This window comes from Salvia hispanica, chromosome 3 (genome assembly GCF_029641045.1).
Source record: "Salvia hispanica isolate PSC_SH4W2 chromosome 3, Shi_PSC_v1, whole genome shotgun sequence".
Lineage (NCBI taxonomy): Eukaryota > Viridiplantae > Streptophyta > Magnoliopsida > Lamiales > Lamiaceae > Salvia > Salvia hispanica.
In genome coordinates, this window is record NC_142694.1 from 29,695,992 (window position 1) to 29,814,732 (window position 118,741).

The following is a 118,741-nucleotide window of genomic DNA, read 5'->3' on the forward strand; positions in this document are numbered from 1 at the left end:
ACCGTTAGTTTTAACGGAAATGTTGACGGGAGGACCAATTGTGATCCGATTTGAAATGTGCAGGACCAAAATGATCAAATTTCCATATGTTCAGGACCAAAAAATCCAAAAAATAATGTTTATGACCAAAAACGTAAAATGACTATATGTTCAAGACTAATTTTGGCATTTAATCTTTCAGATAAAGTTAATTTACTAGACTAGTTATTTGCTTCAATTTCTAGTTACGTAAATGGTAATGCCCAGGTCAGGGACAAAGTTAGGAATTTCACGGGTCTAAGATATTGTTAAAAACTAAACCTCCGTATCATATTAAGTGTTACATTTAGTGTGGGCACGGATTTTAAGAAATGTAAAGAAAAATGAGTTGAATAAGTTAGTGGATTATGAGTCTCATTTATATATATTAATTTTATAATAAAATGAGGTCTATTTATTATTATGGTAAAAGTAAAATGTGACTCTTATTGTGGGACAGATCAAAATGATAAAATGTGACAATTATCGTGGAATGGAAGTAAAGTAGTATGACTTTTTTATGTTGATGTTTCCGAAAGCCATTATAGCATTGGTAGTAGGATTTGTACGAGAAATATAACCAATAAGAGAGAAGGAATTATAGGATACAAATAAAAGGATTATTGAGTAAAGAGCAATAGACATAAATTACGGTGCAAATTCAAAATTGATAAGGTACTAGTACTAACTAATAAGTGGGAATAATTAGTTGTAAGTGATAAAAACTAAATATAGATAAGGTGGTTGCTGAGTGAAGAGAATTAGAGGTGTAAATTCAAAAAAATAAAAAGAAATAAAACAGACTTAATAGAAGTGTACATTAAGATATAAATAAAAAATGTATAAATAATATAAAAACAGGTGTGATCAAATACTAACTAATTTATAGTAATAACTAATAACTAATAACTAATATGAGTTTTGTATGTTAAAAATATCAACATAAGAACATAAATTTATCAACATTCTTGTGTTGATAAACTTATGTTTTTATATTAATATAATTATATCGTTGTATTGATAATTTTAATACACAGAATTTAAAGTTATTAGTTATTACTGTAAATTAGTTTACGCACTAACAAAACCTCATGTAACATATAAATAATGATAAGTTGATAACTCAGCACCTAATTCTTGTAACATTGCAAAATTCCCAATTACGCCATATAAATAATGATAACTCAGCACCTATTCTTGTAACACAGACAAATTTCCAAATGCGCCGTAATTTTTCAATGTTCCTTCCGTCCTACTCTCTCCGTCCGCCATTAAGAGTCTCATTCCTTGGCAACACGGACTTTAAGAAATGTTAAAAAAAGTGGGTGAAAAAAAGATTAGTGGAATAAGGGTCTCACTTGTATATATTAGTTTTAAATGAAATGTGAGTGAAATGAGTTAGGTGAAGGTGGAACCCTATTACCATTTATCATAAAAGTGAACCGAGACTTTTATTCGTGGACGGACTAAAATAGAAAAACGGGACTCCTATTCGCGGATGGAGGGAGTATAAAAATAAAAGTATGCGAAATGACACGGAAAATAATATACAATCGGTAAAGTAAGAGGGAGGAGGAAAAGAAAAGTTATAGCGGTATTAGTCAGGGACCGAACCAGAACTTAAAATGAGCCGGTGCTGAAACTTAATGACAAATACGGTAGGATACGCGATGCTTCTGGAATATCCTGCAGTGGCTTGTCTTCTCTAGCAGTCTGCAATGGTTTTTCTAGAATTTTTGATCTGTGAATTCAAAGAAAATATTACCCCATACAAGTATACTAATATCTTGATACTCATATCTTAAGAGTTCGCAAGTTGAGTTATTAAAATATTAATTTTACATAATTATGGTACTCCAACCATCTGCGATTACTCGTCCTACTTTAATTCAGTTTTAAATATTACTCCCTCCGTCCACGAAAATTTGTTCCAGTTTTTTATTTTCGTCCGTCCCCCAAAATTTGTCCCATTTCACTTTTACCATTTTTGGTAGTGGACTCATATTCCACTAACTCATTCCTACTCACATTTTATTATAAAACAAATATATAAAAGTAGGACCCACAATCCACTAACTTTTTCAACTCACTTTCCATTACATTTTTTAAAACCCGTGCCCGGTCAAACCGGGACGAATTTTCATGGACGGAGGGAGTAATAATGTAAATTTAAATTTGTAGAAAGAATTAGTAGTAGAATGTAAACCATTTTATATATTAATTTTATAATAAAGTATGAGTAGATTGTGGGTTTATGATACGGTCCTACAACCCGAACAACCTCAACTGGCGGTAGACGGGGCAGTGCACCAAGTAGGCGTAGTGAAGAACCGTCCATTGCAAAGTCGAAACCTAAAAGGAATGTGCGACCGCCGGAGAGACTTGGAGATTACGTCTCCAGATAGTTACCTTAGTTAGTTATTTGCTTTCTTTTTAATTATTTAATTTTACTTTTCCTTTTTGAACAATGATATTTTATTATTTATTTTTGCATTGAGTCGAGCGTAATTATAAGCTCCGTTTCGGGTTTTCTTTGTTGATTCTTTCCGGAGATGAATAGGATTAGGTCGAATCAACTCTAGAGTCCTTAGTCTATAAATAGGGCTTTTGTTCAAATTCTCGATTATGAATAAAAATATTATTTGCCCACATATCTTGTGATTTGTCTAAAAACCTAGTTCTCACGCTGCCCGACGAATCACCGCGCACAGCTTGAAACTATTTCATCCGCCGACCCCACGATCGGGCGCCGGAACTGTTACTCAGATCGTCGAGAGACTTTCGGCGATCACCGTTAAGGAGGAGGTCCTTAACAGTTTATCAAAATTAATAAGGATAAATAAATATGCATTGACAGATAAAACAAAAATAAAATATGAGACGAATAATTTCGAATTAAAAATTATTAAATAAGTTGATTAATATGAGATATTATTATATTAATAAAAATAATAAAAATTTAATTGTAGTAATTAATTCTTAAAACAATTTTAAAGATGGAGGAACAAATAGTACTCCCTCCGTCCCAGAACACTATACACTATTTTGTTTTTCGTCCGTCTATAAAGAGTATAAACATTCCAATTTTGGAAACTCTCATCTCTCTAATGAGGTGAGACTTATTCTCCACTAACAATACTTAAAAAACTTTCTCTATCTATCGCTCTCTTACTTTATCAATAATGCATTAAAACTAATACCCAACCCAAAGTTCATACTCTTTGAGCACAGAGAAGGTTAATATATTCTTAAACTATAACACTAAACTTGGTATCTGTTACCTAGGTATCTCTCCCTTCTCTCCTCTCTCCCTTCTGCATCTTCTTCCTCCATCCATCTCTGTAAATAAACCCAAAAACACTACAAACAAATCTGGGAGGACAACACCAGCCAAGTCTTGCTGGAGCGACGGCTTGGCCTATGCTATCTCTGTTTCTGGTGTTAGTGGATAGTATGACCAATATTATTAGTGTTTATTGAGTTGTAATGGTGGGCCATAGTGTTATAAGTTGTAAATAAATTGATATATATGAGTAATGAGTTGGGGACAACTTTACATAAATGAAAATGCTCATATTTTTAGGAGATGGACGATAATGGAAAGTGCGCATATTTTTATGGGATGGATGCAGTAACAATTATTATATACACATATACTCCATCCGTCCCTAAAAAAATAGACAATATTTGAAACGACACAGGTTTTAATACAATTGGCAAAGTAAGAGAGGGATAGAAAGAAAAAGGGATTGGAGTGTTGTTAGTGGAAAATGAGATCCACCTCATTAGAGAGGTAAAAGTTTCCTTAAATAGAATTAGTCAATTTTTAAGGAACATCCCAAAATGACAAATGTGGTCTATTTTTAAGGGACGAAGTAGACATGCTCACAGTTCAAAAACCGGCGGTTTGGTCTATTTTAAATAGAATTGGTCTATTTTTAAGGGATATCCCAAAACTATCGAATAATTATGAGCAACATGCAACATTCAAAAAACTGGCGTTTTCGAGCCGTGAACCAGAACCGTTAAATTACATGTCGGGCCGGTTCAGGTTCATGCCTTTTTTGGATCGTGAACTGCCGGTTGAACCGAAACTGACGGTTTTTGAACCATCAACATGTCTACTTCGTCCCTTAAAAGTATACGACATTTGTCATTTTGGGATGTACCTTAAAAGTAGACCAATTTCATTTAACAAAACTGTTTTCTATCTAACGAGGCAGGTCTCATTCTCCACTAAAAATACTTCAAGTACTTTTTCTTTCTATCTCTCTCTTACTTTACCAGTCGTACATTAAAATCCGTGTCATTTCAAATATAGTCTATTTTTTAGGAACGGAGGGAGTATGTTATATTGCTCGTTCTATTATCAATTGGTTTTGGAGGGAACATTAATAAGATTTGATTAGTGATCCCAAGTGTGAGCTTCAATGAATATGATTCACGTATGCTTTGCCACATTACCTGTAAATCCAACAAAATTTGTGTTTCACAAACAAAAGAAGGTACTACCACCATGCTGCATTTTTTCTTCTCTATTTTATTTAGACATTTGATGTGAAAACGAAAGCATTAATACATTGAGACATTGAGTCTACAAGCAAAGAAGCAGAAACGATTATAAAGAGAGATTACTAGAAAATTAAGCATTAATTAATCAAACATACATAAATTCAGCATTGTCTTGGAAGGTTACGGCCACACTTTTTGGGCAACGCCATGGCTTTAGCTGGATCTATTCCGAAGCTTTTGAACTGCGCCTTGTAGTTGCATAGGCACCGCAGGTTGGCCTTCTTCATCACCCCACAGCACTCCTTCGTCGGCCGCGGCGGAGCCTTCCCGGTTATCGCCGGGAGGCACTGCGCCAGCTCCGACACGCCCACGTTGCATATGGTCGACGGCGTGGCTGTCGCGTACGCGCTGCCGTCGGCCATTGCGGAGACGGCGAGGAGCGCGAACGCGCATACTAGGAGGAGGTTGAAGGTGCTTGAGTTGGACATTCTGTTTGATTGGTAGTACTTGTTGATCATTATATTGGTGGTTATTTATAGAGGAATTGGTGAGAATCAATTGAATTGTTTAATGGTGTATGAGGGTTGTAGGTTCATGTGAGCTTTGTTGGTTTGTCAATGTAGCATTAGGGATTGTGGATATAAAAATGGATGGAATTTGAGCCCGTGGGTTTGCGAGAACAAACATCACATGCACCCCATTTTGCATGCTTAAATTTGCGCATAATTTATGGCATTGTGTCTCTCAACTAATCCATCGAAAATGTTAGTATTTGTTAGTGTAACATTAAAACTAAGTGAAATGTAATCGCTTTTAGTGGAATAAATGGAGTATTATGACCCAAAAACAAATTTGTGCGTGCATGTTCTAATAATCCTTCATTTAAACATGTTATTTCTAGCAATCAATATATGTAGTAACAATAGTTTGTGTATTAAAAAATATGTTTCATCCGTCCATCAACTCTAATCACATTGGTGGATAACACGAATTTTTATTAATGTGAAATTGATAAGTGCGTAAACATGATATTTAAGCATTGAGAAGCGATCCACTTTTGTATCTTGCAGCGATTGCAGGGAAGTCCGTTATGACAACGTAACCTTCTTGCCTCTCTGATATTAAATCCGGGCTTGCTTTAAAGTGTCCAAAACCACATCGGTCACGCCTAAACCTTGCTTCACAGAAGATCTACTCACAAATTGCCAAAAACTCAGATAACTAAATTAATTTGCCATCATTTTTGGCCTAACATCTGGAAAGCAAATCCCTATCCCATCCGTAGCTTTACCAAATCTTTCAAACCAGTCTGCACTGCCAAAAAACAGGCATTTAAACTTGAATCCGGAAATAGTACTTACCACAATTTAGAGGAGCAAATGTATATCGCATTGTAGAGGAGTTTCTAGAAATTTGTTTATTCGAGCTTGCACGCTCTGTACCCTTTTTATTATGGTTCACGTTGTATGATTATTTGTCTACTTCATTCATTTCTGTGATTTGCTAAATTTCTTAATAAGTACTATGATTATATGAGACAAGTTTAATTAATTCAACTAAGCTGATCATCAATAAGAGTAATTACTGGAGCATCTTATATTTCTGTAGTGATTTATAACATTAGTCCTGATTATGTAATTCAGTCATTGGCACAGTTTGTTTCAATTTCTATTAATGTCATCTTGTGCCACATGGTCACGTGTTCGAATGACTATATCAATTTTTCTATGAACCAGAGAATTCCGTTTTAGGAAATTTAATTATGCAATTTTTAAACTTTATAAGTACAAACACATTTTATTTTAGTACTAATTTTTATGATTTTTCATGAAATAATTTTATTATTTAATTTTGTTAAGTGGATGATACTTAAAAAATTAAAATTATTTGAAGGAAAGGTAGGGGAAATGTATTAAATTGGATCTTTCGGTGAGTTAAACCAATTGACATTTTTTTGGTCTCTGTTAAAAGACTTGATGCTGATGAGATCTGTTAGAAGAGAGAAAATAATGATTTTGTATATGCACATTAATTTGAACGCTCCTACGTTTTTGGGAAGAAAAATTGTTAGAAATTTATGAGTAAAAAACCTTTATATATTAATAATCGATAGATTATCTCAAGGACTCAACTGGAATGGCAAGCATATGTATTACACTAGTAGTTGTTTCAGAACAGTTGATAAAGAATGAAACCTGCACACCTCTCTTTACAATTGGGAGGTTCAGTGCATGACCTACCATATCACAAACTAGCAAATACCCATATCAGAAAATACATTAACGTTGCAACGAGAAAGAAATCTAACATATTAGGTGACGAGATGAGTTGGAATTGTATTCATAATTTACCAACACCATGAATTTCTCGCGACACAATCATAAGCCTAACCAATCATAAGAGACAAGCCATAGAACCTTCTTTACAGGAAGAACACCATTCAGAGGAGTAATGTCAGGATACAGTGTGTTAGGATTAACATCATCTATCTGCAATCTACAACAAGAAGAAGAAATAAATGGCATTATTACACATTGATTTTAAGAACTTGAAACAATAATATCTGAATAAATTTAGTTGTGCAACTAAGTTTATTAGGAGGAGAATACCTCAAAATATCTGGAGGCATGGCAGAAACCGGGAAACAAAAAAACAAAGAACAATGAAGCAAAGAAAACAAAGTATAACTAAGACTTCTTTTGTTGTCAGCTAGTTTAAGTTAGTATGAGAAAACCAGGACTCTGAAAATTTGAGCAGAACGTGGAAACAGGGACCTTAAGGGACTTTCTCATATTTCATTTCTACCAATTTGGGCCCGTCAAGATTTGAGCCATAATTGGCCACATATCTCATATGTTCCCTCTTGTTTAGTATACTAGAATTGGCCCAAGAATTGATCCAAATATTATATAAAATAAAGACTTAATTATAGATTGACAATTTTATCCCTCCAAGCGGAAATGTGGAAAAGTGAAAAAGTGAAAAGGTGGGGCAAATGTGTAAAACCAAGTCCATTTCTTGGTGCACTTTTCAATGCACATCCAAATCTTACCTATTTTGCAAGATTCAATTCTTCCTCAATTGGTATGAATAGTGCGGACCCCACCTCAATCGTAAGGCCCTCAACAATTAATTAGTGGAAAGTGAACACAAGAATTGGCCAATTCTTCCAAGAATTGGCCAATTCTTTCAAAGTGAACACACCCTAAAAAGATATTTGATTACAATTCCAAACAGGTAGCAGAAGTTCTGTTATGATATCATTTATGATTTAAAAGAATAATTTTTGTAGTGATAAAAAATTAAGACTTGGGAAGACTTACCAGTCAGATCTCTTTGTCACGATTTCTTGAACAAGTGGCGTTGTGCCAACATCTCTGGTACCTCCAACGCTGAGATGCTTTCACAGCCAAGAAGCTCTCGTAATTTTTCATCGCACAAGATTGCGGTTGAGTTCAAAGGATCCTAGAGAAGCAAAACAGAGAAAAGTTACTTTAGATCATAAAAGAGAACATTTTCTGTGACGAAAAGCAAAAAGAAATAATGGAGAAAAGGAGTAAGCAAGGATGGAAGGGAGTTCAATTCAATAAAGTATGATTCTGCAGTAGGCAAACTGAGAAAAAAATCACAGAACAAAGAGATAACCAACACGGAGTACTAGAAGATTACTTTCTTGTTCCAGCTCACATATCAGGGTTTTTTCCATTTAAGCTCATTACAAACAGCATTAACTTGGAAAGTTTGAAGTGAGGAATATGCCAAAGACACGGATAAATTTGAAAAGAAAAAGATGTTAAATTCGCTCCTTCCAAAGACACAAGCAAGAAGCCAAAATCTACTTGAGTATGTAACAGGTTCGATTTAGTACAAGGGGGAAAAATAACTCTTTGCAATCGAAAAGAGAAATATAACCATTGACTCAGTGACATACCTCAAGTTGGTGGGCCTTTATATACTCCCACATTTGCCTCAACACTTCAGCTTGTGACATCTCCCTCTCCTCAGTTCCAAAGAAACTGGCAAGTGCTTCAGATATTACCACAATTGGAACTGGGGCATCAGTTGATTCACTTCCTGATTCCACTTCAACCTTCTGCCTTTTAGCATCTTGGGCCATCTGTTCTGCAAAAATGAGATTCATTTTAATAAATTTATTAGGATCAGAAACTATCAGAAAGACCACAGGATGGATTTTGACACTTAAAGATTCATACTTGTAGGCTCGAGCGCAGTTATATGTTTAGCTAGCAATTTATTCATCTTGAACATGTCGGTACAGTCAGTCTCAAATACCAAGCGGAGCTCATCGTTACAAATTATCTTCCTTTTATTGTTTGGGTCTTGAAGATTGTGTTTCCTAATGTACACCCACAACTGTTTCACGATCTGCGAAAAAATCTAGTTTTAGGAAGAATATATTTTTCTGGATGAAATATAGGTTCTCAACTTCTCATACCTCAGTCCTCGGCAAGGATGGCTGGCCTACAATGGCTTGAAGCAATGGAGAAACATTGCATAGTTTATTCAGACCACCTGGCCCACCTCTTCTTTTTTTCCCTGTCGATGCACTGCAACAAAGTGGAAGAATATAGCTAGCATTACGCCAAATGATGATTAGCATTAGTGGATTCCTTTCATGGAAAATATTAGTACTATACATCAAGCATCAACAAAAACTTCAGATAATAAGGCTGTGTTTGGTACATGGAATTGGAATTGGAATTGGAATTGGAATTGGAAATCCGGTGTTTGGTATCATAAAAATTCTTGGATTTGGAATGAATTATAATTCCAAATCCTCCAATTCCACAATTTGAATTCCATATCAAAAGTAGTGGAATTCCAAATATTTATTAAATTACACACACAGAGCACACATTCACACACACACACACACACACAGCACACATTCACACACACACACACACACTCTGCACACACAAACGCACACACACAGCACACATTCACACACACCCACATTGCACACAAACGCACACACACACACACTCTGCACATACACACAGCACACATTCACACACACTGCACACACATTCACACCCACACACAGCGCACACATTCACACCCACACAGCACACATTCACACACACAGCACACACACACAGCACACATTCACACGCACACTGCACACATTCTTACACACATTCACACACACTACACACATTCACACACACACATACACTGCACACATTCAAATTTTTAAATTCAATTCCATATCAATTATTTCATTTTACCAAACAAAGGATTTGGAATTGAATTAGAATCCTTCCAATTCCGTGTACCAAACGGACCCTCAATGTCAATGAAAATGCATAGCCGCAAAAGGGGAATAAGAATTAATCACAGAAAATGATTCCAAACGGTGTTTACCCCTTCAGTTCAGTCAACAGTGAACCCACTAAAATGCATTACAGCGAAACCCTTGATTTAATGTGCTAAAAGATTACCACAATTCGTCGGTATGCTGTGACAATTCTACAGCTAAGAGAATATCTATACAAAACCAAAATTAAATTATGTAGATTCTAAAACTCACACTCACTCCCACACTAAGGTAGAATTCTATAAAAAGAAAAAGGGAAAACAAAATGATCTCTTTAGTAGGTGAGGACTTGAGGAAAGCTTATCCGAAAGGCAGCCCCAATTTCCACACCAACCAAACAAGAAACAACCTTTGTCCCAAAATTTTAGGAAACGCACCTCTCTTTAGCAGGGGGAGCGGCAGAGGCGGTGCTGGGGGTGTTTACGGCCGAGGACGGAGACGGCGGGTGAGGAGGCAGCGGGGGAGGGGGGCGGAAGGCGTAACCCTGGGCAGCGGAGAAATTGGGAGGGAAATTAGGGTTTTGATGGATGGAGAAATGGTCCTTGGGGTGCTGAAAGTGGGGCATGAAATTGGAGTGGAGCAGGTGGAAATGGTGGATCTGGCTACGAATGAAGTCGATTTTGTGAAGCAAGTTGACGCCGAGTTTGGACTGGAGCTGTTCAACGACGGCGGTAATGGTAGTAAGGGCGTTAGTTTCGCGAAGGAGACAGTCCAGCGCCTGTGCAATTTGATGATCCGTGACCGCCATTCCCGCCGGCGGCGCTGCTGCTGGCCCTCTTTCACTCATAAATTCGCCAATTTTGCTCCTCCAACGCTGTCGCCTATCGCTGCTGCACTACCAAAAATCTGTCTCTCTCTCTTCTCCTATCGCCTTTTGCGACTCTCTCTCTGAACAATTTATGTATTTTAAAGCATACTCCCGTAAGAGCATCTCCAATGCTATTAGGCCAGCCATAGGCCAGCCTCTTTCTCTGTCACGTCACCAGCACTAAAAATCCACCTGCCACATCAGATTTAGGCCAGCCATAGGCCAGCCACAAAAAAAATAATTCAAAATATACTACATTTACGGAATTAAAATTACGATTAAATTACGGAATTAAATTTACGAGACATATACGGGAAAATTCATTAATTGCATTTAAAAAGGTACATAGATAAAAAAAAATTAAATTTAAAAAGGTACATAATAAAGAAAAAAAACTATCGCCGTACAATCCTCCGTGCCTACAACTCTTCAATTATATCCTTTTGGAGTTAAATCTGAGCATCCACTTGGCACATGTTGGCAAATTCCTTGAGTCGGTCGGCTTCATCGAGAGGTACCCCACGTCGTACACTAGGGGTGGCCGCTCCGTGGCTTGGACCGGCTTCATCATCATTGGCTCAACTAGTCAGTTGTACGCCTTCGTCTTCGACGATCATGTTGTGCAGGATAATGCAGGCGTACATTATCTGGGAAACGCATCCGACATCCCACAAACGCGTTGGACCCTTAATTGCCGCCCATCGAGACTGGAGCACACCAAATGCGCGCTCCACGTCCTTGCGCGCCGACTCCTGTCGTTCCGCAAAGTAGGCCTTCCTTTCATCACTTGTTTGCCTGATCGTCTTCACAAAGACTGGCCACCGAGGGTATATCTCATCCGCCAAGTAGTAGCCCATATCATGCCGGTTGCCGTTGGCCACAAATGAGACGGCTGGACCGACGCCCTGGCACTTCTCGTTGAAGAGGGGAGACGAGTTCAGGACGTTGAGGTCGTTGTTCGACCCGGCTACCCCAAAATACGCATGCCAGATCCACAGCCGGTAATCAGCTACGGCCTCGAGGATCAACGTGGGATTCTTTGACTTGTAGCCGGTCGTGTAGGCCCCCTTCCAGGCAGTCGGGCAGTTCTTCCACTCCCAATGCATACAGTCTATGCTGCCTAACATCCCGGGGAACCCATGCTTCTCCCCGTGCATCTGCAACAAATTCTGACAATTTTCGGGAGTAGGGCTTCGAAAGTACTGCTCACCGAAAACGTTTATCACGCCCCCACAGAAATTCTTCAGACATTCCAGGGCTGTCGACTCACCAATGTGGAGGTACTCATCCCACATGTCTGTCGCGCCTCCGTAGGCCAACTACCTGATTGCCGCCGTGCACTTTTGAATAGGGGTGTGGCCGGGTCTGCCAACCGCATCGTGCCTGAAGCGGAAACACAGATATCGACGCTCTAATGCGCCAACGATGCGCATAAACAACTCACTGCGCATTCTAAAACGCCGCCGGAACATGTTGGCGGGAAACTGCGGGTTCTCTGAAAAGTAGTCGTCGTACAGCCGCTGATGTGCAGCGGCGTGATCCCGATCAATCACTGCTCGGCGGTGGATAACCCGTGGAGGGCGAGGTATCGCCTGCTGTTCCACCCTACGCATGTACCGCTTCATCTCGCGGTTCATGTAGGCATTCATAGCCTCGTTCATCCTCCGTTCGTACTCCCCACCACTACCACCACTACCACCACCGCTACCACCCGCGTTACTCATCGCTCGATGATGCTCTTGCACAGAAAGTTAGAGAGAGAGAAAACTCGTTAAAACAAGTGGTGCAAATGAAAATGAAACTAAAATCGTGTTTATATAGGTTTTTAAAATAATAATAATAATAATAATAATAATAATAATAATAATAATAATAATAATAATAATAATAATAATAATAATAATAATATTCGGCGTTGGCCGATCGCTGGCCAATCGGGCCGCCACAATGGCGGCCAGCGCATCGGCTAGCGCATCAGCCAGCGCCCACCAATCGGCCAGCCCACGCCGATCGGCTCGCCGGTTAGCCGCTCGCCTGCTCTAATGGATCGGCTAGCGATCGGCCAGCGCGACGAACTAGCCGACCATTGGAGATGCTCTAAATATGTGCAAATTAACGTGACAATAGAATTAAGACAAAATTAGTTTAATAAAAGAGAGAAAAAAAAAATACTAATAGTTAAACTAATATTAGTAAAAAGGGAGACTCACATTATTAATATTAATATTTAATGGTAGTAGAAGTTATAAATAAATTGATGTATATGGATAATAAATTGAGATAACTTTTCAAAAAATAGAATGCATATATTTTTATGAGATCGGATGAAGAAAGTGCCCATAATTTTATGGGACAAAGAGAGTATATACCTACTTTACTTGGGAAATTAATTACAGATTAAAAGATAGTACTCTCTCCATCAAGGTAGTTGAGACATTTCTTTTTTATACAGGATTTATGAAATTGATTTGTTAAGGATTAACATAGAAAGAGTAAACTAAGAGAAATAATAAAGTAAGAAAGATGAAGAGAGAGTAAAGTAAAAGAGAGAATAAATTTTTTTACCAAATAATAAGATGACTCAACTATCTTGTGATAGAGGGAATACTACGTACTATTCCCTCCATGCTATTTTTGGTTTATCCTAACCAAGTACTCATTACTAAAAATATAAATGCACGTATCTCTACTTATCTCTTTCTCTTATTTTATTTATTCCATTTAATACACAAAATAAAAGTGACATAGAATCTTATATCACCTAAATAAGGGGGCATCTTTTTTAAAACGGAGGAAGTATTAACTATCTACGAAGTGGTGGTCATGTGGGTTCCACCCGACGACCACTACCCCCAAATGAAATACTGTGATGACTTGTTCTATTACTCAGTTGATAATGTAGAAAACTTGCGCTCATTTGCTTTTAGACATTAAATACTTGAAAAAAATATTTTTTCCCATTAATTGATAAAATGCATGAAGAGTTTTTACATATATACAAACAATTCGTAACATATAGTATTACAATACACAAACTCTGAAAGGAGGAAGTTTTTTTTTCTTTTTATAAAGAGGATTAATAATGGTTACATATTTACCTTCATGATGATTCGAACCTCAATTTATTAAATAGAGGAGAAACTTCTTACTAACTAAGTTTGTGTTTATCGTAGAGAGAAAGTTAAAATGGGATTTAGAATGTTGAAAACTAACACCACATGGGAAGAAAAATTAAATTTGATATAGAAGTTTTACACAAGAGTGACTGTAATTAATTAGACTAATTAATTTCTAATGAAAACAAACTAAAATTTTGCTTAGTATCTTTACAAAAGTGACTATGTTTAATTTTTTATAATAGTGATAACTTTGTTCATTTTACCATATAGTTCGACTATACCGTACGTATTCGAACTCATTTATACTGTGTTCAAATGGGTGAAAGTAAACAATGAGTGACCAATTAAAGTATGTTCCTATTTCTCAAATATCTAAAATTTAATTTCCACAACCTAGTCTTATAATTTGCATAATTTCATATTATGAAGGTTTAAAACTATGTATAGTTTTTCCAGAAAAGGAAAGTAAGTTGGCGCATTTTTTGGCCATCCATTTCGCTCCAATTCATAATCCTAAGCTAAAAGTAAAAATTTGATGAACCAATTTTCATCGATCTCAATATATATGAACGTATATCGGATCACCACTAGTTTATATGCAATGTATTTGTATCCACCCTCTTCTCTTTACACTTTACCATCACCTTAATTCCCATTCTTCCTTTTTCCTAGAATTCTGTGTCATAAACAATATTTGCGCTAGCTTTGAAGGTAATCTGAATTCATATTTATTTATAGATTTTTTTAAGGTTCAATTATTGACACTCTTTGTGGAATCGATGTAGGAAGATTGTGGGGGACATTGAGGTGTAGTATTATTGTTCTGATATAAAAAATGGGATCGGATTCAGACAGAGATCCCGACATAGAATCTGACTCGGAGGGAAAGGTAAGCAGGCAACATAGTCAATCTTCATGCCCAGATGATGACGAGTTGAACATACATTTGGGCCCAAAAGTTAGCCTCAAAGAACATCTCGAGAAAGACAAGGTCATCTACTATTTCAATTAGTTGAGAAATGTTATCATGTGAACATCATGTATAACTATTGCTATCGTTTAATCTATTTAAATATCCCCTCCGTCCCAATAAATATGAACCATTTAATTTTCGGCATGGAATTTTAAGCAGTATTGTTTTATAAGTTAATGAAGAGAGAGGAAAAAGTAGAGATGATATTGTTTCCATTTTAGGAAAAACATTTCATTTTCAATGAGACAGAGGGAGCATACTTTATTTTATTTTATATATTTCAAAACTTTTAATTGATTTTACCTAGTTACAAATTGAAGTTTGATTTGTATATTTTCAATATAACTTACTAATTAATTATGGCAATCATAAGGTACGTAGGATAACAATATATATGTGTGTGTGTTACTCTAGGATTCAATCTTATATTTTCCGGAGGTTGATTCTCATGAGAACATAAGATCATTGCAGTGAACGTATAATGTCATTGTATTCACTAAAAAGTTAATTTCACAAAAAAATGATAAATTTTCCCCTTATGGAGTTCAATTTAACCTAGATAGGATGTAATCAAATGCAAACTTTATATATTGTACAAACTCCAAACAATGATCTGAATCGTTAGATTTCAAGATTTGATGTCAACAAATTACAGATAGCGTCAACAGAAAATATCAACACAATGTCAACATTGTCAATCGATTGACACAGTGTTGACATTTTCTATTAACGTTATTTGTCATCTGTTAACATCAAATCTTGAAATCTAACGGTCCAAATCATAGTTTGAAATTTATAGAAAAGATACAATTTGCATTTTATCATTATCCTAACCTAGATTATGCATTTATCTAGCAAGATAATCCATACAATGAAATTAATCATAGTAGATCTTCATATGTGTATTTAAATTTTCTTAGTTAGGAGTTCAATAATATGAACCATTTCATATGTATGTGCACTATATCTCTTGCATGAGAAATATACAGACAATTTTTTAACCATATGAATGGACTAATGAACAGGATGACGAGAGCTTAAGGAGGTGGAAGGAACAATTGATTGGAAGTGTTGATGCTAGTGCCGTTGAAGGTATAAATTTGCATTTTCCAAATTTCCTCCAAATTTCAAATTGACTTGATATATGAATAGCTATAAAAACAAATTTCTTAGATATTGATAGAAGCATGCATAGTAGTAATAAACACAATGATCTATCTACAACCTGCAGAGAATCAAGAACCAGATGTAAAAATCTTGAGCCTAGCAATCGTGACATTGGGAAGGGCGGATATGTTGCTTCCCATCCCGGAAGGGGAAAACCCTAAAGGGTTGTGGTTTACACTCAAGGAAGGGAGCCTTTACCACCTCAAATTCACCATCAAAGTCAGCAACGACATCGTCTGCGGTCTCAAATATACCAACACTGTTTGGAAGACTGGAATTAAAGGTAGTACATCTTAATATATATGCAGATTTGATGATGATATCAATAATGTGGACATGCTACAGTTGATAGCTCCAAAGAAATGCTCGGAACCTTTAGTCCTCAAGCAGACCCTTATACACATGAAATGCCCGAAGAGACTACTCCTGCTGGCATTTTTGCTAGAGGACAATACACTGCTAGATCTAAGGTAGTACTACTTTATTTTCATCCCTTTATTATTTCATTTCTCTATTGTTGTTTGAGCAAATTTAGATAATCTATATATGTTTCCTTAATTATAGAAGATTGTATTTGTGCTAATGAATTTTATTTCAGTTTGTAGATGATGACAACAAGTGCTACTTGGACATCAACTACACTTTTGACATCCAGAAAGATTGGGCCAAACATTGACCTATTATCTGTGCCAGCAAATCATCACTCCTCATTATTGGAAGCAAATTTATCTTCATTTATCTTAATATTTTACCTTTTACTATTATTGGATTGCACACAAGCGTGTGTGTATTCGTCGTTAGTTACATGTATGGTTGAACAATTCCAAAACTCGTATATGATCTAAAGAATTTTGTTGTTTGATATATCTAGTGTTTGGGCATTTTGTTATTAGTATCCTTTATTTCTTAACAATCAATGAGTACATTTTTATGATTTATAATATACGAATATCTTTATCTAAAATTCTACATATTATTGTAAAAGATGGAGTATGACATTCGTAGATAATTAGATATGTTTCGGCTAAAACGATCGTTATATTTGTCATATATGCATTGAATATGTCACTTTCATCAAATGCATTAACAAATACAATTCCAACACCATGCCGTGCGAGACAAGACTACAGCTATTAGCTTAAGCATTAAATACTTGTATTTTATAATTATCAATCTCAACATTTAGTTTTAAAATAAAGAGAAAAGACCAAAATTAGTCCTGAACATATGTTCGTTTTACGATTTTGGTCTTATATTTTTTTTTTGAATTTTTGCATCCTGAACATTTCAACTCGGATCACAATTGGTCATCACTAACAATTTTGTCAATTTTTAAACTGTTTTAACCCGATTTTGACTGATTTTGATAGTTTTAACAGTTCCATTCGGGTTAAAACCATTTAAATAACTGTCAAAATCGGGTTAGAACCATTTAAAAATTGACAGAATTGTTAGTGTAGGACCAATTGTGATCCGAGTTGAAATGTTCAGGATGCAAAAATTTAAAAGAAAAAATATAGGACCAAAATCATAAAATAACATATGATCAGGACCAGTTTTGAGTACCTTTACTCTAGAATAAATAATTGAATGAACTAAAATATAGTCTTTCTAGAGTAGGATTTGCATATTTACATCTGTAGTCCTCTTACATTTTTGTGATATTTTGACCTTTATCAAATTTGTGTAAACAATATTTTGTTCATTAAATATGGAGATATTAGTCTCTAAAATTATAAATTTCGGTCAAATTCTGATATCACAATCTTAAATTGTGTTTCTTATTTTACACGGCATGTCAATCACCATATCATATTAAAACATTGCCTCAATGAGGTCTTAGTATCAACGGAATTTCCAAAAGAGCATAAAAATATACGGCAAGAGTTTAGCAAAAATCATCAAAATATGGGGGAAGCAAAACAATGTTTTCCACGACTATCACTCCTAGTCGATATCGTTCATATCCTCTTCGGGGTCCTCATCCTCATCAACATTTCCCATGTCCAAGTCATGTCCTTCCTCGTAAGGTTCCTTGTCCTCGCTTGATCCACCAACATCCGGGGGCGGAGGGGTTATCGCACGCATGTCCTCCACATTTCCATTTATGACCAACGGGTTAGACGTACGAGTCCTAAGCCTTGGTTTAGTAGGGACACGATCAACATGCGGCTCCTTATCACGACGATATCTCCATCGACGAGCCTGACTCGGCGGATACTTGTGTGCTGGGGGACTAAGCGGCGGTCCATCCCTTGTAGCTGCCATGGCTGGGAGTAGCACTCCAATCAAGCCGATCATATCGCCTCGAGGCTTGTACTCGGGCGGACTGAACCACGTAAACGGTATCGCAGCTTGAGCAGTCCATTTGCTCCATGGAGAAGGCAGGCTGTGGATCAATCTCGAGATCCCCGCGTGATGGGTAACTCCTCCATACGCGTATGCATCCATCCAGCGATCATAGAATTCAGTGACGTAGGTTAGGAGAAAGGACTTTCCATCCCACTCAAACTCCTGGTAGGTTTCGACAAGGAAAACCTTGTTCTTCGCATAACGATCGCGCATCGGTGCGTAATACTGATTAGGCATCTACAAAAGAAATCTCAGCATCAGAACAAGGATCGAAGAAAATATCAATAGTGTAATTCGAATGATGCTGGGAGTATACGAGGGATATATATATATATAGGTCGAACGATAGAGGTGTGAAGATAATATCATATCAAGAATAAACGGAATATCATTTCCGAGACAAAAAAGGCTCGTATATATACATATATATATTGTTTGCATTTCGATAGTTCGCAATTTTGTTCTCGCAAGTTCGTTCGCCTCGCATTCGGCGTTTTTATGCCTCCAAGTTCGATATCTTCATACAAATTTTCCAATCAAAACACGATTTTCAACTAAGTATAGCACGCTCAAGTTCAACTCATAACGTTGTTCATCGAACAATCACGCAATCACAAATCATATAGAATTTCATTTATTCAATTCGTAGCGATCTTGGTCGCAAATCACTTGCATAACAACATTCATCTTTTATTTTTGCATAATCACAGTTAGCAATTTCTCATGCATGCACAATTAGCATTTCATATTCCATCACAATTTCCAAATATCACAACAACTCCCATTCGCCCCAACTTCCAACATTTCATAATTCCAATCAATATTCAAAGATACATGTTACCTCATTCTTCGTGGTTGAGCAGAGACGAGTCGTGGTGTTGAGTCTTCAACAATTATTATTTAATCAATTCCCACAAATTTCAGATTTATTACAACAAAACTCTTGGGTCCAGAGCGGAAAGAACTGAGGCTCTAATACCAACTGTAACAGCCCGGCATTTCTAGGGTATAATAAATACGGCGACTGTTAACTAGGCAAACTTAAGGCGACAAAAATGTAGACTAGGGTTTCATTTAAAGAGATTTGACCAAGCATTTAATGAAATATCAAGGTCAAAAAGTCAACGGCTAACTCACGAGAGTCAAGATTTAAAAGATATAATAGACTAAGCTCAAAAGTCAAAGGTTTAGCACAACTCCAACAAAACGCAATATTTCCCAACATTCTAAATCAAAGAAATAGGTTCGAAACAACCAAGATAATAAGTTTTCCAAAAATATTCAGCGGAAGCATTCCAAGAGAAAGCGAAGCCATGTATGAGGACACGACTACACTCAAAATCCCAACCATCCATTTTATTCGAATCAACCATCTCAACACCACCGACCGCCCATCGCCGCTCAACCTGCACATAGGGAAAACACATGCAGGGCTGAGTATTTTAAACATACTCAGTGGACTCATGCCAAAACATTTTATAGTTATGCCACCCTTACCATAGTGAACTCGAGGTTTTGCATTTATTTAAAGATAAGCATCGAGTCACAAAATATTTCATAGACTGGCCAGTCAAACAATACCTCCCATTTTCTCATCAATTATCATTTCATATGGTGCGACGAAGTGTGGCCACGCTTTCGCCCACGAGATCGGCCGACTAGCAAGGACGGCTCCCGATCCCCAGTGTACACTAGCCTGATAGGGATTGCGGCCCTACTCAGACCCGAATTCGTTTATATAGCCACTGTAGCCTAATGGAGCGTACTCACAATCTAGGCATCAGGCACACACAATATCCAAAATAATTCATAGACATGGCATAATAGTTTACTCCACCCTTATTGCTCCACTTTCATAATTTGCAACAGAAGAGAGAGTTAAGAATAAAGCCCACCTCGATTTCCTTCGAGTTCAACAAAAACGCACTTCTTCTTGATATCACACCGGGAACGCGGATTATCACCTTTAGTTCATATATTTCAAATAAGTCTCAATCATGGATTAAAATTATGCATGATCTCACGTTTCCCTTTTCCCTTTGATTATTTTCAAAATCAACAATCAAAATCAAAGTACGATTATCATATTGTTTATTCACACAACAATTCCAGATTTATCATCAATCGTGCCACGCATGAGTGTTTTTCACACACAACACATGCACACACGCAACACACATGTGCACGCCTACCGAGGCATGCACACACGCACACACTCTCGGCCACACACACACACTCACATCCATGCATCCAAATTTCACCGATTAATTTCCCCCTTCACTCGATCTAAATGCATGTGGACTCAAGAACACCGATTAATCGGTAGAGGAAGAAAAGATTAATAATAGAAGTACCTTTTCTTGCAAAAACAAACGGTAGAAACAAGTAGAATCTTGATTCTTCAATGAATTCTTGAATTGCAGCTTCAATTCTTCTCCAAAAGATGAATAATTAATGGAGAAAGATAGAAGAAAAACTTGAGAGAATGGGAGATGGAGAGAGCGACGTGATTTAGGGGTGGGGCGGTTTTTCTGTAGCTAGGGTTTAGGTCTTCTCTCTTATTTATAGAGTGCAAGATATAACATCTTTAATTAAATTAATTAAAGATGTGGAGAGATTTGTTAGTTGTAGAGGCCGAAAATTTGGAGAGAAATATTAGGGAATTCGAATTCTAGGCTATTAAATTAGCCTATGATTTAATTTGAATATTTCACGGAGTAGAATAAAATATCACGGAGCAAGAATAATAATAATACTCCCCAATTTAAAAGGAAAAGTGGCGTCACTTTTAATTCCTTAGAAGGAATTTAATTTAAATCCTATTTTAATTAGGATATGGCAGGATCTTCTTAGATTTGACAAGATATGCTAAGATATTTGAATTTAATTATGGAAGAGAATAAACAAGGGATCAAATAATATAATAAAAATTCCCTTCTCCCATAATATAAGGATTTTCGAAAAATCCCTCTAGACCAACATAGGGTTTTCGAAATTTTCATGAAATAAAGGAATAATCGGACTTTGGATTTAATTTGGATAATTATCCCAAGCAATAATTAAATCCAAGAAAAAATAGGATTTCTTTCCAATAAATAGGAGAGGGTCGAAAATTCCACATACTTAAATAATGCTCCTATTAAATTCTCACTCATCCCTTAGGAAAATATTTCACCACAAATATTATTTCTTCCCACATCAAAATATCCACATTTTCGAAATTCACCTCCACTTCACATTTTCAAACGACTTTGACCATTCCACGGCCACGTTATATTTTCCACAATATTGACTATTCAGTAGCCACGTCATATATTCACAAGTTTGACTATTCAACTCAAACTCAACTCGATATCGCAATTAGGTCACAAAGAATATTGCAATTTATCACTTATCAATTTAATTCCACATATCATTGCATTAAAAGCATTTAATGCAAAAATTTCCACGTCACAAAAATTAGGGTTCGAAAAAGCGGGGCGTTACAAAAGTAGAGATGTAAAAGGTGTTTTATTTTTAGTGATGGGTCATCTTGATTGAAATAAGCTAAAAACGAAAGTGGATCATCTTTAGTGGGACGGATAGAGTAGTATGTAATATAAAGGCATAAAGATGAACATGAATTACAGTAGTACATGTATGAAAATATGGACTTCCATGGGAAAATAACAATAACAAGAGGGTTCTAAATCCCATACATGAACCCTAATGAATGAAATCTCTCTTTCGTAAGTGTGTCAATACGTTGAATAGACTCGTCACTAAGATAGTTTTTATAATCTCCTATTTTCCCTTTTCGAAAGAATGAATTATATGGCGATGGTAACCATGTTGGAGATTCCTTGGACTTATTAACATCATGGCTACTTAGCACCTCAATGCTGCAATTCTTCACAATTTCCTCCACTTCTCCTTCTTCCTCAAATGGACATCCTAAGAAATCACCCATTTTTTTGACATAGCCATGAGGATCTTGTAGCATCTGCTCAAAAGTCACGAACATCACGTTCTCCGGTCTTTTTAAACTAAGTTCTCTATACCCAAGCACATGATCATAGTAAGGTCCACATAAGCTAACCCCATGACAAAACTTATCAATTGCCTCATCAAGGGGCCATGACTGATCTGGTTTCTCCATGTTCCACTTATTCACAAAATGCCACAATGAAACGAGGGTGTCCTTGGGGTTTCGCGTCAAGTAAACAACCTTACATTGACTAGAATCGAGGGTTTTGGTCAGGAGTTGATAAGGTATGTGCGTGGCAAATAATCGCGGCCCATTTGATGGGGCAGCTAGAGTAGCTGGCTCATCAACCTCTGCAAACACTTGTGCCTCCAAGAAGGGAACGAGTTCGTGGGGGTGTTCGCCAACCAACTTATGCATGGATGATCGATTGAGGATGGAGTAGAGGAGAGATTTGAGCCATGTGGTGCCCACTTTAGGAAATGTAGCCAAGATCACATCACTAGAAAGTGGATTATAATGATTGATCACTCTTTTGATTGACTTCTCAAATTGTGGTAAAAACCAAAAGCCTTCAAGTTGGACGAGATAATCATCTCCCAACCATTTTTCCCTTGGGAGAGATGATAAATCCATATTTGAATCCATTGAAGGAGAATAAAAATTTAGAAAAAGAGAATTAGAGAGGATGGACGATGATGATATTATATGCGCTACTTATATTGATGTATGAGCATGGGCTAGGGAGCTAGGGTCATCAAATCCAGTCCCTTCTAGAAGCAAAGCATTCAATGCCATATATATTACTCCCTCCGTCCTGCATAATTTGTCACAATTTGACCTGGTAAGGGTTTTAAGAAATGTAATAGAAAGTGGGTTGAAAAAGTTGATGGCATGTGAATCCTACTTTTATATATTAGTTTTATAATAAAATGTGAGTGAGAATGTTATGGAATATATGGTCCACTATCAAAAATGATAAAAGTGAAAAGTGACAAATTTTTAGGGACAGACGAAAAAGGAAATAGGTGACAAATTTTCAGGGACGGAGGGAGTAACATTTTGACCGGACACCATAATGGAGAGTGAGTTGAAAAAGTTAGTGGAATATAAGTCATATTTTTATATACTACTCCCTCCGTCCCCCAAATTTTGTCACAGTTTGACCAGACACGGGTTTTAAGAAATGTAATGAAAAGTAGGTTGAAAAATTGGTCGGATGTGGGTCCTACTTTTAAAGTATTAGTTTTATAATGAAATGTGAGTGAGAATAAGTTAGTGGAATGTGGGTCTACAACTAAAAATAGTAAAAAGTGAAATATAACAAATTTTGTGGGACAGACGGAAATGGAAAAATGTAACAAAATTTCAGGGACAGAGGGAGTATAAGCTTTATAATAAAATATGAGTCGGAATGAGTCAGTGGAATATGAAGTCCACTAAAAAAATGGTAAAAAGTGAAATAAGAAAAATTTTGTAGAACGGACGGAAATGGAAAAATGTGACAAACTTTCTGGGACGGAGGAAGTATAACTATCAATTTACTAGAAGCAAAGCATTTAGTGCCATACATATTATATAAAGAATGAAATATTAAACCTATTATTTTTAATGAATTAAAATTAAGTCAAGGCGTTTTAAGAAGATTTTGTGAAACTATGTTATTTTACATCTATTGTAATGTATAAACGGCATGCAATGTTTTTACTACGGAGAATGCAATAATTTCGAAGTATATGACCCTATGAGAGGCACTGGCAGATGCAGATAAGAACAAGGGGTATGAGTATGAGTGTACCCCAAAAGTTGCAAATAGCCAAATGGTATTATGCTCATCTTTCACAGCAGCAATTCGGGTTTGACCCCAGCAGGCGCTTTTTTGGCTATTTACTCCTTTGGATGAGTATTATTTATTCCATTCCATGGTATCTAATTTAAGTAAATATAACTAATTATTTATTTTCTAATTTGATTTATACTCTACAATAAAGCATGTATTATTGAATATAATCTTTATTATTTATAATTTATAATTACACTCATCATACTATTTAAGATTATATAAAAAATGTAGTACGTTTGATTCAAGATAATTTTTATTATTTATGATTTCTAATTATACTCATAATACTAGTATTTGAGATTATATAAAAATATGATGTATTTTATTTTAGTGTAAATATTAAAACTTTCTCCAAACTAAAATAAACTCTTTGTTATATAAATATTTAAGAACCTTTCTTTTTTTATATTTAATTTTTTTAGTAAATAATGCCCAAAAAGATCTCTTTTATACAAAATGAAGGACTCATTGCAAAAGAAAAATTAATGGAGATAACCAATGAAATAAGCTTGATTAAACTTAAAATTTTTAAGTAAATGTAATTATTTATCGTACCCCCAATATGAAATTTCTGGATCCGTACTGATGAGAGGTTGCTTAGCAAGTAGGTTTTGGAACCGTGATTATTTAAAAGCTCTATGGCATTGGAACCGTGATTATTTAAAAGCTCTATGGCATTGGAACCGTGATTAATTAAAAGCTCTATGGCAATTGCTCAATCTATTTGCATTTATTTGCTCTTAGCTTTGCCCCAACCATCTGGGAACAATATTGTCGAAATAAATTTCTTGACCAAGGTGTGTTTCAAGATAATTTTGTGAGAATATGTTTATTTTATAATTATAGTAGCAATTTATAATGACACAGTAATATTTCTAATATAGACAATATGGTGATTTTATACTCTTTATGTTCTAAATTACTTTATTCATATTTTATTTCGTATTATATCACATTATTTGAGTCATTTCTCTTTAAGATAATAAAAATTATTCCGTTTCATTACTTTACTTTCTCTTCTTTCTTCCATTTTATTTCTTCTCATATTTTATCATTTAACCATTCAACATTACCTTCCTAAACCACGTGCACAGTATAAACGACTCAAATAACCTGGAAATAACGAGAGGTGGCCTAACATAACAAATTAATTTTAAAGTCATATTTATTTTAGAGTGAATTACATATTTAGGACTTATACTTATCACGACGCGCGTTTGCGGTCCCTGTACTTACAAAATATTATTTGCGGTCTCTATACTTGTATTTATGCACGTTTTAAGGTTCTTTTCCTTCTTTGACATTTTTTAGGACAAAAATACCCCCAAATAAATGAAGGGCAAATTTATATATTACTATTTTCTCTCATTTTTCTTTCTTCTTCATATTTTTTCTTTCTTCTTTTTGTAAATGACTTGTATAATTACAATAAAAATTGAGATGATATTTGAAGAAGGATATTAGACAAATCAAATATTCAGCTAAGAAGTTTATTTTACATTATTTTGTTAGAATTACGAAGAGATATTTCTGATGTGAGAACCCACATAAGTCGCGGGCGCTGCGCACTTGCTAAATACACACAACCAAAATTACCATAATTTCATACATTCCATTTATCGCTTATTATTCCTCACTTTACGATTGATTAGATTCAAATATTCACTTGTTGAAATTCGTCGTTCAAATTTTTAATCTTTTATTTACGGATCATTAATTATAATACTCCACATTTGAAGCATAATCACAAATACTCTAGTGTGATGAAGAAAAATGACGTGAAAATATAAAATTTATCATCATATGATTAAATTTCTCAAAAAATTTAACAGAATACAAGGAAATAAGATTAACAAACCCATAATTTTAGTTCTAATTTTATTATAGACAAAGGAAAAAAGAAAGAAGGAGGATGAAAGAGAGAAAATAGTGTACAAATTTTTTCTTTGGGGGTATTTTTGTCCAAAAAAAGATCAAAAAGTGAAAAGAACCTTTAAACGTGCATAAGTACAAGTATAAGGACCGCAAATGATATTTTGTAAGTATAGAGACCGCAAACATTCGTCGTGATAAGTATAGGTCCTAAATATGTAATTCACTCTTTATTTTAAAGCTCTATTGCAATTGCCATGATTATTTCTTCAGTTGAAATATATATTTAATAGAGATATATTCTATCAATTTAATTATCTACTTTATAAAGTCTAGCGTAAAATCTAGTCCTGTGAGGGCGGGACGTACTCCAATTTTTTCCTTCTAAAAAGGCAGTAATTTTTATCTATTAAAGTAAGACTACTAAAAATTAACAATAACTTTGATAATATTGTGATCAATGTCGAACCATTTTTTAAGACCGAACTAGAGACCGAATTTCGGCCATTCATTTTCTTAATCTTATGGTTATGATTAATTTAATATTTTATTTAATAAATACTCTCTCCGTCCCCCATTAAGAGTCACACTTTTCCATTTCAGTCCGTCCTCAATTAAGAGTCACACTTCATTTTTACCATAAATAGTAAGTAGGTCCCACATTCCACTAACTCAATTCACTCACATTTTATTATAAAACCAATATAAAAAAATGGGTCTCACATTCAACTAACTTTTTCAACCAATTTTTCTTTACATTTCTTAAAACACGTGCCCGGTCAAAGAGTGACTAATAGGGGACGGAGGGAGTATTTTTTTTTATTTTCGTTTTTTTTAAAAAAAATTTAAAAAAAATTAAATGTTTTTTAAAATTTTAATTTTTTCTATTCAATAAAAACTTGCTGGAGTAAATAATGAACTATATTCACTACATAATGACCTAAATAAACGTATGTTATGAAGTAAATTTTCGCATTCATTACATATCGAATTTGCTTCAACTGAAATATAATTATGGCATAACACATTATGCAGTAATAAACTAATGGAATAAAGTAATAAACTAATAGAATGAAGTAATAAATTAACAGGATGAAATAATAAACTAATGGAATGAAGTAATAGCAAGACTGAATGAAGTAATAAGTTCATTACTACTGCTTGACGTTTAACACAGTTAACATTGTATTTCAATAAAATGTCATATTTACTTCATTACTAACATTCATTTGGTTCATTATTTATTGAATATAGTTCATTACTGCCGCTTACGTTTAACACTAAAATTTGTTGTATCATTAATGTATTTCAATAACATGTCAAAATTACTTCATTACATACTTCATTTAGTTCATTATTTACTCAGACAAATTTTTATTGAAGAAAAAAAAATTAAGATTTAAAAAAAATTAACAAAAATAAATAAATAAATAAATTTTTTTTATATCAATTTAAAAAAAATAAAATAAAATTAAAATTAAAAGTAAAAGTAAAAGTAAAATAAAAATAAAAATAAAAAGTTTTATTGAATAAAATATTAAATTAATTTTAAATTAATCCTAACCACAAGCTTAAGAAAATGAATGGCCCTAATTTAGTCTCTAGTTCAGTCTTTAAGAGTGAATTTGTGGATAATAGGACTCATGTTACGACTAGACTCGAGATAGAGAGTGATGGCCTATCCATACTTATTAATAGATTGGGCTAATTATAAATACATTAGTATTGGGCAACTATAGAGTTATTTAAGCTAAAGCTATTAAGCCCAACTATAAAGCGAGTTAAGCATACTATAAGCTAGCCCAACTATAGAGTAATTTAAGCAGACTATAAGCTATACTCCATCCGTCCACACAAGATAGTTTCATTTATGGATCACATAGATTTTAATGAAAAAATTAGTTAAATAACAAAGAAGAAAAAAAAAAAGTATTTGTAAAGTAAGAAAGATTGGAGAAAAAGTGGGATAAAATATGATTGATAAACTTTCTATATGTATAAATGAGACTATTTTTTATGAATATCCCACAATAGCAAAATAAGACTATTTTTCATGGACGGAGTGAGTATTAGCTATTAAGCCAATTATAGAGTGATTTAATCTACACTCCTTCTCTTTGAGAAAATCGAGCAACACACACAAACACATGTTTTTTGATAAATAAAAAATAAAAAATGCTCAAACAAGCAAAAGTGGCGAGCAAACAGTTGAGGAACACAAAGAAGAAAATGACTCAAACTTATTTTAGTACAAGTAATATCCGCAAGTGTACGAGCTAGTATACCTATTAGCAATCAAGAATACCGTATCTCATAGAGACAATTTGTACCAACTTAAGTGCCACAAACTAACTTTGACCACTATCTAGACAATCAAAAGAATTTTTTGCTGGTGCCCCTTGCACAGCGGAAGACTTGTACAAAACAAATAAATCAGACAAGGATCTATTTGACCGATTATGCGATTAATCAATTCACATGTTAAACAGATAATTGCATGCTAGAACGCAAATAATTCATGCTTAGAAAAATATAAATCCTAAACATGATTTCTACGGCTTAGAGTTACCGGCTTGATTCTCCAAAGAATCATCAATTGCTCGGGCCTTCTCCACGTGATGATCTTCAATACTATACCACAGATCTTCTCTATGGTTCCCGAACTGTATTCCGATATCAGTGTGGGCTGATCTCACCGGGATACTAGGACTTAAATAAAAGAGACAGAAAATTCCTCACGGAGGAGGAGCTGAAATTTTCACGGAGGAGAAAAATCGTCCCTTTCTCCTTTTAAGGTGTGGACGTGATTTTCACATAAAATTAGTGTGATTTTGTCTCCTTTATTCTCCTATTTATATTAAGTTCCTTTTGGGCCCAGACAGAGATTTATGGAAGGTTTTGGATATGGGCTCCCCCAATTAGCTTTTTACTAATTAAATTGAACCCACAATTTAATACAAGCTTGTATTGAAATATTACGAGCAGCCACTGCAGAAGTAATATTGAACCCTTCCCATCCAAATTCGAAATTACTAGTAATCCGGGTTTCCACTTTGTTTATTATTTATTTCCTGCGCTTAAGATATAAATGTCCATTAATTAATTAATGTCTGCTATGGACTTAATTAATTAACATCTTATTAATTCCAAGAGTGGACTTAGCAAGAAACACTTATTTATTATTCATAGAGTAATAAAACTTCAACTGGTCAGTTTCCGAATAATAAAACCTTGTTCGAGCTCCTCTTGAGGACATTATCAAAAGAGACTCACCTTGCGCACGATTCAACATAATAGCAATCCTAGCACCGCTAGATATTAATCACCACTACCCAATATATCAGGATTATTGGGTTGCGAAAAACCCGCACCATTTGATAAGTCAAAGTAGCGCATAATCAATACCGAATGCTAACACATGTAGATTAAGAAATAGTATTTTGTCAAGACCTAGTCTTTCAGTAGATATCATAAAGACACGTCTTGCTGTTAGATTCGTTCAGTGTTATACCACAACAATGTCATCTTATTTCAGTAAGGCTTAGAAATATGCGGACTGACATTGCGACCTTTCACGATAGGTAGCCAAAGCCTATCTAGATTGTGAAATTTTTCTTTCTCTTTTGCAAAGCATTCCATAGAACTGACCGTGTTTCAGGCCCTGAAGAGTATACACTATTTTTCTTTTTCGTCCATCCTCAAAGAGAATGAACATTCCAAATTTTGAAATTCTCTTCTCCTAATGAGGTGAAACTCATTCTCCACTAATAATACTTAAAAAACTTTCTATCTATATCTCTCTCTCTTTCTTATTTTGTCAGTAATGCATTAAAATCCGTGTCGAACCTAAAGTTCATACTCTTTGAGGACGGCGGGAGTAATATTTATTAAAATAAAGTTTTTTTTTCATTTAACCAAAATTTAAAAAACGTGGATATTTGTAGCATGGGCAAAATTGGGCTGTAACAAAGTACTATGATAACCCATTAGCCCATTCCACACAAAGAATATCCAAGTTCACGATAATGTCCAATTTGATTTTATTTATTTTATTATTTCAAATCATAAGTCGAATACAATCTTCGCACTTCGATATTCTTCCACTCGTTGATGAATAACTGAATCTCAACAAAGCGACGCCGGATCGAGCAGCTTCAACCGCCGTCCACAACCATTTCCTGTCGCCAGAGCTTCGGCTGCTCTCGTAATCTCAAATTTGTGAGTTTCCTTGAATGCTTCTTTGCATTGCCACATTTTGGATTGCTAGTTTAGGGTTATTCCAATGTTATGATCTCATTGAATTTCCAATGATTCTAGCCTGTATCCCCTGGTCTATTACAAATTTTGCGGAATATTTGGAATCTGGGGATTGTAATTTGAATTTTGGAATAATGGATCTTCGAATTGATTTGTGATCTCAAATTCGTTGTGGCAGGGAAACTGTGTTGATTTTTTGTTAGGTAAGAAGGAGTGAATATGGGGTTCTTGGTGACTACGCTAATCTTCATAGTTGTGGGGATTATTGCAAGCCTTTGCGCCAGAATTTGCTTCAACCGAGGACCCTCTGCCAATCTGTATGTCTTACACTGCTCCTGTTTAATGAATTTTTTTATTTGTGATGTTTATCTGTTTATGTTTTTCCTTAGCTATCTCACCACCTCACAGCCATTAGTTTCCTTAGCAGTAAGCTTAGTTTGTATCTGTGTTATACCTTGAGAAATCACAAGCTTTTGTTAATTATGAGTAATTTTAGGTAATCATTACTTTCAAGTTTCATCAAGGATGCCAATTTTTTTATGATTTTCTAAGTATGAATGTTTGTTCAAGGTACTTGTTGTTGTTCATTAGCTTCTATTTGACTGTCAAACACTGAATTGCACTAGTAAGAGTTGTTAACGCTTTCCGAATTTCCGTGATGTGCGTCTTATTATGCCTGTGCACAGTTCAACGTAATATTAGAGTTGATCCCTCAGCTGCTTGATGTATTAATTATTTGTGCATATGGTCAAATGTGTTAAAAACATGATGCATTTTATAGAGACTTTCATTATATTATATGGTGTACTGTTCTTGGATATGGCTAATTATTTCTTGCAATTGCAGGCTACAGCTGACATTGGTTATTACTGCAACCGTCTGCTGCTGGATGATGTAAGTTACTTTAACTTCCTCAAATATTAAATGCGCGAGTAGAACAGTAAACAGCTTATCCTCCTAGCATGCAAGCCTTTTTCTTTTCTCCTTTTGTCTTTCCTCAATCTGTTTTTAGCAATTGGTGGTATTGTTTTTGGTTTATACTCTCCATAGCAATACTAAATTCTGGAGCTTTTAGCCAGATTCAGACATTGTCAATTGCAGATTTTCTCTTAGAATGTTAGATTAGCTGTTACATCGGCATTTTGGTAAATATTTTACTCTTCTTTCTTATCTACCTTACATTGAGAACTATAGTCGAGTCTCAGGAATCTTTTGAACCTTTTTTTCCTTTTGTGAAGTAGTTCTGCAGTTAGTTGTATGCCTTGTGTGATATTATTTCTTTCAATAATCATACTGGTGTTAGGGATTTGGTCCATTGACTCCATTGTAGAGTTTGAACTTTAGCAGGAAGGATATATATTTTACGGTAGTCAATGAAATGCGTGTTTTCTTTTCCATTCCGTGGAACCAAGTTTGCTGCTGTTATGTTTCTAAATTTTCAACGCAACTTATCCCATGATTATTATTTGACCTTGCTTGCAATGTTTTGTTTCTGTGTAGGTGGGCGATAGTGTATTTAGCACAGATGAATCCACTGATTGTTCCAATTCTGAACGAATCGGAGTAATAAAAAAGATGAGAAGCATGTGATTCCACTTGGGAAGCTATATTAATGTCTGTGAGTGTTGAATGGGAGGGTTGGTTAATAACTTTTGGGGTTCCCAGAATCCCTTTGTGTAGATTTTGTATGTATTTGCTGCAAGACATTCTTTAGTCCTTTGCTTATCTTTGAAGATGGCATAAAACTTGTAAGAGAATAAGAAAATGGAATTGGTTGGTTCTAGTCTCCAATCTGTATATTGAGAAATATGATGCCAATCTTTCTCTATCTCAAATGAAGTCGCGTTATTATCCCTTTTGTTCAAATTTTAGTTTTATGCATCTCTCCCTTTATCCACGATTTAAAGACATGCTTTTTTTTTGGGGTACGTTCATAATTTAAAAGTCTCATTTATTTTATTTTTTTCATTTTCAGTAAATTGGCCGTACATTTCATAGAATTGTTAACTCACATTGGAATGTAAAACTGACATTATAGATTTTTTTTTCTACCACTTTTCTCAAAGCTATATAATTTCTTAAAATTAGTGGTGAATCAAAATAGTCGGTATAAAAATAAATGGAGGACTGGGGGAGTGTAGCTTCAACTGGCAAAATGTCTGATATTTAAAAAAGAATTGCAAATATAGTTAGAGCTAATATAGTTTGCGTTTCTGCCGGATATATTGACGTAAAAACTATATTCACCTTTGAATTTATCTAGGCCTGCATATTCGGCCGGTTCCGATTCTAACCAGGTCGGTTGATCGATTAACCGGTTTTAATTTTTCGTAAATCCTAGAACTTTGGAATCGGCCGATTAAGAACCGATCGATTGATAGGTTAACCGGTTTTAAATTTTCGTAAATCCTAGAACTTTGGAACGGTCGGTTAAGAACCAAAACCGATGTGTAATTTTAATCCGAATTTATTTATACTTTTAAATACTCCTACAAAAGTAATAATTCAACATCTAGAAATATAACAAATAATACCTAAAAATTCAAATAAATACACAAATAAATACACAAAAAATACAATACAATAATATTCATGTATGAGTAAGAGTGATGTCAAGTGTAGTAGGTCGGACAAGTCTTTTTTTTTTTTAAATAAAGGAGTTCTATAATTTAGCACTTTTTTTTAAAAAAATGAGTTTTAAAATTGAATTCCATTTTTCCTTTTTTTGGCTAAACAAATATTCAATGGAATTTCCAATACTAATTGATCTTGTTGTCACTTTTTGGTTTATAACGGAACAGTTTATAAAATGTTTACAAACAAATTAAAATCGTATGTTAAATGAATTGTTACATAAATTTGTTATAAAATTAAATTTATATTATATATGAAATGATATTGTATTTGCATAAATTCTTTTGGAAATTAAAAACAAACTTATGATGTCATACTCATAATAGTTAGTTCATAAAAACTGGATTGGGTATATAATTGTAGATTCAAAGTATCACGATTCATACTTTAAAAAACAGAGCTCGCAAATTTGACATTGTTTATGTTTCAAATTTTTTTACTTCAGTTCAATATTAATTCAATTAAGTTAGATTTATTAGTATATTAAATTATAAAAAAAATTAAATTGAATTATAATCCAGTTCTTAGTTAGGAACGTGTCGATTCCGGTTCAGAACAAAAACCAGTTTTATTTAAAAAGTTAGACCGGTACCAGAATCGAAACCGATTTTTCGGTTCCCGGTTCCTCAATTAACCGGCAGGTTTTGATTAAGGGAAAACCGGAGAGCCGTTTAAACACCCCTAAATTTATCGAAAGCAGATATTACTTTTATACAAATGGAAAATATATTTCCACACAACAGTTAACATTGAACCAATTATTAATGATGCGTACTTATATACACTTTTTATGAAAATATAGTGACACATTTTCTTTAAATGTGTCGCTCTAAATGATATAATACTAATTATTTTTTAAAATAGATACATTAACTTTTTCTCTATCTCATATTTTATTCTCTTTAATAAATACAAACATTGGAAGGAAAAGGAAAAAGGTTTTGGAGTCGAGAGTCGTAATTCGGCGGAATAAAACAGATAACAAATCACTCATTTTGAAGCACCAGTTTCCATTAATGGCGACCCTCCAAATTTCCAACCCACCTTCCGAATTGTCACACTCTCACTCTTCCATGGCTCACATTTCCGTCGCCTTTTCGCCGCTGCTAAGCAAAAATGTGCGCTGCAACATCTCTTCAGCGTATCGCTCCAGAAATTCCTGCACCTCCAAGCGCCACCGCACTGCGATTTACTGCTCTTTCATACCTATGGAGTCCGCCAAAATTAAGGTCGTCGGCGTCGGAGGCGGCGGCAACAATGCCGTCAATCGCATGATTGGCAGCGGCTTGCAGGTTTTCTCGCCTCAACCCTACTTTGTCAATTTCCTATTTCCTTTTTGATAGGAGTATTTTATGTATTTATTGATTAACATTTGTGTGTTTCGTTTAATTTATTGAAAATCTGAAGATATGTTAGCTTATTATGTGAAGCCCTTTGATTTGATTAAAATGTGGCGTTGTGTGTCTTGTTTCGTGACAGGGAGTGGACTTCTACGCCATAAACACAGATGCTCAAGCTCTTCTCCAATCTGCTGCGGAGAATCCTATTCAGATTGGGGAGCTTTTGACTCGTGGACTTGGTTAGCGTCTCTCGATTTCTGCAAATTGAATTGTTTTGACTGCTAAAACTTAATTCTACTGCTGTGTTGGTGTATGCTATTGATGGAGGATATTATCTTGGATTTTAAATAATGTATGATGTCGGCTTCTTTGATGGTGTTGTGCGTCAAATTGTCGAATGTTGGGTTAACACGAGGTGAAATGCAGGCACCGGTGGAAACCCGCTTTTGGGTGAACAAGCTGCAGAGGAGTCAAAGGAAGCGATTGCCAATTCCCTCAAGGGGTCGGATATGGTGTTTATAACTGCCGGGATGGGTGGTGGTACAGGTTCGGGTGCGGCTCCTGTTGTTGCACAAATTGCTAAGGAAGCAGGCTACTTGACTGTTGGTGTTGTTACCTACCCGTTCAGCTTTGAAGGACGTAAACGATCCAATCAGGTAGGTGGTGTTTTTGTTTATTTGAGCAACAAGGATTTGATTTGCTTTCTTTTAGTTCCTGTACGTCACGATCTCATGATCTTTGACGTGCTCTAATACCTGTGGACATTATCATACTGAGTACATGTAACTTTTGAGAATAAATTTTACCAGACAATCAAAGTATCTAATGATGACCCATGTTTTGGAATCTGTAAGTAATGCTTGAATATAAATACATCAAGAAGCTGAAATGTTTTGGGTTTGCTTGTTATTTGCTTGTTGGATGGTCTGTGTATGCCCAAAGGTTTTAATATTTTTTTTATTGTTATCAATTTCATAGTATGCTTCTTTTTGTATTTGACTGTGATTGTTACGAGGATACCTTGTGTAAACTGTGCTTAATTTAAGCATTACTTATCATTTACTTATTGTGAATGCAACATTTGGCTTAAAGGCGGAAACCAGAAGTTTATTTAGCAAATTGTTGCTTTGTAAAGTGATTCATCAATATGGGTTTTTACCAAAGATATCATCCACTTATCAAATTTAAAGTTGTCTGTCAGTCACTTATTTTGTATCTTGATCTGTTCCAGGCTCTTGAAGCAATTGAAAAGCTGCAGAAAAATGTGGATACACTTATAGTGATTCCAAATGATCGTCTCCTGGATATTGCTGATGAACAGACCCCCCTTCAAGATGCTTTCCTTCTAGCTGATGATGTTCTCCGTCAAGGTGTCCAAGGAATATCAGACATAATCACAGTGAGTAATTCATATGAACTTGTAGCGCTTCAATTACATATCTTTCTCTTAACAGAGCAATCCTTAATGCACAAACTTATCACTTGTTCAGTCTGTCTCGTGCTTTCCCTCATTTAACAGAATATGAGACAACCCTTTCTATTTAATAGATAATTGGTTTTGTGATTTTCCCGATTACAAAATTCATCATGGAGATATTCTTAAAAAAATTGAAATTTTAGGACCTTCATTCCTAGCTGAGGTTCGTGTAATGAGAACATGTTCAATATTCTAACCTATTATAGAACTCAATAATTTCTTGTTCTTGCAGATACCTGGTTTGGTAAATGTGGATTTTGCAGATGTTAAGGCAGTCATGAAGGATTCTGGTACTGCTATGCTGGGAGTAGGCGTTTCCTCTAGCAAGAACCGGGCTGAAGAAGCAGCGGAGCAAGCAACACTGGCTCCACTGATAGGCTCTTCCATTCAATCGGCTACGGGAGTTGTTTACAATATTACTGGTGGGAAGGATATAACACTTCAAGAAGTAAATAGGGTGTCACAGGTACTGCATTAACTTATCCGTCTCATTTCAACATTTCTTTCTTTCTCTAAATCTCTCTGTGGTCCTTGGCGTCCAGGTTGTTACGAGTTTAGCAGACCCTTCCGCAAATATTATATTTGGTGCAGTCGTGGATGAGCGATATAATGGAGAGATACATGTAACGATTATAGCAACTGGGTTCACTCAGTCATTTCAAAAGACTCTTCTGACTAACCCGAGGGGAGCAAAGCTGTTGGAGAAGGCAGGCAGCCTAAACAGCAGCAAGTCTCCGGTGGCACTCGGCTCATCAGCCTCGGCTGTCAATGCTAATCAGCCGCCTTCTCGAAGGCTCTTCTTTTAGGTTCTTACTTGGTTCACTTTTTTCTTTTCTTTATTTCTTTTCCATGATTCTCATGTTTTTCTCTCGTGCGTTAGATAGGGTTGATGTTGCAGCTCCATTTAACTATTATGATCTATTGTATAATATGTTGAATTGCAGTTTTGGAATGAATGCTTCTTAGAGTTTGTGCTTATTAAATGTAATGTATGATAATCTCTAGTGAAATTTACTCACTCTATGCAAATTAAGCTAATCAATGAAATTTATACCAATTTCTACAACATTGGGTTTAGAAATCCATTTGAGGCGATTCATGCTACCACCATTGAAAATCCTTTTCTTTAATTCCTTTTATAAGAGTGACATAAGATAGTGAGGTATACAAATTTTAGGACACCATACTCAACAATGGATTTGGTGAAAAGAATCAAGCAACGCACCCAGCAACCGAACCCAGTAACTCGCCTTCTTCTGTGTTCACTAACAATCTGGGGAGCTCAAGCCAAAAATCTTGCTCTAATTCACAGGCACCAATCTTTCATGAATTCTCTTTCCTATAGAAAGTAATCCGGAGGAGGCTTTTTCACCGGTGCTCCTCTCGATTCCTGCATATCAATCATCATCACCATAAGTTGGAATGCAATGGAGGATGCTAATGTATAAATAATGTCAAGCGTACAAAATCATATCGTACGACAACATTCGAACCCCGTGAATAAAGACAGCGGGGAAACCATACTATAAAATAGTACAAGATTGCACATACCAGTGGAGCTGCTTCAAATACAAGGAACTTCTTCTCAAGGTTTTCATCTAGCTCGAGAATTGCAGCAATGTTTCCACATCTGCAGCATAACAGATTCATTACATATTTTCATTATTCAACAAAAATGAAGACTAATAGCATCAATACCTGTAGCAGTAATTTGGAGCTGACCAGACTGTAACTATCTGTTCGTTAAACATCCATTTATAACCTTCCATTACCAGCTGATGGGCACGGCATATATAGTCGATGTTATTTGAGTGATTAAATGTAGTGACAACACTTCCACCAAATAAAAATCCTGCACCACGAGGACTGAGACCCCATCCATCAACAATGTCTTCTGGATCTGACCAAAGGAGATCACACATGGCACCTTCGTGGGGTACTTCTTGCTTTCGATCTATTGTACGAATCTATCACATGAACGATGTTGTTAACACATTTACACATGATGAAATGTAAAACATAAGGAGCAGATCGGTGATTTTTGAACGGACTGCCAGACCTGGTCTAATGTGGATATCGCAGGAGACAAACCACCATGAACACAAAATATTTTGTTATCAATGAGTGCCGACAAGCTGCAGGAGATATAAACAAGAAATGATTTAATGATACATCAGTGAGACCCAAAATCATTCAAGAGTTACTGGAAAATCCAATTGGTAATATAGGTATACGTTTGAAGATCTATATGAAGCAAAGAAATACAGATGCTACCATGACCGAGGCAACTAAGAAATAGGAACATCATAATTTTCCAGTGTTTCTTAAATTCAACCTATGAAACTCAAAAAAATTTAACAGCTTCATAAATATTACTAGTAGGAAGATGCCAACCTTAAGTAATCAAAAATTTCAGTGCAATATCTCCAAACATTGATGGAACCATATTTCCGGAGACACTCATCATAAAAACCATACACCTGAAAGAGCATAGCGCTAATGAGTACTTTACTGAATTAGATCTCAACATCACAACAACAACAAAAAAACGAACCTGTGTTATCTGTCGGCTCTCATGGTTCCCTCTGATAAGTGTTATCCTATCAGGATACCGTACCTGTCATTGCATTGTATATTTGTTGAGTTAGGCCAGATGGCAGTATCCTTGTTTTCATGGACAACTAAAATGCTATGTATGAGATATGCTAGTGTATGTCCACAATGATTTGGCAGATTTTTTTATCAAAATCTGGTCCACTTATATTCAAGATTTCAAGTTAAAAGGCATTTACCTTCAGGGCAAGTAGAAGCAGGAATGTCTCAACGGAGTAAAATCCTCTATCAACAAAATCTCCAAGAAACAAGTAGTTCGTTTTTGGACAATCACCTCCAACTCTAAAAAGCTCTTTCATGTCATAGAACTGTCCATGTATGTCTCCACAAATCTACATCAACCATTATGATAAGGTATTAAAATCCATCATGGGACCAACAGATTCAAACAAGAATCATACAATACTGTCAGATCTAGAGAAGCAACAGCTAAAGTAAAAAGGGATCATAATAAAAAGGCCCATATTCTACCTTAGCCTTAATCACCCTTGTGTTTTCTTTTCCTTGGGGAGACAATCTGGGGGATAGGGTAGGATGGGGTGTGCAATTAGTTTACAATACATTTTGGGTTGAAAATCATGAATTTGGTTGGAGGTTTAAGATGATTGATATAGAAAATTTTCTAGTTCTACATCAAACTGTTTTGAAGGAGTAGCCTCTTAGAGCATCTCCAAGGGGGAAAGGTAAGTACCTTCTCAAAAAGGTAATTATACCTTCTTAAAAGGTAAATTAAAAAGGCAAACAAAAATAACTTAACTTTTTACCTTCTCTTCCATGAAGGGGTAAGAAGGTATAATTACCCCTTTGAGAAGGTACTTACCTTTAGTATCAGGAGGAGTGTTATTTTATTTATTTATCTATTTTCTTTTTTTGTTTCTGCAGTTTCTCCCATATTATTTACTTTTCTATTCTTCTCTTTTCTATTATAGTGCCACTTTACAGCAACAAACTTTTTTTGGTTTATCAATGGGAAGAGGCATACTGATCTGTAGTGTTTGTGGATGGATTTTAAATCCAAAAATACAGCTTGAAATCAGCTTTTCAGCCTTTTTCGTATAAGAAAATATCAATATGTGAAGTTGATGTGGTCTATGGATTGGACATAAATCACAAGGCCCACCTCTATCCATCCAGTCATAGCCTTGAGTGTATCTGTGTCTGCTTATACAGATATTGACTTTTCCTATCCTTCCTGGATTTGCTTGTAACTCAATAACTAGCTTTTCCTAATCTTGCTCGAGTGACTTTTCAGTTCAAAATGTAATTTACTACTCTAATTTAGTAGGTGATCACTTCTGGGCCATATGTTTCTTAAGATGCTTAACTAAATCGGTAAATCCACAAATTATTTACAGATAATGACTGCAATCTTGATTAACACAACTAACCATTCCATTTGCATCAAGACTATGGTTGGAATGGAAAATTTAGACGCATTAACTAATTCAACTCTCACATATTTCCTTAGGTGAGAACTTCAGCCAGGGTTTTAGGAATCCCCTGGACCAAAAATAAAATAAGTTGATTGTTGAATAGCATTCATGCCATTTAACCAAGAGTCTTCACTTTTGGCAATGGTCAGCTGATTGCAAAGGGATTACAGATGCAAGTACATTTATAATGTCCAACTATCGTAAAAAGCAAGGTGTAGAATTCTGCTTTGTTATTATTTGAGTTACCAAGACATGCCACCTACGGTTTCTCCAAATCATGAATCACACATTACATGAGCAGGAAAGCTATCTCATCAGCCTTTTGTTCCTTATTAACAGTCATCCTAATGGTAGTTATTTGTGACACACTGATACTTTTTGAGTGCTCAAATGCTATTTCGCAGAACTGGTACCTTACAGATATCAGCTGAATCTACTCAGCTTAGCATCTCATCTCCTCACTTTTTATAAGCATCAACTATACGAACATAGACTTCCTCATCGAAACATATAAATTTCTATCATTACAAACCCCGAATCACTCATGAATTGGTACTCATTCCACTTTAGAACCAAACGCAACAATCGTATTGCTAAAACAGTACAGACATATCTCGCCCCTAAACATCTAAAATAAGAAATGTAGAGTAGACTACATTTCGCAATTTAAGCTACACAAACCACAAACATCTCGCCGCGATTCAAATATCCTATTCGAATAGACAATCAGGAATTACAAAAAAAAAATCAACACAGGCACCAGAATCACTCGTCATTTTTCTAATTCAAGTAAGAAACAAAGCTAATAATAAATAGTAACAACCAAATAAAAATAGATCGAAGAGGTTTGGTGCTCCGAAAACATACAGTGACAGGGGCATCAACGCGTTGAACATTGCTCTCTTCGACGAGGATTTCGATGGCTTTGAGACAGAGATCCTTGACTTGGTACTCGGTGAGCGGCTCGCATCGCTTCAACTGCTCAATTTGGCGGTCTAGGTCGGACATCTCGAATTCTGATACTGCTAGGGTGCAAGTGCAATCGTATGGCCTTCGAGTTAACGAAGGATTTTGAGATTGAGCATCAGACCATTGCGGAAACTTCTTCTGCTTCCAAAATCTAGGGTCGATTTCAGTGTGTTTCTCAACTGGTGGTGAGGTCAAATTGCCCTATTTTTGGAAAATGGACAGAAATAGCAAAATTTTACTGTGGGTGCCTTCTTTCACTCTGCAATAAAATATTTGTGGCAAGTCTAGTCAATTATTTAACGAAAGAGAATAAAAAGGAAAGAGAATATTTTTATAACGGATATATATTACGGAATTTTTAAAAAGTTGAATTTTTTTTACGAATTTTAAAATTGACAAATAATATCACAAACTTTACCATGTGTTTGTTAGTTCGTAGGAAAAACCCAATCTATTAATATAGCCGTAATTTTTGCATTGATAGGAAAAACCCAACTTTTTGAAAGTTCCATAATATTAGGTGCCAATATCCCTTTTTATAATTATACTTGTTCCACATTATACAAAATACCGAAATACTGTACTTACCGTACCAAAAAAATATGGAAAATATCAATTTTTGGTATACCGCAATTTTTGGTACGTAACATACCGCACCGAACTCTATCGGTGCGATAACGGTATCAATTTTTCGATACCGCAGTATACCGTGGTATACTGAATATTAGGTATACTGCAGTATGCCGAATTCTTGGTGCATAACGAAAAATCAATGTATGTTGAAATATTATATAATAATTATATTTATATTTAAAATAGATATTAATTTTTTTTTCTGAAAATCCTACTTTTAAATATTTTGTGTATAAAATAATTTTTTTTTGCATAACAGTATTACTGTATTATGGTATACTATAAAAAGTGCGGTATGCAGCAACAACAGTTATGTAATGATATAAAAAATTAACCATACCGAATTAGTGCGGTATACCCAAAATTTGGTATGAAATCAATATGATATTTTGTCATAACACAGTTTCGGATACGGTATGCGGTATGACGTTCTTGGTACGGTATACATACTGACTCACCCCTAATTATACATGTCATTATGTTCAGACTAATAAAGTTTTACTCGTGAGTCTCAATATGGTTGAGTAATTCCATTCCAATGTAGTAGGCGCATTTCTTTTGAGAGCGTCTTCAATGGCTTTAGGTCAGGCATAGTCTAGCCAAAAACTTCTCCTGCCACATCATCAGGACAAGAAAACCCTCCTGCCACATCATTAGTACAAGAAATAGGCTAGCCATAGGCCAGCCAAATTATAAAAAATAAATAAATTACAATCACGCAAATTACGGAATTGAATTTACGACACAGATACAGGAAAATGCGATAATTTTATTTATATTAAAAAAAAGTTTTAAAAAAATTACATAATTTAAAAATTACATAAAAAAAAAACTATCACCGTGCAGTCTTCCGCGACCACAACTCTTCAATTAAATCCTTTTGGAGTCGAATATGAGCATCCACTTGGCGCATGTCGATAAGTGCCTTGAGGCGGCCGGCTTCATCGTGAGGTACTGATACGCCCGGATTTTGCACTGTTTTAAGGCCATTATTTGGTCCGTTTTTGTTATCAAAATCACTCTACATGTCCATTATTTGCATATTCTATACATTTTGGTATTTTGACGTGTTTTGTGAGAAATGTGCATATTTGAGCCGAAAAGGGGAGTAAAAACGCATAGTCTGGAAATCTGGAGTCAGACGGCGACCAGCGACCGCCGCGAATTTGTACGGCGACCGCCGGTGCCCGGCGGTCAGAGCTATGTGGCGGCCCGCCTCGGAAATTTACGCTAGGAGAAGAGTCTCGCCCGGCGACCGCCGGAGGACATGTGGCGGTCCGCCACCGAAGGGTCAGAGTCTCTGGACTCCAACGCGGCGACCGCCGGCCAAGGTGCGGCGGCCCGCCGGAGAAAGGCGGCGAATCCGACCAGCCCTAGATTTGCTCCAAGATTTACCAAATTTTGAAGATCTTTTCCTTCTATGATGAGGAATAATCTTCCCCTATAAATAGGACCTCAAGCTTCATCAAAAAGAGAGTTTTCACACAACAAGAACACATTCATAGAGAAAGAGAGTGACTACTTGCAACATTCATGGAGATCAAAAGCTAGAGTACTTCAATTGTGCAAGGAGTTGGAGAAGGATTTCAAGAACATCAAGAACGACAAGGATTCAACCTACGGGTTTTATTTGCTTTAGTTTTATGTTCAAATTGTTTTCCCTTCAATCTATGTTTTTAGTTTATTCAGTCATGTGTAACTAAACTCATAGGATTCTAGGGATGTGTTAGTAGCAACTTTGGTTATACAATTCCGTTTTCTATTTAATATCCGTTTTGTTTTTACTTTGTTTCTTCCCTAAGTTAATCATGATGCTTCATAATTGAGTGACACAATTATGTATGATTCAATACAACTTGCTTCATAACTGTGACAGAGTTCTAGCGAGTTAGATCCACTTAGTAGACACTACAGTTAGCTTCCTTTAAAACGGCACTGTTAATTGAGAGTGAGGACTTTTCAAGGGTCTTAGGAGCTTTTTGGAGTTACGTGTTAGGATTGACAACCCTAATGTTAGTAATCAACGTTTGTATCGCATGAGCATAAGCTAGGTGACTCGTCCTTTCAAAGTATTAACTATGCTAGGGTATTGTAGTTTGGAATTTGTATAACCATAAAAGTGAAAGCACATCCCTGGAATTCCCCTTATCTCTATACTTTTCTCTCCGTGATTTGCTTGCATTTAGTTGTTTACTGTTTTTAATATTTACTGTTTTCAAAAGTTTCCAAAAATTCTTGTTTCTCCAGATAGTAATTGAGTTCTAGTAGAAGATAGACACTTTCTGTACATCTTCCCCGTGTTCGATACCCGGTACTAACCTTTTGCTATACTATACCTACTCTGTATACTTGCAGGTATTTATAGTGCAAATAAAAAGTGCATCAAGTTTTTGGCGCCGTTGCCGGGGAAGACAATTTACTTTGGAGTGATATCTTCAAACGATAATTTTACTACTTTGGATTTTTATTGCTTTTTGTTTTAATTTTTTTTTTTTTTTTTTTTTTGTTTTCGAGTCTTGCAGGTTTTGTATGCGAACGCGTTCTGGGAAGTACATCTTAGAGCCGCTTGATTTAGAACTTGAAAGAACTCGTAGAATAATAAGAAGTGAAAAAGGATCAGGAACAATGGGTGACCGAACAGATATTGAGAAGCTGCAGGAGATGGTGAAGTTGCTGATGGATGAGAGAGATGCGGAGAGAGCAGCCCGAGAAGCCATGGAAAAGAAGAACAGAGAAACATTACCTGTGATGAACATGTTCAATCATGGGAATATGATCACTTTTCCTAACGGCCCTCGTATTGATGCTAACAATTTTGAGTTACGCATGCCCCTTATCCAAAGGGTCGAGCAAACTCCTTTTGCAGGTAGGGCGACTGAAGATGCTAACCGCCATCTCTCCAAATTCGTGGAAATCGCAAACACTCTGAAATTAAATGGTGTCGACGACGATGCCATACGGGTAAGACTTTTTCCATTCTCATTGATTGATTCTGCTAAGGAGTGGTTTGAGTGTATGCCACCAGAAAAGGTCTCCACATGGAAGGACATCGTAGCTACCTTCCTCGACAAATACTACCCGCCAGGCACTATTTTGAAGCTCAAAAGTGAGATCTTTCAGTTCACACAAGGCCATGACGAGCCCCTCTATGAGGCATTTGCTCGTTTCAAAGCTCTTCTTCGAAAGTGCCCAAACCATGGTTTTTCCATAGACCATCAGGTAGGAATCCTCTATAATGGATTTAATGAAAAAATATGTGCTATGCTTGATTCAGGGGCAAATGGAGGATTTCTAAGAAAGACAGGAGAGGATGCCATGGCGGTGATCGAGGAGTTCGCCACCAACAGTCGGGGGTGGTCGAAGGAAAGGCATGCCACGAGAAGAGTAGCAGCCATAGAAGAGGCCGAAGAAAGTTCTTTTGCTAAGGAGTTAGCAGAACTTAGAGTCAGGATTGATCAAATGGACATCTCGAGGAAGGAAGATCCAATTCCGGCAACTTCCATAGTGGCGGTCAAGGCACCCGAAACTGCCATATCAACTGTGGAAGAAATCAACTACGTGCAAGGAGGCGGTCCCAGAAACTACAATAACAATTATCGCCCTAATCAGGGGGGCGGTAATTTCAATAATTATAATGGGAACCGTCCGCACCCATATCTTTCTTATTCTAACAATAATTACTTGCAACCCCCTGCAGGATTTAATGTTAGCAAAGGAGGAGTGGTTGAGCCGATGAAGAAGGAAGACAAGTATGAACAAGGAATCACGAAGATTTTGGAGGTAATTACGCAAGATAGGAAGATTAATGACACCAAGATCGGAGTGGTCGAAGCAAGAATAAACAACCTCGAGCAAGGAATGAACACAATCTCGGCAGCTGTAACCAATATTACCACTCAAATGGAGCAAATTCAGAAGAAGTTAGATGAGGATAGAGCAAAGGCAGCAGCAAGAGTGGATGATATTAACAAGAAGTGGGTGGCAAAGCAGAAATCTGGGGACTGCCCAGTCGCCGGCGGACCGCCGAACACCCCGCAGCGGCCCACCACTGAGACGGCAGAGTCAACCACGCAGGACTGCCCAGTCGCCGGCGGACCGCCGCACACCCCGCAGCGGCCCGCCACTGAGAAGGCAGAATCGTCCACTAAGCAGGAACTTGTGCGGCACAACGGGATTGTACTCCCTTTTCAGCCAAAGAGGAAGTTCAAGCTTGAAGAACAGTTCAAGCAATTCCTTAACATGTTTTGCAAAGTCCATACTAACATTCCACTTGTTGAATCGTTGCAGGAGATACCAAAGTATGCGAAGCTACTAAGGGAGGCGGTAATGAGGAAAAAAAAGGAATGGGTAGTGAAGCAAAGAGATCCGGGCCAGTTCATCATTAGGTGCCGAATTGGAGAAGGGAAGGTTGACAAAGCACTGTGCGACTTAGGATCGTCCATCAATCTCATGCCACTGAAGTACTACGAAAAGCTCAACATCGGGCCACTCAAATCTTCAGATGTAACACTCAGGTTGGCCGATAACTCGTCCATCAAGACTGTAGGTATGATTGAGGATGTCTTAGTTAAAGTTGATGATTTTATTTTTCCTGCCGACTTTATTGTGCTTGACATGAAAGTAGACAAGAACGTCCCTCTAATCTTAGGGAGAGATTTTCTTGCCACTTGCAAAGCTTTGATTGATGTAGGTCGTGGCGAGATCACAATCAGTGATAATCATGGTCAATCCACCTATAAGATCGAGTGCGAGATGCTAAAGTTTGAGGAGGCAAAGCGGGCAAAAATGGAACAACAGTGCAGAGCAGTCATGGCTACCGACTTGACCAAGTCCAAAGATCCCTTTGAAGCGGAGGATCCTTCTACCTCCACTATCTACATTATCAAAGAGGTAAGACACTCTTCTAAAAAGAGTGATGCTAATTCTTCTACATCTGCTCCACAGAAGAAGAAACAGAAGAGAAAGAAAACACCCAAAGAGGACCCCGAGATATACGTCATCAAAACGAAAGAGGGGAAGTACAAGTGGTGGAAGAAGCTAGGGACCAAATTGCTCCCTATGCCAATTTTCAACACTCGAGTTATTGATCCGCCCAACTAGTGGGCCACTTCAAGTCGAGCTAACGACTTTAACAAAAGCGCTTATTGGGAGGCAACCCAATTTTCTTTTACTTTTTTTATTTTCTCGTTTTTTTTTTGTTCTGTTAAAAAAAAAAAATTGGTGGCGGTCGCCGCACTTAAAGCACGGCGGTCGCCACACGTGTGTTAACATGTGCAGGAAGGATCGGGCCTAGGGCGGGCTTAGGGCGGGCAAGAGTAACCGCTGCACGGGCCGCGGCGGCCCGCCAGGATTGCTGTTTACATGGCCCGTGTGGCGGCCCGCCACGAGAGACGCGGCGGTCGCCACACGCAGTCCAGAGACGGGATTTCCACCATAAAAGGTATGTTTTCCATTCCTTTTCACATTCCTTCTCAAATTCCTTCCTTGCACACAACCCCCACCTATATAAATCACCAAATTCACACACCCACACTATCATTCTCTCAATTCTCTCAAAGTCTAGAGCTCTTCTTCTACAAATTCTCTCCACAAAAAGGTATGAATCCTAACTCAATTTCTGGGTTTTTCTTTACTTCTTCCATGGATTGTGCTTTATTTTGGGTGAATTGTTCGGTAGAATCTCTTAATTCATGATGGGGGATGATTATGTGTATGAATTTTTGAATTCTATGGTTTAAAATTTGCTTGGTTGGTGATTATTAAGTTGTGAATGATGATTCTCTCTTGGTTTTTAGAGTTTAAAAGTAGCAATCATGTTCATAGCATTGTGAGGCTATTATTACTTCCATGAATTGCAATATTTGTGATTTTGTAGAGATTGTTGGTTTTTATGGATATTTGGTTGATACGTCTCTGCATGGGGGATGAATTCACGTTGGGGGATGATTTTTTGTGTCCTAATTTGGTTGTTTTTGCTTAAAATGTTATTGTGCTAAAAATTAGGATGCTATTTTACCCAAGCTTGCATATAAGTTCTTATCTCTTGATTTTTACTTGGTTGAATGCAAGTTTGGGGGAACTTTTGATCTCCTACTTGTTGATGCTCTTTTAAGAGTGTAATTTCTTTTGTAGGATAATGGGATCAAAAGGAAAACCGGAGAATGCAAAGAACTTTGGCATTAGCCTTGCCACGGAAGAGCAAAAGGCTATGTGGAAGAAAGTGTCGGCCCGAGAAACGGCACCTTCTAGATATCCCCACGATTTCTCTCTCCAAACTTTGGGGATCATGGAGGATTTTTGGAAGTTGTGCGACGTGGGTGATGGGAATGGCCTCGTCTACATGTTCCAAAGGAAGTGGCCATCGTTTCGAAAGTATACTCTCGAGTTCCTCAGCTCGCTAAAGGTTACTAAGGATCGCCGCCAAAATTTTCCACTTAACATCGATTTCCGCCTAGGGAACCGTTGGCACTTGCTCACCATGGAAGAGCTTAGTGGGATCTTCCATTTCTTCGACCCCAACCCCGAAGAGGACAATGAATATGAATTTTCCGAGGTTTGGGGGGCGATGACAAATGAGCAAGAGCATGCAGCGGGCTATGCCAAGTCTTCATCAATTCGCAACCCCGTCTTGAGGTTCTGACCTCTCCGTGGCGACCGCCGCAAGCTCTGCGGCGTTCCGCCACCTGAACGCTGGAAAGCATCTTTGACGTGCGGCGACCGCCGAGCAGCTGCGGCGGACCGCCACCTGGGCACAATTTTCCAGCGCGATTTTTCGAAATTCTTCGAATTTTCGCCCCGCTCAACCTCTACGCGAAATTTTTCAGGGTACGTTTTTGTTTTCAGTAGTATACTCATGTCCCTACCGACTCTACAAACTTATTTTACACTTTGTTGTAAATAAGTTTGGGGGGATGAAGTGGTGGACCGTGAGTTTAGGGTTTTCTTTTTGTTCTTAGTTTGTTTTTGCTTTAATTTTCCAAAAACCCGTAGGAGATTTTTGTGTTCTAAAAATGTTTTCTTGAATGCATGTCATGAACATAACATGAAGAACTTAGAAACACGCATGCTTAGGGACACATTAGACCGAGTTGCCAATGATATTATATTCCATCTATGTTTAAGTGTGGCTTAACGTTTTGATATGATGGTTGGGTGAAAAGGTGCATAATTAGTGAATTGCTTGTTCGCCTTGAATCGTGCTTTTACCTTGTGAGATTTGAGCCTTAAATTCTTTCTTGTGTGATTTATCTGTATGCATGTATATGTTTCTAGAACTTGCTCCTAGTCTGCCTAAGTTTACATAGTGTTTAAGTTGATTTAGTAGGATGTTAGGCCGTCTTTTCTTAGCTACTTTTATATCCAAAATTTTCGACCCTCTCAAATTTTTCCTTTGGAGCCAATTTTGAGCCTTTAAGCCTTTTCTTTGGAAGCCAAAATAAATGGGGGGACAATTCCTTGGGTTAGTATAGTTTTTGTTATCTTCTTTTGTAAAGGAATTGGAGAGATAAGGAGGAAAGTATAAAAAGTAGTGTGCTTAATATTAAGAAAGTACAAGTTGTGAAATTGAGAAAATTTCCAAATATGTGCTTGATCTTAGGAAAAAAAAAGAAAGGATGTGTAAAAAAAAAAAAGAAGAAAAAAAAGAAAAAAAAATGTGTGAAAGGTTGTGAAAAGAAAATAAAATCAAAGGATTGAAAGTAAATTGAAGGAGAAAAATAAAGTGTTAGAAGTGCCTTAAGTTTTAGAAAAGTGGAGTCATCTTAACTCTACTTGGGATATTTTTATATTTGAGTCACTTTTTAGCAAAATATTCCTCACCTACCAAATAGCCTACGTTACAACCGAAAAGAAAGACCTTTCGGACTTTTGATGCTTAATCACATTGAGTAGAGGAGGGATTAGACTTTGAGCAAGCCTATGGTAAACTTTGCATGATGCATGATTTGAGTGATTTACACTTTACCTTTATACACTTTGAGAGTGAGAGAAAGAACACTTCCCATCTTTGGAAGTTTGCCACATGTGAGTGCTTGAATTCAAGGTGTTCCACGAGTTAGTAATGAAAGTGCACTATTAAGCCTTGCTTGATTTGATTGTGTTAATCCATGCTTAATCTATTCTTTCATCTTTTGAGGCAATTATGACGTCTAGTCCTTGTGCATTCCGTGCGTCTATTCTTGTGTCTTTAGTGTTTTGTTCGAGGACAAACAAAAATGTAAGTTTGGGGGAATTGATACGCCCGGATTTTGCACTGTTTTAAGGCCATTATTTGGTCCGTTTTTGTTATCAAAATCACTCTACATGTCCATTATTTGCATATTCTATACATTTTGGTATTTTGACGTGTTTTGTGAGAAATGTGCATATTTGAGCCGAAAAGGGGAGTAAAAACGCACAGTCTGGAAATCTGGAGTCAGACGGCGACCAGCGACCGCCGCGAAGTTGTACGGCGATCGACGGTGCCCGGCGGTCAGAGCTATGTGGCGTCCCGCCTCGGAAATTTACGCTAGGAGAAGAGTCTCGCCCGGCGACCGCCGGAGGACATGTGGCGGTCCGCCACCGAAGGGTCAGAGTCTCTGGACTCCAACGCGGCGACCGCCGGCCAAGGTGCGGCGGCCCGCCGGAGAAATGCGGCGAATCCGACCAGCCCTAGATTTGCTCCAAGATTTACCAAATTTTGAAGATCTTTTCCTTCTATGATGAGGAATAATCTTCCCCTATAAATAGGACCTCAAGCTTCATCAAAAAGAGAGTTTTCACACAACAAGAACACATTCATAGAGAAAGAGAGTGACTACTTGCAACATTCATGGAGATCAAAAGCTAGAGTACTTCAATTGTGCAAGGAGTTGGAGAAGGATTTCAAGAACATCAAGAACGACAAGGATTCAACCTACGGGTTTTATTTGCTTTAGTTTTATGTTCAAATTGTTTTCCCTTCAATCTATGTTTTTAGTTTATTCAGTCATGTGTAACTAAACTCATAGGATTCTAGGGATGTGTTAGTAGCAACTTTGGTTATACAATTCCGTTTTGTTTTTACTTTGTTTCTTCCCTAAGTTAATCATGATGCTTCATAATTGAGTGACACAATTATGTATGATTCAATACAACTTGCTTCATAACTGTGACAGAGTTCTAGCGAGTTAGATCCACTTAGTAGACACTACAGTTAGCTTCCTTTAAAACGGCACTGTTAATTGAGAGTGAGGACTTTTCAAGGGTCTTAGGAGCTTTTTGGAGTTACGTGTTAGGATTGACAACCCTAATGTTAGTAATCAACGTTTGTATCGCATGAGCATAAGCTAGGTGACTCGTCCTTTCAAAGTATTAACTGTGCTAGGGTATTGTAGTTTGGAATTTGTATAACCATAAAAGTGAAAGCACATCCCTGGAATTCCCCTTATCTCTATACTTTTCTCTCCGTGATTTGCTTGCATTTAGTTGTTTACTGTTTTTAATATTTACTGTTTTCAAAAGTTTCCAAAAATTCTTGTTTCTCCAGATAGTAATTGAGTTCTAGTAGAAGATAGACACTTTGTGTACATCTTCCCCGTGTTCGATACCCGGTACTAACCTTTTGCTATACTATACCTACTCTGTATACTTGCAGGTATTTATAGTGCAAATAAAAAGTGCATCAGGTACCCCCCTTCGTACGTTGGGAGTGGCAACGCCGTGGCTTGGACCGGCCACGTCAGTGATACGCTCGGATTTTGCACTATTTTAGGGCCCTTAATTGGTCTGTTTTTAGTGTCTAAATCGCAATTCATGTCCATATTTCATATATTTTATCTATTTTGGTATTTTGACATGTTTTGTGAGAATTGTGCATATTTGAACCAAAAAAATAGGAAAAAGTCGAAGATGGAATTCTGGTGCGTTCCAGATGCCCAGCGGCCCGCTGCGTGTGTCGCAGCGACCGCTGCGATTGAAGCGGTCCGCTCCGAAAAAGTTGTGCTGAAAAGTCTGAAGAAGCCCAACTACCGCTGGGACGTGTGCAGCGACTGCTCGAGAGAATCCCGTAGCCACAAGACTTATTTGCAGCGACCGCTGCAGGACATGCAGCGACCGCCACCCAAATCCGTAGAGGCTTCGGACAGTGCACAGCGACCGCTGGCCAAGGCGCAGCGGTCCACTTCGAGAAGGCGGTGCACGAATTTAATTAGATTTTCTCCAGATTTTACCAAGATTAGCCAATCTTTTCCTTTCCTCCATAGGAATCGACTTACTCCCTATATATACCCCCTTAAACCTCTTCATTCACATGCACCTTTTACACTATTTGCCTCACAATTCTAGAGCAAAAATATTTGAGAGTTCATCACTGTGCAAGAGGTTGAAGACGAAGTCAAGTGAAAATCAAGGCTACAGGATTCTACCTTTGGGTTTTATCACTCTAGTTCTTATGTTTACATTGTTTTCCCTTCAAACTATGTTTTTGGATTATTTTATCATGTGTAACTAAATTTATATGATTCTAGGGATGTGTTAGTAACTCTTTTTGGTTTATACAAATTTCGTTTTCTATTTAATATCTTTTTGTTTATACTTCGTTTCTTCCTTATGTTGTTCCGTAATACTGCATGTTTGAGTGACACATTCGATGTTGATCTGCTATAACTTGCTACATAATCGTAAGAGGAGGTTGGCGAGTTAGATCCACTTAATAGACACTACAATTAGCTTCCCTTAAAATGACACTGTTAATTGAGAGTGGGGACTTTTCAAGGGTCTTAGGAGCTTCTAGGAGTTACGAATCTAGGATTGACAACCCTAGTGTTAGTAATCTACGCTTGTACCGCATGGGCAGAACTTATGTGACTCGTCCTATCGAAGTATAGACTGTGCTAGGGTATTGTAGAAGGAACTTGTATAGCTATAGTTGTGAACGCACATCCCTGGAATTCTCTTATCTCATTTATTCGACCTCTAGTTTGTGCTGCATTCATCCGCTTTCTGTTTTCAATTTAATTGTTTTCACAAATTCTCTGGTTCTCCAAATAGTAAAAAAAGCTTAGTAGAAGATAGCCAATTGATTATCTTATTCCCGATGTTCGACAACCTGGTACTGACCTTTAGCTATACTAGATCCACCCTGTATACTTGCAGGTATATTTAGTGCTAATAAATAGTGCATCAAGTTTTTGGCGCCATTGCCGGGGAATAATATCACTTTGTGATTGATATCTTCCAAAGGACGATTTTACTACTTTGGATTTTCTTGCTTTCAAATTTTGATTTTTTGTTTAGTTTTATTTTTATTTTCTCTCTTTCAGGTAGTTTATGCGAACGCGCTCTGGGAAGGACAGCTTAGAGCCGATCGATCACGAACTTGAAAAGACACGTAGGATAATAAGAAGAGGACGACTAGCAATGGCGGAAGAAGACAACATGACCGAGTTGGAGAGGTTGCAGATCCAAGTCAAACTTTTGATGGACGAAAAGCTCGCTCGAGAGGCACAGGAGAAGAAAAACAAGGAGATACTCCATGTTATGCACATGTTCAACCACGAGAACGTCCTTACGTTTCCCGAGGGTCCTCGGGTCGATGCTAATAACTTTGAGCTGCGAATACCCCTCATTTAAAGGGTTGAGCAGCATCCTTTTTCAGGAAGGGCCGCGGAAGATGCAAACCGCCACCTCTCGAGATTCATGGAGATTGCCAATACGCTCAAATTGAATGGTGTCAACGACGACGCCATTAGGGTACGCCTCTTTCCTTTTTCCCTTATAGATTCTGCTAAGGAATGGTTTGAGTGTCTACCTATAGAGCAAGTGTCCACGTGGAAAGACATAGTGGCGGCTTTCCTCGACAAGTACTACCCGCCGGGCACCATATTGAAGCTGAAGAGTGAGATCTTCCAGTTCATCCAGCGCCCAGACGAGCCTCTTTTTGAGGCCGTAGCTCGTTTCAAGGGACTCCTCCGCAAATGCCCCAATCCATGATTTTACCGTGGATCATCAGGTAGGCATATTATATAATGGCTTTACCGAGTAAATTTGTGCCATGTTGGATTCAGGGGCCAACGGGGGATTCCTAAGGAAAAGTGGGGCAGATGCTATGGCAGTGATAGAGGAATTTGTCACCAACAGCCGCGGGTGGTCGAATGAGAGGCCTCAGTCAAGGAGAGTTGCAGCAGTAGAGACAGACGAGGAAAACTCCCTTGTGAAAGAAGTGGCAGAGCTGAGGGTTAGGGTAAATCAGATGGATACATCGAGGAGAGAAGATCCGGTTCCACCGACTTCTATAATCGCAATCACTAAACCCGACGCTGAAGCCGTTCCCATTGAGGATGTCAACTACGTGCAGCAAGGAGGCGGTCCCAACCGTTCATTTAATAACAACAATTATCGCCCTAACCAGGGGGCGGTAATTATAACAATTATAATGAGAACCGTCCTCACCCCAACCTTTCGTACTCTAACGACAATTTCTTGCGGCTCCCTGCAGGATTTAATGTGGGCAAAGGTGGAGTTGTTGAGCCCGCGAAGAAGGAGGAAAAGTATGAGGCAAGGATCATGAAAATCCTTGAAGTGCTAGTGCAAGATAGAAAGACTAATGACACCAAGATCGGAGTCGTTGATGCAAGGTTGAATCGCCGATTAACCTCGCGGGACATATAGGCGTCCAACTCTTCGTTGAATCGCCGTTCGAACTCCTCAGCATCCCCACCACTACCACCATCACTACCACCACCATTACTCATTTCACGATATTGCTCTTGTACAGAAATTAAGAGAGAGAGAGTAACTCGTTAAAACAAGCGGTGTGAATGAAAATGACGTTAGCGTATATATAGAGTTTTGAAAATTTTTAAAAAAGGGGCGCTCGCCGATCAGGACGCTACAATGGCGGCTAGCGCCCGCGAATCGGCGAGCGTTAGCCGATTCGCTAGCCGATTTGTCGCTAGCCGGTCCTAATGATCGGCTAGCGGACCGACGAGCGCGCGCGGAGCGGCTAGCCGGTCCGCTAGCCGCCATTGGAGATGCTCTAAACACAAGATTTAAGAAATTAAAATGTTAAAGATTAAAGAAGAAAGATATAAAGCATGTGAGATAGAAAAGTACGAGAGAGAAAGAGAGACTAGAATAAGGGAGGAAAATAAGTGCTTGCCAAAAAAATGAAATGACTCAACTACTTTTAAGCAATCCAAAAGGGAAAATGATTCAATTACCTTAAGAAGGTGAGAGTATATTATTTTAAGTATTTGAATTATATATAGGATAGTGATAAATACAAACAACATATTCCCTACAAACTCCAAACTATGATATGTGGACTGTTAGATTTCAATATTTGATGATATTCTGTTGACATTTTCTGTTGACGTTATTTGTCATCCGTTGACATTAAATCTTAAAATTTAACGATTTATATCATAGTTTAGAGTTTATTAATTAATACTCTAATAATTTATTTTGTTACATATTGCTCATTCATTTATGTTTGTTTTACAATATTTAATGTCTAAAAGCTAATAAATCTAAGTCATTCACACTGTAGACTAAGTAGTGTAACAAATAATCACAATAAATGACTAAGTTGGCATTGTATGAAAGTAAACCCGCATTTCAAATCTATATAAAATTTGGCTACATTTCAATAGAGGCAAGAGTGTTAGTCCAAAAGTTTTCGTACCTTAGAACGACACTAGTATGAGTAGTCTTTTTTGCTATACACTGAAATACGAGATATAGGGAATTGTTATTTTTCAATATGTGACATTATTAATGTACTAAACCAATAATATTGATAAGTTGGATAGTGGTAACTGACGTCCAAGCGGTGCTGAAATTGTTAGTATTTTTAAACTAAACCACTCTTGATAAAGAAATTAATCAATTAAAATAGATAACAAACTCAAATTTATTGATTTTTTTTATCTTAAATGCGAGAAATAATTTAATTGATATTATCCTCATAGTACTCGTATTTTTGATTTTGCAGGATGATTTTACTCTAATAGTTGATTATAATAAGTATTTGTTTGGACTTTAATTAAATTAGAGTTTTATTTGATTTGATTAAATATAGATCAAATAGGTGTGACTCAATTCAACATACATTGATCTTGATTGACCTATTATAACTATTTAAATAGGAGATTAAATATATAACAAAAAATCAAAGTTTCTGTATTGAAATTTTCAAAATCTGGCGATGAGGCATTTGAAATTTTGACTTTCAAGTCAAAGGTTTGTTTTTCTTCTGACTTGGTCTTTAAATTATTCTACAAGTTTTGTGTATCTAAAGTTTGGAAAACTATAAATTTACTTTATTCAAAGATCGAATAAAGAGTTTGAAAAACATATTAGAGTACAATCATTCATGACTTCACTTATAGTTGATGATTTGTTAAAGTGCGCACCTAAAAACATTTCCTAAAACACTCATAATAAAATAAAATAATTTTATAAACATAAGCAATTTTAATAAATGATAGTGGATTCATTTTATTTTATTTACATTGTGTTTTAGGAAATATTTTAAGAAAGACAATAGATTATCTGCTCTGCTACTAAAGAGGTAGCAAGTATTCAATCATTTTTTGATATACACATAGAAACATCACATTCTCATTGGACACACTATATTTCGTATATGGAATAAGAATGAAGTTATTATACCTTCCGTCCCATAAATCATAAAAATTTGTGCACTTTTCATTTTCGTTCATTACATAAATATCATTTATTTAGTAGAATTTTGATTGAAGAATGAAGATACATCAAATTTTATTTTATCACCATTTTAGATATTGCCATCTCTTGAGTTGTAGTATGTGTTAATTATCAAAGAGAATAATGTATAGAAAATTATTTATTCATTACTCTACATTATTCTTTCTTTATACTAATTTTTTTTCTACTTTAATTAATAATTAGTATCATTATGAGTGAAAAAAAGAAATGTTAGTAGTAATTTTATTACTGTAATGACAATATAGGTATTCGAAATTCCACAATTCACACTATTTAAAACTATAGTAACAATTTTATTTGAAATTCTGCAGTCGTCGGAATATGATTGATGAATAGGAATATAAAATTGTAGATTTGTGGTGTAAACGCAATTGGCGTATACGACGGTTAGGTACGACAATTTTCGCCGATAGCCGGTGGCGCCGCCCGTCGCCTACCCAAATTATCGAAACAAATCATCAAAAGGTTTCGTGCAATTCCTGTCAGAATTTATCTCTTTCGGCTTCGATAACTCAACGAGTCGATCCTAACCCCGAGGTGAAACAATCATCTCTTTCATTCTCTTGCACGTGTTTCAGCTGCGTTCCCGATCAAATTTATCTGGACTGGCGTTAATTCGAGATCTGTGTTATGATTAATTATTTCGAGGATTTCGACTTTTGCATAAGCTAGGGATCGGACTGATGTTTTTTTTTTTTGATTCAAATCATCCTCTTTATTTCGCTTAATCAAGACTAGGTTTAAGAATTACAGGTGAATAATGATTTGTTAGTAGTGAAATTTACTTATTCAATCCAAGAGATGCAATATTATCACGATTTTTTATTTTTGTCCATCTTGCTTTATCTCTGAAGCTTTGTGATCGTAATTCCTTGTGTTACATACTATGTGAAATGTGAATTGTATAAAGTTTTGACTTTCGAATTGCACAATGTTGGATTATCAGTACCTACATGAGTATGAACGTGTATCTTGTAAAAAATTGTCATTTGTTGCATTCATGGAGATTAACCTTTAGATTAGTCATGGTGACTCAGTTGTGAGTGTTTTTTTTTTCCAGAAAATGGCAGCTTCTAATGACGCATGGGTAAGGGAATATAATGAAGCAGTTAGACTTGCTGATGATATCACTAACATGATATCTGAAAGAAGTTCATTGCCACCTTCCGGGCCAGAAGCACAGCGGCATGCATCGACCATACGGAGGAAAATTACCATATTGGGAACCAGATTGGATAGTCTGCAGTCTCTTCTGCAAAAGCTTCATGGAAAGCAGTCTCTGTAAGTTTTTGAATTGCTCTTTCATAAAAATCTGAAACTTATTGACAGACTCAAATTAGTTAGGAGTAGTGATTTTGTACTCCCTCCATCCACGAAAAATAGTTTCGTTTGTGGATGGCACGAAGTTTACTGCGTAATTGGTAAAGTAGGAGAGAGAAAGAGGAAATGTGGGTAAAGTAGGAGAGCGAAAGGGATAAAGTGATGAGAAAGTTTCAGAAAATAGAAATGAGAGTAATTTGGTGGACAGACCAAAAGAAAAAAATGAAAATATTTTCCGTGGATGGATGGAGTATTAGTTTCATCTATGGTGATCTGCATCTATCTCATTTGCGTTTACACTGGTTTGGTTACCTGCCTTTATTTCAACTTTGGCTTAGTCTCTTGTAATAATAGTTCACAATACAAGCCCTAAAGGATTATTTACAGCTAATCTTTGTTATGCCACTTTTGCATCTGAACCCGAACTGCAAAAGTAGCACTCATAATTTTAATCACGACCTGGGAAATTACGTGACATAGTTGGCCCAGCAGTCTAATGAGCTTCCAATTGTTCTTTTTTTTTTTTTTTTTTTAATTCCCTCTCTTTTTTTCCTTTTGTTTCTGGTCTGTGATTGTGAACCAGGTTATATACTCTTCAGTTCTAATTTCGTTTAAATAGGTCTAACATTTTTTCTATCACCATGTTATGTGTTTTGACTGTAAAACTCCCTGTGTTTGGGTTATGCGGATGGGGCCATTACTTGTTTTACTCCTAAGGCCATGTTTGGTAGGGTCAGTTTTCTTCATGGATTTCCATCCCTAGATGAGGTATCACCCCTACCAAACATGCCATAAATGTATTATCATCACGTGTCTTGATCCTGCTTCTTCTGTATGCAGGACAGAGAAAGAAATGAATCGTCGACGTGACATGGTAAACAATTTGAGATCAAAAGTAACTCAGATGGCTTCCTCGTTGAACATGTCAAACTTTGCTAATAGAGACAGCTTACTTGGCCCGGAGATAAAGCCTGCTGATGCTATGAGCAGAATAAGTGGCCTTGACAACCAAGGGATTGTTGGTCTTCAGAGACAAGTCATGAGAGGCTAGTTTCTCTAGCTATGATCTTGAGTTCATTTATTTTTTCCCCTCTAACAGTCCAACTTTGATTCGTATATTCTTCCGACCCTGCAGAGCAAGATGAAGGTCTTGAAAAATTGGAGGAGACAGTCATAAGCACCAAACACATTGCACTTGCAGTGAATGAAGAACTTGATCTGCATACAAGACTAATTGTGCGTTTTCTTTTGTTTGATTTCATAAATTGTGATCGAAGTGTGTTTCGATAATGAAGTTCATATCTGTTGATTTATAGGATGATCTCGATCAACATGTTGAGGTTACAGACTCCAGACTACAGGTGAAAATTTTATGCATCCACAATTTTTTCTCTGTAATTTCTATGGTCATTGTCGATTTACCTCTAATACTAAAATCATTTACATAACAAAGTGCATTTGCAATAATGCTTTCATCTCGGTTTAAAGTTAGACGTTGTAAATCTACCTTTAATATTAAATCATTTGCATGCATTGAAAATAGTGCTTTCATCTCACTTTAAAATGAAGCAAGGTATAGCTCGTCTACTTTGATAGGAGTATAATATAACTGCAAGAAAATATCACTAAAAATAAGTAATATTGTCAGAGATTCTAGATGATATTTTCCCAATGCCAAATCCAGTGATTTGCTTGTGAAAACGGAATCATGATTCATCAATATGGCGTTGTCATGATGCAAACTACTAAGTGATAAGTAGTTGAAGGATAAGATGATCAAACTATATCAAAATTTAGCAATCCATCAAAATACTTGGTAAATTAGCTTATTTTTAATTTATCTTATCCTTCATAGTAAACTCCCCTCCTGTGAAAGGATTAGCTTTATCTGGAAGCAAGAGACTTCTGTATTTTCAAACCTTGTTGAAGTGAAAATCTCTGATTTTGCATATCAACATCTATGTAATCGTAAACCTTTGTCTTCTTTCATCCCGTCTTCCTCTCCTTATATTCTGCAAAGCAGTGAGGTTTAATTTTTCTCATTGTGTTTACTTTATTGGTAATTGAACAGCGAGTACAGAAGAGGCTCGCTATATTAAACAAACGGACAAAGGGTGGCTGCTCCTGCATGTGTCTGTTTCTATCAGTTATAGGGATTGTTGTTTTGATTGCTGTTATATATGTGCTAATCAAATATTTGTAAATTTGAGAAAGATAAATTCTCCATTTCGTGTGTTTGGATTCTCAAAGACATCTATGATTTGTTTGTTAACTGTATGTCGAATGGAAAACATTATATGTATGTATGTATGTATGTATGAACTGAGATGAGCATTGTTCTTGTATTGCTGAATGCTGATCAGTATATGGTTTCATGATTTTGAGGCTTTGCACTATGTAAAACCTGTATTTGCAGCTTATGAACTTTTTGTTGATTTTGGACTAAATTTTGCCTTGGATTATAACTCTTGGCATGTGTTCAAATTATCCTTCACAATTTGGTCCCTTACTATGATGTAGTTCTGAAATAACATAGTACTACTATTTTTTTTGGGTTCAAATTATCTTTAGTATGCCTTGAATTTGTAGTTTGCCGCAAGCCAAACGGGCCCGTGGACGTAGCCAATACAACGTTGGTGAACCATGTATATCTGTGTCTCTTTACGGTTCTGTTTATTTCTATTACACAATTACTCTATTATTTCACATCTACTTTTTTTAACTGATTATTAATTTATTATCTTGAACTCGTGTTGCGAGGTCAATTTTTCATTAATTATAACCACCTTAAGTTATAATCTGACTGGTTTGGATGTTTATTTAACAAATGAATGTGGAAACTGAAACTGATCTTAAAGTTTAGTTGAAGCATCCGAGGGGTATCTTAGAATTTGCAAATGCACTCAGTAATTAATATTTTAAAAATCTGACTAATAATGAAGTCACTGATTAAGGCCATCCGCATCCCTGTCTTTTATTCGTCTCTTAATCGTCTCATCCCTTAACTATTCATAGGCCACACTGTACTTTTCAATCCATCTCTTAACTAAGAGACAACACATGCATCCCTCCATCTCTTAACCATCTCATCTCTTAACTATTTATTCAATTTCACTTTTTATTTTTATTTTCAACAAATTCAATTAATATTTCATTGAAATATTAAATTAATACTAATAATTCATTAAATCATTAAAAATCGTAAAAATTACAACATCCGAAAATACGAAAAATACATAACTGAAATCCTATGGAGTATTTTTAATTTTAATTTTTGATTTTTATTACAATATGAAAAATACAAAAATTAAAAATTACAATATTTTAAACGGATATAAACGACGCCCACTCGCGGGCCGGCGAGTGGGCGTCACGCACGAACCGCAGCACGCCACGTCGCCAAGGCGCGTGGCGAGCTGTCTCGTGCCCAGCCCCTTCCGCGCGAGACACGTGACGGGATGGCTCGTCCCTTTGGGACGAGATGGAGGTTGCAATGCGGTCTCGTTGCCGTCTCGTCTCGGCGGGACGAGATAGGGACGGCGACGAGCCGCGCTACTGATGCTCTAATGGTTCGATTACTTTGACCACTGATCGGACTTAATGCTGAAGTAAAATATACTCCCTCGTCCCACATAATTTGACCTAGTATTCCATTTTGGATGTCCCACATAATTTGACACACTTCATTTTTACCATTTTTGGTAGTGGATCTCATATTCTACTAACTCATTCCTACCCACATTTTATTATAAAACTAATACTTTAAAAGTAGGACCCACATTCCATCAACTTTTTCAACTCATTTTCTATTACACTTCTTAAAACCCGTACCGAGTCAAAATGTCCTAAATTATGTGGGAAAGAGGGAGTACTTGCTACGTTTTTTAAATTTTCAAAATTTAGTAACGACAAAAAATGTTACTACAGGATGTGTTCATTTTGTTAGTAATGTCTAGAAATATGCGTATATCTGGGCTTTTCTATTTGTTCAATATGTTGGTCTTCTCCTGAGCCTTAGTAAAGGACAAGTGTCTGCACTATTCCTATGAGAATTGCCCTATTTCAAAACTAATGAGATACTCCTTCCATCCCTCAAGGGTGTGTTCAGTTTGCAAGATTGTATCCTGAAATTAAATTAGTAGTGTGTTTAGTTCATGAGATTTAGTCATAGATGGATAATCATGAGATAATTAGTCATAGTTAACCCCTTATGACTAAAATAATCTCACAACTCAATCCTAGATTATATCTTAGTATTATTTTATCTAGAAAACCGAACACCTCCCAAGAGTATGAACTTTGTGTTCGACACGGATTTTAATGCATAATTGGTAAACTAAGAGAGATAGATAAAGAAATTGTTTTTTTTTTAAGTATTGTTAGTGGAAAATGGATCTCACCTCATTAGAGATAAGAGAGTTTCCAAATTTAGAATGTTCATACTTTTCAGGGATGGATTAAAAGGAAATAGTGCATACTTTTCACTAACGGAATAGTGACAGAGGGAGTATGTGGTTTTTATTTCTGGCTTTGGGAAATAGAACTAGAATTGGAGTCAAGTTTCGAAATTCATCCCTCATTTTTTGAATTTCCCCCACAGTTGGTGCTCACTTCTCACTTTCTCTTCCATGAGTGTATTTTCGGAAGAACACTCTTCTCACAATTAGTGTGAAACTGTGGTGACTTTGAGGTTACAGGTTCAAATCCCGTCATCCGTTGGGAGACTTTCGACCTTAATCTGCAAGCCTAGTTGAGCGGGATTAATCGGATTTCGCCGAAGGGGGATTTGGTACACCTATGATCAAATAATAATAAAAAAAATGTATACTTTTTGCTGCCATTTCTGGGCCGGTTCATTGCACACCAAACTCCTGGTTCCCAATTCAATTAGATGGGCCACCACCAAGTAAATATGACCAAGATTCATTTCTCCTCTCTAATAAGAAAGGTGAACAAATTAATAGCCCTTTTCCAATCAAGAGGCGAACAACTTATAGCATGAGATGCGAGAGTCTACAAGTTTACTAGTATAAAAAGATCATTGATTTTTTATTTCTATGGAAAAATTCAATCTCGTATAGATGTATGGTTTAAATGAATCGCACAATAATACAATTATGAAGAGTTTGATCATTTAAATTGAATTAATATGGAATTATTAAAAATTAATTTTATAAGAGCATCCACAATGGATGCCCGATCGCGCGCCCGATCGGCCGAGATCGGGCTCGGGCGTGGTCGGGCATCCATTGCAGCCCTCGGTCACGCCCGAGCGCGACCGATCCCGAGCCCGATCGATCGGGCGTGAGCTCGGGCGCCCATTGCAGAGGCGCGCCCGAGCCCGAGCCCGAGCCATTTTTTTTTTTAATTATTTAACCCTAATTTAAACCACTATAATACTCCATTTTCTTCACTTTTCACACACCAAACCTTTCACTTTCTCTTCTATATTCTCTCAATATCCACACTTTCAACAATGGATCCGAGTCAATACCCGAGCCCGAATAATGTCGACAACGATATGCCGATGTTTGGAGGAGGAGGCGGCGGCGGCGGCGGCGCCCGGTGGCCCGGCCACGAAGACTACCGGGTTGAGACGCCTGGATCTGTGGGATCCACTTTCGTCTCCGACTCTGAGTTCGATCCGTTCTTCGGCACCGAGGAGTATCGGGTTGAGGATATGGAGCCTAGTTGTGGGCAACCTCCTGCCCCTGTGCGGCCGCCGCCGAAGAAAGGGAAGAAGAAGATGGCGCGGAAAGAAAAGGCGACATCGGTCCCAGTCCCACTCCCACACGACGAGCCGAACGAGGAGTACGCAACAGGGCGTACTGACTACGAGTTGGATGAGTACCTAAAGGTGGCTCAGTGTTGGGTCGATGTATCAGAGGATTCGATAGCCTCCAACAACCAGACTTCGGCCAGGATGTGGGATCGCATTGAGGAACGCTACAACGAGGTGAAACCGAAGTGGGCGTTCAAGCGGACCAAGGTTCAGCTGCGCAAGTGTTGGGATCGGATCAAGGTCCACGTCAACAACTTCTCCTATATCTACAACAGGAACAGGGACGGAAGAGCTAGCGGTGAGAGCATGGAGGATGTCCTCAACAAGTCGTTGTCCGAGTACCAACAGCAGTTCGGGCAGTTCAAGCTGTACAATGTTTGGCTGATCTTGAAGGACAAGGGGAAGTTTAACGGAGGGATACCAGTTGGATCCTCGGCTCCGAAGCGGACGAAGAACACCGCCGCTGGCGATTACACGAGCAGCGGTCCATCTCCTGTGGATCTGAACGCTGAGCCGGAAGGGAGTTTCGGCACGCCTACGTCTACTTTTAGACGTCCCATTGGTACCAAGGCTGCCAAAGCCCAGGCCAAAGGGAAGGCGAAGGCGGGCGTCTGGATCAGCGGCCCCCCCGCAGGCTGCGCCTCCTCCATCTGTTCAGCTCATGGACAGGGCGATCGAGGAGTTCGGAGGTTACCGCGAGGTGGTTGAGTATAGGTTTATACTTGACGCCCAAAACAGCCTTCGTGAAGAAACCGATCCGGAAGCCCGACAGAGGACTAAGAATATGATCAAGAATTTGGCCCAGAGGTTGAATTTAGATGACTAGTTTGGTTTTTTCTTTTTTTTAGTATTTTAGTTTTAATGTAGTTTTTTTTAGCTAAGTATGATGTAGTTCCACTTTTAAATTAAGTAATGTAGTTTTTTTTTTTTTTTTTCGCATTTGTGGTGTTTAAAATAATATATTTTGGTATTTTATAGTAATTAAAAATAAAATTAAAAAACAATGATTTAAAATTGAAATGAAAAGTGGATAAGAGATAGGGCATGCACTAGGGCTCCACCATTGCAGAAAGATAGGACATGCTGACGTGGCAACCACTAGGGCTCTCATTAGGGCTTCCACTAGGGCATCCATTGTGGATGCTCTAAAGCAAAACTCGCGAGATATGATTAACTGCACATGATATGTGGTCCAAACACAAGTACGAGCTCCACCCACATGCAGTACGATCATCCAATGACTTGAGGGTAGATAGGAACATTAAAGGTCTTTATTGGTCCAATCTAGTGTTTGAATTGTCATATAATTATTCTGTGTGACACTTTTATAGAACAAGGGTCCATTGTAGGGGTGGCGAAACGAGTTACCCGCGGGTACCCACACTCGACAAGTCGGGTACCCGTACCCGATTTCAACCAAATTTGTTGTCTCAATATCCGCCCCGCAACATACCGGGATTACACGATACCCGTGTCGAGTATCCCGTACCCAACATTACGGGTACCCGTACTCGACCCGAAATCATAATAAAAAATTTGAAAATCATAATAGCCGTCAATGTTCCCTAATTTACTTCATTAATATCGATGGTAAGCTTTGAGAATAAAAGTAAGAGGACACTCTATAGCTAGTTTTCAGCGAGTTTCAATTGTATGTTCGTTGAAATATAAAAATGTTTCAAAAGAACTCTTAGATTATATAAAGTACTCCCACTGTTCTGCCTTAATAGAGACATTTCATTTTCTTCTCTCATTTGGAAAATAATAATATAAATACTCTTCTCTGCATTATTATCTCTTTTACTTTATTTTTTCTCTATTTTAATTATTTATATTTAATTTTTCAAAATGAGTGCGTGTATGGCTATTATTATTATTTAACTATTTACTTTTTTTTCTCCACTTTAACTATTTGAAATGCCTCTTTTGATATGGACCGGAGGAAGTATTAAAAGATGGTATATGACTAATATTAATGATAACGAGTATTATCGGGATTAACGGGTATATCTGCGCGGATAGCGGGTATACCCGATACCCGATGGGTAACGGGTCGAAATGGGGATTTTTCATTACCCGCTACCTATTTTGCCACCCCTAGTCCATTGTATTAGGGCAAGAAAAGAGTGTATTATTATCAACAGAAATTTAGTGACTGTAATAAGAAGTCAATATTAAATTAACTGAAATTACTAATATAGCCTTCAGATTTAATATGCTATAAAAAGTTAGAAGATAGTTTTGGAATTTCACACAATATAGCATATCAAATACTCCATCCGTCCCGGATAATTCGGGTCACTTTGATCGAGCACGGGTTTTAAGAATTGTAATGAAAAGTGGGTTGAAAAAATTAGTGGAATGTGGGTCCTACCTTTATATATTAGTTTTATAATAAAATGTGAGTAGAAATGAGTTAGTGGAATATGAGGTCGACTACCAAAAATGGTAAAAGTGAAGTGAGACAAATTATGTGGGACGGACCGAAATGAAAAACTGGGACGAATTATCTGGGACGGAGAGAGTATTTGTTATTAAAGATTGTAATATAACATCAATTCAAACACCATAGAATTAGAAAATCAAGAAAAGCATTTTGCAAAATATTGTGCTCTGAAATATAAACTCCAATTCAAACACATCCTTAATGTAGACTTTTTATTTTCGCCCATCTCATAATTTATTTGTAAAAAGTTACCTCTAACTCATTAGTTATATAAATCAATTTATAGATAATTTATACCACAATAATATTGTATTATTACAATCCATTAAATAGGAGTATAAAATCCAAAAAAAAAAAAAAAATTTAACCCGATATATACACAACGAGGTAGAATTGCATAAAATAAATAATTTTGGTCTCCACCTAAATTATTGCCAAATCATCAATTTTCAATCAAAACAATTCCATGAATCTACTCCTACTTGCGTCTACTCCTCCCAATTCCCAATCCACCGACTTCATCATCAAGCAATGACACCAATTATTCACCCAATTTGATTGGGAACACTATATCGGTGCTTATCTCAATCAATTCCATGGCGGACTTAATCCCCCCATTTCTATGCCTCCTTTTGTTCACATTTTCATGTAATTGTGTTCAATCCATCGAGCAAGGGCATATCAACGCCGAAATATCCAACAGAGGCCTTGATTTCCTAAAGGAATTGCTGATTCAGAAGGCGGAGTTCGAAATCGTCCCGCTCGATCTCCCCAAGATTGCCAAGTCTGTAAAAATTCCTGTTATAGGAACTGTTCAAATGGCTGCTACCGATATTACGATCGAAACGATCAACGTGACGTCGTCAACGCTCAAGAGTGGAGATAGCGGGATAGTAATCGATGTTTCCGGCGCCACCGCCAATTTGAGCATGAATTGGCAGTATTCGTACAGTAGTTGGTGGCTTCCGGTTTCGGTCTCTGATAAGGGTAATGCTACCATTCAGGTATTTTCAGCATTTTTTCTCAACGGTGATGGTGTGGAAGTTGTTAGTGCCCTAGCTAATATTTAGATTTAGCCAGGAATTGATTACATCCTGCTTCTCCCGGTTGGAACAATTGAGCTGTTAACGTGCTAAATTTATTTGTTTGTATACTGGTAGAGTGCATGTTTTTGCTAGATTGAACTTGATCTTTGGTCAAAAAGCCCTTTGGCTTTTTGACCAAAGGTCAAAATATTTTTTCTTTTCATTGTTAAGTCATATGTTTGTGCTGGATAAAATGTAATCGAAGTTTAACTGATAAATTTATGCTTCCTTTGAAGGTTGAAGGACTGGAAGTTGGCCTTACACTCAGTCTAGAGACTGTAGAAGGATCTCTGAAGGTGTCACTCTTGGAATGTGGGTGTTATGTGAATGGTATCTCTATAAAATTAAATGGGGGAGCATCGTGGCTCTATCAAGGGTATGTTTCCCCATTGTGTTCTCCTCTGTCTTTTTTTTCTTCTTCTGGTTTTCAGGACTGGCAACCTATTTGTTTGATTGCCAACCGGTCTTCAAATTATCTGCTAAATCTAGTTTTCTCAGTAGTGATAAATTTTGAACTTTACCGAGACTAAGATAAAAATTCCATCAGAGTTTATTTTGGTTGGATCATGGTCGTAAGACATTAAACTTACCTGTAATAATTTGTGACAAATCGTATCCCTTTGGATACAATGCGCCAAAAACTGAAACCCTCAGCTTCAATTAGGTGCCTTACCTTCCAAGATTCCCGGGTGGCTTTTTGCTACATTACATAATATTACTCCCTCCGTCCCCAAAGAATATGCACTTTGGGTTCGGCACGAGTTTTAATGTAAAATTGATTAAGAAAGAGGTAGAGAGAAAAAGTAATTAAAGTATTGTTAGTGGAAAATGGGTCCCACCTCATTACAGAGAAAAGACTTTCCAAAATTAGAAAGTGCATATTCTTGTGGGACGAACTAAAAAGGAAAGATTGCATATTCTTGTGGGACGGGGGGAGTATCTGATAGAGGGTCTACCAGTCTATGATGTAGATAAAAAAGTGCATTTTTACCATCTGGACTGGAGATAAGTTTTACTCAATTCATTTAAGCAATCGATTATCTTTTAGATGTATATTTGATGAAAATGACCAAAATAGCAACGACAATAATATAATGGTTATAGTGATGATTACAATTGGGCCTTTCAAGAAGGCCTGTGTAGTGACAATCTTGACCTCCACAACCTGTGAACCATTTTGTTCTTTCTTGTACTATTGGGATGCACTTCCCTGAGTAAAAGTCCTTGAAATTGTTTGTTCCCGTTCTGGCCTAAGTCTTTTCTGCCTGCTTGTTGACTGGTTCATTGAATCCTTCAGTTGTAGAATATACTTATATTTTTTCCCTAAAAAATTGACAGTCAATTTAACCTTTTGTCTCAGGTTGGTGGATGCTTTTGAGGATAAAATTAGTTCTGCTGTTGAAGATGCGATTCCAAAGAAAATAAAAGATGCAATAGTGAAGCTTGACAATGCACTGCAATCTTTTCCTAAAGAAGTATCAGTAACTAGCATTGCTGCAGTGAATATTACACTTGTTGGCGATCCAGCATTGAATGAATTGTCGCTTGACCTTGATATTGATGGGTTATTCTCAGCCAAAGATGAAGCTACACTTTCCAGCCCCTATCACAGAATAGCACAAGAATCAGGTTCCTGCAAGGAAGCAGATAAAATGCTCAAGATAGCATTGCATGAAGATGTGTTCAGGTCAGCATCATCAGTTTACTATGAGGTGAGTTTTAATTCTTTTGTTAATGTATCAGAAAGGGATGGGGCAATAAAGTTTCTTCAGTGGTAAAATCTAGAGTCAATTTATATAAAGATAACCCTGATTTCAAGTGCCAACTTTGGAGTATCTGTTCAATTTGAGTGTTGATTGTGTTTGTCTTGCTGAAATTGCAGTTACGAATTATCTCAACTTATAGTCTAATAAAATTTGATCTTTATTTTAGGCAAGGAAGATGCACTGGATTGTCGACAAAGTACCAGATCAATCTCTGTTGAACACAGCTGGTTGGAGGTTCATCGTTCCCCAGTTGTATAAGAGGTATCCAAATGATGACATGAATCTGAATCTCACTGTATCTTCTCCACCAACAATAGAAGTTGAAAAGCGGCAGATTAAGGCAAAAATCCCCTTAGATGTGGTGATTAATGTTTTGGATGGGGGACAAGTTGTACCAGTTGTGTGCATATCTGTGGTAAGCTCAGTGTGACAACTAAGATTCTATGTATAGGTCTTTAGGAAATCCACTCACTTTCTGTTTCGTGTTTTGTTGTGCTAGTACTTCATCTTATATAGTTATATTATGTAAACATTAAATAAGTATACATGATTTCTTAAATATTTTGAGCATTTGCTTGTTCATAAATTCTGAAACAAAGTCTAAAAATAACTCATTTGGTGCATTCCCTTAGAACCTAGATAATTATGGACTGCATGCTTTTTTCTGGAACAAGGAGAAAGCAAAAAAATGGAAAGCCTACCGTGGTACCACGTTGCCTAAATATCTCATGATGTCTAATGAGTCATACTGAAGGACAGTACTTGTATATGAGTCCTTTATGTTTGAATATCAACTTTAATATTTATATTGAACTATTTATAGTGTAATAACTGTCATTGGGTAATCATCCGCATACCTATATCATGAAAATTGATCATCTAGCCTTCTCCATCAGTTTGAGACTTTCAAAGTCTACGTTCTCTGTCTCACCCTCACAGTTTCTACACTTTATAGTGATTAATTTGTTTTGCTGCAGGTAATTGATGCCTCTGTTAGTCCAGAGATTTTGGGAAACACTTTAGTTGGAGTCGCAAAATTAAATGAATTCACTATGTCACTCAACTGGAGTAAGATTGGTGACCTGCACATGTCTCTAATCCAGGTACCTCTTTCATCTTTCTGAATTCCATGTATTAGTTTCTGGTAGATCATTGTTTGACACCTCGTTGCATTGATTGGGATCTCATTTAGGAGAGTTGGAAAAAATAGTTTGGTGACCCCACTTCCAGCCCTCTTCTTGACTGCCGCCCCCCGAGTCCCAAGAGGTTGGGGTAGAGGGGAGGAGAAAAAACTAATAATCAGTATAATACAAAACTTCTGGAGAATCATAAGCTGTAAGACAATTTTGGATCAAAATACCAAAAATATTACTCTCTCCGTCCCCCATAATTTGTCACCATTTGACCTGGCACGGGTTTTAAGAAATGTAATAGAAAATGGGTTGAAAAAGTTAGTGGCATGTGGGTCCTACTTTTATATATTAGTTTTATAATAAAATGTGAGTGAGAATGAGTTAATGGAATATGGGGTCCACTACCAAAAATAGTAAAAATGAAAGGTGACAAATTTTTAGGGACGAATGAAAAAGGAAATAGGTGACAAATTTTTAGGGACGGAGGGAGTATTTAGTTATATAAAAATTTAATAGAGAAACAGGGGGGGGTTTAGGTGTATTAATGACTAGGAATGTTAAAAGTCATGGGGGTGTTTTCTTTGGAATGATAAATTAGAGTACTTCAACATTTTATAAAATAATGATGTTGCAGAGTCTTAAAACTTACATGACTCGTAGAGTTGTGGATGGGGTCGGCTACATAAATAATGCCTTGGGTGACATTGAGTTTGAATGAAGTATAAAATGGAACTACTAGCCATTTATAATTTACCTGATGTGGGCTTTTGCAGTTGATTTCACATAGGTCATAGATTTAATTGCTCATCTCTTGTGAATTTTATTGTATGCATATCTTTTATGTTTAGCATGTGACATGCTGTGCATGTGCAGACACTAATTTCTGCCACTCTGAGGACTGTGGTGTTGCCGTATGTCAACTTAAAACTCACCACCGGATATCAGATTCCACCCTTCCATGGTTACGAGCTTCAATATGCCCAACTTCTATGCACAGATGCTTGGATTGTGATATGCAGTGATGTTGCACCTGCAAAACAGTACAATCTCATTTAGTTTCTGTCAAGTGAAGAGATCTGGTCTTTTGTTGTGTGCATATAAACTGTATCAACTTCGAGATGCAAGTTTTCCAGGACCCCACATCGACTCTGTTGATAAAAATCTGCACATCGACTTTCTGTTATAGTCGTGACCGGGATGCTGTATATACGTTTGGGATCCACAGTTGTGAAAGCTGAGCCACCACAACGTCGAGGGAGGGATAGCACTACTTTTCAAAGAATCGCTCCTACGGCTCGGTGGGGGGTTTCATGTTGAAACCATTTCCTGTAACATTAGCACTCACAAATACTCTTTAAGTTGTCCAATACTGTACAGTTAGATCATGCTGTCCATGTATATATGTAACAATTTGGTCATATGTATTCAAAATGGAAATAATTACAGTTTACCTTGTTTAGAATAAATCGTTGTCTTATTACTGCTCTGCTGTAGATGAATAATACTTCAGCAGCTGATGGGATTTTTCATTCTAAGCTTGAATAAAAATTTAGTAGCCACATAGTGTGTCTAACTATCACTTCAGTTTTTTTTTTCTCTTTATACAATTGTGATTAGTTGAATGCATCACATGAAAATATCAAAGAGGATTAACAATGGTTTTCCATCTATCCCCGTAATGACTCGATCCCCCGACCTATCGATTAAAGGGGGGCGTCTTATCAACTGGGTTGCGTTTCATAAAAGTAAAAAAAGACACCACATAAAAATATGTCCGACTATTCAATTCTTTAGTGAGGATTGCGGTTCATACTTTAGAAATGTTAGGGCATCTACAATGAACGCCTTTAGGCTCAAGCCACAACACTCATAATTATACTTTAGAAATGTTAGGGCATCTACAACGGATACCTTCTAGGCTCAAGCCACAACCCTCTAGCCATGCATCTCTAATTATTTTGCATTATTCATTATTAACTTTTATAATTATAAAATTCAGTAAAATTACTTCAATAAAATTAAAAATCATATAAATTACAAATTCATAAAAAAAACACTTAATTCAGAGCGGACATAACGTTAACTTGTTGACTAGAGAAACACCAAATTTTGTTTAGATATCTAGAAACATGCGCGTGAAAGATTTCCTAGCGATTTTGGAGTAAAGCCTCTTCTATTTCGTGTTTGTGTGAAAGCGAGTTTGATTCGACAACCTATAAAGTATAAACCCTTTCTATAATTCGCGCAATTCCTCCTCCATAATTCAACCACCCCATCCCAATCAACAAGGTAAAAACACTCATTGCTTTCGTTTTCTGTCAACTCACGCATTTTTTTTCAATATTATATATCCAGTGAAATTGTTCTTTTCACCGGCCTTTTCAAATTTGTGTGTTTGAATACATGATTACCGGCCTTTTCCTTAGCTTATGTTTCCTCTTTTTTCTTTTCTCTTCTTTTTCTTCTTTCTTTTTAGTGTTTTGTACATACATCTAATTGCATTTATAATATAGAGTGAACTTCAAAAATGGTCTTTGGACTATGGGTTTATCTCGAAAATGGTCCCTGGACTTTAAAAATATCACCAGTAGTCCCTGGACTAAGGGTTAATATCAAAAACGATATTTTGAGACGAAAATGCCCTTTTGAGGGGTTTTGGGGTTTTGGGCAATTTGGTCTTTTTACACTTTTAACATTTTAAATCTGATATTATTTTAGTTATGTACTAAATCTGATATTATTTCAAAATTATCATTCTTCTTCCCTTTTGTCATCCTTCACTTAGTTTCTTTATTTCAATATTAGATTTAATTTTACAAAATTAAATTTTAAATTTCAGTTTTTAAATATCAATAAATTTTTTTAATTATAAAAATTATTAAATAACAAAAATTATTAGTCATAATCAATATTTGATAGTGTCTAATATTTAATCAATAAGATATAACAACGTCTTAGTTTTAATCAATATTTAATAGCTTTAATCATAAATAGACAATATAACACGATTTATTCTGAAATAAATATGCGTCTAATGTAAGACTAATATAATTTTCGTTTATTAATTTGAAAACAATCAATCAAAATGACTAGAAAATTTCAACAAAAATACTCCTATACAAAATTTTTAGTCGACTTCATAATATTCAACACAAGAAATTATAACAACCGAACGAAGGCTAAATAGAATAGCTCTTATTTTTCCATCACGATTAATATTATTTTTCTGTACTTCTTCAATTCAGCTTAATATTATATTAAATAATAAAAATTAATAGTTTTAATCAGTATTTATAGTTTCCATGAATTAATAGTTTTAATTAAAAAAATTTATTGATATTTAAAAATTGAAATTTAAAATTTAATTTTGTAAAATTAAATCTAATATTGAAATAAAGAAACAAAGTGAAGGATGACAAAAGGAAGAAAAATGATAATTTTGAAATAATATCAGATTCAGTACATAACTAAAATAATATCAGATTTAAAATGTTAAAAGTGTAAAAAGACCAAATTGCCCAAACCCCTCAAAACCCCTCAAAAGGGCATTTTCGTCTCAAAATACCATTTTTGATATTAACCCTTAGTTCAGGGACTACTGGTGATATTTTTAAAGTCCAGGGATCATTTTCGAGATAAACCCATAGTCCAGGGACCATTTTTGAAGTTCATTCTATAATATAAATCAAGAATAAAACATCTAATTAAATTAATTATTTAAAATAATTAAATTAATTAAATATTTTTTATTGAATTATTTGATACTCATTTTAGAGTTGAAACACCTAAGTAAAAATATTAAACTCTTAATATCTTAATACAATTCACAATTTTAAATTTTTATTAAGACTATATTGATTAGTTATTAATTTAATGTAAATAATAATAATAACAATAACCTTTATTATATAATATTGTGTGATTCATGATTTAAATAATTATACTATAATTATTTATTAATTATAACTAGTTTTTAGTATTATAATAATAAAATTATTATAATAATTAAATATAATTATAACTATAATTATAATTTATAATTAAGTATATTTGAATGATATTAAAAAATAAATTAATTATTAATTTATAGTATCAAAATAATAATATTAATATTGATTAATAATAATAGTATAAAGAGTGAGAAGAATGAGAGAATATCAATATCACTTTTGGTACTTAGTTTTGTGTATGCCCAAAATAACTTCTATGACACAAATGGAAAATGAATTTGTTTAGAGGGCATTTTTAGGTGAAAATTGTCAGGTACCAAAAATGTGATTAATAGGTACCAAAAACGATATAAAATAAAGATCATGTACTATTTATGTGCAAAAGTGAAAGATCAGGTACCATTTATGTAGTTCACTCTTAATTTAATTATATTGCAAGTGTGATGACTACATGTTTATGTTTTAATTTATATAATTAAAATTTGTTTTATCTAGTTTTTGTAATTATTTTGCTTGTTTTTGTGTTTTTTTTTCTTTTTATCTGGCCAATTTTAGAACTATGTTCGTTTAACTAGATTAATCGAGAGATAGTTAGTTTACGTGGTTATAGGAACGAGTACGACACATAGATTTATCTGCATAGTTATATTACGTCAAAAAATCATTCTCCATATTAAACTGAAAAATGTTACTTCTTCCGTCCCATAAAAGATGTCACACTTGTGGCACGATACGAGATTTTAGGAGGTTTTGTTTTGTGTGTTAAATGGAGAGAAAAATATATTAATGTGAGAGAAAATTTTTTCCAAAAAAGAAAATGTGACATCTTTTATGAGACAAACTAAAAAGGAAAGTGTGACATCTATTATGGGACGGAGGGAGTACTTCCTTAGTCTCATGATAGGAGTCACATTTGATGTGAACACGAGTTTTAAGAAATGTAAAGAATAGTGAGTTAGAAAAGTTAGTGGAATATGAAGTCCACTTTTATTATATTAGTTTTATAATAGAATGTTAGTGAAGTGAGTTAGTGAAATATGAGACCTACTTACCATTTATGGTAAAAATGAAACGTGAATCTTATTGTGAGTTAGACCGAAATAACAAAATGTGACGCTTATTGTGCAACAGATGGAGTAATTTTCAAATATGCATTCGAAATTCATGCAAATTAAAAAATCAATTACTGTATAGATTTTGAATAAAACTAAATCTAATAAATAAGCTTGGTATTCTAAAATCACTTAATTGGGTTCTAACAGAATCAGAACAAGAGTTCTAAAATTAAAAAAATTAATACAAAGTACAAATCAATTCATATGGCAAAGATATACTCCCCCGTCTCATAGAAATAGACCCTTTAGCGTTGACACGAGTTTTAACGCATAATTTGGTAAAGTAGAAGAGAAAGAGAAAACAATGTAATTGAAATTGTATAGTGGATGGTGGGACCCACAAATGATAGAGGAAAAGAGAAGGGGAAAAATGTTACCATCAATGGATATGGACTATTTCTATGGGACGGACGAAAAAGGAAATATGGTCTATTTCTATGGGATAGAGGGAGTATGTTTCTATGTAATGGCAAGTATCAAACTTTATATCCTTGTGGGTAGGGATGTCAATGTAGCCCGCAACCCATGGGCTGACCCGAATAGCCCGCCAAATTTATAGGGTTTTAAGGCTGAAAATTTCTAGCCCGATAAAATTAAAACCCGATTAGCCCGCGCCCGATTAACCCGTGACCCGTTAGGGCCAGACCCAAAAACCCGATGGGCTGGCCCGAAAACCCGATAAATTTTTTATTATTTTATTTTTTACTCCTAATTCGATACTTCATTGATTAATTTTATAATATAGATAACTAAAATAATAATTTTCAATTTTATATTAAATGTACAAATTATATATTAATTTTTATTAATATAATAATTGATAAATAAATTAAAAACTTCAAATTCACTTAAAACAATATTTAAATTTCTAAAACATGCATTAAAATTTCACGAAATATCTCAAATATTAGTATTTGATCATGTTTATGATTGAGTTTAAGCATATATCTCAAATTTATCATAATTAAATATTTTACATTTTATGTATATAACTAATCTTCATAATTATTTATTGGATTGATAGCATGTTAATCTTATCGATAGCAACCCGATTAACACGATGAGCTAGTCAGAAACTCGAGCCTTTAGGGTTAGGGTTAAACTTTTGTAACCCGGAAAGAATTCACAACCCGACTAGCCCACACCCGATTGACCCGCAACCCGAGTAGGGCCAGCCCGAAATCCGATGGACCGGCCCTATTGACATCCCTACTTGTGGGTAAGAGCATCCACTATAGTTAAGCTCGTGGCCCTGGACCAAGCCACAAAACTTGGCCTAGGCCACAAAACTTGGCCGGACCACCAAAAAACTTGTTTACACTATAGTGGACAAGTCCAACAATGCATAATTTAATAAAAAAAATTTTAAAATTTTTAAATAATTTTTGAAAATATAAAAAATGTGTGAGGTGAAAATGTGTGGAATGAGGTATTTATAAATAATTTTTGAAATTATTAAAAAACTAAAAATAAAAAAAATTCAAAATTGGGCTGAGCCGCGGCTCTCGGCCGCCACAATAGGGAGCCACGGCTCTCACCCAAGAGCCGCAGCCTAGCTGCCGTCGTGGCTCTCCCGCCGCGGCCTTCCGTGGCTCTCACTATAGGGAGCAGCGGCCGAGCCACGACCGTGCCACGAGCCGCGACTCCCCTATATTGGATGCTCTAAGTTTTATGTAGCTAGGAAATACATTATAATAGTACAAGTTTTTAAAATTACAACTTACAAACACTTAGGTAATTAGAACCACTGACTTATTGATTTGATTTTATTTTTGATAGAGAAGAACCATCTTACTATTAATACGATGAACACCTAACTATTTTCAGGTAAAAATCTATATCTCAGTCCTAGCCAGGCTAGTTCAATTCGTTTTGGTCTTTGCCCAAACTAATCGATGCAAATAAATAGTAGTAATACAAATCCTTTGTACTATAGTAATGAGACCATATCAATGATATTAAAACGGAATAATTTTTAGTCGTACGTTTTAAATTGTTAATTAATTAATTAAAGTGAGAAAACAATATAACTATATAAAATTTTAAAAATGAAAAATATTACTATAATAACAATTCAATAAATATATACTACTCAATTCATTTTACACCTAAAGACATAATATTAAACATATTTAAAATGGAATCAAGACAAACACAATTATTTGGACAACAATGAAGAGAGTATATCAAGTGTTGACACTTCTGAAAAATATGTTTAAAACAATCCCGATATATCTCTACTAAAAAAAAAATTAAATCACACTTTTAACAAAATAATGAATCTATAACTCATAATATTCAAAATGTCAAAATTATGACCATAAAAAAATTCAAATGATAAACTACCAAAATAACATTACATTAATTGGTTGAATTAACATTATTACATTAATGAATAATGAAAGCCCTTTTGAATGCATGTTGGAGTGTTTAACTTTATTTATTGCTCTTTAAACATGGCTTGTTCAAACATGAAATAACTATATTATTTTTTATATTACTTTACAATTCTCAATACGGCTAATTTTCTTTTTATAAAAACATACCTAATATAATACTATATATTTTACTCAGTATGATCACCTATAGATAAGATAATTAGATTCTCCATATATAATCAGTTGTATCCCAGAACAATTAAGTGCTAAATCCTAATTTCAACAATAGCATTTAGTAAACCAAAATTTGGTAGCAGACTATTTTATTTTATTTGAAAACTAATTGTTTGATCAACTCAATTTTGTTAGGTTTAATTATCTCAGTGCAAATATACATATATACTGGGTAGTGATAAAATGCAATATCTATATATTGTACAAACTCCAAACTATGATTTGGACCTTTAGAAAATATCAATAGATGGCAAAATAATAGCAACAAAAAAAAATGCCAAAATAGTGTCAATACATCGTCAGCACACATCAACCGTTGACACTGTGTTGACATTTTTTGTTGCTATTATTTTATCATTTGTTGACATTTTCTAACTGTCCAGATCATAATTTGTTTAAAATAATCCTTCATATATCTCTACTATAAAAAAATGTAAATCACACTTTTAACAAAATAATGAATCGATGACTCATAATATTCAAAACATCAAAACTATGACCATAGAAAAATTCAAATGATAAACTACACAAAAATAACATTACATTAATTGGTTGAATTAACATTATTACATTAATGAATAATGAAAGCCCTTTTAAATGCACATTGGAGCGTTTATATTTATTTATTGTTCTTTAAATATAGCTTGTTCGAACATGAAACATCTATACTATTTTTGTTTTGTAAAATTAATACATTTATATAATTAGTTTCTAAAGGCGAATTTTTGCTTTATTTTGAATATATATGAGTTTTGAGAATAAACTTAAAGTATTAATAAGTTTTAAGGCATGAATTTGAATATTTATAAGTAACTCTAATGAATATTTATTAAAGATTTGTAACTTTCGTTTGGTTCCTCATTGTAGTGCTCTTAAGAACTAGTCAGAGTGCTCATTAAAATATCTAAATAATTATTCATGAGAGTTATTTATAAATATTCAAATTCATGCATAAAACTTATAAACCATTTAAATTTATTCCTTAAATTCATAAATATCCAAAATAAGGCCAATTTTTTATTTTTTTATATTTTTTATTTTTATATATTGATAGATAGGAGAATATTATACCATTGATGTATTTGCTCAATTCTACACGTCGAATAGTAAAGCTTTCCTCGTATAATAGTAGTACTACTTAACTCTCACTATAAATATATGCCAACTCTATTCCAAATTTCACAATATATATCATCAATTGATTAGTTGGTGGATCGATTTGATCGTGATCTTATCCTACAACATGGGAAAGGATTCTTCTAACTTGAATCTTGAAATGATTCTGAGCATGAAAGGTGGAAAAGGAGAAGATAGTTATCATAACAACTCTCAAGCCCAGGTACATTTCTTATTAATCATAACTTGCACTCAAAATAAATACCCTCACTATTTATAAGCGTATAGAAAATCCTAGATTGACTCAAAAGGAAATAAAAAAAAAACTGAAAAATTACGTTTTTCGCCCCTAAATGATGTCGGATGGCCGAACTTTGATTCCTCGGCTCGATTTGCAAGTACTGTGCGAATTTTAAGTCATACAAGCACGCAGGGGCAACACGCTAGATTGATGCTCCATCTTTTGAGCGAAGCTCTCGACAGCACGCAGCTGAGATCCGCGGAGGCTGGTTTTGCGGTGGCGGACCTCGGGTGCTCGAGCGGCAGCAACACCATAGATATGGTGGAGTTCATAATCAAGCGCATGGCTGATCGTTACAAGGCGTTGGGTAGCGAGCCGCCGGAGTTTTCGGCCTTCTTCTGCGACCTCCCCTCCAACGACTTCAACACTCTCTTCCAGCTCCTTCCACCGCACGGCCACACGTCTTACTTCGCCACTGCCGTGGCCGGTTCGTTCCACCGGAGGCTTTTCCCGGCGAAGCATATTGACTTTTTCTACTCCGCCTTTGCTTTGCATTGGCTATCTCAGGTTGGTTTGTTTTTTTTTCTTAATCTGCATCTATATTTATGATTACAAAATAATGTGAAATTCAAGATGAAATTAAAATTTAATAGTCCTCAAATATTGTTACGTGGTGTGTCCAACCAATATTTATAATTGCAGAAATCATTATAATTGGTTTGACACATTCCGTGACAAATGTTCGGATCACTAAATTATGTTTACTCTAAAAACAGATGATGCGAGTTAGTATTCCATGATTTTGCTGTTAATTTAGGGAAAATAATTAGACGTGCGGGCAACAAGTAGTTCACCATCAAACATGATTGGTTACGTATAATTAGGGTTTTGACGTGGGAAATTAATTTGATATTGAGAAATATGCTTAATGCTTATTATTAGTGCGAAACTGGTTACTTTTAAAGAATATACTGTACTTAAATATTGGTCAAGTTCTGAATGATTAAAAGTTAAAACCTAACCCTATTGCATTCCGAACAACTTTTTGGATTTTGTTTACATTCAAATATATATACGCTATATTGCTACTTTTAATAGTAATATTTTGACCGGGTTTGGTAAACTCTTTTACTTAAGCTTAATTTTATTAAACTACTTGTGGGTCCATTTTAAATATTTAGAGAAGAAATTATAGGCTAACTATGTAATTATTATATGCACAAATGCTAATTCGTGTTATTATTATGAACACGACCAACACATTAAACCAAAAGGAATGGCGTAAAACAATAAGCCAAATAGGCAAATATAAAATGTTATGTGTCGTGTAGAATTGACCAAAAGAAAAAGGAAAGAGCAGTTTGGTTTGGATTTATAAGAAAGTAATAGTAAATAAATCTATCAGATGAGCATAATGCTAAAGATAAATAAGATAAAACTGTGCGGACGGCCATATATATACATTTTCAATCGATCACGAAATATTGATGAATTCGAATAACTATAATTTGAATTTGTCCTCAAAAAATAAGTCTCTATTTTAGTAGGTCTAGCAAAATTAGTTTAATTTTCTATTTTTAGAAACCTTTAGCACTAATTCAATTCATGTTTCTTTCACTTTCATACTTTATCAATTTTGTATTAAAATAAGTATCATCTCCAAAATCCATATTTTTAGAAGATTGAAACATAGTTTTTGTTACAATTGCAATGTAATGTTATGCAGATACCTGAGGAGGTGGTGGACAAGAAATCAATGGCATACAACGAAGGAAGAGTATTCATCAACGGTGCAAAAGAGAGCACCGTAAATGCCTTCAAAAAACAGTTTGAACGTGATTTAAGTGCCTTCTTGCATTCCAGATCCAAAGAATTGAAGTCTGGAGGATCAATGTTCCTCGTTTTCCTGGGTCGGACTAGCTCAGACCCGACCGATCAGGGTGGGGCGGGTATTCTCTTTGGCACGCATTTCCAAGATGCTTGGGATGATCTTGTCCGCCAGGTAATTTAAGAAGGGCAAATTGTCAATAAATCAGGACAGATGGTTAAATTCTTGTCTGTCCCACACTTCATTATTTAAAAATTTAACCACGACAGATGAAAATTTTGCAATTATCCCATTTGCCTCATTTCCGAAAAAATATGCAATAAAATATCAACCGATTCTAAACACGTGGAAGTGCTATGACTATGTTAAATCATAGCTTTAGGGATACACATTTATGTGGAAAGTGACGTGTTTAAAATGTGCTAACACATCATCGCACATTTGGTCAGAAATGAGGCAGATAAATAATTGCAAAATTTTATCTTTTGTGATTTAAAAAGAAGATTTTATTGACATTTTTACCCCGAATGATCTCACCATGTGGTACCACAAATATAATTGCTTTATCTTGATCATGACTTCATGGTCAATCTTTGTACTTTTCATTTGTTTGACGAAATGGGGATGAATTTAGCTGTGTGTTATTTATTGGAGACGTGACGTATATTAGGGACTAATTGCAAGTGAAAAACGTGATGATTTCAACATCCCAATCTACGCGGCGAGCCAAGAGGAGTTCAAGGAGATTGTGGAAGCCGACGGCTCCTTCGTTATCAACAAGCTGCAGGTTTTCAAAGGCGGGAGCCCTCTCGTCGTCAACCGCCGCGACGACGCTGCTGAGATCGGCCGCGCCTTAGCCACCTCGTGCAGGAGCGTCAGCGGCGTCCTTGTTGATGCGCACATTGGCAACAAGCTCAGCGATCAGCTCTTCTCGCGCGTGGCCAGCCGAGCCATGACTCAGGCCGATGAGCTGCTTCACCAGCTTCAGTTCTTTCATATAGTTGCTTCCCTTTCCTTGGCTTCAAGTTGAATATGTTTAAAGCAAATTGCATGTAAAGTCATGAACTTTCAAAATAATTTGGTTTTTTCTGTGTGCTTTAATTCTTGCATAAAAAGTCGTTAACTTTACCGGACTGTGTAAATTTCCCATCCGACCCAACCCGATAAATTTAAGACACAATTACTTATCCTACGTGGCGCGCTGGAGGCGTGAATTGGCAAAACTCCACTAGATTGTTTCTCTTCCATTCTTGCAATCTCTGACCCTGGACTTATCATAAACATACAAGTAGCACAAATGAAAACATACAAATCGACGTAAACATAAAATTGAATTCCACAAATCGAATTCAGCATAAAAGTAGCATTAATTCCACAATTCGAATTGAACCATAAATTTGTCATTTGCCAATTAGTCATGCCTCTGGCACGCCATGTAAGATAAGTTTGTGTCAAAAATCTATCGGATCGGGTCAGATGAGAAATTTAAATAGTCCAATAAAATGCAAATTCACATAAAAAATCAAACTATTCTGAAAAGCAATTTGCCCAATTTATCTATGAGAGAGTAGTTACAAAGAATCTGTAAAATTATATGCCAACACATTGGCTTAAAAATATATGGATATATGATTTATCTAGTTTGGCCTAAACTTGCATCATTTATGGATTTTCTTGGATATACTGAGGCTAATATTGATTTTAAAACTTTATTTGATAGAGTAGTAATAAAATGCAAATTGCTTCTTTTTTTACAAATTTCAAAATATGATTTGAACCATTAGATTTTAAGATGAGTAAAGTATTATTTTCAATCTTTTTTTTACGTTTCTGTAAAAAACTAACAGTAAACGGATAGTTAGTGAAATTTTGACTAAATTATAATATTAATCCATGATTAATTAAATAAAATAAAAGAGAATTAAAAAATAGAAGTAAATTTTTATTTATTTTTTTAATTTCTTGTTTTATTTTATTTTATTTTAATTAATCATGAATTAATATTATAATTTAGTCAAATTTTCACTAATCATCCGTTTATCGTTAGTTTTTGGCAGAACCGTAAAAAAGGACCAATCTGGCAACGATTTCATTTGTTTAGGACTCGATTTTCAAAAAGTGAATGTTCAAGATCAACTTCGTATTTCACTCATATGTTTAGCACCAAAATAGTACTTAACTCTTTCAAAATTTGATGTCAACAGATACAAAAATGTCTCAATTGGTTGACAATGTTGACATCAAATCTTAAAATCTAACGGTTCTGATCATAGTTTGTAGGTAGTTTGTAGTTTGTAGTACAATATATAGTGTTTATAGCACGAAACACACTTGAGAAAACCAAACTCTTGAGATAGTGAGATTGAAACTCAAAAATACAAGAGGGAAAGGCAACACACACTCAAAACATATGCATGCAAGTATAAAGAAAGAGATATTAGTCATGCATATATAAGGGGTGAGAGAACTAGTATGTCAGCCTCTTGGGGTGATCTAAAGCTCACTTTCTTCTTCAGCTTCCCATTCCCCGGCTCCACACTCTCGCCCCTCATCGACACTCTATAACGTATCTCTTTCCCGTTGCAGTCTCCGTCAGCCATGTTCAAAGCCGGAGATGCAGCTATCAACTCCTTCAAACTCATCCGGTACGTGCCTCCATGCAATTTTCTTATTCTCACTGGGGCCGATAAGCTCCTCGGTTTCACGGATTTCCTCACTGCATCATTACTACGGCGGCAGCACATATTTGCGCCCATTTAATTTCTAACACAAGTGTGTACATGTTGAAGCATTTAATTATAAAGGGTTCCAGACTTTGAGTTTACTGAATAAAACAATACTTAACATAGAAAGCACCGCTGTGTTTGGATTTGCTAGTAAAGAAATGGATGCTTCCATAAAGCATGTATGTGTTGATTAGGAGAGGTGATTTGTTTGCAGAGGACCACTCCGACTTGTTTTGGCCTAATCTTTGTCCGAGACACAGCTTAAAATCGAATTGATGAAATGGATTAAGACATACTATTTTGGCTTTAGTTTTACATAGTTTATAGTGATAGTTTAGGAGATTTGGTTTTAGTTTTTTCCAATCACAAATTAGAATATTCTTATTGTAGGTAGAATACAAGGATAAAAGGCAAATATAAACAGCCAATTAACGTTGTTAGCAATAAAAGCATCAGCAATTAAAACATATATCCCACTCTTCACTTCACGAGTTGAAACTAGTAATAACTAATTATTACCTCATTTAATCCCGGTTCTGCACTGGATAGTGGCTACATGTGGAGAGGTGGCCTAGAAATTATTTTCCTTGATATAACATGTTGGATTAATTGTATCCTTTTTTGGAGTCAAAAATCGCAAGTAAATACACATAGGATTATCGTTTCAAATTTCGGCTACTAATAAACGAGTTCATGACATTCAAAAGTTCAACAGATTGCGCATAAGTTTTCCTATAAACAGGAACTCTTGCCTTGTGAAGAAACATCTTACATCCACAACAAAGCATTGATATCCACGTATATTTCCTCTCTCTAATCTCTACTTCTTACTTTGAGTATTTTATCCTTGTAGAGAATTTTGTAATAGAGCTACATGTCTTGTTATTCCAAAGAAAATATTTAGTACTCCGATTAACATTACAGTGCAATTTTTGGCTCTCTCTCCATCTATTTAGATTTGGAATTGATCTTTCAATAAAAATCCACTTTTTGATAAAATAAATATTACTAGGATTTAAAACTGAACCTTCAGTTCCGAATTCTCTTAATTCTAAAATTTGAATTTTACAACCACGTTAAATATTTAAAATTCAAAATATTTGCAAAATTAAATACTTCTACGGCATGCACCCATACACAACATTGCACACACTATACACCTACAACACACAAACAGCACACAATATTACACAACCCAGAATGGAGTATATAAAATTACATAATACATATGAAAATTACCTTTAAGAAATGCAAAATAGGGATCCCCAGCAATGCGATTTATAACATCTAATGCGGTCTCTACTGTAAGAACAATATGCATATGAAACAAGAATCTTCCTACAACTGGTCCACTACATAAACAGCGACCTTACCACCACCAACACTGTCGAACCACATGTGACTATGGCGTAATTGGAAGAGGTTCGACCCCAGAAACATGCGATGCTGCATCCTCTTTTGACACCGCTACATAGTTGACCGGTGCAGTTGGTCTGGCTTCCCTCTTCCCATCTCTGTTCACAGATCTCGAACCGTTTTGGTGAGCATTTAGCGAGAGGCGCCTATTGGTGCTCCCGTTGGTACCTCCATTGGCACGTGGTGGGCCAACCACTTTCTTGGCACTAGCCTGTCTGGCCGGGCTTGGTGTTGGACCAGCGTCCTGCTCTTTAATCGAGAGTTCACTTAACTTCTTCTGCTCCTGCAAACATAACAATTCCTTTGAGATAGGAACTTGGGAATCTAAAAGAAGATATCATAACACAAATGGATTCGACTTACCCTCAGCCTCTTCTTCTCCTCTTCTCTGTCGTGCCTCAGCATCGCATACTCATCCAGCATCGCGAGTAGAGGAACACCATCATAAGTGAATGTTATTCCATGATCTTCCTCCCATGTCCGGGTTTTAGCAACCAAGCTATCAACAAGAGCTGCATGACCAATATAAATTTAATATATAGATGATCAAAGTATAACTAATTTTAAATGCATAACTAGAGATCACGAATTTAGCTTACTGTAAGAGTGATTTTAGTTCACTATAAGAGCAATTTGGTTCACTATAATTTACAGTGAAGGATTTACTCCGTGAAGGATAGTTCACTATAATGGCGTTTTGGTTCACTCTGTGTTTTCAAATTCATGTTGTGTACTAAAACGCCTTTACAATGAACTAAATTGCTCTTGTAGACTATAAGTGAACTAAATTCGTGTTCTCTAGTTATGCATTTAAGTAGTGCTTGCCCATGTATAGCATGAGATACGGCATAGTTTAATAAGTACCTGGAATTTTATTCACCAATACTCTTGCCTTTTCTGCTCTCTTGAGATTCAAATGTGCACCTCTGCTAACATTATACCTATTTTCATCCTGTTGTCCAATGCAACACATCTTATGATTAAAAACCATGACATGTCAAAATATATTTTGAGATCGGATAGAAGAAATTTATGATTTTGTCAAGCTTTAAGCAGTAAATAAATACTAACAGGCAACACAATCTACGTGGACAGGAGAAGCAAAGAGACAAATACATTACCCTGTTGTAATCTTCGAGCCAGCTTTCTTCTTCACAAGCAGACATCCATTTCTCAACCTTATCCAATATCTCCTTTCTGCTTGTCGCCTCCTCTTTTGCTTTTTCTATCTGATTATCCATGTCAGCTAATAAGTCTGTAGGTTCAACACTCCCGGAATCAATAAGAGACAAAATTCTTTCTCGGGCAGCCTCAGTATCAATCTCTATGTGAGCACGAGCAAATATATGCTCGAGCTCAGTCTGCCTCTTAAAAGCAATTTCCTTCATTCTGCTAGCTTTAAGGTGATCAAGCCTCTCAGCTTCCACTTCAGCCTTTAAGAGTTGCAGGATTCATTAAGTTTAAAGAATAATTTGCAATCTTTCTGCAATTATAAAGTTTCACGCGATAAAGAACTCCCACCTGTTCAATAAGGTCCAAAGCAAGAGCCCCGGGGGAAGTAACCTCATCTACTAATGCAGAAATATTGCACGTTACGTGATCAAACAGAGCACGCTCTTCTGGTGGTGTATCCATCAAGTTCCAGAGGTCAATTAGCTGAGATGCCAATTCTTGAAGCTGTAGAGAAAGATATGAATCAACATACAAGAACCCGTCAAATGGTACGTTGGTCTAAAATTGTAAATTCAAATTCTTCAACAAAAACAAGACAAGATTATGTTTCTTAAATAGTGACCACACGAAATTAACTGAACACATAATTACCTTATCCAATCTCGTTCTCTTGTCTTCCTTTAGTGTTAATACAGTGTCAGCCAACCTTGTTAGGGTATCGTTGCTGATGCTTTTCAACTGTGTACTACGCGAGTCGTTTAGGCTAGGATGCACTTCCGTGACAGTAGTAAGGAAGTCCATGCCAAGAACTGCACAAAGATCGTGTACAGTGCTCACGAATCCAAGAACCTTGTGCAACCTCTCACTCTGCAGGATCAAGAAAAAAAACAACCATGAAGATATTACTACCAAAGACTGCACGAGTAACAAAAATCGCTGATTTATGGCAAGTTATAGACCTCACCTTTTCTTTTTGAAGGTCTTGAAGCTGAGCACGATATCCATCTAACTTCTTAGTGGATAGATCTGATTCATCAACTAAAGGACTCTCAACCTGCTCGCTGGTACCAGAAATTTCAGCGCATATCTTAGTGATCTGAGACTGAACGTCGTAGAATTCCTTTATCCTATCATCCTTTTGCTTCCAAAGTTTTTCCAAAGCTGGAGCTATAGCTTCAAGCTGTTCTTTGATCGTTCCAGACGTCTTCTCAGGCTGCGAAAGAACAAATCAGCACAAGCTACAATTTACTAACATATACTTAAACCACATGATCATCGGTTTTCATATACTTACAATCCCGACATAGGTCTTCTCTCCGAGGGCGGATAGGAGATTGGTGAGCACAACCCGAGCATCTGCCAAAGTCTGAAGAAGGTGTGCCCGAGATTTCACAGCCTGGTCAACTTTTCTCTTGTACACATCCAAGCAGTCTTGCTCCAACTGAAGGAGCATTCTGTCGCGTTCCTCTTCGGTCTCGCCTACTTCATCCCAGATTTGCTGCATTAAGGCAAGGATTAGTTTCGTTGCGCAAATGAAAACAAGATAACAGGGAGTGTAGAAGGGGAAACCTGCAAACGCTCCAGTAAGGATCCACATGTAACTTGGCCATGAAGAGGATTCTCAGCTTCCACAGCTGCCATTCTACTAAAGATTCTTCACACTAACCTGAGAAATTATCAAACAGGGTAAGTAGCATTAACAAGAGAAATTGTTCAACTCAAGAATTCCATATGAGCTAAGAACCTCTTCCAATTAGTGTTTCCTTCAAATTAAAGCAAGGCTATGAAAGGGAATGTTCCAATAACTCAATCCAATTATAGAAATGGGGGAAACACACTAAAACCCTACCTCAATTAGCAAGTAAAACACACACAAAAATGCAAAAGTAGACGACATGAATGAATGGACATCCGAAGGCAGCAACAGCAAAAAAACGAAAACGTCATTTCACTTAGCTTCAACAAAAAATTGGAAAAGGAAGTTGCAGAGCAAGACTCGAAGCAGATACATTGTGATTTTTAGCGGAAAAGAGAGAGAGAGAGAGAGAGAGGGAGAAAAAAAAAGGGTGACCTGATGGCGGTGACGGAGAGTATTCGTATGCAGATCTAGACAAGGAGTATGTGAGCTGAGTTGAGTTGAGTGTGGAGAGAGTGTGCAGAGGAAAAAGGATTCAGTATTTCAGAGTCCAGAGGCAATAAAATGTTGAAAAATGGTCGTGCCGGGGGTGGGCCCCAGCCTACATACGTCGTCGTCTTGTCTCCTTTATTACAACTATCCTATTTTGTTCTGGAATTTTAACCTCTCTATTCCCAATTATTTACTGGACTTGACACTGCACACTTCACATTGTAGAGTCACATGCACAAAGTCTATTTTACCCCTATTTTTAAAATTGAAAAAATTTACTACTCCCATTCCAACATGGTTTCATAGTTCTGTTTTCTCTTTATAACAACCAATCAAGGAACAACCAATTAAGAAATCGTTGAAGTCCATAACAAAAATCCAGTAAGAATAAAATTGTTTGATTCAAATCTTACATATCACTCAACTTGCAACCATTTTGGTTGAGTAAGAATGAAATTATTTTATCTTTATAATCTACTAGTTGTTGGTACTCCCTAATTTTCATTTACTCTTTAAACTGTTTATTTGGTATAGTACTTGGTAGTATATGTCATTTTCATTTTTACTTTTTAGATTTAACGATGTTTGAATTTGTATTTGTGTCTCATGCATACCACTATACTATGGTTCCCTTTTTTCTTTTCTCTAAACCTTATTTCCCCTTCTGAGTGAGCAAATATAACAACACATTTATTTGCTAATTAAAATCTTCATTAACTATAGTTAATACACAATTACTGATTGTGAATGTTTCAACAACTTTGGCTTAGGGAGTTAGGGTGGATATGCATCTCTTTCCAATTTCTCGAATATCATCTCAGACTCAGTAATTAATTTTCTTTCTAACCTTTATTAAGTTCTAGAATGTTTTATCGTGATTAATTGATATTCGTAAGTAATTAAGAAACATAATGAAGTGTATGATTAAATAGATTTTGAAATCATGTATACTTGGAAAAAAATATGCATAAAATATCAATATAATAGAGTCAAATGACTATGGAAAGGAGCTCTAGGAATACAATAGGTTCGAGATGGATTCCACCACAATAGTATAATATATTTTGCTTGTAAAAATTTTTCTTGTATCATAACCACATATAAAGGTTGGATAATGAAAAGGTATATATAGGTATTTAGAAAAATATGAATAATTGTTTTCAACTATTAATCCGACCGAGGAAAATTATTCAACACTAAAAGGTCTTTTCAACTCCTAAAAAGCGAATACTTTGTCCCGTCCCTCGGCATGAGACATGTTGCGACTTGCGGGCACCTCGAGGGACGGACACGCGAATAAGTGAAGGAGCGGGGGTGAACCAATGAGCTCATTCACTCGGCGTGGGAGCGGACATCACAAAATTGTTAATTTTTTTAAATAAAAAAACTGTTATTTTATTTCTGAACTATATTTTCCTCAAATTTCAATTGTTCCGTGAGCCAACGGCCAATTTTTGAATTTCTTAAAAAGGTTTATTCCTACCCTTCTATATATATTCGTTCGATTTAACTCACTTTCTTCGTATTTTCATCTGTTTATTCAATAATGTTTAAGCATTTTTGACAATTCTGCATTGTCTATGCTGTACTTATATGTGTTGTTTTTATTATTCAAGGGGATCATCATTAATTTTCAAACCATCCCAATACAGCGGTCATACATTTCTACATATATCTAACATAAATTACATACTAAAATTGTGGATTAATAATTCAAATGTAGGATTAATTTGAAAAAATAGTTACATTTTTTTTAATCAGTAAATTGCGAAAATGGTAATAACATTGGTGTATTTAAAAACAACAATTAAGTTGGTGTGTTTAAACACACCAATATCATTGACGTCCTATGTGTAATGCACCGTGAATGATCAAGCTTTCTAGCTCAGTGGTATTTAATGTTTTGGGCGAAGGAGAGATCCAGATTCAAATCCTAATAATTCCAACATTTTTTGTTAGGTTGTGCTATCTTTATCTATTAACTTTTTAAAATAATGGAATATAACATTTTTAAATTCAAAAATAAAAAATTTATAAAAGAATGCAAATAAAAAAAATTATAAATTAAAAAATGCGAAAACCCCTCCAAACAAATTTGGCTAGGGATGCCAATTTGTAATAAGACCTACACAATAATATATATAGAAACTCTAAAAAATGGAAAAAGACAAAAAAAAATCGCGAGCCATCATGTTGGCCTTCGCGTGCAAGTGTGTGGCTCGTCCCGTCCTCTCTCTCCTCCAACGGGTGTCGCCGTTGTTCCCTCGCCCTTGTCCAACACAGTTTTTTAACATCTCATAAATCAACACTCATACAAGACTATGTGCCCTAGATAGTAATGTTGTTCACTATACCACACCACGTACACTACATATATGTGCTTCGTCACTCTCATGCTTTATTTATTGATGAGCACTTTAATTCTTAAATTATTACAATTATGTCTCAATAATTACCACAACAACATATTAATATCTAGTAGTGATGGTGAAGTTTGATTGTTTACATGTTTATGCTTTAATTAATGTTTATTTATTTCAGGATATATTTAACTATATCGGATGTAAAGCACTTATTCGAAATGGGCGGAAGGATCGGGCTTCTTCAAATGGCGCTCATCGTTCCAAGTACAATTTACGAGCAATTGCTGCAAAAGTCGTTGAGTGTTTATTTAATTGAGCTATTTTCTTTTGCTATTTGAGTCTTTATATGATTTAATTGGGATATTCTTAAGTCAAAATAACATATTTATCAATGTTCTAGGTAGTCATGGCATTGTACTAAACACATGAATGCTTATCTTATCTAAGTATATGTAGGTAACGGGAAGAAAATCAGAGCTTGCAAAACTTAATCACTTCATATATAGTTCATAGCAAATGTTATACCTCCCATTGTGTTAGCCAATAGAACTTGCGACACTTCCTTGATCTCAATAAGTGTTTAAGTACACTTTCTTGACTCAATAATGCAAAAAACTTAGATTTGTTTGCTTATTTGTATTCATAAAATATACTTATTTCAATAAGTCAAATACTATATGAGAATGAGGATCCTATGTTGTGCAAGTTTGCACAGCAGGATGCTGGCACTCACATAACAATAAAATAATATAGATTTATTTAATTTATTTGATTTGATTATTTTATTCATATGGATGTAACAGCAGGGCTGCTGTGTAAACGTGCACAGCCGAAGATCTCTATCCCACTATATATGATGAATTACTGAGTGAAAAGTGAATATAGAGTTTATTGTTTACAAATAACTCAAATCTTTGCAAGCTCTCAAATCATGTTTTTCAACATACTAACCCTAACTTATAATACAACTAAATTTCGTAGCTGAAAATAAATCCCAAGACGTTCTATTGAAATTGATGGTTAGACTATTTTAGTAACAATTTCGGTTAAATAAGGAAAACTAACCATGCGTGATTGCGGTTAGTCCAATGCCCATAAGGGGTGTTCAGTTTATCCTTCTTGCAACTTTGTCCCTCTAACACTAACTGTGCTGCCCATGCAGATAGGAAGTTCGGTTTAATATATATATATATATATAGATTGTCTTTGATTAATTTAATTGATTATTTGGTTTGATTAGACTTGAGATTTGGGGTGGCAAAACGGGTTACCCACGGGTACCCGCACCCGACAAGTCGGGTACCCGTACCCGATTTTAGCTAAATTGATTGTCCCAATACCCGCCCCGTGATATACCGGGATTACCCGATACCCGTGTCGGGTATCCCGTACCCGGCATTGCGGGTACCCGTACCCGACCTGAAATTCGAATAAAAAATTTGAAAACCATAATAATCGTCAATGTTCCCTAATTTACTTAATTAATATTGATGGTAAACTTTGAATAGATTAAGAATAAAAGTGAGGGGACTCTATAACTAGTTCCGATGATGAGTTTTCAATTGTATGTTCGTCGGGATATAAAAATGTTTCAAAAGAATTCTTAGAAACATTTCATTTTCTTCACTCATTTTGGGAAAAAAACAATATAAATACTCTTCTCTACATTATTATCTCTCTTACTTTATTTTTTCTCCATTCTAACTATTTATTTTTAATTTTTCAAAATGAATGTGTATATGGCTATTATTATTTAACTATTTATTTTGTTCTCTAATTTAACTATTTGAAACGCCTCTACTAATATGGAATGAAGGGAGTATTAAAAATGATATATGGCTCTAATACTAATAATAACGGGTATTAACGGGACTAACGGCTATACCCGTACGGGTAGTGGGTATACTCGCTACCCGCAAAACTCTAAAACACACTACCCGATCCCGCCCCATTTCCCGTTATCGTCGAGTATCGGGTACCCGATACCCGGCGGGTAGCGGGTCGAAATGGGAATTACCCATTACCCGCTACCCATTTTGCCACCCCTACTTGAGATTGATAATTTATTTTATACTCAATCATTTAGTCGGATGATTATTTTAACACCTTAAATATGATTTGATTATTTAACATTTTCTCATCTACATTACAAAATTCTCAAATCACGACCCACATAATTATTGAATTTGTTTGTCCTCAACTGATATAATACTGTTTTATATGGGATTATAATTAATTTTTTTTAATTTTAATTTTAGTCATAAATCTTTAATTTATCGCACAACAAATAATTAATCCACACACAATAGTTAATGCAAATCATCCAGTCTCAATCTATATATGCTATTGATCTTATCTATCTATCACAATTCTCAAATTAGGCATTCCAGTATATGACCAGATTTTTTGTTGAGCAAATCTCAAAGTTCATGGACCATTTACTCTTATTTATATATGTATTTATTAATTGAAGAATAGTCGACAAAATTAATCGATGAAGATTATGTGTGGAGCCGTGGAGGTGTTAAATTGCAAAAACGTAGCCATCAATCACCAGATAGAAAGAGGGGAAAGAAAGATTTCGGGGTAAACGTCGCAGTTGTGCTAGTTGTAATCAACATTCAACAACTATCTACGCATAAATGGACGGATCTATATGCTCTCAACAAGGGAAAAATGCCCCACCTTAAAAAAATTTATTTGTGCTATTTTGATCACTATTTTTAATTTTTTTTGAAATACCTTTATAAATGCCCCCTTCTCAAAACCTTAAAATCTTTTGCCCCACCTATAGAGAATTTCTGGATCCGTCCATGACATAATTGTATTACCATTCCTGCATGCATAAAGACTACACTTAATTAAAATTTATTAACTCTTTCAATCTTATTGGATGTAGCCCCTGTCCCATGTGAAAACATACTCACATCTCTAACAAATTTAGCTGCCGATTGCACTATATATAAATGCTACAACTGAAATGCATCAGTGCTCCATAAATGCTCCCCTCTAAAATAAATTCTGATTTTACCTATCATTGACATTAAATATTCTTCTGTTACATGATCAACATGCCCAAATTCCTAACGGGGAACATCAAACTCCAATCGAAATTAACATTCATCACAAAGTATAAGCTATTCGTGTTGTTAATACAACCCAAAGGAAAACAATCGTACTACCATAATTTAGTTGAGCCGGTCAGTCAGGGAAGGTCTATGCAAGACGAGAAGCGCACCGGTACTGCTCTTGGATCAGGCATGTCTATCAGCTTCGTTTTGTTCGTTGTAGCACCCGCGCACAGAACAAGTTCTTGCGAACTGGAGGAAGCCAAGGCCGAGAGGAGAGCTTCAAAAGAAGAATGATGTGTGTGTATGTGCGCGCGCGCGCTATGCATGCAGAGAATTGGTGCATTTAAATGCATGGAGTGCCTACATTTTATATGGGTAGTCTACTATATTGAGGTCCTGCTGACATGGGCGGACCCACATAGAGAAAAGGGTGGGGCTTTAGCCCTGAATTAATTTTTTAACATTTTTCTCTTATAAATTTTTATTATTTATTCCTATTTTTATACCTATATTTATATTATAGCCCTTATTAATCATATAAATTACCTAAAAAAAATATTTTTAAACTATATTTTGAAAATATAGCCCTTATTCCCCTACTTGCTGGCATCAATGCATAGTTAAGGTCCACCTCCACGATTGGTGAGAAATAGTGGACATTAATATTATTACGAGCATATATCCTCAAAATTATGTTGTGTAGTTTACTAAACTCGATGGCTAGAGTACTTAGTATTTGATGATTTCAAATAAAATTAGACTTGTCTAAATTGCAACATCTCCCATGACAAAATTAACATAAAATAAACTTTTACCAATTTATATCAATCTTAAACGAAATTTAATTGCGACTAACTAAGTATTAATAACTTTGAAGCATATAACCGGAGCAAGCAAGTGAAGTACAATTTTATTTCTTTTGCTTTGTCATTTTGTAGAGAGTGACTATGTTTGAATCCTGATTAATATAAATCAAATAATTTTTAAGAAATACAATAAGTCATTTATCACACCCTGAAAAAGTATATTCATTTTTCATATCATTTTAATAATTTAAAAATTGGTCTGAAGTTAGGAACTCGATCAAAGTTCATTATAATATTTTTCAATTTCAAATTTTATAGAATAAAGTTAATATTTTAAAAAGTTACCTGAGATACACCGTAATTAGTTTTAGTTATTCAAAAAATGATTTCTAATTTTTATTTTATAAGAATTTTTCCAGTACTCCCAAATTGTATACCTTTCATATAATGAAAAACTTTCCCTATCCCATTATATAAAGTCCAAATTTTAGTTTCATATCACTAAATTCATTTCTTTCCGCGAGCTCTTTTCTCCACCATCACCTTACAAGCACAGTACTCTCTAATAGTGAATGAAAAATGCTGAATTTTGTGTATACTTGAATCTTGTAATCAAGATTTTATTACTAAAATTAAGAATTTTGAAATCAGACAACATTATTAGTTTATTACTTTTTACTTATAACTTATAAGAATCATTACTCTGTTTACTATTGCTTATTGTAGCTGCAAAAAAAAAAAAAAAAAAATATCAGACTAAATCATTAATCTTGAAAATATTAAAAAAAAAATCCCCAAGTTATATACTTAGCTTCATTCACATACAAGGATTTTGACCTTGATTGCCAGTCCACTACACAAAATGACGATTTTGCCCATGTAATATATACGCACACAACTGTATAATCAAGTCAGTCGAATGAAATTATAAACTCCTTCATAGATTTTCATTGTCCATCTTTCTGAAGTATTCTCTATCAATTATGCTCTTTTAAGAAACATAACACTATTTATTTCCCTCATCTTTTTTTCTATAGAAATTGTTCATTTCGTTATTTTACATGACTCGGCGTGTCACTTCCTCATTAATACGTCTAACCATTGAGATGGATGAGGGGGGAGAGCCTGGCGGCGTAGTTTTGCAAGGTGGTGAAGGCGACAAGGCTTTCGATTGCTGCTAGATGAAAATTGTAAGGATTACTCCCTTCGTCTCCTATGTGTCCCACATTTTCATTTTGGTATGTTCCTTACTAATTATCTCATTTCAATTTTGTACTTTTAGTAGCAGATCTCACGTTCTAATAAGTAACTCATTTTACTCACATTTTATTATAATATCATTAACTTTTTCAATTAAGTTTTTTCACATTTCTTAAAACTCAAATCTGGTGTCACGTTAAAATGGGACACATAGTGAAAGACAGATGGAGTACTATTTTAGAGGCATCATTTTCCAATTTTTCTCTGCCTATGGTAGAAGAGTTGTGTTACAAGTGCCATATCACTATTTTTTTCAAAAAAATATCATAAAACATTTATAACATCATAAAAAACATTTTCTAGCCCATCTTCCACATCCTTTCATTAAATTGGAAATTGGATCAAAATTTGTCATAATATTTGTCAATTTCAGAATTCATGAAAAAATTATTTTTAAAAACTATATCTACACTTTTATAATTTTTTTTGGTTGGACTTTAGGTGTACCGAATTCGCCGTTGGCGGAATCAAACTAAACCTGCTCGATCGGACTTGCGGGTTAAGGCCGAAAGTTTTCCAGCGGGTGGCAGGGTTTGAACCCGGTCACGATAGCTTCGTGCTGTCCGTTGGTACTCTTATAATTCTTTCATAAACGATTTGTGTATAAAATATATACTCAGAACGACTCATCAATATATTTCGGCCCAAAGCTTATTTACATCTTCAACAAGCCGTTTTCCGAAATCAAAATTTAGGAGTCCAAAATTCATTTTATATTATATGGAAATCTTCCTTGGTATATGGAAATCTCTCTTGTCCAATTATGCTTTATAGTATATGGAAATCTTTCTTGTCCAATCACACAAAAATTCTATTAGTAATTATTTTACATATATGTAAATCTTCCATTTCCAATTACACAAACATTCTATTAGTACTACTTTTACACTCCCATTATAAAAAAGGGCACCATTCCTTCTTCTGACATAAACCCTAGTATTGGCAATTTTAATGGAGAGAAATCAGAGAATACTAGGACAGCCAGACATTGATGAAGATAATGGAGAAGAGAGCAACGTTGTTGATGAACTGGATATGATAATGAACGTAATCAACCGAAAGCTCGTCCCTGAACTTGGGAGGATATTAGGGCGTCAATGGACCAAAAATGATCACTTAAGGACGATGAAAAGAGGGACTCGAGTAGCAGATGCGGTTAATCTCGAGATCGCTCATCTTGGAGCCACCGGGGCCGTGGCTGAAGAACTCGCCCAAGTTCTTCCCGACTACATCCGGATGTTGAGGCACGCATGGCGGGTTTTCAACGAACGCCACTCAGAACCACTCAATGATTACGTTCTCTCTCTATTTGAGAAGCGTCGTTACACGGATGATAAAGATGATGGAGAAGAAGAATGCTGCATATGTCTGGAGCATCTACGCAGAGGACTCGTTGCGACTCTGAGCTGCGGCCATGAGTTCCACGGGTTCTGTGTAGGGAGGTGGCTCTGCTGTGGCAAGAATTTCTGCCCCCTCTGCAAAGCTAGGGCTATTGTGTATTGAGTTTAGGATTCATGCCTTTTTCGTTCTAATTATAAATATGACTTCTAGGGCTTATTTGTATAGGTTTTGAATTTATATATTTAAAGACCTCTTTTGGTGGAGATGAATCTACATGGCTCCGTGTGTGCCTGAATTGTTTAAAATTTGATTATCAAAATTCAAAATTTATAAAGTAAAAGGATTTGACCAATTTCAAACCCATAATTCAGTTTCATAGTACCAAATATATCCTTACTGATGCAACCAAGATGTTATTTTTTGCAAGAGATATTATAATCCCACAGCGTACAAAACCAATCTCTACCACCATCATTCCTCAATCCTCACATTATACAAGTTGCAGAATTAACACCCAATTTTGAAATGGGAGCATTCAATTATACAGGCACTAGAAATTACCCAAAATCGGTTCCTTCTACACCTATCTCATCACTACAAAAATTTCAGTAGCACTGTGAATTCCCGCACAGAATATTTAGACGACTAGGCAAATATTTCTATCTAGATAGGTTGAAGAGTGCATCCAAATGAGTATAACAGTAGATCATTTTTTCTTTCCTTCAGAGCTATGCATTGGATCCTTATTCGGCTTCCTCATTGTTCGCAGCCACTGTGACACCAACATCGGCAGGCCTTATTACTCGGTCATGCAGCTCGTATCCAGCCTGAAAAAGGCAACAAAGAGCATACGTGAGGGAAAGATCAACAGCTAGAATAGAAGTTCCCTAACTTTTTGAAACTAATAATAGCACTGAGTGGATGCAACTGTTTCACAGCTTTTCAGATACCTTTAGAACAACTGCAACACGACCTGCCGGCTTTGAAGCATCTGGTACTTGGAACACTGCATTATGCCTTGCTGGATCAAACTCCTCATCTGTTGGGTCATATTTCTCAAGTCCAAATTTTCTAAATACCTGCAAATGGAAAAGAGTCAGTACACTTATTAACAATGTTTACATGCAGAAAACACTAAATGGGATAACACTATCAGGCATATCTATGCCAACGAATGATGAAGCTGAAACATATTGGATACATTCAAATAAAGTACATGCTGCATTATAGTCACAAATTAATCTGAGATAGTTCCTGCCTGCATACTGTTGCTTCTATTCATTACTATAACCTTGTAGAAGAGATTGGAAGATCTTTCTTTATCAAATAGTCCAATGAAACCATGAACTTGCTGACCTCTGTGAGAGTTTCGGGAATATCCCCATTCATGAGTACAACTACAAGATGTACATCTAATAACTATTTCTTGTTACTCACCCAACCGAGAAATTCCCAAATCAACAGTACTTCCAAACAAAGTACTAGATATTATATAGTACAGGATTTAACTTATGACAGTACATTCCCTTTTAAGAATCATTTTCACAAATTCATGTTCATTTTCTTCTTTTTTGGTTTTTTATGAAATGTCCAGTAATCCAGAAACTCCCTCATGGCATTGTGGAAAGTCATCAAACATGATACATAATTATGTACTCCCTCCGTCTCATAAAAGTTGAGTCGTATTCCTTTTTAGTCCGTCCCAACAAAGTTGAGTCATTTCCTTTTTTAACTAAAGACAAAACATCTGATCACTCTTACTTTATTCCATCATTTACTTTACTCTCTTTTATCTTTCCTACTTTTTTTATCTCTCCTATTTATTTAATATAAATTCTTAATCTCCGTCCCCAAAAGTTTTGTCTCAACTTTTATGGGACGGAGGGAGTATATATTACTAGAGATACTCTGCAAAATCTTCGATAAATTAATCAATAAACATGCCTAAAATCTTTATGCAGAACTTATAGCTCCATCAGGCTGTCAGGTAATTCCGTTTGGGTTAGTGGCATAATAATTAAAAAATTGTAGTCCTAATCCTAAAGTTTCCATTTTTTAGGCCATTCTGTTATCGCAACTTTACAAAAGAGACGCGTTGTATGAGTTCTATATCAAAATGGTCCTTATCTCTTATTCTTAACCAAACAACAATACACGCAAAAAGATATATAAAGAAAATAAAAGAGTGTGCACATCAACTTTATAGATTAATTATATCTTCTTATTCTTGCTTATCAAATTAAAAAATCACGACATTAGAATAAAATACAATGGATACTAATAAAATTTGACAAATAATTAATACCATCATTCAAGTGATAATTGATAAGGGAGGAAGAACAAGAGGAAAATAAATGAACAAAATAACAGCGCCAAATTCAATTTCTAAGTAGAAACAAAAGGATCAATAGGGAAGGCATTGAGTTCACTTTATAATTGTAGCAATTCCCATTCTTATTATCATTCCATCCATGCCTAGTTGCATTTCTTCATAACAATCACTTCCTAAGTACAGCTAGACAAATAATAAATTTGCAAAGCACTTTACATCATACCAGAGAAAATCTACTGAAAGAATGAGGAATCAGAAACTTAAATACCTCTGCTAACTGTTTTTCAGTCATTTCAACACCTTCAAGGAGTGTTTTAAGTTGCTTAACAGCTCCAGCTGCATCTTCAGGGGCATCAACTTTTGAAAAACCCCCTTTTGCAGCAGAAGAAGCTCTTCCCAGATTATCCGCCACATCCAAAAGGCTCTTAGCAAAATTCTGCATCATGGGTTAATGATATTTAAGCCCAGGAAAAAGAGGTCCCCATAAAGCACGAACAAATACACATACCTGAATGGCAAACTTCTTTACATTTTCTGATTCACGCCTTGTACGCTCTTTCACGTTTTCCATCTCCGCGAAGGACCTTAGCACCTTATCCTTCATTTGATCAAACTCCTCCTGCTTTTTCACCAGAAGTTGTTCCTTTTCCACAATAAGTTTCACCAGCTCATCTCTAGAAAGCTCACTCTCCAAATCTGAATCATAAACAGAAATGTCAACTTAAATAGTGGAAAATCCCAAATATATGGGTAAATCAGGACCTGATTCACTTTTATCATCTGTATCACTAGAAGCTTCATTAGAGTCCTTAATTTCTTTTTCATTTCCAGAATGAGCCATTGTCTCCTTGTCACTGGGCTCTGTGGATGCAGACGATGAAAATCCGAACCATTGAAAGCCTGTTGAGCTCAACACAGAATGATGCAGTGATGAAACCTGAGCAGGTACCACCTAAAATAGAAATAGTACACCTCTCAATTCTACTAACGTTCACACAAAGAAAATTCCATTTTACAAGAATCTATAAAGCAATGCAACACAAAGCACACAATTAGAAGCCATATATGACCCGTTAATTTAAAAAATCTCAGTATCCATCTCTAACAATAATGTAGCCTGGTATGCCTGAGATAGAAGCTGTTCTTTGCTCCTCTTTTTGGTTAACAGGTCATTGTTAATTTTTACTACAAGTCACTGCCTAATCAAATCTGGACTGCACACATCTGGATACTGGTGGCATATTAAGCGAACGATACAGTGAAACAGATCAACATTGAATCATAAATGAGGATGGATGGACAGTTATTTCAATCTCAGAAGTTCGCCTATCTAAAATTGCGAAAATTGAAATAAAATCCAGGCAAACGCGCACAAAAACGAACCGATCAAAACCTAATGCGGAAAGAGAAGAACTATACCATATCGTTAACTCTGTGTAATGAAACTAAGTAATTGGACGAAGTTTGAAATTTCCTAGTTCCACGGCGGCCGGAGAGGAGCCCCGAGTTGCGGGACTGAGTTAAAGCGAATGTTGAGAACCGAGTAGTTATCCTTCGCAGGGACATGACGGCAGTGGCGGTGGAGCAATGGAGTCAGAGAGGGTTTTAGAGGGATTTTAGGCTTGTCCACCAAGAAATGAAGTGAGAATTGAGGTGGGGTTTCTAAAACAAAAATAAAAAAATAAATTAAATTGAGGTGGAGTTTCATGGTTTATACTATTGACTTAATTGCCCCTGAACATAAGATGAAACTACGATTTGTGGTGCAGCGATAGCAGGGGTTTTGGCGTCCTTTGAAATCCAAGTGGAGTGCGGTTTAGAAACGACCAGAAGCTTCACCTTACTTCCCACTCAAGATGTCCACCTTTAATTTTTAGTTTGTCCCGCTTAAGATATCCATTTTTCATATTTGAAAATAATTCAATCATTCTCTTCTCTGCTCACTAAAATATTCAACCACTTCTTTTCTCTCTGTTTACTCCACATAACAATTTCTAGGCGCATACACTCAAACCACTCTTTAGCAGAATCAGTTAATGAAAAGGGAAAGAGTCTTACCCTTATGGCATCGTCGTCGATACCATTTAACTTGAGCGTGTTCGCGATTTCCACAAATTTGGAGAGATGGCGGTTAGCGTCCTCAGTGGCCCTACCTGCAAAAGGAGTTTGCTCGACCCTTTGTATAGTGTTTCCTTGTTCTTTTTCTCCAGCGCCTCTCGGGCTGCCCTTTCCGCATCTCTCTCGTCCATCAACATCTTGACCATCTCCTGCAATTTTTCGAGTTCCGTTTTGTCAGCCATCGATCCTGATCCTTTTTCACTCCTTATTTTCCTACGAGTTCTTTCAAGTTCTAAATCGAGCGGTTCTAGGTTGTCCTTCCCAGAGCGCGTTCGCATACAAAACCTGCAAGAATAAAAAACAAAAACAAATTAAAAATAAAATCAAAACTGAAAGCAATTAAATTCCAAATTAGCAAAATTATTCGTTTGACGATATCACTCCAAAGTGAATTGTCTTCCCCGGCAACGGCGCCAAAAACTTGATGCACTATTTTTTAGCACTATAAATACCTGCAAGTATACAGAGTAGGAATAGTATAGCTAAAGGTCAGTGCCGGATATCGAACACGGGGAAGACAAACACAAAGTGTCTATCATCTACTAAGACTCAATTACTATTTGGAAGAACGAAAGGTTATTGAAAACTTTTTTGGAAATAGAAAACAATATAAAGCATATAACAACTAAATGCAAATAAATCACGAGATAAAATATAGAGATAAGGGAATTCCAGGGATGTGCATTCACAGTTATGGTTATACAAATTCCAAACTACAATACCCTAGCACAGTTTATACTTTAAAAGGACGAGTCGCCTAGCTTATGCTCATGCGATGCAAACATTGATTATAAAATTAGGGTTGTCAATCCTAACACGTAACTCCATAAAGTTCCTAAAATCCTTGAAAAGTCCTCACTCTCAATTAACAGTGTCGTTTTAAGGGAAGCTAACTGTAGCGTCTACTAAGTGAATCTAACTCGCTAGAACTCTCTCACAGTTATGAAGCAAGCTATATTAAATCATACACGATTGTGTCACTCAATCATGCAGCATCAAAACTACTTAGGGAAGAAACAAAGTAAAAACAAAACAGATATTAAATAGAAAAAAGAATTGTATAACCAAAGTCGTTACTAACACATCCCTAAAATCCTATGAATTTAGTTACACATAATGAAATAAGCTAAACACATAGATTGAAGGGAAAACAATTTGAACATAAAACTAAAGCAAATAAAACTCGTAGGTTGAATCCTTGTCATTCTTGATGTTCTTGAAATCCTTCTCCAATTCCTTGCACAAGTGAAGTACTCTAGCTTTTTGATATCTATGAAATATTTTGCAAGTAGAAGCTCTCTCTTTTGATGAAGCTTGATGTCTTATTTATAGGGGAAAGCCGATCCTTGTTGTAGAAGGAAAAAATCTTCAAAATATGGTAAATCTTGGAGCCAATCTAGGGCATCTCGGATTCGCCGCCTTTCTCCAGCGGGCCGCCGCACCTTGGCCGGCGGTCGCCGCGTTGGAGTCCAGAGAGTCTGTTTCTCCGGCGGCGGACCACCGCATGGCTTCCGGCGGTCGCCGGGCGAGACTTCTCTTACAAGCGTATATTTCCGAGGCAGACCGCTGCATTGATCTGCCTGCCGGGCACCGGCGGTCGCCGCACACCTCTGCGGCGGTCGTCGGTCGCCGTCTGACTCCAGATTTCCATACTTTGCGTTTTGGCTCCCTTTTTCGGTTCAATTATGCACATTTCTCACAAAACACGTCAAAATACCAAAATAGACAAAATATGCAAATAATGGACGTGTAGAGTGACTTTGACATTGAAAACGGACCAAATAATGGCTTTAAAATAGTGCAAAATCCGAGCATATCAAAATACACCGGGTAATTTACGATGGAATTCATGAAGATAGACCACTTACAACGACAACTTATTGATCATCAACAATATCTATCTTGTAGTCATGGTTCAGATTGAAACCAATGCCACTTCCGCCGAGAATGCCTCGAAGACTATTGTACTCCCTCCGTCCCAAGATATTAGACCCTTGTTCCTTTTTGGGGTGTCCCAACATATTTGAGTCATTTCTATTTATGGTAAAAATTTACTATACTACCAACTCCACTTACACTACTAAACAACATCTCCTAAATTCCTGTGCCCAAAAGAAAGGGCTCTACTATCTTGGGACGGAGGGAGTAATTCTGCTTCCACGCCGTAATTTTGGAAGTTATGTGCGGGGTTCCCTTAATGTCGGAATGCGGAAATTCTTAGCGGATGTCATCTTTGATCTTCTGTAGGTGTCTAGAACGGAAGCCATTATTAGATTTTCATCCTTGTGCCACCAATGACGCTGCCAAAATCTCTTCCTCTCTAACTACCCACATGCGCCGAATACGATCATCCTTACGAAACTTGTTGTGAGCACGGCCATTTCCACCTAAATTTACGAACATACCCAAGGAGACAAAGACAGTAGCCCTCATTAATTATAAACTACAAACGACTACAAGAGGTTGTTGACGATATACTCATCCTCAACAGAGCACCCATTGCTATCAGTTGCAGTACCTTTGGATGACATAACAACTACAACACAGTCCATTCATATATATTACCAATCAAATTATGCATCAACCATTTTCGGCAAAGCCAAAATTGTGCAAAACCAAAACGTCATTCATAAGTAGAAACACATTTAAATGAATAATTAACGTAACACATAACCGCAACACTAACGAATTAAGTTTATCACAGACATTAGAGCGCTAAACATTAACATCAGACCAATATTGCGGGGTTTGATACATCGTGTACAAATTGCTTTCGCCACCGACATACTCACCTCTTTGCAGACGCCGAGCTCACCCTTGTTACATATTGTGTGGCTACTGTGAACTTCAATTTATGGGCGCTTAGTGTTGTGTGATCCCAAAAATTGAGGAGGGATTGTACCCCACGTATTTTTACAAAAGACCCGCCATGTTTTAGGCGATGGGTACCCATTGGAAAAAGGAATAAATTGATGAAGTGCAATTTTGTCTACACACTTGAAACAATACACTTGAAATGGCCCAAATCTAATTCAGTGAACACCATTTTCAATTCTGCTCTGGTGGGCCACCTCTCCCCCACTTCTTGATCACTTTCAATTCATGGTCAACTCAAATATGGTTAACTGAACAGGTGGTAATAGTATATAAAATTGAGATTCATATTCCACTAACTTAGTCTATCCATTTTTTTTTCACAAATTCAAACAACTTCTTAAATCCACAACGATCAAATGAGACATCTAATGAGGACTGAAGGAAATACTATAATATACTCCCTCCGTCCCAAGATAAGCGACTCATATTTCTTTTTGAGACGTCCCAATATAAGTGAGAACCATTTCCTTTTTTGGTATTCTCTCTCTTACTTTTTCTCTCTACTTTATTAACTCTCTTACTTTATTTACTTTTCATTTTACTAACAAAACTTCATTTCCTTAAATCTCGTGCCGAAAAGTTTGTGCTCATTTATCTTGGGACGGAGGGAGTACTTCTTATGAATAAATAAAGTTTAAACACTAATAAAATGATAAAAATAAATAATGTGCTGTACAAAATAAAATCAAATAAAATTGGAGATGCAAATAGCTTCTTAAGGTTTTAAAAACCAGTAAATCTGACTATAGCAAAATAAGAGTGATGAAAGATAAAGTGTTCTAAAAAAATTGTAATTCAAATCATTATGAATTTAATGCATAACTCATATCAAATGTTTGCTATGTCAACAAATAATCGGTAATTTCATTTTATTTTAACTAACGTTACAACTTACTAGTACAATTTTATTTGAAAGCCCAATATAAGTCGGAAGGCCCCAATAAATTTCCCACAATAAAAATAAAATTGATACCATAGAAAATCAATTCTTATGTAAAGGTCAAATTAATAGTATGAATGTCATTAGGACATCTTTTAAATTATGTCACAATGTACATTGAAATTATTTTCAAACTAACTACATCGAAATATTTTTGTTCCATATTTAAGCACATTTATCAATACTATCATTATATAATAAAATTATTATTATCTCAATTGTTTTACACAAATTATACTTACTCATAATTTTGTAGTATAATACAACTTTGTTTCAATAAAATTAAACTTTTGTATCTAATGTATTACGGTATACATTTATTATTAAATATATTTATCATTTTATTGTATCCTATACCAAATAAATATTTCATAATTTGATATAAAAATAAAAATGGGCAATACATATCACGGGTGTGATATTAGTTCAAACTAATACCAAACCACTATACATTGAATAGAAGTAGAAGAAAAAACGTAAACTACTAGTGGTAAATATACACAATGAAAATCTACATAGTCACCATATTCCTACAAAATGTTTCATCGTTTGCTTTGGGCAAAATTTCTCCACCCGCCATGATATCGGCGGCGTTTAGTTGAAGCCGCGCATCAAGAAATGCCTACCGTCTTCCCGAGCAGCCATAACACCAGAGACATTTCTATACCGAATATCGTATGCAGTGAAGTTCTATCGAGCATGAAGCCGTATATCGTAATCCCAGCTCTATTGTTCTCAAAGTATGTCACTGCAACAAGAAAATATTCAAAACAAAACTAACCCACCTTGAAAAAAAAAATGGTTAGGCTTAGGCAGTAGTATCTTATTACCCAGCGCCTGCCGTTTCTGAAAAGAGATAGAGCTGTATACATAGGAAGGATCAAACTTGCAGTTGTCGAGCTCGTCATCTTCTCCGGAATCAGATGTACCTGAAGCTCCATCAATAAACTGCTCATCAGATACCGGAGTCTCTGTATCGAAGGAGTCCACTGTGGCACACACATGCCACTTGGCTGCAAGGCACATCACGGCTTGTGCCTTGTGCGTGATTCTAGTCGCGCTGCGCAGCAATATCAAGAGCCCGGCTAGTAGGCTAACACAACATACCTGCACAGCACATACAAAAACAAATCCAACATTTAATTTATATAGTCCCTTCATTTTCATTAAGAGTGATATCTATATAGTGTTTCAATATTCAATCACACACCGCGAGCTCTCCAGTGTGGTATACGTTGACATCTGCGTTGGGGCGTGTGGTCATGAGCAGAGACGAGAACTGGCTAGCTGTGATGAATATCAAGGACCACAGGATGAATGATCTGTATCTGTGGCTTATGATTCGGAGGTGTCTTCTGATTCTGAGATGCTCTTTGAGGACGGATTCGACATCAGAATAGACTTGGAAGACCTGCGCAAAGTCCTGGAGCCGGAGGATTTGGAGGCAGCAGATGAGCCGGAACAGAACGCACACCAGGAAGAACACCATAGTTCTGTAGAACCACGAGCACAGCTCCAGGATGCAAGCGACTGTGTTGCTCACCGCGGCATTGCCTAGGAACGAGATGCGCGTCCCACCTGATCCGTACCACCACATCTTGTACGCGCTCTCAGTAGCGAAGCAGGGCAGTACGAAGATGAACAAGAGCTTCAACGATCTCTAACAACATTCAATATGCCTTGTCATTTCACAAAATCATAAACTGCAAAGTTTTATCAAATCTATATCCAGAATTGAATGTTTTTGTTTCATTCAGTTGATTCATTTCACAAAATCATAAACTCCAAGGTTTTATCAAATCTATATCCAATGAGCAAGCAAAAGGATTCAATTGATTCATTTCAAAACCTAATCTGCAAATAAATCTAAATCCAATGAGGATGCGAAAGGATTGGAATCGAATGTGTGAATTTCATTCAATTGATTGAATTCAAAACCTAATCAGCAAATAAATTGAAGGAAAAAAGGAATAGAAAATACATTGAATTGCTTGGTGTAGCCCTTTCTGACGATCTCGCTCTCATCGCGAAGCTTGTCGAAGAACAAAAACCTCCGGAGACCGTACTTGCTGACGAAATGCGAGAGGCAGACGAAGGAGATGGCGGCGACGCCGCTGAGGGAGAGCTGCGCCACAGCGTCGTAAGGCCTGCTGTGGCGGGAATCGCAGTAGGTGCAGGCGAGGACGAAGTGCGAGAAGGCGGGGATGAAAATGGTCATGGCGACGAAGACGAACCACGAGAGGCAGGTGGTCCACGCATTCGATTGATCCACGCACAGCCATTTCAGCCACCGGCGGAACGCCTGCAGCTCGTCGTGAGCGTTCGACGACATCCGCATCAGCGTCCGCCTCTTCTCGGTAGGGCTCATCAACGGCGATTCCCTTCCCGATTCCGCCATCGAAATCGTCCGATTTTTTTCTTTTGTTTGTCGTGGTGTCAAAATTCGAATTTGGATCTGAGTTGTACATTCGCCAATGAGATTGCGGATTTGATTGGAGATGATGGAGTTTATGCGTATGAGATTAAACCAGAGGAAAAAGAGATGATTTTCTGGATTTTGCTGATTTCCTTTATTGATGATTTGTGGAAAATTCGAGTGCTATTTGGAGGGAAGTATCAATAATACTCCGTATTTTATAAAGGTTCCTTTGATACAATTGATTTTGATTTATAAAGAATTTATTTAAAATGCATGTATGTAAATATTCTGAGAATCTTGTATACTAATATTAGGAAGTTCAGGGATGATGTAAATAAGCCCTTAATTAAGAACTTAAAAATTCTAAATCGATTAATGGTTGAGCGGGTACGTTTTCTGTTTATAAGTTGTTGTTTTGATGCCATCTTGAGTCAAGAGTATATATACAAGATCTAGTGCAGTTTAAGAGAGTTCAGAATCAGTTCTCAACCATAGAGCGGAGGATTGAATGAGTGGAAGTTTATGATTTCATATTTTACATGTCATACTAATTCTTTGTTTAGAATTCCACGGTAAACATTCAATAATTCTTACTCTATGTTTAATTGTATTATTTGAATAATATGCCTAGTCCATGTAATTATTTTGATTTTCCTTGTGCCTTTACGCCCATTAGATTGATTATTTTGTGAAAGAATCTTAGCTTTGTTAGTAGTAATATTTAAGAGATGGGTAACATCGTTTGATTAGGAAGAATCAACATCTTAATTAATAATAAATTGAGAAATCTGAGGTTATGTCTGAAGTAACGTATCATTTGAATTTTGAGCTATTAGTAGGGGTGAGCATTCGGGTTTCGGTACTGTTTTTTGCCCAAACCGAACAAAAACCGAAAAATTGAATTTAGTTCAAAATCTGAACCGAATCGAAAAATCAAAAAATCAAAAACCGAACTTAAAAAGCTGAACAAAACCGAAAAAACCGAAATTTTAAAAAATATATATATAATATTTTATATTATATATACTAATACAATATAATTATACAATACTATAAAATTAATAGAATATATATAATGCATATTATATAAAATATATTAAATAAATAGAATAAATATATATAATATTATATTTAAAATATAATTCGATTTTTCGGTTTTTTTTCACCCTAACCAAACCGAAAAATCGAAAAAATCGAACTGAATTTCAAAATTTTTGTTTGGTTCGGTTCAGATATTCGATTTTCTGTTTTTTCGCTCACCCCTAGCTATTAGTAGAAGTTGCAAGCTTATTTCTTGAAGAAAACTTTGGATATAATGTGCGATCTACGAATCATGTGCTTCGAGAGAAGACGTGATTTTATCTTAATGATAGCTTAATAACGCTGGAGACCCTAGTCGATATAATTTTATACTCCATCAGTTCGCCATTAAGAGTCTTGGTTTACCATTTTAGTCTTTTTGCGATTGGGAATCCCGATTCAATTTTACTATAATGGCGGGTAGACTACACATTCCACTAACTCATTTCACTCACATATTATTATAAAATACTTCAATTTAAAAATGCAATTAATGAAAAACATTTTATAAATAACACTTCATTACATAATTCGAAAATCACATTATAAATTCTCAAACATCAAAAGTTACATAATCCAAATCCTAAAAGATAATGAACTGTAAAAAAATATTCTTTTGGTGGTGGTGGCGGCGACGGCATGTTCAAACGAGACATGAGGAGCGCAATTGTTTGGTCATGTATCGCTCGTTCTGATCATATCATACAAGAAGTGTTGGCCGTTACAGCGATGAACAACATTCCCATTAAAAGAGTCGTGGAAGTTTTGGGGGTCGCTTGGTTTGATCCGTCTCGTCCTCTGCCTCTAGACATACTTCAATTAAGAATGAGCATAAGAAATTTTATAGAGAAAAATGAGAGAAGAATGAGTGAGCGATAGTTTGTTAAAAAAGTGAAAAAATTGATGATGAATGGAGTATTTATAGATGAATTAGAGGATAAAAAGGTGAAAAAAGGTAATATTTGGGGAAGTGGGATATTTTTTATACTAGTATTAACCCACGCGCTATGCGCGACTTAGAATATTTTCGTACTATCATTTTGATATTATGAATAAATAAAATAAGTGACAATATCATTACATATTACATAAGACTAAAAAATTTAGAAATGTATACCAATAATATATAAATCTAATAAAATATTTTATATACAAATAAAATATTAGGAGACAATAATATTATTGTAAATTGATAAAATGATGAACTATAAAACAAATAAAAAACACATGTATAAATATTAATAAAACCTAACATTAGTAAATAAAATAATAATTCGTAAGTCGTGAAAAAAGTACTTATATTTGTAAACAATCTTAAAAGTACAATAATGCGAATAGTAAAATAAAGAAAAGAAAAGAAAATAAAATTAAATAGTACATAGTCAATTAACGTATTACAGATGAATACTTATTTTGCAATGTATTGTTTTAAATTATTATAGTTTTTATTATATTATATGAAAAATAAATTAATTCATGTAATTATGGTAGAATTAATTTTCAAATCATAATTGAATCTACGAATATTTTATATTATGTAATCAAAGTTTAAAGAATGGAACTTTGTCTGAAAATTCAAAACCTAACACTAATTTAATTCCATAATTTTAGGGATAGATGCATAACTATGGATAGATTGTAACTAATTTAGATCTATATAACACACGTAAATGTAATTCAAAATTAGTACCATATATAAATATTATACTAAACAATTATACTCCATATGAAAAATATCCTACCGTTTTCAATATTAGTACGATTTTGCATACAAATTTTTCATTTCCTAAACCCTCCCTCTTCTGTTTATGCAGTCCTCCCTCTTTTCTTTATCTTCTTATACGGCTGCCAGCAAAATATTCACCACCAAATCCTCTTGAAGTGCTTTTGTAGTTCTTCTATGTCGGTTTCTTTTTCTTCCCTTTCCTCTTGCCTTCCCTTCTTTTTCTATATTATTTCCTGAGATGAATTATAAACACTTATTCATAATTGGCAGTTACAAAATGCACATATTTCTTGCATAACTACATGAAATTTAATACCAAAATTTATTCATGATTGGTGGTTACACCAAAATTTGCATATAATTAAAATTCATATCAAAACTTATAAATATTTTAAAAGAAGACCAAAACTCGCCTTTTATATATGTATAGATATCTTGATTTTTCCAAATTAAAAAAAAAATCATAAATTTGACGTAGCTACACACGGAGACAACTTATGTCCCACCAGTATGAGACGAGCCCTCCAGAACGAACCACTCACAACGGCATCCCGCTGTCGAATCATCCCAGCGGGACGTGCCAGTCCGCGCGGAGACCATTGTTGCGGGTATTTTAAGTCTAGTACATTAGTCCTTTTACATAAGATACTTTTACTTATATTTGAATGTAAGATAAATTATTTGATTGTTAAAAAATTTTGGATTGCATAATGTATCTATTGATGACAATACAAAAGTTTAAAGAATACTCCATCCGTTCACCATTAAATGTCTCATTTTTTTTTTCGTCTTTATATTAATAATCATCCCATTTCACTTTTACTACTTTTGGTAAGTGTATCCTAAATTCCACTAACTTATTTCACTCATTTTTTTTGGGTAAAGTATTTCACTCATATTTTATTATAAAACTATCCCACATTCCACTAACTTTTTCTATCTATTTTCCTTCACAAAGTCAACACAATTTCTTAAAACCCGAGTCGGTCAATTATGAGACATTCGTTCATGGACGGAGGGAGTAAAAAAGGAAAACAACAAAAATTTGTTGAGAAACTAATAGCATTGTTAAAAGTTAATTAAATTATAAATTTTCATGATTTTTGAAATTAAAAAAAAAAATTAAAACAGACCAAACGAAACCCACTCAGAAGCTCGGGAGTAGGCTTTATGTTGAACGCCCATTGGTTGAGAGGGGTGTTGGCAAGACTACACCCCATTGCATAACGCCCATCCCCCCAACCTCTTGCATCACATCCTCCTCTAAGGATGACACATCGTGTAAGTTGAGTCGTTGTCAGGTCAATTTAATATTGACTGAATCCAATAAAACTTAATCTGCAATCTATTTGTTAAAAATTATGTCATTATCAACTCAATCTAATAATGACTCAATCCAATAAGACTACCTTTATCCACAATCTTGGTCGCATGTCTCTCCTCAACTGTGGTCTCCAAGAGGAAGAAGACCACCAAGGCCTCCAACCCAATTTGTTACATCCACAATATCATTAGTTAATAAATATTTTGTATATATTATAGTGAAAAATTATAAAATATATACCAAAAATCATAATTTTTCATCCTCTACAAATAGAGATCACATTTCTATACTTTTGCGCAAAAAAAAATTATTTTTCCACATAATCCTTCTCCGTCATATGTTTTGAGAATCAATTACATATTTTCAATTTCATATTTCAATTTTTATAATTTATGTTTTTGTTTTTAGTTAATCATTTATTGTTCTTTTCTATAATGTTTATTGTACAATTTTAAAATATTTAAAATAATAATATTATCATAAAAATAAACATAAAAATAAAAATATGGTGTAGTTGGGTGGTCATTGATAAACTATCAAAATAGATATATGGTTGGCGGATGAATATTAATGAGGTGGATGATGATGTGTAAGAGATAGAAACTAATTAATAATTAAAAAGTGAATGGTTGGACTTAAATAGTTGCTGATACACATGGTCTAATGTCTATTCCAAATCAGACACAAACTCGTTAACAACACAATATAATACAATTGACACAACACGATAACAATAATGAAACAAACTTGATTTTACATAATTAAAGTACTTATTTAAAAAAAAACAATTAAATAATTGCTTGAAATCCAACCTGAAATTATCAAGTTCTTAATGGGTGACTGATCATGAACCAATAAAATTTGACCAAAATCCACTAACTCAGTGTGTGATTGTGTGTTGGGTTTTTCTTTCATGTAAAAAATTTACCCCAATCACTGAACCCTATTAACACGAAAACTGGACAATCTGTTTCTAAATTCAGTCATTGTTGCATATGAGAGCATCATTAACGCTAGGGGCCGGGCGCAATTGGGTCCCGGCCCCCGTCACGAAGCGTTGGAGGGGAGGTTTTTCCGGCCTGGGCCAGTCCCAGGGACGCAGTCGCGGCCTGGGGACGCTCCCGTGGTCCGGCCGGGCCTGAGTTGGAGGTGAGCTTATTCCGGTCCCGGGCCCCAATTTCTGGTTTTTGGAAGAGGAAGAAGAGGGAGGGGGAGAGGAAGAAGATGGAGGAAGAGGAAGAAGAGAGCGACAGAGCCTCAATTCTGATCTTTTTTTGCATTTGGAAGAGGAAGAAGAGGGAGAAGGAGAGGAAGAGGGACGACGGACCCCAATTTTCAAATTTTTTTGCTTTTTTTCTTTTGTATTTCAAAGAGGAAGAAGAGGGGGGAGAAAAAAGGAGGAAGAAGTATTTTTTTTTAGCATTTTTTTGTTCTAATTTTTTTAATTTTTTTAGTCTATAATTTATTATTTTTGAATTAAAAATGAATTTTTCGTATTATAATTGTTCAACGTTTAAAATTTTTACGAGTAAATAGATTGAAATTGTCAATAGTGCAATTTAATAGTTGTGGCCCGAGATGTGGCCTGCAGGGTTAGAGCAGTTATGGGGTGTGACTCAAATTTAGAGGAATGATACGTGAAGGAGACTTGTGGCCTGAAGTGGGGATGAGATTAATGATGCTCTAATCCCAGCCCTAGCCTGCTTCTTTCTCCATGCTTTCTTTAAGCACCAAATCTCTACCAAATGAAATTTGGGGCAGAAGCGAACAAGCCTACTCTCACTAGTGTTGAATTTTTCTTGCGATTGAAAAGCATCCAAACCTATTCCATCCATTAGTGTTGATTGCTAGCAACCATGCTTGCAACTACAGCTTCCCTTTTCATTAATCATTAGAAAAATCCAAAATTGACCAACCATTATAGTCAAACTCCCTTTAATCCGCTGAAAAGTCAGGTCTTTACATTCAAACATCACAATAAAACAAAATTAGAGACAACACTAATCAAGGGTCAATAAAGACCACAAAACACACGTATTAAGCATTGGGTACAGCAGCTTTACAATGTAGTGGAAATAATTCAACAAGTCATGCATTAATGCAATTATGCAGCTGCCCACACTTTCGAAAAAGGGTGTACTACCTAAAGCCACATATACAAAATACTTAGATGCACATCGATGATGGTAGGTACTATAAATTAATGATGGGTGTCAACTTACTTAGAAGAATTATTAGGCCTCCAATTTTCCTATTCACACAGAGTGAATTTGTGAACCATAACAAACTTACTTCTTACCACAAACTCATCTCAACTACTCCTCCTAAATCCAATTGAGGCAGCCATTGATATCAATGACAAGTTTCTCTTCAAGCCACATCTTTTTATCACACAATAGAGGTATAGGAAATGAAAAGGGCAAACTTGATCACTATACAGATAGCCTCAAGGCTCAAACAACAGATGCTATCTCTCTTCATCTTCCACAACATGAACCAAACATAGCCCCAGCTCAGCAAACAACTACAGGATAGCATCACCCTAATTCAAAACAGAGAGAAAAACTAACTCAAGCGAGCAACAGAGGGGTATTTACCGCCAGACTCATTTATTTGCGATATTACACAGCAATAACCATAAAACTCACTATGAATTCTGCTGCAGCGCAGATAGCAAGTTTAAACAATGCTCAGCACGACCAAAGAACGTAACTATATACCACCCAGTGTTCTCAAGAAGCTATACACCTAGCAGCATAAACTAACCGGAGAGAAATGTGGTTGCAGTTTGTAAACAATGCATATCATCTCCAATACATCCCTTAGTTTGATCCCACTAATCCCAAATCAACAAAATTCGACAACATAAAAACTGAATTCACCAAAAAAGTCAGTGGAAATGCCAAAACAACATGGAAATCATATTCAACTACTAAAAAAACACTGAAACAACAGATATGGAACATCAAAGAAGAAGAACACAGTGATATACCAATCATAATATCCTCTATTTATCAATAACATTAGGGATTATAAATACAAAAAAAGTAAACTCTCTCCAAACAACATACACTCATAGAAGACAACCTCAGTCTTCATCCAGCATTCATCTCTACTTTTTTTTTAGGTTTTTTGGGGATTTTCCGCAAAATAAAAGCAAAAAAGAGAAAAAGGGAAAAAATTAGTAATTTTAAGCAAATAGGAGAATCACCGGAGGGGAACCGGTCAGAGCCGGAGAGCCGTGCAGGATAATTCGTCAGCGTCTCCCTCCGGCGGCATGTTAAGATCGAAAGGCATGGGGTTTTTACAAGAGGAGGCGATGTCACAGGCGGCGTCATCAACCACGGATGAGGACGAATCGCAATCGCTGTGACAATCATCGGGTGCCAGCGGCGGATGCCTCCTCTGCTGCTGCTGCTGCACGATCGGCAGCTGGCGCGGGGCGCTGAAGGATTCCACAGTGCTGCTCATGCCGCTGGACGTCGGCCGCTGCTGCGCGATTATGTGGTGCTCCTGGGGGTAATACCGGCAATCCATGAACGGATCGTTGGGGTTATTGCTAATCCGCGGTGGATAAGGGTTTTGAGAGTTGAAATCGGGATAAACGGCGGCGTTTTGAGGCAGGGGGAAGTTCGTCTTGGCCTTGGGGCCGCGGAGAGACCGCGCGGCGCCGTCATAGGCGCGGGCGGCGTCCTCCGCGGAGTCGAAGGTGCCTAGCCAGACGCGCGTCTTCTTCCAAGGGTCTCTGATCTCGGCGGCGTACCTCCCCCACGGCCTCTTTCTGACGCCTCGGAATCTGATCTCCTTAGATCCTCCCGATCCGTTGGCTTCCACGCCGGGAACCGCCACAGCCGGCCTCGCCGCTGCTCTGCCTCTCCGCATGGCGATTAACCACCGAATTATTGGGGGAAAAAGAATAAAAAACACAAAATTGGAAGTTTTCTCAGGCGATGAGAATTGAATTTAAAGAGAAAAGGAATAACACATATTTACAGAAGCAGATGAAGAAAGAATAACGCCACAGAGAAGATGAGATGAGATTGAGACAATAAATTTCTGCCTTTTTTCTCTCTCTACTGTGTATTGTATGTGGAAAAGAGAGAGGTTGGGAAGCGAGCGAAAATAAATTATTTTTCTGTTTATTTTTTTATTATAATTTTTTTTATGCTCGTCATAAATAGTCTCAATTTATCATTTTGATTTTGAGTAGTGTTGATGGTATAGTATGTGGAAGATGAATTTTATTTTGGAAATTTAATGAATTTTCTGGTTTGCTCCTTCTCGACGATCATTGTTTATGGCGATTTTCGACAGTAAAAATAGTCAGGTTGAGCTTGATTTATGTAAGTGATGTTAATTTTTTGGATGCATGAACTCCGATACTGGGAAAACAGTCGTGATAGGAGAACGGAGCTTAGTCCGCAGTCGCTCTTGGTGTTTTAGTAGGATTCTTGAAGAAGGTAGTCCCTGACTCTCGGTCTTCTGTAAGGCTCCTATCCGATTGACAATAGATGTTTGGTCTTACTTTTAAGGAGTACGCGCTAGGTCCACGCTTTCTTGAACCCCGAGTTTGAGCTTCTTTCTTCAAAGACTTTCTCAATCGGGGCAAGAAGGACACGTTGATTCTCTTAAAGATGTTCTCTAATAGGAATCACTAATAGGTGATTCCCTTGATAGGACGGCCATTCACTTGTAGCAATATCTGCTCCCCCGGAACCAACTGCATTGTGCTTGATGGAGGTGGTAATTTGTTTTAAGATTTTCTTTGGCAACGGAAAGAGACACAAGTCATCAAGGTTTAACGATTTTAGTTTGAAAAGATGACGTTGATACAATTAAATTTTTCAAAACTTGTGAACTTATGTTCCTATTTATGTTTTTGTTTTTGAAAACTTGTGAATTGCTTTATTGGATGTTATATAATCCATCTTTTCCACTTTAAGAGACATGTTTTTCGTTTTTGAATTTCTCATTCTAATTAACACATTTTCAAAAATGGAAACGTTTACGTAGAGTGAGACTGAGGAACTATATATATATTTTTAAATGTACATAGTAATATTAATTCTTATTTATATTGTTTACCTTCATGTGTATTCATTAAGTGAAAAGAACATGGTCCGTACATAGCACGAGTGGTCATACTAATTCACTTATGAACATGAAATAGTTGTCACATTCCAATATCTTATTCGTTCATATTTTATTAGTATAAAACTAATAACATGCACATTTCAACTATCTATTTTCTCGCATTTTTCTTTATATTTTTTCAAACATGCCTCAAACTCGACCGAGATTCCTAACTTTCTCCAATTTTTTAAAACATGTTTCAAATTCGACCGAAATTTCTAATGCCAGACAGAAGAAGCTTTATAAATTACAGTTCTTAAATAATACTACTAGTCACACTTTTTCATTTATTCTTTCCAATAATATTTTCTATTTTTATTTTTTGACAAGTTTTTTAGATGAATCTCATTTCACTAATAATAGTTTAATTTTTTTTCTAAATTTTTGTATTTTATTAACTCTATTAAAATTCGTACTATCACCAAAAATTTTATTTTTATGAAACGGTTACTTTTCCTTGGTAGGAGTGATGGTATATTGATTTATCGAATTATCTCCTTCACAAGCCCCCACAAACCAACCACCGACTGCACACCATGTATTGACATAATTTGCTCATCTATTTTCTTGGTTTGTAGGATGAAATGCTACAATTATTATTTACCTACCATATTATAATATGAAATAGGTAGCACACAGCCATATCTTATGGATTCAAATGGTAGGTTGTAAACCGAATGGACAGAGATGAATTTGGTGTTGTTTGGTTCGAGCGGTGTAACGGCAAATGAATGAATTAAATAAAAGGCAAAATTAGGGTAACAACCTTCTAAATTGCACCTTTTATTTGGAAAGAATCACGAAGGGATTAATTAGTCTCCATTTTTTTTCTTAATTGTTTGAGTTTAAAAAAAGGTATCAACTTTTCTTAAAACCTGATTTTGTTTTACCGTTACAGTGTTTCTAATAGGTAAACAAATAAATCTCTGCTGATATTGATTTTTTAGAAGAAAAAAAAGAGAAAAGGACATAATCACACTTCTATTCAAATTCAATTTGAATTTTCCCGGAGCGCATAATAAATTCATACAGATTTTTGCGTTGAATTTGATTTCGCAGTTATGAATGCGATTTCTACTTGATGCAATATTTTAAAACTCAACTGCTATTTGAACAATTGATCAAGTAAACAAGAATATCGTATTTATATGGATTCATCGACTTATACTAAGCTCTTACCATTACCAAAATATATTATGTACTGGAAATTTGTGAGTTTTTGTAATTGAAAAAACCAATGTTAATATCAACGTGAAGAAATAATTTGATGAGAAAGCGATGTTTATGATTTGATTTTATTGTATACTACAGTTAAATTGATGAGAAAGAGATGTTTATGTTAAATATTAATCATATTTAATGCCCATTTCAACTCAATTTTTATCTGGACATTCACTAATGTAGTTTAAAAATCTCCTCTTTTAAGTACCTAAACAGTTAAATTGCAAACTAAAATTAACGTATTCGTTTAACGAATTACTAGCACACAACTTCTAAAAACTCTTTATAAGATTTAAGTACTCACACGTAATCTTAAATCTCTCAATTTTATTACGTAAATTGGTGTTCGTAATCATAAATTAACACTCATCTCTCTTATTATGAATCATCACAGATCGAAATCATTCAATCAATAATTAATAAAAAGAAAAATCATTTCATCCAACAAGAATCAATAAAAAATATATGAATGATTAAAATAAAAGTGAACACCAAATATAAAATCAAATAAACTATAATTAACTATTTTGTCACTCTATAATTCTAAAATGGTAGTTATCCACACATAAAAAATATTGGTATTTGCAATGGTAGATTAGCAAATCAAATAAGGCAATGAATTCATTTGGTCAATTAAAATCTTTCCCTGGACATTATTCTGTAGACACTTTCCAACATGATTTTAATTCTATTCACTTAATAAAAGTGTTCAGAAAATTTTACTACAAAAAATTTACCAAAATCTATGCTTTGAAAATGAATTTTCAATGTGTTCTCCGCAAATATTTGTCGTCTCTCTTATTTGTTCAAATTCTAATAGTATATATATAATACAGTATACTTTTCCACACACCGTTCAGAG

At 35.8% G+C, this 118,741-nt stretch overlaps 13 protein-coding genes, 1 non-coding gene and 1 pseudogene across 15 annotated transcripts; 6 read left to right on the forward strand and 9 right to left on the reverse strand.

Moving 5' to 3' along the window:
• Window positions 1–4,524: 4,524 nt before the first annotated feature.
• Window positions 4,525–5,022, reverse strand: LOC125216937 (putative lipid-transfer protein DIR1). The gene has a single exon (XM_048118728.2). The coding sequence runs from the start codon at window positions 5,016–5,018 to the stop codon at window positions 4,692–4,694; it is 327 nt and encodes a 108-aa protein (XP_047974685.1). The 5' UTR covers window positions 5,019–5,022; the 3' UTR covers window positions 4,525–4,691.
• A 1,635-nt stretch (window positions 5,023–6,657) lies between these two features.
• Window positions 6,658–10,765, reverse strand: LOC125216001 (uncharacterized). 2 transcript variants are annotated; one of them, XM_048117595.2, is made up of 6 exons: window positions 10,249–10,765; window positions 8,987–9,098; window positions 8,745–8,928; window positions 8,462–8,652; window positions 7,854–7,995; window positions 6,658–7,026 (listed from the first exon to the last, which is right to left on the reverse strand). In XM_048117595.2, the coding sequence occupies exons 1-5, from the start codon at window positions 10,656–10,658 to the stop codon at window positions 7,870–7,872; spliced, it is 1,023 nt and encodes a 340-aa protein (XP_047973552.1). In that variant the 5' UTR covers window positions 10,659–10,765; the 3' UTR covers window positions 6,658–7,026; window positions 7,854–7,869. The 2 variants fall into 2 exon arrangements, with proteins under 2 accessions (XP_047973552.1, XP_047973554.1); XM_048117597.2 differs by having other exon boundaries at window positions 8,745–8,916; window positions 10,249–10,764.
• A 3,618-nt stretch (window positions 10,766–14,383) lies between these two features.
• Window positions 14,384–16,802, forward strand: LOC125208964 (rho GDP-dissociation inhibitor 1-like). The gene is made up of 6 exons (XM_048108511.1): window positions 14,384–14,509; window positions 14,584–14,789; window positions 15,797–15,863; window positions 16,003–16,221; window positions 16,284–16,408; window positions 16,537–16,802. Exons 2-6 carry the CDS (start codon window positions 14,634–14,636, stop codon window positions 16,612–16,614), a joined length of 645 nt encoding a protein of 214 aa, XP_047964468.1. The 5' UTR covers window positions 14,384–14,509; window positions 14,584–14,633; the 3' UTR covers window positions 16,615–16,802.
• A 5,056-nt stretch (window positions 16,803–21,858) lies between these two features.
• Window positions 21,859–22,923, reverse strand: LOC148930529 (cytosolic sulfotransferase 5 pseudogene; annotated as a pseudogene).
• A 7,105-nt stretch (window positions 22,924–30,028) lies between these two features.
• Window positions 30,029–32,079, forward strand: LOC125211835 (V-type proton ATPase subunit e1). Its single transcript, XM_048111772.2, has 4 exons — window positions 30,029–30,187; window positions 30,405–30,543; window positions 31,073–31,120; window positions 31,727–32,079. The coding sequence occupies exons 2-4, from the start codon at window positions 30,446–30,448 to the stop codon at window positions 31,791–31,793; spliced, it is 213 nt and encodes a 70-aa protein (XP_047967729.1). The 5' UTR covers window positions 30,029–30,187; window positions 30,405–30,445; the 3' UTR covers window positions 31,794–32,079.
• Window positions 32,080–33,792: 1,713 nt separating this feature from the next.
• LOC125213475 (cell division protein FtsZ homolog 1, chloroplastic-like) lies at window positions 33,793–36,660 on the forward strand. Its single transcript, XM_048114044.2, has 6 exons — window positions 33,793–34,152; window positions 34,340–34,439; window positions 34,627–34,856; window positions 35,432–35,599; window positions 35,910–36,143; window positions 36,220–36,660. The coding sequence occupies exons 1-6, from the start codon at window positions 33,877–33,879 to the stop codon at window positions 36,481–36,483; spliced, it is 1,272 nt and encodes a 423-aa protein (XP_047970001.1). The 5' UTR covers window positions 33,793–33,876; the 3' UTR covers window positions 36,484–36,660.
• Window positions 36,661–36,779: 119 nt separating this feature from the next.
• Window positions 36,780–40,901, reverse strand: LOC125213476 (serine/threonine-protein phosphatase PP-X isozyme 2-like). The gene is made up of 8 exons (XM_048114045.2): window positions 40,591–40,901; window positions 38,470–38,622; window positions 38,232–38,294; window positions 38,072–38,157; window positions 37,737–37,812; window positions 37,376–37,644; window positions 37,229–37,307; window positions 36,780–37,067 (listed from the first exon to the last, which is right to left on the reverse strand). Exons 1-8 carry the CDS (start codon window positions 40,729–40,731, stop codon window positions 37,017–37,019), a joined length of 918 nt encoding a protein of 305 aa, XP_047970002.1. The 5' UTR covers window positions 40,732–40,901; the 3' UTR covers window positions 36,780–37,016.
• Window positions 40,902–44,421: 3,520 nt separating this feature from the next.
• On the reverse strand, window positions 44,422–44,528 carry LOC148930530 (small nucleolar RNA R71). Its single transcript, XR_016137464.1, has one exon. It is a non-coding gene; the product is annotated as a small nucleolar RNA R71 (small nucleolar RNA).
• Window positions 44,529–56,331: 11,803 nt separating this feature from the next.
• On the forward strand, window positions 56,332–59,740 carry LOC125216186 (syntaxin-51-like). Its single transcript, XM_048117839.2, has 6 exons — window positions 56,332–56,568; window positions 57,092–57,312; window positions 58,192–58,397; window positions 58,487–58,587; window positions 58,668–58,712; window positions 59,423–59,740. The coding sequence occupies exons 2-6, from the start codon at window positions 57,095–57,097 to the stop codon at window positions 59,552–59,554; spliced, it is 702 nt and encodes a 233-aa protein (XP_047973796.1). The 5' UTR covers window positions 56,332–56,568; window positions 57,092–57,094; the 3' UTR covers window positions 59,555–59,740.
• A 6,276-nt stretch (window positions 59,741–66,016) lies between these two features.
• Window positions 66,017–71,122, forward strand: LOC125215168 (putative BPI/LBP family protein At1g04970). Its single transcript, XM_048116501.2, has 6 exons — window positions 66,017–66,583; window positions 66,901–67,040; window positions 68,025–68,376; window positions 68,597–68,845; window positions 69,408–69,533; window positions 70,437–71,122. The coding sequence occupies exons 1-6, from the start codon at window positions 66,176–66,178 to the stop codon at window positions 70,617–70,619; spliced, it is 1,458 nt and encodes a 485-aa protein (XP_047972458.1). The 5' UTR covers window positions 66,017–66,175; the 3' UTR covers window positions 70,620–71,122.
• A 7,319-nt stretch (window positions 71,123–78,441) lies between these two features.
• Window positions 78,442–81,526, forward strand: LOC125216281 (indole-3-acetate O-methyltransferase 1-like). The gene is made up of 4 exons (XM_048117954.2): window positions 78,442–78,579; window positions 78,790–79,164; window positions 80,324–80,599; window positions 81,096–81,526. The coding sequence occupies exons 1-4, from the start codon at window positions 78,484–78,486 to the stop codon at window positions 81,453–81,455; spliced, it is 1,107 nt and encodes a 368-aa protein (XP_047973911.1). The 5' UTR covers window positions 78,442–78,483; the 3' UTR covers window positions 81,456–81,526.
• Window positions 81,527–84,318: 2,792 nt separating this feature from the next.
• Window positions 84,319–87,952, reverse strand: LOC125209061 (65-kDa microtubule-associated protein 1-like). Its single transcript, XM_048108651.2, has 10 exons — window positions 87,812–87,952; window positions 87,310–87,406; window positions 87,035–87,238; window positions 86,705–86,953; window positions 86,392–86,607; window positions 86,089–86,244; window positions 85,689–86,000; window positions 85,432–85,519; window positions 84,931–85,079; window positions 84,319–84,850 (listed from the first exon to the last, which is right to left on the reverse strand). The coding sequence occupies exons 2-10, from the start codon at window positions 87,379–87,381 to the stop codon at window positions 84,554–84,556; spliced, it is 1,743 nt and encodes a 580-aa protein (XP_047964608.1). The 5' UTR covers window positions 87,382–87,406; window positions 87,812–87,952; the 3' UTR covers window positions 84,319–84,553.
• A 9,150-nt stretch (window positions 87,953–97,102) lies between these two features.
• Window positions 97,103–100,692, reverse strand: LOC125211310 (grpE protein homolog 2, mitochondrial-like). The gene is made up of 6 exons (XM_048111044.2): window positions 100,461–100,692; window positions 99,804–99,993; window positions 99,550–99,737; window positions 99,310–99,477; window positions 97,660–97,788; window positions 97,103–97,536 (listed from the first exon to the last, which is right to left on the reverse strand). Exons 1-6 carry the CDS (start codon window positions 100,605–100,607, stop codon window positions 97,453–97,455), a joined length of 906 nt encoding a protein of 301 aa, XP_047967001.1. The 5' UTR covers window positions 100,608–100,692; the 3' UTR covers window positions 97,103–97,452.
• A 4,638-nt stretch (window positions 100,693–105,330) lies between these two features.
• Window positions 105,331–107,568, reverse strand: LOC125214040 (uncharacterized). The gene is made up of 4 exons (XM_048114892.2): window positions 106,958–107,568; window positions 106,187–106,636; window positions 105,807–106,083; window positions 105,331–105,724 (listed from the first exon to the last, which is right to left on the reverse strand). The coding sequence occupies exons 1-4, from the start codon at window positions 107,372–107,374 to the stop codon at window positions 105,588–105,590; spliced, it is 1,281 nt and encodes a 426-aa protein (XP_047970849.2). The 5' UTR covers window positions 107,375–107,568; the 3' UTR covers window positions 105,331–105,587.
• Window positions 107,569–114,512: 6,944 nt separating this feature from the next.
• Window positions 114,513–115,638, reverse strand: LOC125214041 (ethylene-responsive transcription factor 3-like). Its single transcript, XM_048114894.2, has one exon. It carries the CDS (start codon window positions 115,405–115,407, stop codon window positions 114,751–114,753), a length of 657 nt encoding a protein of 218 aa, XP_047970851.1. The 5' UTR covers window positions 115,408–115,638; the 3' UTR covers window positions 114,513–114,750.
• Window positions 115,639–118,741: the final 3,103 nt, after the last annotated feature.

What these genes read in the sequence shown, in the direction of transcription:
- LOC125209061 (XM_048108651.2), bottom strand. Translation starts at nt 87,381, where the DNA reads ATGGCAGCTGTGGAAGCTGAGAATCCTCTTCATGGCCAAGTTACATGT. An exon ending in CCTTACTGGAGCGTTTGCAG is followed by an intron (nt 87,239 to 87,309) that starts GTTTCCCCTTCT and finishes GCCTTAATGCAG; the next exon opens with CAAATCTGGGATGAAGTAGG. An exon ending in CTTTGGACCTTATTGAACAG is followed by an intron (nt 86,001 to 86,088) that starts GTGGGAGTTCTT and finishes CAACTCTTAAAG; the next exon opens with GCTGAAGTGGAAGCTGAGAG.
- LOC125213475 (XM_048114044.2), top strand. Translation starts at nt 33,877, where the DNA reads ATGGCGACCCTCCAAATTTCCAACCCACCTTCCGAATTGTCACACTCT. An exon ending in GACGTAAACGATCCAATCAG is followed by an intron (nt 34,857 to 35,431) that starts GTAGGTGGTGTT and finishes GATCTGTTCCAG; the next exon opens with GCTCTTGAAGCAATTGAAAA. An exon ending in AAGTAAATAGGGTGTCACAG is followed by an intron (nt 36,144 to 36,219) that starts GTACTGCATTAA and finishes CTTGGCGTCCAG; the next exon opens with GTTGTTACGAGTTTAGCAGA.
- LOC125215168 (XM_048116501.2), top strand. Translation starts at nt 66,176, where the DNA reads ATGGCGGACTTAATCCCCCCATTTCTATGCCTCCTTTTGTTCACATTT. An exon ending in AGGGTAATGCTACCATTCAG is followed by an intron (nt 66,584 to 66,900) that starts GTATTTTCAGCA and finishes CTTCCTTTGAAG; the next exon opens with GTTGAAGGACTGGAAGTTGG. An exon ending in GCATCGTGGCTCTATCAAGG is followed by an intron (nt 67,041 to 68,024) that starts GTATGTTTCCCC and finishes CTTTTGTCTCAG; the next exon opens with GTTGGTGGATGCTTTTGAGG.
- LOC125211835 (XM_048111772.2), top strand. Translation starts at nt 30,446, where the DNA reads ATGGGGTTCTTGGTGACTACGCTAATCTTCATAGTTGTGGGGATTATT. An exon ending in CGAGGACCCTCTGCCAATCT is followed by an intron (nt 30,544 to 31,072) that starts GTATGTCTTACA and finishes TTGCAATTGCAG; the next exon opens with GCTACAGCTGACATTGGTTA. An exon ending in ACCGTCTGCTGCTGGATGAT is followed by an intron (nt 31,121 to 31,726) that starts GTAAGTTACTTT and finishes GTTTCTGTGTAG; the next exon opens with GTGGGCGATAGTGTATTTAG.
- LOC125213476 (XM_048114045.2), bottom strand. Translation starts at nt 40,731, where the DNA reads ATGTCCGACCTAGACCGCCAAATTGAGCAGTTGAAGCGATGCGAGCCG. An exon ending in TGCTTCTACTTGCCCTGAAG is followed by an intron (nt 38,295 to 38,469) that starts GTAAATGCCTTT and finishes ATGCAATGACAG; the next exon opens with GTACGGTATCCTGATAGGAT. An exon ending in GAAATTTTTGATTACTTAAG is followed by an intron (nt 37,813 to 38,071) that starts GTTGGCATCTTC and finishes TATCTCCTGCAG; the next exon opens with CTTGTCGGCACTCATTGATA.
- LOC125216281 (XM_048117954.2), top strand. Translation starts at nt 78,484, where the DNA reads ATGGGAAAGGATTCTTCTAACTTGAATCTTGAAATGATTCTGAGCATG. An exon ending in ATAACAACTCTCAAGCCCAG is followed by an intron (nt 78,580 to 78,789) that starts GTACATTTCTTA and finishes ACAAGCACGCAG; the next exon opens with GGGCAACACGCTAGATTGAT. An exon ending in GGGATGATCTTGTCCGCCAG is followed by an intron (nt 80,600 to 81,095) that starts GTAATTTAAGAA and finishes GACGTATATTAG; the next exon opens with GGACTAATTGCAAGTGAAAA.
- LOC125211310 (XM_048111044.2), bottom strand. Translation starts at nt 100,607, where the DNA reads ATGTCCCTGCGAAGGATAACTACTCGGTTCTCAACATTCGCTTTAACT. An exon ending in TAAAGAAGTTTGCCATTCAG is followed by an intron (nt 99,478 to 99,549) that starts GTATGTGTATTT and finishes CCCATGATGCAG; the next exon opens with AATTTTGCTAAGAGCCTTTT. An exon ending in GTGTTGCAGTTGTTCTAAAG is followed by an intron (nt 97,537 to 97,659) that starts GTATCTGAAAAG and finishes TGCCTTTTTCAG; the next exon opens with GCTGGATACGAGCTGCATGA.
- LOC125214041 (XM_048114894.2), bottom strand. Translation starts at nt 115,407, where the DNA reads ATGCGGAGAGGCAGAGCAGCGGCGAGGCCGGCTGTGGCGGTTCCCGGC.
- LOC125214040 (XM_048114892.2), bottom strand. Translation starts at nt 107,374, where the DNA reads ATGGCGGAATCGGGAAGGGAATCGCCGTTGATGAGCCCTACCGAGAAG. An exon ending in GCTACACCAAGCAATTCAAT is followed by an intron (nt 106,637 to 106,957) that starts GTATTTTCTATT and finishes GAATGTTGTTAG; the next exon opens with AGATCGTTGAAGCTCTTGTT. An exon ending in TCAGAAACGGCAGGCGCTGG is followed by an intron (nt 105,725 to 105,806) that starts GTAATAAGATAC and finishes TTCTTGTTGCAG; the next exon opens with TGACATACTTTGAGAACAAT.
- LOC125216001 (XM_048117595.2), bottom strand. Translation starts at nt 10,658, where the DNA reads ATGAGTGAAAGAGGGCCAGCAGCAGCGCCGCCGGCGGGAATGGCGGTC. An exon ending in GCTCCCCCTGCTAAAGAGAG is followed by an intron (nt 9,099 to 10,248) that starts GTGCGTTTCCTA and finishes ACTTTGTTGCAG; the next exon opens with TGCATCGACAGGGAAAAAAA. An exon ending in AACTGCGCTCGAGCCTACAA is followed by an intron (nt 8,653 to 8,744) that starts GTATGAATCTTT and finishes TCATTTTTGCAG; the next exon opens with AACAGATGGCCCAAGATGCT.
- LOC125208964 (XM_048108511.1), top strand. Translation starts at nt 14,634, where the DNA reads ATGGGATCGGATTCAGACAGAGATCCCGACATAGAATCTGACTCGGAG. An exon ending in AACATCTCGAGAAAGACAAG is followed by an intron (nt 14,790 to 15,796) that starts GTCATCTACTAT and finishes ACTAATGAACAG; the next exon opens with GATGACGAGAGCTTAAGGAG. An exon ending in TTGGAAGACTGGAATTAAAG is followed by an intron (nt 16,222 to 16,283) that starts GTAGTACATCTT and finishes GACATGCTACAG; the next exon opens with TTGATAGCTCCAAAGAAATG.
- LOC125216186 (XM_048117839.2), top strand. Translation starts at nt 57,095, where the DNA reads ATGGCAGCTTCTAATGACGCATGGGTAAGGGAATATAATGAAGCAGTT. An exon ending in ATCTGCATACAAGACTAATT is followed by an intron (nt 58,588 to 58,667) that starts GTGCGTTTTCTT and finishes GTTGATTTATAG; the next exon opens with GATGATCTCGATCAACATGT. An exon ending in TTACAGACTCCAGACTACAG is followed by an intron (nt 58,713 to 59,422) that starts GTGAAAATTTTA and finishes GTAATTGAACAG; the next exon opens with CGAGTACAGAAGAGGCTCGC.
- LOC125216937 (XM_048118728.2), bottom strand. Translation starts at nt 5,018, where the DNA reads ATGTCCAACTCAAGCACCTTCAACCTCCTCCTAGTATGCGCGTTCGCG.